The sequence below is a fragment of the Pezoporus wallicus genome, unplaced genomic scaffold (genome assembly GCF_028554395.1).
Source record: "Pezoporus wallicus isolate ANWC-B61680 ecotype Strahan unplaced genomic scaffold, APGP_CSIRO_Pwel_v1 scaffold_2584, whole genome shotgun sequence".
In the NCBI taxonomy this organism is placed as follows: domain Eukaryota; kingdom Metazoa; phylum Chordata; class Aves; order Psittaciformes; family Psittacidae; genus Pezoporus; species Pezoporus wallicus.
The window spans coordinates 12,453,539-12,578,896 of NW_026642851.1; the positions used below are offsets into that span (position 1 = coordinate 12,453,539).

Genomic DNA, 125,358 nt, shown 5'->3' on the forward strand with positions numbered 1-125,358 from the left:
CGCTGTCCCTTAAGCAGAGCACAAGGACATTTGCAGTTTTAGCTATCCAAGAGCTTACACAGCCTGCTTCCACCACTGCTCTTCCTGAAGCAGCAATCTTCCATCACCTGTTGGTAACACTGGGGGTCTTTTCTGTCTGGCTAATGCACCTGTATTATGCCATACCCTATGGACAACCGGCACTTCTGGAATCCACTGCTCCAGCTGTGCATTCTGCCATTTGTTTACCTGCATCTAGTGGTTCCTCATAGGTAAGCCTTAAGAAAACTCCCAAAATCTACGAGTCATTACCTTTTCATGCACATTCCACATAGCATTATTTATTAGCTCTTTTTTTCCACAGAGTTTTTGCTATATGGCAATCTAATTTTCCTGCATTCAGAAACTTTGTGTATTTTTGTATTCTCAGCAATGCAGTAACAAACCACCCAGATGGCAGCCACATCCTTAACCTTAATTTTCAAAAGACAACAGCAACTAATGAGAGGGTAAAACCAGTCATCTGGAACTCAGTGGCACTGCCCTTCACCTCACACTTCCTTCCAGAAAAGGTCCTCTCCAGTGTAACTTTCCTTCCTCCAGCTGTGTGGTCACACTACAAAACAGCATCAACTATTCCTTCTGTTTTCAAGGGAGGAGAATGCAAGAGGCAAAGATGCATCTAATGTTCTAGTGCAACAAAGGGGCTGTAAAGAAATTAAAGGAACTGCAGGTAATCAGTTCTTAGGGCAAGACTTGAGTTTTAGGTCTTAATTTGTGCCTTTAGCCAGAGAAAGGTAAGTAGTAGTGTTGGACTAATAATTGTAGGACTAATAACCTACTCCCACATGCATTTTTGATCAAGCATTAGCATGATTATCACTAGGGAACAGGTTTTTTGCTTGAAACCAAGAGGACATGTATAAAATTTATCTGTCATTCTTTTCTGCTGTATGTTCAAGTCTTCTGTAGAAGATGAGGCACTTACTCGGACTGTTCCGCATCACTTAAAGATGCAGCAGACTAACAGCCCTCTTACAAAAGAGTCACAGCAAACGTGTGCTCTTGCTTACCCCCTGGCCGAATGCTGTGTACCAAAAAATTACTTCAGTCTTTCTGGTCTAAGGTCTTAGAGATAAGGCAGGATAATGACTTAAATATTCAACATTGGTATCAATTATCAAACAGTAAGGAACAGACTTATAAAACAGCTATTATGACATAATAGCACTACGAAAGAACAATTTTATCTTAGGACATGTAAGCTGAATCAGATGATGAGATGCTCTTTATCAGAAAAACTCTACTTTTCTGTGGCAGACAGGACACACATGTATAAAAATGGCTTTTCCTTGCCCCGTGGAAGTCACATTTCCTTTTGCGATTCTCAACAGGCAACTTTGAAAAAGTCTTCCCAGTAACTGCCTTACCACTTTTGTGTGATACCCTTCTAGTAACTCAGTTTTCCACAAAAGTATCAAACTGTCTTTAGTGTTATCATTGGTAAAATTCTTGACAGCTGTCATCACACAGTCATTACTCTTCCTCTCTAAACTGTAAGGATGGCAACCTCAAAAGATCAAATCCTTTGGATAAAAGCAGGAATTACTGAAGAACTTTAAGAAAACACAACCACACTTTTTTGTCAACATGTAATGCCCTGGGTTTATTTTGTGAGAGTTCTGTCACAATTTTTCCAGGTGGGATTAAAAACCTTAAGGATAATGTATGCCATTGGAGTGGGCATTCAGACTTCGGTACTGACAAAGCACTAATAGTAGTCTGTTAAGTACCATTCTCTTCACAGAAGAGAGGGCAAATATTTCCAAAGGAAGGCACCCGATAGTTGTGGTTCTGGCCTTGCAGCCTTCTGGAGAATCTTAAAAGGAAAAAAGCTGGCTGTTTTAGAAACTGGAATGATGATACACGTACAGCAATTACTGCATTCTTCTCCCTTATATCCTTTTTCTTAAGAACAAGTAAAGAATGAAGTCTTAAAAACAGTAATACAATAAAAAAATACAATGTCTTCAAAAAGGGCAAGACAACATAAAAAACTCCAGTTGTAAGGACTCCATTTGCATACTAACACTTTTTGGTGTGCAAGGAAATGGGACTAACGAGGGGAGCAGCAACATAACCTTAGTGCTTTAAGTACCAGAAACTGCCCACATGCCTGTGGACAAGCTAGGATGGGAGAATTGAGACTTCATTATTAGCTTGTTACTTGTCTTGCGATACTCAAACAGGAAGATCCCCATTAAACAGTACATTCCCCATTCTTCAACTGATGCCTTTTTAAAAAATTCTGTATGTATGTCACCATTTTTCACATGATACACAGAAAACTCAGGGACCCAGAGGGGAACCAAGTTATGTTATACCATTTACAAAATACCAAGGAGTCCACAGCTACCTAACACATTTACTACAGCACAGGAACCAATGAAGGTACAGTGTACAAAAAACTGTAAACACGGCACAATAAATAGATAAAACAGCAGGTTCCGCACCATGCACATGATGTGATGACACTTTTTCATCTCTATACAATCTCACATCTCACACTCTTACTTTGTTGCAGTTTGTTTCCCTCCCTCCCCCCTCCCCAAGTGCAAAGCATCACAAATGAACAGTTCTGTATTCAAGTAACATATATACAAGGGTATTACAAATATGCAGTACTGTACAGATAATTGCTGTATTGTTAATTTACAGATGTTGATTCTTTCCTATTAACAGTAAGAAAAGAAAAACCAAAGCATGAGAGATGTGCATTGCTGTCAAGTCCCCACAGCTGCCATGGAAACGCAATGTGCGGCATTCCATCACCCCTTGCATTCAAAATGCTACTGATGCATAGCACCTAAACAAGTTCCCAAGGCCGTAGTTCCACTCCTATGGAAACTACGTCACCTCCATTGCTACTGTATTGTCCGCTATATTGTTCAGTGCTGGCTTCTCCGTTTCATGGTTTTCCCTGTTGAGAGAATGTGAAATAAGTAAATTAAAAAGACTGTGAGAAGACAGCAAAAACTACTCCCCAGACAACTGCCTATCACTACTGGAGAGCTGTTAAAATGCAGCAAAAGCATTAAACTGAAAAAAGCAAAGAGACCATGAAATACACTCATCTTATACTTCCAGATTTACTGTGTCCTTAACTCGCAGCAATGACTACCCTGAACGTTTGCCACGCTGTAAAATCTCCCCATAAAGCACCATGTCATAGTGGAAACGGGGGGGGGGAGGCGTTCTAAGCATCAAAGTTTGTGATAAAGTAATAACAAAAAATGCAATAAAAAGCTGCTGCTGAAGTCACCAGCTACAAAATCTGGAATTATCCAAAGAAACACTTAACTGACTTCCTGTTGAATCTATTTTAATTCATCTTCTAGCCAAATATCTTAAAGCAATGAAGATGACAAATTAGTAATGGTAATTTTGAAATGAAAATTATTATTTTACCTAAAGAATGTAACGTGCTTTTCTCACAAAATACAACTTGTCCTCTTGAGTCTTCTGCAGAGTTCAAATTACAGAAATGTCTCTGAATGCAGGCAGACCAACTCCACCCTACATTCATTCCTGGCAGAATTACTTTTAAAGGCAGACAGAGATTTAATTTTGGGAAAGTTCAGAGCCAAAAACTGTACTCAACAATGGAGAATTTTTATATGGTATAGTATTAGCAGATCATCAGTTTCACTTTTGAGTTAATGCTTATTTTTGATCTGGTGGCTAGCAGAACATCCTCAAAAACTATCAGTGTAGAAGTCTGTCCTTGTATTCCTCCCCAAGTAACCCTTCTGACCACCATCATACACAGTGTTAATTTAAGCCAGCCTCATCTAATACAACTGGTATTTATTATAAATATATTTATCAAGCAAAATAAAGACCAGATATCACAAAAACCTTACCTTGGTACTGAATCCACAGAGGAGGAAGCTGGAACCTTGGGCACCTGACAATTTGTTGCTGCAGCCAGCTTTAAGGCAGATGATGGAACAGCACTTAAAGTCCTAGGTATATGTCGTGCATTGAGTGTGGTAATAGAGTTTACAGTGGCAACTGATGAGGGTACAGTTAATCGGATGTTGTTCCCAATCAGAACCTGAGTTGTTGCAGAATTGGCAGCAGTTACTTGGTGACTCAGTGCACTGTGGGAACTTGAAGTCTGCGTTATATTTGAAGGCTGTAACAAGGCTGAACCTGCTGTTGATGAAGAACTTGTATGGACAAGTGCTGTAGGTGTAGCACTGCTGAGGTGTAAGCCCTTGTACACTCCTGCAAAAGAGGAACAGAAAAGATTAAGCTCATTTTTTTCAGAAAATACTCAACTCCAGACAGACATAACTCCACTTTAAACACCAGAATGCAATCAAATTCCACTGAATAGCTGCATACCTGAGGCTTGAAGAATGCCATTCACCCCAATTCCAAGCACCACGTCATCCTTCATTTTGAATCCCATCAGTTGTTCTGATGTAACCAAAGCTGAAGCAGCAAATTGAGCACTAACAGAATCCAGTGTCTTGGAAACAAAACCCTAAAAAAAACAATGGTGGCAAATATATGTGATTGAGGCTTCCAAGAGTCAGTACTCTCCCCATTTTAAAGCTACACACAAACTAGTAAAACAAAAATCAATACATGTAAGACAGAAATGTGGCCCAGTCATTCTCTCAGACCAAACTGTCGGCATTTGGTAAAACTAACTAAAATCTGAACTGTCATTTTTTTAATCATGCACTTTTAGGTCCATTATAACAACAGAGAAGAAAATCCCCAACTATTTAAAATACAGACTTATTTTCAAAGTTCTATGGAACACTGTTTCACAGGTCAACTTGGTTTCATGAAATTCTAAACCATATTCAGAGACTCAAGAGGCTCAGATTTCAAACAACCTCTGAACCCTTGTATGTGGTCCATCACCACTGTAATCACTATACGTTTATGAATATTAGACACTTCCAGAGCTGTATAGAGAACATATTTAGGAGTTAGCTTTAGTTATTAACTAAAAACCCTTCTCTAGAAATCCCCCACTATCAAGAGGATAATGACATGGCTGGAGATCTCTGCAATTCATATTTATTAGGCTTTGAAAAGGTCATTAGTTGACCTGACCCATCTTTTTTGTTTGTTTAAGAGGGAGCAGAGGCAATGCCTGCTACACTCACCTGCAGTGTCCCTTCTAAACACTTTACAGAATGGCTATGATGTAGATTCAGGCGAAAGCCACTTTCCTGTTGGTTAGTTTCAAGGTTCTATGGCAACAGTTGACAATTAGAGATGAACCCTGGTGGGAAACAATGAGGGATAAATCATAGCACAGACAAATCCCTCACCTGTGATGTGTTGGCAGAAGAATTACTATTTGCTTGCTGTTGATGAATTTGTGCAAGCTGCTGTTTCTGCATTAGTGCCAGTTGCTGCTGATGTTGCTGGTATTGTTCGGCTGTAAATGCTGAACAAAATATAAAATGAGAAAATACTATATCAAAATAAGTAGATGCTGTGTATATAAACACATCTATTTTTTAATCCTAAATAATACTAATAAAATAATAATACACCACAGCAAGAACCTAAGAGCCTTAATGCACCTTTATGACAAAAAGGCTATCATCGTCCTGGAAATTTTTGTTCAAGTCTTCCCTTTTTAAGCTGATTTTCAGTATATAGGCTGTAAATGCTCTGCTGCTTTCAGCTCAAGATAATAAAAAGGGAGGGGGAGGAGGGAACCAAAACACAATCAAAACCGGCAGAACTCTGTAATGACCGATTAAAAAGAAACTACAGGTAGAAATGGCATCACTGTTTTCACTTTGTGACATGACAGTATCCGTATTATTACTAAAGTAGGCTAATGTGCAAAGCTTGGCCATTGCAGGCTTTCAGCCCTCACAGACAGTGTTCTGATGGTAGCGAATACCTAAAATTAAGATTTATGTTTAAGTTTAGTCAGAAACATAAAATTTGGCATGCCTCCAACTGTGCAGGCTATGACAGTGCAGCGTTTTTTTGGTTTTAATCACATGTGTACAAACAACTCCAACACAGAATTTGACAGAACTATATGCTTATCTCTTAAACCTTTGAAAGGTGACCCAATAGTGCATCAAAAATCAATGAGAATTCTTCCAGCTTGCCCACAATTGTAAAATTGATAAACCCAGCATTAATCGTACAGATTCACAAGGGGATGCCCGGTGGTGGGGACTCATTAATTCATTGATTAACTTCGTAAAATGTTTTACCCAAAAAGAAAGGAAGCCTGTTTTCAATTTAAAACTGAACCAAGGCTGAAATGTGAATCCCCTCGCAAATTCTGCGTAGGATACACCTGTTTTTCCTTCAATTTTATCTTCACATAAAATGCTCTCAAGTAAGCTCTGTAAACAGTATTCACAGACTGCAGTGGAAAGTGCACTTTTGGGGAAGTCTGCTACTGTTTGGCAACAAATCACTTGAATCCTGCAATTCAAAAATTTTTTTTTTGGTTAATTTACCTCTTCAGGCTTGTCTGCCTCAAGAAAATCTGTTTCTATCAAAGCTATGATCATCTCCTGCTTCTGGACACAACGAGATTCTGGATTCTGAAGAGCAATTGTACCTTACGTGTAAACTGGAATAACAAATCAATACAATCGGCTAACCAAAAAAAGAATTAGTGTCTGTAAAGAAACAGAGCAAACACTGCTGAGCATGCATTTTCCCAGTGTATTTGTGATATTTGGTTTTATTTATTTTTAAACACTGCTCCAAATTCTTCTAGCCTGTACTGGAAATAGCACTGATTTATTACCAGCACTTTGCCATCTGAGTACTTGAAGTTATAAAGTTTTATTCATCTGTTACATTCAAGTTACTAATTTTCTGTAAATAATATACATCAGCAAGTAGGGATGTAGCACTTATCTATGTTGCTTTAAGTGGCAAATTATTTCCCAATGCTCATGAAATCTCGTTTCAACTTCCTTTACTTCTTCATGTTTTAAAGTTATTCCTAGGGGAATAGCTTAGTAGTAACACCATTCACAAATGCCTTCACTAATAAAAAAAAACCAAACCAAACCTAAAACTGTAATTTTTAAACCAAATATTCAGGATGTGGATGTTTAAATTTTAAATCTACTTTATATAAACTAAAAGCCCTTTTGATTTTCTTAACTGTCACCAAACACATTAGTTAGAGCAAGAAAGCTTCAGCACATAAACACGTAGAAAGTGGAATAGTATGTAATAAAGGGAGAAAAATCCATGTACAGTTCTGCTACTGATAGATGTTTCCTTTATACTGATTAGTTAGTAGTGATTGTTTTTTTAAAACCCCTAAAATTTAAAAGTGGAATGATTTAGCCAACAGAGTGCCAATGGCATAGAAAGTTTCATGTATTATTAGTTAGGTATTATATTCTACAGTATGACACAATTATGTATGATAACAGACACGGTAAATTCTCCATCCCTGGCATTGTTCAAGGCCAGGTTGGGGAGAGCCTTAGGCAACCTGGTCTAGTGGAAGGTGCCCCTGCCCATGGCAGGGGGTTGAAACTAGATGATCTTAAGGTCCTTTCCAACCCAAACCATTCTATGATTCTACGATTCTATACTGCTTAGGAATAGGTTGCATAAGTGATGTAAATAAAGATAACTTACAGACTGAAAGAGAGAAATGGGCAAAAAAGGATATGTTATACCACCATCTTTGCCTGAATTAAAATTTCCATCATCATAACCATCTCACTTTTGTCCATTTGATTAAGTAAATTTATTAACAGATATTTTCAGTTTTCAAGCCTTGAGCATATGTCAGATTTTAGCTATGAAAAAAAGAGCTGCAAGCACAGCCACCTGTGTTGGTTTAACCATCTCCAAAGTAATCGGTTTTTTTTTTTGAAAAACAGGAGATACAGAGTTTCTTGAGACAAGCTGTGTATTTTAGGATAGCCATTACTTAGGACAGCCTTTAAGTGCTCCCCCTTCTTTCTGGGACATTAAGACTAACTGTATTTTTCAAACTGTGCATCAGTATAAGTACTCTGTGACCCTTACAGCTCTAAGTTTCCCCCTGCTATAAGAACAGTTATACAGCTCTCAAAGTAAACAAGTGACAAAAGAACACTTACATGACCACCACCCTCATCTATATTCAAACTGCTCCTCTTACTTCTGCTCAAATATCCAAATACAAAAGAAGACCTTGAAAGTATCATGGAAATGGCCATTTACCCATCATGTCTGAAAATACACTCAAGAACAATTTATTTCAAGTTTTCCAATTTAGGTTAAAACATTCTGCAATGTTTTTGCTGTTTACCTTACTATAGGTAAAAGCCTACTAGACATTTCAAAATACTGTTTAAAAACACTACCAGAGATTTACTGGGAGATTCTGAATTAAACAGTTCCATCCAATTTAGACAACACAACACTGCCCATTAAAGGACTGCTGCAAGATACAGCCTCCTAAAATAATCTAACACTCCATTTCACAGCATACCCAGATGCTTACACACCAGAAGAGAGTATAGATTGTAATTACGTAAGACAGCTCTTCCCTCTCCATGCTGAAACAGCACTACATTGAAGGCTTTACTGAATGCATTACTACTGATCGATTATTATTTCTTCTGAAGACCTGCAAATTAGGATACAGCATACTTTATTCCTCTTCCATTAAAAGCCACTATGTATTCTGCTCACTAACACTGCTCTCAGAGTACAGTCTGTATCAAGATGACATGAGGGCTGGAGCACCTCCCCTATGAAGACAGGCTGAGAGTTGGAAGAGTTGGCTGAGAGCTTGCTCAGCCTGCAGAAGAGAAGGCTTAGGGGAGACCTTACAGCACTTTCCAGTACCTAAAAAGGGGGCCCAAGAGAAAACTGAGGAGGGACTTTTTACAAGGGTGTATAGTGACAGGACAAGGGGGAATGGTTTTAAGCTGACAGAGGGTAGATTTACATCAGATATTAGGAAAAAAATATTCACTGGGAGGGTGGTGAGACACTGGCACAGGCTGCCCAGAGAAGCTGTGGCTGCCCCATCCCTGCAAGTGTTCCAAGGCCCAGCTGGACAGAACTTTGAGCAACCTGGTTTAGTGGAAGGTGTCCCTGCCTGTGGCAGGGGGTTGGAACTGAATTGTCTTTAAGGTCCCTTTCAACCCAAACCATTCTATGATTCTATATTACATTTCTGTTGAAAAAATAAGCCTATATGTTGCTTCTGAAAACAATCCTTCCCATGCGTAAAAAAAAAAAAGTTTGTATGTACCCTGCATGAGAGTATTCCACCTATTTAACTTCAGATACTCATTTTCTGTGGCACACAATTGTGACTGGAATTGGGGAAAGCGTTTCAGGGAAATCACACACATGCTCAGCACAGTGAAGTCATGGGTGTACTGACTGCCTGTGCCTCTACATTTGCAGTCACAGCCTTAAATTCCTCAAAGACCTAGACTAAGTTCAAGTATGTTTTTTCTAAAAGCAATTAAAGTAGAATGCACTGCAGACCATAAAATGTAGCCACTATTAATGGGTTAATTCATATGGCTTAATGTAATGTAAAATGTAGCCACTATTAATGGGTTAATTCATATGGCAGAGAATTTTTCTTGCCTACAAAGCTATCATGGATGCAATTGCACAGGTGCCAAACTTAGCATCTTATTAACACCATTTTCTCTAGAAAAACAGCAACATTGTCCCCAAGGGACTTTCTTCCAGAAGTTTTGCTACCTCTTCTCATTTTTATTCTAAAGAGAAAGGCTGCAGCTGGAAATATTTCACCTGTGTCAGAGAAAAATAGTATATGCAGAAAGGCAGCAAAAATTAATGTAATTTTCTTTTGTGTCATACACTTGTCTTTTATCTGCCTAGAAAAACAAAAACAGCAGGCAAAAAGCAAACCCAGACCTTTTCTATATCTTTCAATCAGCAACCACATTTCTAGTAACTCAGAAGAGCACTGCTACATGAAGTTACATGTTCCTGATTCTACTGGAGACCTCCAAGGCTTTAAAAAAAATTAGTAAAGCAACAGACAACTGGACAACAGCTTCAAGTAAAAAAAAAAAAGACAGAACATGCAATGGTTAAAGACGAGACATGAGATTTTAGAACAGATTCTCACTTCAGCAGCCTTTAGACAGGAATGCAGCGTTTAGACTCTTCTCAAACAGTGTACTAGGGCCACAGCAGTCACAGCTCCATCATACAGTAATGACTATTTAAGACTACAGAATTTACTGATTTGGACAGTGACAAAACAACCAGTTTCATTCACTACACAGAATCCAGTGAGGAGTGGAAGTGGGAATACCTCAACCACCACTACTGATACACTGTAAGTAAGAACATTATTTCAGAATATCTCAACTGTCTTTCATAGCTAACAACTGCACCTTCTCCCAAAACATTTACATGCTTTCCAAGACACTTTTAAAAATGTATACAAGTCACCTGACTCCTTAACCTAACCCAAATCCCTTCCTGACCTGAAGGATTAGGAATCTTCAAGATACAACCCCACCTGGAGTTATCCAGCTCTCAAGATGGCTGTCAAAAGATCAGTAGCTCAAATTTTACTGAGGGACTAGTCTACGTAAATGTTTCTCTCGCTTTTTTCCAGCATACTGTTTTGAATTGGAACAATTAAAAGCCAGTATGCTTCCAAGTTGTTTCTAGTAGAGTTCTGAATCAAGTTCAACGTTTCAGGTGGGACAACCTCCAGGATTTGAAGTCAGTACATTGAGTTATGCTGTTATCCTCTTCATTTAGTAGCTTGGGAGATGCATGCACCTATTCTGCAGCTGTATGAGTGCTGTACTTTGGCAGCAAGGAAGAAAAATGTTTTGTGGCTTACAGACCACAAAAAGGAATGGAAGGTAGAAGAAAAACCTTCAGGAGTTTGCAGCTATGAACACAAGGAAAGAACCACTGTACATTACTGAGAATGACTGACAGGATAAATGACTGCTTAGTATCCCCTTAGCAACAGCCACCAATTTTGTGTTGTTAAAAAACTGAGTTATTGCACACTTCATTGTATTTTCCTACAGTCATTTCCATAACTATAAGCAAAATACTTGTAACCTCTGGGACAATTACATACCCCTTTTTTACTCAAATTAAGTCACTGAATGATGCCTTTCAATTGTTTGCGTATCCACCAAATTCTATGGGATGCTGATATCAACAGGTGGCTTTTCCTGAAGCACAGACTGAGTGATGCTGTCACTCGACTTCTCAGAGATTCATAGCTCTCAGCAGTTTTATACTGCAATATAAAACTATTTTTGCAGTGCTAACTAATTTTACCACAGCATTTAACATGCACTAACCTTACAATGCTGTAGCTTATATTTAGCTTCTCTGAATGCAAGTCCTTTCCAGAAGTGGCCAAACCAGTGAGGAGGGAGGCCAGCTGTGCAATCTGTATGAAGAGATCAGTCTTTGCATGCTAAGGAGCCACAGCCTCCCCTCCCAACTACTGCTTCAAGTTTTACTGTGAGGTGACTCACTAGCTGTTACTCTGCTTCCCTTAAGTAGGAAAATACAGACTTTAGAAAAATTGACCACAAGAACCAATTTCCTAAAACCTACAGAGCATATCCTGGAGAGCAGAAAAAGCATGCGTACATGCCTGGTCCCTCTAGTAGAATTCCTTTTCATTTCCTGAATAGGAGATGCCCCCTAGATCTGGTAGGGAAACTGAGCAAGCTTTGTGGATTAAACACAATGACCTATCGAGGCAAGCTTATTTTTTTAAATAAGACTAAAAATAGCTCCATCCCTGGCAGTGTTCAAGACCAGGTTGGACGAGGCTTTGGGCGATATGGTTTAGTGTGAGGTGTCCCTGCCCATGGCAGGGGGGTTGGAACTAGATGATCTTAAGGTCCTTTCCAACCCTAACTATTCTACGATTCTATGATTCTGTATTTTTAAAACTAGAGACTCATGCAGCTTAATTAAACCTTTCAACAAATGCTTCAGTCCTGTCAAACATCTAAAGAACTAGATATTTATTAGAGAAACTTTAAAAAATAAAAAGCAGTTTCTTCATAACATCAAGTGAAGTATGTTTTCATGAGCAGAAATGTTAGGTCCAGAGCGTGGAATTCCCTGAGCCTTCATAGCTGAGACGATGGCCATTAAAAAGTCAGTTTCAATCAGGTAACAGAAGAAAGATCATGTAACTAAAGCTTGCAATTGAGAAAACCCATGAACTACAGAATTGCTGAAGTGTGTATCAAGATGATATATCATGTTACAATGTTTCCTTAACGGAAATACATGAAAGCATCACATCCCTGCTGTTTAAGAGAACAATTAGTAGTTACTAACGCCAAAGTGCATGCAAAGCAAACATCATTCACAATACTAAGTAACCCAGAACATCACACTTTTTATCTCTATCTTATGAAAGATGTCATCTGGCTTACACTGCCTGGTTAGAGATTTTCTACTGTATATCAAGTTCTCACCAGTGAATTCAGAAGATTGGAGAGACTTAGAGCCATCAGTGTGATTTAGTATTTGATGTACCAGGCCCAAAGATGTTTCACTTTCTGAAAAGAAGTTCAAGATTGATTTTACTTAAACATGGCATTATTAGACACTATGAGAACATGAATCATCACACCCCTGATTATTACTAAAATAGCCTTGTATTTCTGACAGAGCTTCAGTGTGAAATTCCTAACATGGGAACGCTAGACTTAGAAATTAGAAACTAGATATAACATCTATATACGTACTCTCTACTCGGTAGCAGAAGATAGCCAGACAAAAATAATTACTGAGGAATTTTACTAGCCATTGAATGAAAGCTAGAAATGCTTGCTATGTGTTTATATTTGTCTGCCCATCATTCTTAGTACGGGTTTCCACAAAAATGTCACAGGCCAGCTGGGGTACGCAGTTTACTCCACAGTTATAAATATGACCATCCTTCCATGAGATGCAAAGTGTAACAGTTTACACAAGCCCAAGTATCCAGAACTGTGGAGCAAAGTATTACTCCAACTGGGTTAAAGTTGAGTAAGAAAACCTAGCATAAAACTGCAAAGTCTCAAACTCTCCAAGTAAGTGTTGACTCTTCCACCACCCCCAGTCACATTTCCCAGACAAAAGAAGCTTTTCCTTTTAAAATGTCCTCCATCAACTAAACCTAGGGTAGGCTATCAACATCTGTTACTCCCAAGGCCGCTGCTTCTTCAACTAGGTTCTCGACACCTCAGCCACAGATGGGCCAAGAATGTCAAGTTCCAATGACAACTGAAGATGGCCATTACAAATGTCAGTACTTTTCATGACCAAGTTTATCCTGCAACGTAAAAAACAGCATTTGGAAAAGGGAATACAGTAAAACAAGACAGCAGTGTTGAGACTATTACAGATACAAGGGTTAAATAAAAAGATCTAAACACTGCCACAAAGAGCGAGGAGCTTTCTACTGCTTCTTTCCAGGAAAGGGATGCCTGAGGACACGTGTCAGGTATTCTTAATGACAGCTCAAAAAAACCCAATACAGGTCCAGCAACGAACACTGCAAATTTGGAGATGGAAATGCTAAACATACATTTGCGAAAAGGAAGCATAGTTCACCAGCCTGCTAGAACCCCAAGCATGCAAACTCACTTTTAAAAGTAGATCAAGAGATGCAAAAAAAACATCCAAGTTTACTTGGAAAAATGCTATTTCCATCCTATTCCCCACAGAAAAAGTTACTGAATAGCAAAACACAACTTAGAGTATATCATCTACATTTCCAGTTTTCAAGAAAATGCAAGGTAAGCTACTCTGTATACTTCAATTATATTCTGGATGCCCACAGGGTTTCATGTACAGTAACGTGTGCAATCACAAATATCTTCAAGATTTTTCAGTAAGTCTTCTGCTAGAATACTTAAGCTTCTTCTCAAGGAAAGAATAACAAACTTAGTAAGCAGAATGTAGTTAACAGCTAGCCTCTTCAATCTTGACAGTTTGCAGAGTTTCGAGTGACCTGGCTTCTGGATGAAGGTAGAAAAGAAGAGAATGCAAGACAGTTGCTTGGTCTTACTGTGGAGCCTGGGAACCAGTGCTCAAATCCTTCACTTGACTGGCATCTCTGGTGAGCCTCCCAAACACAAGGCTGCAACAGAATTATACATGCTGTGCAGTTTTATATGCCTCAAACTTTTGATTACTAAATGCAAGTATCCAAAAATATGGATGTAACGCATCTAACATCAAGTCTCCAGCAGAAAGCAACTTCATGCCTGTGCTGGCCATGTATAATAGACTTGAAAAGCAAGGTTTTCCACAGCACTTTTTCCATGTCATAGCAGCATGTTGTCTGCATCATTCAAGATGGAAAAAGCTCGACTTCTACAGACTTAATATGGAAAACAGACAAAACTTATCATCATGTGATGATGCAAAATAAACACAGCAACATGACCACTTCTGCTGGCTGCTACAGAATCTCAGTATGAGCTTCACTTTAAACGTAAGCAACATGACTTGACCACAACTCAGAGAAGCAGTGAGAAAATAAAAGCATTTTTTTACAAAGAGAGATGTGTTAATAACTATTTTCTGGTAAAAAGACCTATTGTGACTTCAAAACCATAAAGGTCAAAGAGAAGCTAACCTAAAAATCCATACCTACAAACTCCATTTAAAAAGACAAATAAGAAAAAGGAATAGGGACACTCTGTAGGGTTGTAAATCTGCAGTAGTGACCATTAGAAAAACCTCAGTACATGTTAGACACCTGATGTTCTTCAAAGTATTTGCCACAAACAGCAAGATGACATTACTCAGCTGCTGCAGCTCCAACTGACATGCACTTTTGAAAAATCAAACTCAATATGTATGAGACAAACACACTTATAATCTGTGTAGACAACGTATCTTAAAGAAACTTTAAGAAACTGAAAGAACACTAGAAAACAAAACAGCACCAAGATGCTCCTTTCAAACACCTACACCTAAACAGACAATCATCATTACACCATATATATACATACTCATATACACATACACACCTCCAATGCCACAAGAATCCCAATTAAGATTACATATAGTTATGCAGGTACAACCTACCTGGTTATGTTAATAACAAATGGTAATTAGTGGTAACTAATTTGAAATTTATGTATTCAGACATATTTGCACCTATATACATGAACCTAAACTGCGTGATATTTAAATCTGGAAAAGCTCGGAATACTAATTTAAATAAACCATCTGCATAGAAATCCAAGCACAAGCGAATGTAGTATGTTAGGTACTTACACCTATGTATTACCCCTGCCACAGGCTTCAAAATACAATCACACAGTTAAAACCCTGTACAGAACTCATCACCATAAATAATAATTGCATGAGGAAGATAAATACCTTAATCACCTATTTTAGGAAAAAAGACTCTATAGGGGATGTGTCTGTTTACACACAAAGACATCAGCCAATTTTTCAAGTCTGTGTGATTTTCAGATATCAGGTATTGCTCATTAATACTTTATAGTGCATATGTTATCTATTCATCACATTAGTTTTGCTTTCAGAGTAGTAACCTTACTCTACCATCTACCACAGTTCAGACTGGTCACTTGACAGAGGCTGCCCTCATTCAGTTCTGAGCTTGGTTTACCAATTTGAAACGCCAGAGGGGCAGAATTTAAATGCTGTACTTAGATCAGAAACTAGAATAACCTTCAGTTTTAGCCCTAATACATTTCCAGCAAGAGTCATAGAAGAGAAAAGAATTGGGGATGAGGATAAGGACCTACTGTAAGACAGCATGGAGAGAAAGCATGAAATAAAGCAGCAGAACAAACCTGCCCACTAAGTCTGAAAACGCAAAGAGGAAGAATCTGCAGAAAAAAAAATCCCAACAGGTGGTGCAGGGAGAGAAGGTGCAAGATATACCGGAAAACAGGACTGAAGTCATCTGATACCAGAGTAACACTCCTTGGTTGAGCAAATTTTCGAAACACCCACCCCCACTCCAATGTTATCTAAGTTTTCTAATTGGTTTTCAAAGCCATAATTCAAAATGGCAAGCAAAACATGATTCTATAGAGTCCTTACAAAATTATGGTGAACTTTTCAAGTTCTTTCTTTGTAAAAAAGTAATTTTACTTTCTATAGAAAAGATAGCATTCAATGTACCATCTGATCAAAATTCAAGTTAAATTTACATCTAGCTATGTAAATACCAGTCTTCCAGTGTGAATAATCCAATATAAGAGCGATGCTATCCACTAGTATTCCAATTAAAAAACAATTAACACCACATCAAGTTTACTCAATAGTCAGGTCCTCGACTGTGTAGTTCAGGTTCTACAAAATGTAATCTGCTACTTGCCTACAAGATGTAGAGGTGATTAGTCTGTTTTGCCACGCATGGGTAGGTGCATCAGTGGGTGTGGGCTGGGTATTTTTCAGATGGGAAATGGTATTTAATTCCAGGTAAATTCAAATAAAAATTCATAACATGATGGGATTTTAAATGCAAACATTTTAAATAAGTATTTCACACCACCACCACACCTTGTACTATAAAAAAATTTGGAACATACTATTTACATCAACATTTAAATCAACGTATTTTTAATGTTAATAATTCATATCTTCAGAGTCAACTTAAACCCTACAAACAATACTGTTTTCCAAACCTTCATATTTCTAAAATAATTACACACCAAGGTAGCATTTGCATAAGTCTGAAATGCAGTACACTACTGCTAGCAATAAATACAAATAAACATTCTATGTAGCGAATAAAGAGATAAAAGTGAAGGTGGGCTGCTATCATCAAAACAGACCACAATGTAGAGTATGGATGACCTAATGGTACTCTGCAGTTTCTGAGCCAAGTTTAAAATTTCTAGAAGCAAGTTTGTCAAAACGAACATACCAAAATGTGCTGAACCACTGCTACTTTTACTTTGTATAGAGGTACTGCATGTCTGGGTCCCGGGTTGTGCTGTGCCTGTTCGATTTATACCCCTGTATGATTTCTTACAGGAGAGTTCATCATTGTCACTGTCATGTAGGGATGGTGTCCGAGGCCTAAAATGCCGCCATCTACATGATTTGATATTGACTAGTATTTGACTGAGGTCTTTCGAGAAAGATTTGTCCGAGGTATTTGTTTCTGAGGTATTGGCAAATTGACTAATTGAAGAGTGTTGTGATGAGGAAAACATTTCCAAATCCAGCTGATGAAATGTATTATCGTAGTCCGAATGCGCTCTGTCTAGCAGCACCCTAAAACCAGGAAAACAAAGCAGAATTATACAATGGCAAGAAAATAAAAAGCAAGTCACCACTTTGCCATGTGGGCTTGCAGATGACAAACAGAAGAAACTACAGAAAACTGTTTCAGAAAATGTACCCCAACCAGACACCATGCATGACTATGTATTATTTTACAGTTAGCAGAATGTTTAGGTTTCTCTTCACACGTATATTCTAGCTTTTACTGTTTGAGCAGCTAATGTACATTATCATGTATATATTGAGACACTGCAAGAACATATATATTCTGAAATATACCAAATATACCTACAACCATCCCAGTGCAGTGGGGATGTCATACATTAATTTCCAAATCCCCCTGCAAAACCCCATTAAGGACTTCCAGGTCCCATTCTGATTTTGCTGATATGCCAGACTTGCTAATATGTGAAGAAGTGCTAAACATTAATCTGAAAGCCAAACTGCATCTTTTTTTTAAATTAAAATTTAATATAAATGTACCATTTTCTTACAGACATCATACAATATTTAAGAAATGGCACTTATACACTGAACAATTTATAAACTATTTTCAGTGATGATGACCAGAAGCAAAATAGCTGAAGGAAGTCCTTAATTCTTTGGTATTTTTGACAATGTTCGAAATTTAACAGTTATTGTCACTTGTAAGTATTCCTCCCAAAATTCTCCACTACAACTATCAAATCGCCAAATAAGGTCAAAAGTCAAAAAAGCATTTTTAGAAAAATGTGGGGTTTGCTATTTTTAAATACTACTATTTGAAGGTAACTATGCAAATCATTTAAATACAAAGTGCCAATCAAAACTGAAAACATACATGTATTTTCACGTCAAAACTTGGGGAGTGCTAGCAATTACAAACCCTAGAACCATTTAATTAAACAGGATTAAAGCAGTTTCCACTACCACAAAAAATGGAGACATGAACAAGCTAAGGAATCTTGTATCAAATGGTAGCATTTAAAAAGTGGATTTCTCTGTCTCCATTCTTGAGAGATTTGGGTTTTTTAAACTTTGCTCTTTATGTCTGATTTTTACTTTTTTTTTTTATTAAAGCAGTAATAATGTAGCACTTACCTTCCACCACGGCCGACCCGTCTTCGTGCAAACCCAATACACCTCTGGGGTACAGTGAGGGCGGTTAAGCAGTATCTGTAACGTACATCTCCTAATCTTCCCTCTTTAGGGCTACTCCACGGCCAGTTGCCAGGTTGGTCTAAATGAGGCTTAAAATAATTTGAACCAATTAAACACAAGGTATTTTCCCCACAATGATGCTTTGTCTTATGATACATAAGGAATTTCTACTTACAGCATAGTACTGACAGCCTGCTTTCCGACGGAATGCAAAAGGACCATCAGGATCATTTTCTTCCTCAGCCTCTGAAGAGCCAGACAAAACCTTTAAAGAGAGGATGGAGTGTGTACGTATACTAGTAAATTGATGACTTTTACTTCTATTCTGACCTTAAGAATAGCACAGAACTCTAGAGGTCCTACCTGGGAGAGAGGTTCTTCATCTGAGCTAGGAAAATCATATTGATTCAAATCTTTAGCATTAAAGACTGGCAGTGCAGCAGGACTTGTCTGCTGAGGAGCAGCAGCAGCTGATGAAGGTAAGACTTTTGGCTTCTTCTCATACTTTCTTTTGGTTCTAATAACATCAGTTTTATCTTGCTGCAAGAAAAAAAAAAGGCATAAAATTACACACACAAGCAAATAAGATTAAAACAGGAGTTTTAGAAAACTATGTACTCAAGCTAAAAAAGTGAATGCATATCTCCATCATTTTGATAGCAAAATCTGCAAGTCACAGAATCACAGAATGGTTTGGGTCGGAAGGTACCTAAAAGATAAACGAGCTCCAACCCCCCTGCAATGGGGAGGGACACCACCCACTAGACCAGGTTTGCTCAAAGCCCCATCCGGCCTGGCCTTAAACACTGCCAGGAATGGGGCGCCCACAACTTGTCTGGCCAATATGTGCCAGTGCCTCAACACATAGTAGTCATGAAACTCAGACGTTTCATGAGTATTTGTATTTTCTTCCCAGTAATTGAAACATTTGACAAGGTGAAATCAAGCACTGTGTGCTCAATCCATGTTAGATAAAACACTAGCCATTAAGGTAACAGTACTACTTTGAAGTATATGAAAATATATATAATGATCTCCATGAGGCACCATTTTTATTCTCTAACGTTTTAAATTACTAGGTATTTCTGCAGTGTTAAGGAATCACTATCAAACAATGCTTTAAAGACAAAAAAAATTAGAAGTTAGACTTCTCTTTCCCCATACTATGCAAAGTCAAGTTTAAGTGCATTTCCCAAGTTTCCACAAAACAGATTTCTTTCAATCTGCAAGACACTGCATTGACCCAGCATCACTAACAGGTAAGTACGGTCCAGCCACCTCAGTCACAATGCTCTGCTATCAATGTAAGTATTCACTGATTCAAGCCACCATGTCAGATTCAGAACAGCTTTTGGACATTCTTCAGTTATAATTTGATTTTTAAACAAAGACTTCTTATACCTCAGCATCTCTCCAGTGTTACCTGACCTATTTAATATGCTCAGCTGTTGGCACTGTAGCTATGCTTTGTATGACACAAAATTAAAGCCTGCAGGAAAAAAAAGTGCTGGTCAGCTATCTAAATTATGTAGGATTATTTGATACTTTACTTAAATAGAAAGCCAAACAAAAGAAATATAACATGCTGGGAATATCAGCAGATCACAACAAACCAACCAACCAGAAAACTTCCACAAAATAACCCTCTAGATTCAACTAACTGCATAATTTAGAACAAGATATGCGTTTTATCTTACTAGTCCTATCTTTGTCCAGTATTTGGGTAATACATACAGTTTTATTCAGGATAGCCTAACTTTATGGACAATATTAAACACTCCTATCACCCAGAATAAGAATACAATTGCATGTATCCTTTTGTTTGTAGTTGGTCTATACTTCCTTTAATTCTGCCAGTAGTTTGTACATTATCCTTGTAACTCCAACAGAACAAAGCATTTTATTCTGATTGCAGCTTTGCTAATCTATTTCCAATCTCAAGAAGCTTTCCCCTCCTCCCATCCTAAAAATGTTGTATCTTGTGTGGTAATGGTACAAACTAGAAACCTCGTTACTGACATTACTCACTTTAACTTTATATTCTTTCAGTTCCATAGCTTCTTGGTGTTTAAAAGGACTGCTGTTAGTCACAGGAATGATGGGAATAGCATAGGTAGGTTTAATCACCTGCCGCTGTGCCATGACCTCAGACATGATCTCTCCACTGTAGTCACCCAGATTATACCTGAAATCAGAAATACTTTTTATTTGCTGGAATATTTACAATATATGTCTGCTACAGAAATGCACAACAGAGAACACAGACTAATACTTGCAGCCTGGGGTAAAGGGACATCCAAGACAACAGTAAGAAGTATAGTAAGTATTGCAGAAAACAGGACTAGTAACATGGAAACTTCACTGCAATAACTAATGCTGACAAATAAATAAAAATGATAACTTCCTGTAAAGCCTGTGAAATGTCACCAAAATACAATGCTGTAAAGGAGAGAAGCACAAACCAGAAAGAACCGGAAAGAGTTTCCAAATCCCCTTAACTTGGGGACAGTACCATTCAAAACATACATTTACCACCCAGAAGATTTTATACAGTGAGGCACAGTGCCTTATTTATGAGTCCTCTCTCTTTTGTATTATGGAATATTTTCACAAGCAGACCAATGAAGCATACTGCATTTCAAGTCCTGTGAAAGTGCCGAATTGAAGTGCAGTTTTCCATTCTGAGAGGGGCATAAGAGTCTTCCCTCTATTCAACAGCTTCTTTTCTGGAAAAAGCTATTGGAAAATCTTTGAGATTCTCCCCTATTTCTAATAAAAATGGTCACTGCTTGAAGAAATTGCCCCACAGAGGCATTCAACTTGTCTCCCTCCAAAGACAGTTTATATGAGTTTTAGAACTTTAAGATACCAGGAGCGGAGCGAACAGAGCGGGTCGAGGCAGTTTGCATGGGCAGGCGAGCGGGATGGTGAGCACTTGTTGTATGATCAGGGCCCGGTCTGGGAGCTCTGTTCTGGCTGCCCTGGTGGTGGCCAGCGTAGGCACCCAGACAGAGCCGATGAGAGGGGAGGCTGCAGTGCAGAGCTCTGAGTGAAGAGTGCCTGCACTAGTCTCCTGAGGGGATGGTGTACAATGGGCAGGGCTGCACTCGGTGCTCCCTGGTGGAGATCCTCCTGCAGGAGGTGGCTGAGTTGCGGGATGCTGTCAATAGACTGCGAGATATCAGGGAAGCTGAGAGGAAGCAGGAATGCTTGCTCCACGAACAAACTGTCCAGGGGCCTTGAGCTTCACCTCTACCTCATGAAGGAAAAAAGGAGGCCGTTAACCTGGGAAGCTGGGAATTAGTGATTAAAAAAAAAAACACAAAAAAAAGAAGGAAAAGGACAACCAAAAGCAAGGGGCTTTCCCCTAAATCCCCAGTCTCCACGCAGAACTACTTTGGGGTCCTGCAGGGGGCTAATAAGGAAGTGCACTCGAGCCAGAAACAGCTGGCTGATGCACTGCTAAAGAAGATCTCTACTGGTGCTGCTAGGAAAAAGCGGCGGGTCGTAGTAGTAGGGGACTCTACACTGAAAGGGACAGAAGCACTCAGCTGCCATACAGACCCCGTCTCAAGGGAGGTGTGTTGCCTACCGGGGGCACGGATCAGGGATGTGGCAGAAAGGCTGCCTGCTCTAGTAAGTCCCATGGACTATTACCCACTCCTGGTGATACATGTGGGTGCTAGGGATATAGATAGTAGTGCCTGGGGAACATAAAGAAGGACTACAGAGCCCTGGGGGAGGTGGTTAGGGGCTCTGGAGCTCAGGTGATCTTTTCATCAATTCTCCAGGGTACAGGGGAGGACCTAAAAAAAGGTAGGAGGATTGGCCAGGTTAATAACTGGTTAAAAGGGTGGTGTCACAGACAGGGGTTTGGGTGTCTTGAATATGGGACCCAAGCTTGTAGGCCAGGTCTAGTGGGGGCTGGTGGAGCTGCTCTGATGAGAAAGAAGGGAAAGAGCAATTTTGGTAGGAGGCTTGCCAGACTGGTCAAGGAGGCTTTAAACTAGATGTGTTGGGGGAGGGGGGCATCATTCCATTCCAACACACCCAGTCAGTTGCCAGAACCTATAATAAATGCTTGGAGCACTGTAGAGATATCCCAGCTGCTCCAGCCAATGAGCCAGATTCAGTTGGAGCTCAGCTCAGATGCCTCTACACAAATGCCCGTAGCCTGGGGAACAAACAAGAGGAATTAGAGATGTGTGCAAGTCTATGTGGGTATGATATAATAGCCATTGCAGAAACATGGTGGGATGGCTCCTATGACTGGAGTGTTGGAATGGAAGGTTACAGGCTCTTTAGGAAGGACAAGCCTGGCAGGCGGGGAGGGGGAGTTGCCCTTTATGTTAGGGATAGGCTGGAGAGTATGGAGCTCTGTCTGGGGACAGGTGAGCAGTCAGAGATTTTGTGGGTCAGGGTTAAAGGGAATATAGCTATGGGAGACATTACTGTGGGGATCTGTTACAGACCGCCTGATCAAGGAGAACCTGCGGATGAAGCACTCTACAGACAGACAGGAACAGCCTCACGCTTGCAGGCCCTTGTTCTCATGGGGGACTTCAACCACCCTGACATCTGTTGGAAGGACAGTACGGCCCAGCACAAGCAATCCAGGAGGTTCCTTGACTGTGTGGAAGACAACTTCCTTCTGCAAGTAATAGAAGAGCCGACAAGGAGAGGTGCCGTGCTTGACCTCGTGCTCACCAACAGGGAAGGGCTCGTTGGAAATGTGACGCTTCAGGGCAGCCTTGGACGCAGCGATCATGAGATGCTTGAATTTGAGGTCCTCAGGACAGTGAGAAGAGCATGCAGCAAACTCACTGCCCTGGACTTCAAAAGAGCAGACTTTGGCCTCTTCAGGAACCCGCTTCGGAAGGTTCCATGGGATACAGCCCTAGAGGGCAGGGGGGCGCCAAGACTGTTGGTTGATATTCAAGGATCACCTGCTACAAGCTCAGTAGTGTTGCATCCCAAGTAGAAGGAAGTGCAGCAGGAGGGCCAGGAGACCTCCTTGGATGGATAAGGAGCTCCTGAGGGAAATTCAAATGAAAAAAGAGGCTTATAAAAGTGGAAGCAAGGACAGGTGGCATGGGAAGAGTACAGGGATGTTGTCCGAGAAGCTAGGGACCAGGCTAGGAAAGTTAAGACTCAGTTAGAATTAAACTTAGCTAGAGGTATTAAAGATAACAGGAAGGGATTCTACAGGTACATAGCAAATAAAAAACAGACTAGGGACAATGTTGGCCCCCTCAGGAAGCTCTCGGGAGAACTGGCTACCCTGGATTTGGAGAAGGCTGAGGTTCTGAATGACTTCTTTGCCTCAGTCTTCACTGGCAAAGGCTCTGACTGCACCACCCAAGTCTTGGAAGACAGATGCGGGGACTGTGAGAATGAAGACCTTGGGCCCACTGTAGGAGAGGATCTGGTTCGAGACCATCTTAAAAATCTGAACGTGCACAAGTCCATGGGTCCTGATGAAATCCATCCGCGGGTCCCAAAGGAGCTGGCAAATGAAGTTGCGAAGCCGCTGGCAGTCATATTTGAGAAATCATGGCAGTCAGGTGAAGTTCCCAATGATTGGGAAAAAGGGAAATATAACCCCCATTTTCAAGAAGGGGAAAATGGATGACCCAGGGAATTACAGAGCAGTCAGTCTCACCTCTGTGCCTGGCAAAACCTTGGGAGCAGATTCCCCTGGAAGGCATGCTAAGGCACATGAAAAATCAACAACGTGCTTGGTGACAGCCAGCATGGCTTCACTAAGGGGAAATCCTGCCTGACCAATTTGGTGGCCTTCTATGACGGGGCTAAGGAACTGATGGACAGGGGTAGAGCAGCTGATGTCATCTACCTGGACTTGTGCAAAGCATTCGACACTGTCCCACATGACATCCTTGTCTCTAAATTGGAGAGACATCAGTTTGACGGATGGACCACTTGGTGGATAAAGAACTGGCTGGATGGCTGCACGCAAAGAGTTGTGGTCAATGGCTCAATGTCCGGCTGGAGACCAGTAACGAGTGGTGTCCCTCAGGGATCGGTGTTGGGACCGGTCTTGGTTCAACATCTTTGCCACTGACATGGACAGTGGGACTGAGTGCGCCCTCAGCAGGTTTGCCGATGACACCAAGCTGTGTGGTTCAGTTGATACACTGGAGGGAAGGAATGCCATCCAGAGGGACCCTGACACACTTGTGAGGTGGGCTGATGCCAACCTCACGGGGTTTAACCATGTCAAGTGCAAGGTCCTACACCTGGGTGGGAGCAATCCCAGGCACAGCTACAGGTTGGGCAGAGAAGAGATTCAGAGCAGCCCTGCGGAGAAGGACTTGGGGGTGTTGGTCGATGAGAAAATGAACATGAGGCGGCTTCAGTGTGCACTCGCATCCCAGAAAGCCAACTGTATCCTGGGCTGCATCAAAAGGAGCGTGACCAGCAGGTTGAAGGAGGTGATCCTGCTCCTCTACTCTGCTCTTGTGAGACCTCACCTGGAGTATTGTGTGCAGTTCTGGTGTCCTCAACATAAAAAGGACATGGAACTGTTGGAACAAGTCCAGAGAAGGGCCACGAGGATAATCAGGGGACTGGAGCACTTCCCGTATGAAGACGGGCTGAGAAAGTTGGGGCTGTTCAGCCTGGAAAAGAGAAGGCTGCGTGGAGACCTCGCAGGAGCCTTCCGGTATCTGAAGGGGGGCTATAGGGATGCTGGAGAGGGACTCATCATTAGAGACTGTAGTGACAGGACAAGGGGTAATGGGTTAAAACTTAAACAGGGGAAGTTTAGGTTGGATATAAGAAGGAAATTCTTTCCTGTTAGGGTGGTGAGGCACTGGAATGGGTTGCCCAGGGAGGTTGTGAATGCTCCATCCCTGGCAGTGTTCAAGGCCAGGTTGGACGAGGCCTTGGGTGATATGATTTAGTGTAAGGTGTCCCTGCCCATGGCAGGGGGGTTGGAACTAGATGATCTTAAGGTTCTTTCCAACCCTAACGATTCTATGATTCTATGATACCGACTCAAAACATTTGTTTTCACACATGGATTCTTCAGCCACAGAAGTCTATTCAGATTCTAAGTATCAACCTGAAGAACAACTCTACATTGTAAATGTGATTCCCACTTGACCAGGAAAGTGACAACTGACAGAGCAGAGCATTTGGTCTTCATCACAGCTGACAAACAAGATGCCAAGAGAAGCACTAGTTGCAGATGAGTCACAGAACAACATTTTATACTCTACTGAACTGCATATTTGTTTTCTTCAAGATGGTATTAAACCAAGCTCTGCTAAAAAAGAATGGGGATAACAAAGAAACAGAATGGTTAACGACTGGAAACAACCTTAAAATTAGCTGGGATTTCCTTAATCTACGTATTTAACACAAATTTGCAACTGTATTTACCCAAAACAAAGATCTCCCTGTATAATAGGCTACATACATGTACACATGAATAAATGTACACATGTAACCAAACAATGTAGATGTGTGTGTTGGGTTACTTTGCCATAATAAGCAGCTTCCTAATGTTTGGTTCCCCCCCTGGCATATATGAAAATGTTTTTCCTGTAAATGTGAAAGAGCCTAAATACTTCTAAAAAACCCTCACTGTTACAAGCATTTGTGGGAATCAAAATACAAAGTAGTTTTTGAAGGTTTCTGCAGCAAATTTTCAACATTACCTCTTTTCCATAATTTCCAGTGTCAAATGCAGCAACTCTCTCTTGCTTTTTTCCCTCCTCTTTATCATCTCCAGGATGGTTACTGCACGACTCAGATCTCGACGCAGCTTAAGCATCTTCTCATAAGATGCTTCATCATTTTTTCGATTCTGTAAATGCATAGTGTATATGTTTCCCCACATCATTTAAATTAAATAATGATTAAAGTTTTAAATATTTATATATTTAAAACCCACATGCTAAAAGAAAAAAAAGCATGTGCCCATTATCAATGAGCTACAGCTTACCAATGCTTTAAGTAGATTTAGCAGATTTAGTGAAAAAATGCGTATAAACTTTCATTCAATAGCTATCCTAGAATAGTTTCTTTTATGCTTTTACATTTGCAAATTAAAACAAAAGAACATCCCAACTTTTACTGCTTTATGCTACATAGCAGGATTGTTTTTTTATATAAGCTACTTTTTGAGAGAGAAGAAAGGAGGAGAAAGAAAGCAGAAGGAGGAACAGATTTACTTACTTTTCGTGTCTGCATCTTTTCTGTTCTTCTTCTAAAAGCAACATAAGGGTCATTTGTGCTGGAACCATCTCGCTTCTCTTGTTTCACTGCTGGTATAAGAGAGGGACCTCGACAATTTTTCCTCTTTTTAATCCAGTATTCATAGACTTCTCTGATCAATTCATCATCTTCTTTCAGCAACAGTTTGGCCTCTTGCAGGCTGACTGGCTAAATGTAAAGCCCAGCATGTCACTTTTATATAGCAATATACAGAGTGCATATTTAAAATTCTTCGTATTCAAAGTACCACTGTACCTGCTGACCGCTGCCCTTTTCTAGTCTGTCTATCATCTCCTCAAACTGCAAAGCAGAGATGTCCATTCTTTTCTTCAACTTGTTCACAAAGATCTCATCTTCTGAATCCAAGTCATAATCCGGCTGCTCAGCATCCAAACTAAAAGCTGAACACCACAGTGAAAGTTAATTTTACTATAGAAATGTTTTATTCTAATAGCAATATCTGGAGTACACACCAGATTATTCTGAAGACAAACCCAAAATCATTTGTTTGAAAGTTGTAGGAATGCTACTTTGAAGCTATACCTATTTTTTTTCCTCAAAAAAAAAAAAAAGATAAATGCAGACCATTAAAAATCAGGAGTAAAGGCTGGTTATCTATTTGACTATATATTGTTAACTAATGAAAGCTTACTACTGGTCAAACCTCATTGCTTTCAGTAAGAAACTTTTAGACTGGTCAGTATTTTCAATGCTGTGTACATACAGTACTATCAACACTTAAGACTTCAGCCCAAACACACTTCAAAGGTACAATGAATACGCTGCAGAATACAGTGCAGCTGAGAAAAAAAATAAAAAAAAAAATCACCATTTCTGCTGCTAGACCACTAGACATGAAAAAGAATGAAAAAGTGTAACCTTAACATCAGCATGGAAGACTACTAATATTAGTCTCTTCATTTTCTTCAGAGCACAGCAACATGCTCTAATCTACCCGATATAGTGGAAGGTACCCCTGCTCACTGCAGGGGGGTCAGACCAGATGACCTTTAAAGGTCCCTTTCAACACAAACTTTTTCACAATTCTAATACTTTAAGCTATCACTGATGCTCAGACTGATGTAGAAGTCTAACCTTTAACCAAAGTTAATAAGGCATGAGATCTGTTTAAATGACAGATACTACGTTTTAAATTCTACAAATTATACTGCAAAACAGAATTCTGCAACAGATTACGTTTTTTAAATGTTTTCAAAAGGTATGTGAAGTAATGTGGTGCTCACATTCACGGTCTCATCCATACAGAACAGCTGGTATCTCCCACCAAAAAACAAAATCCAAGCACATCTGCAAGTCATCAGTGGTATCAAAACCCACCTACTTTTAGATGTAGAATACTTCCATCCAGGCAGAGGCAAACACTACTACTGCTGCCATTTCTGCTTGGCTTCCCAATCTACTTCACTAGCATTATATCCTGGTTAAGCTTCAGGGGACAGGTCCTCTGTTTCTTAACTATGTATTGTATATTCTCCTCTTCAAGCGGATTTTTGTCTGCCCTTGCTAACGAACCTAGATTTCTCTGCAAGCTGTAACTATTAAGTACTATTACAGAGGGCAGAAACAGGCCTTTGAGATTGTGAACTGTGAAGTATTAACATAGAGAATCAAGAAACGTATCTGTTTATCTCTTGATCAAGAACTAAATGTACCTTTTCAACAAGTATGTTGTTCCTTTACTTGTTGGAAAAAATAAATTCTCAGAAGTGAGTTGATGTGAGCTCGATAGATATTTAAGACTCATCTCTTGAAATACTGCTAGCAGATAAAGTTCTGGGTGTAGATTTCAATGAATAAATTACTTCACTTACGCTGTATGTGAATCAGCTGCTTTGGCATTTTAAATTCTCCAGGATATATAGATTCATAGTACGCAATATTACTTTCTGCTTCTGGAACTGGTATAACCATGTTATCCCTCTTCTCTCCATATACTTGTTGTGCTGAGATGGCCCGCTGGAGATGATGCTCCTATAAACAAAAGAAATCAAGATGAAAACAGGAGAAAATATTTTCAGGGCACAGGCTTTTTAAAGTTGAAGGAAGTCTATTCACTTGCAAGTACTCACATTCCAAACCCCTGAGACCAGACTTAAGAAATCGATACTGCAATCCATCTTAACCCAAAATACACTCCATAAACTGGAAGGTTTTTCCAGTAGGTGGAGCTCTCCCCCTTACACAAACATACACAACACTTCAGTTACTAAACTTAGTAACTCAAGTTGCATGCTCTTGGCTCACATAAATCCATCTTTACGTATTTCTGGAGAGACACTTATGATTGATTACACATACAGATTATAACAAGTAGCTGAAGACAGATATTTACTCTGGTATCAGTCTGTATTTTCTACAGCCATTTCACAGCCAGTGATGTCAGAAAACCGGAAAGGAGGCCTGCTATCATCTATTTAGGAGAGAAACAACTATTTTTACCCACAAAATGATTTCTAAAGACATTCTCATTTACTGCAATGCTTTCCATCATCCTCCTTTTCTCACCCCTAATGTCAATTTATTATTAAACTATAAGTCATGAGAGTGAAAATAATTAACTTTCAGAAATCTGCAACTGTTTTTCAAGCTCAAAAGTAAATTCCATTTATATGTTACTACAACCTAAGTAAAGATCAATCACATTATGAATTCTAGTAATTTTCTAATGCCAATATTCAAATGCATTCCTGTGGTGCTGTCATGACAGTAAGTAGTAGTAGCAGAGTTACCAACAAAAACTCAATATAGCAAGATGCACGCATGTATATAAATGGTTTACTGGCAATGTAACACAGTACTTTTTCCCTATTACCAAAGCTGGTTTCCTAAGTATCTAAACTGTTCCTTTCTCGGTGCCCAGTAAAGCAGTGCTGCATCAGTTGTACCAATACAGCTACCAGAGATCTGCTATAAACCACATTACTGAAAAACTCAAACCAGGAACAACAGCAAAAGAGTGGCAGGGTAATTCATTTTAATATTGAAGTAAAAGGTATCAGCATTCATCCATATCATCTTCTGGTACCTTTGTCTTACATCAATCTACCCCTCTTCAGTACAATAAAGGCAATTAACATCTTCTGTCTCAAAATAACAACTACAAAATAGGCTTTGTTGTAAAAACTGCAAAGCTAATGCAGCCTCAAACTAAAATCTGTTCCAATGTGTAACTGCTGCAAGGATTCACAGGATTCTACTCTATTTTTACCTTTAAACAAGCTGTAGATTTTTTTTTTTTTCATGTGTCCCATTAAAAAGTTTCCCCATGAAAAGAGACTACTTCTGAGAACATGACATATCATACAGTCACAGGTAATAATCACTGGACTGATTGTGATTCTCTAGCATTTGTTAAGTGCAGACACATCTGTCACCTAGGAATTCTCTCTTAGGTATGGTACAAAATAATGTCTTGTCTGCCTTTTAATGAAGCACTGCTGCCAGACACCTTGAATTTGTATGAACAGTCATAAATTTCCAGGATTTTGTCACAACAGCTCCAACTGTTGCAGAACATGGAATTAAGCTTAATTTTCATATAGCATAGTAGGATTCTATGCTAAATACATGGTAATAACCAATGGCTTTTGAATAACAGCAAAGGCTTATTATTTTCATAATCATATGAAGGATTACTGGCACATTTATCCCAACTTGTGTTCTTAAATACAAAAAGAACGTTTCATTTCAGGGAACGGGGTTAGACACTGAATTAAGATTTCAATGTCTCTGATCCACCTCTGATATGGAAATAGGCACTGCTATTTAGTACCAGTATTCTATATTGACTTCTTAACAGGCTTCAGTAACAAATATTTAAAGAAATCTCCACAATGCTATTGAAACAGAAACACAAACCATAGTTTTGCCTGACTCTCATCCCAATTCCAAAAATACTCACTATTTGAGCTGAGAGTTTTAGAAGTCAAGTTTTAAATTTAAACAGGGGAGACTTAGGTTAGATATGAATAAGAAGTGCTGTACTGTGAGGGTGGTGAGGCATTGGAACAAGTTACCCAAGGAAGTTGTGAATACCCCATCCCTGGCAGTGTTCAATAACCTGGTCTAGTGTGAGGCATCCCTGCCTGTAGCAGGTGGTTGGAACCAGATGATCTTAAGGTCCTTCCCAACCCTACTATTCTATGATTCCATGACGACATACCACGAAAGTAACTGGATAAAAGTTCATCCACTGAAACTGCTAAACTAATCTGATGTTTCTATCTGTCTCAATTCATCACAAAAGACATGCCACTAAATGGCATGTCTTTTTAAGTTGAAAAACGACAAATGGCATGTCTTTTCACGTCGAGTTCAAGATCCTTAGGACCGTGAGAAGAGCGTGCAGCAAGCTCACTGCCCTGGACTTCAAGAAAGGAGACTTCGGCCTCTTCAGGAACCTGCTTAGTAATGTTCCATGGGATACACCCCTAGAGGGCAGAGGGGCCCAAGACTGTTGGTTGATATTCAAGGATCACCTGCTACAAGCTCAGGAGTGGTGCATCCCAAGTAGAAGGAAGTGCAGCAGGAGGGCCAGGAGACCTCCTTGGATGGATAAGGAGCTCCTGAGGGAAATTCAAATGAAAAAAGAGGCTTATAATAAGTGGAAGCAAGGACAGGAGGGTTGGGAAGAATACAGGGATGTTGTCCAGGAAGCTAGGGACCAGGTTAGGAAAGCTAAGGCCCAGTTAGTATTAAACTTGGCTAGGGATGTTAAGGATAACAGGAAGGGATTCTATAGTTATACTGCAAATAAAAGACAGCCTGGGGACAATGGTGGGCCCTCTCTGGAAGGTATCAGGAGAAGTGACTACCCTGGATTTGGAGAAGGCTGAGGTTCTGAATGACTTCTTTGCCTCAGTCTTCACTGGCAAAGGCTGACTGCACCACCCAAGTCTTGGAAGGCAGATGAGGGGACTAGGCCCACTGCAGGAGAGGATTTGCTTTGAGACCATCTTAAGAACCTGAACATCCACAAGTACATGGGACCTGATGAAATCCATCCGCGGGTCCCAAAGGAGCTGGCAAGTGAAGTTGCTAAGCCACTGTCCATCATATTTGATAATCATGGCAGTCAGGTGAAGTTCCCAATGATTGGGAAAAAGGGAAATATAACCCCCATTTTCAAGAAGGGAAAAAAGGATGGCCCGGGGAATTACAGAGCAGTCAGTCTCACCTCTGTGGCTGGCAAAATCTTGGAGCAGATTCTCCTGGAAGGCATACTAAGGCATGTGAAAAACAAGAAGGTGCTTGGTGACAGCCAGCATGGCTTCATTAAGGGGAAATCCTGCCTGACCAGTTTGGCGGCCTTCTATGATGGGGCTAAGGAACTGATGGACAGGGGTAGAGCAGTTGATGTCATCTACCTGGACTTGTGCAAAGCATTCGACACTGTCCCACATGACATCCTTGTCTCTAAATTGGAGAGGCATCAGTCTGATGGATGGACCACTTGGTGGATAAAGAACTGGCTGGATGGCTGTACACAAGAGTTGTGGGCTCAATGTCCGGCTGGAGACCAGTAACGAGTGGTGCCCCTCAGGGATCGGTGTTAGGAACAGACTCGTTCAACATCTTTGTCACTGACATGGACAGTGGGATTGAGTGCGCCCTCAGCAGGTTTGCCAATGACACCAAGCTGTGTGGTTCAGTTGATACACTGGAGGGAAGGAATGCCATCCAGAGGGACCTTGACATGCTTGTGAGGTGGGCTGAAGCCAGCCTTACGAAGTTTAACCATGCCAAGTGCAAGGTCCTACACCTGGGTCGGAGCAACCCCAGGCACAGCTACAGGCTGGGCAGAGAAGAGATTCAGAGCAGCCCTGCGGAGAAGGACTTGGGGGTGTTGGTTGATGAGAAAATGAACATGAGCTGGCAGTGTCTGCTTGCAGCCCCGAAAGCCAAATGTATCCTGGGCTGCATCAAAAGGAACATGACCAGCAGGTTGAAGGAGGTGATCCTGTCCCTCTACTCTGCTCTTGTGAGACCTCACTTGGAGTCTGTTTACAGTTGTGGTGTCTTCAACATAAAAAAGACATGGAACTGTTGGAACAAGTCCAGAGGAGGGCCACAAGGATGATCAGGGGACTGGATCACCTCCCATATGAAGACGGGCTGAGAAAGTTGGGGCTGTTCAGCTTGGAGAAGGCTACATGGAGACCTCGCAGGAGCCTTCCAGTATCTGAAGGGGGCCTGTAAGGATGCTTGGAAGGACTACTTCATTAGGGACTGTAGTGACAGGACAAGAGGTAATGGGTTAAAACTTAAAAGGGGAAGTTTAGATTGGATATAAGGAGGAAATTCTTTTCTGTTAGGGTGGTGAGGCACTGGAATGGGCTGCCCAGTGAAGCTGTAAATGCTCCATCCCTGGCAGTGTTCAAGGCCAGGCTGGACAGAGCCTTGGGTGACATGGTTTAGTGTGAGGTGTCCCTGCCCATGGAGGGGGGGGTTAGAACTAGGTGATCTTAAGGTCCTTTCCAACCCTAACAATTCTATGATTCTAAATAAACAAAAATAAGCAGACAAGGTCACCTTCCCTTTACAACCCCATGCATCATGTTCTCACTTATTTGGACAAATCAGCAGCAGCAACTTTTCCCCCAAAGTCAACATCTCAGCTGGTAGCTCTGTACATCTCTCTTTCCTAATAATACATATATAATGAGGTCTGACTGGTAGCTCTGGAAGCATTCACTTTTAATCTGAAAGCACACTGAATATCTACCATTCACTAACCTACCACAGGTTACAGTTTCTATCCTGCAGTCATCCTTCATTGTGACTGCACAGCTGATCACTCCCTCCCAAATGCAACATCTCATTCATCTGAAGCTTTCCGCTAAATAAAATGCAGTGGTTTCCTGAGTTTGTCAGAATGATTTTGAATTCCAAATCCTAATCAAACCTGTTACCTTTCATGTTATCTTGATTTAACATGTAGACGCTGTAGCCCAAGTCACTCCTGAAAACGCCAACACACATTCAAAGCGAGACCTCTCTGAAATTTAACAAATCTTTTAACTTTGACTGTTCATCGATTTCCAGAGTTTCTTTAATCGGATATATTTCCGCTACACAAGAGTTTCTATAATATTGGTTTCATTCACTGCATATCACAGCAGTATCAAAAGTTTTTAAAGGTCAAGATGCGGCTATGCACTTGGTCCCTTCCCTACTACAGTAAGACTGGATTAACTGGGATTTCTTCTTGAAAAACTCCTATTAGTTCACAAAAGATTAGTATCTTCCAGGTGCTTACTGGGATTGAATAATTTAATTATCCATATTTCTCCAGAAACTGCATTAAGATAGCTTATTTGTAACCCTTTGGCTCCTACCTTTTTAACAGGCTGTCATGGTGGTTTGGGCTGGGGATTCAGTTTTTTGTAGTTTGTCATTTTGTTTTTGTTGTTTTTTTTTTTTTTTTGGGGGGGGGAGGGGTGGTGTTAATGTTTTGGGTTTTTTAGCAGGACAGTTGCAGTGCCTTTTCACATTCTCTGGAACATCACCTTCCCTTAAGAAGTTCTCAAATAGCTGTGAAATTATTTCACTGTTTCTTTATATTCCCAGCATGAATTTTAGGTGGGTTAGTCAAGCTCAAAGGCTGTAATTTGTTAGAAGGAAGCTCATCTAACAGCTACCACTACAAGATGCAGTCTTGTACACCATGTTACCACTGCCTCATGCCAGACTGAACCTATGATGACAGCTTAGGAAACCAAACCTACAGAAAGCCATCTCTCTCCTGCTTTCCCTGAAAACAATTAGCAACAACTAATCTTCTGACAAATTAGCTCCCTGAACTGCTGGAGCAGGTGCAGGGGGAGGCAGTGGGGAAAGGAAGAGACAAAGATGATTCCCTTTAGTAGCCATTTAACTAGCTTAAGCTGCATGACTAAATTAAACCCCAAATTATTTTTAAAATGAACGCCAAGAAAATAATAGTACGAAGACTGAAGAAATGCTATGGCAGATACACATTTCAACTATCTCAGTATCAAATACAATCAAGGTTTCCTCTTACTACAAACACTTATAGAATATTCTCATCTTACCCTGCACTAAATTTATTTAAAGCTACTCAAGAGACTTCATTCAAAACCTAAAACCCTGCTTGCTCTTCCTCCACTCAGTTAATTTTCCATCAGGTTAGCTTCCCGCACTGGCTCATCATGTGGTCAGTCAGGCAATCCCAGAGCCCAAGGGATGCAACAGGACTGCTCATCAGTTCAGAGGCAGAGTGCCTGAGGGAAAAAGCAGCTTCATAATTTTTGAAACACATAGCCAGTAACATGAAACAGCATCTATTCATCCCACTATATTCCTGCCCACAAAAATATCTGGACAGTTAGAATTCCAACACTTATGATTTACCCTGCTAGTTGGTTAAACAAGCAAAAGCTCAACAACCACTTTCCTCCTTTAGAAATTTTCTTCTTTAGACAGTCTACACGAAAAGCCCACCAGAAGGGCAACCCTTCTTCTGAGTACTCAGAATGTAGCAAGGCAGGATGTACTTGGATCTAAGGAAAATTAGTCTTCCTTTCTCTTGAAGTTACCAATTTTGCCCCTTGTATCCACTCACTGCGTCAGTATTGCCATGCATGCTTCAAAACATAAAAAAACAAAAAGGTAATCTACAGCAAGTTGGCAGTAACAGACACTTAGGGCAAGCAGGAACACAGCAGAACAATTCTCACTGCAGCCTGAAAGAGCTGGAACTTTTGTTCAGTTCTGCTCTGGGGGGGGGGGGGAACAACATTATAATGCAAGGACATGAGTGTAATTCTTCAACTTTACTACTTGAGTACTTGCTGCTTTTCTAGCACATTACATTTAAAAAATCTGAATGACAATAATTAGAGCATAAAGAAAGGATACTGTAATTGTGGTTCAACCTGACTACAAGCAGGCACTCTTGGCTGCAAGAATAGACAAGCAGAAGCATAGCAACTGGAAGCTAGCAGCATTTGTCTTCTTTCACATTTTGGTAATTCTTGGTAAGTTGTTTTTGGCAACATGACTTAGATTCCTACGGTTTCTCAAAGAAAACTGGCACTGCCAGAGCAAAGATTCCTTTGATGAAACATTTACTCTGCAGCACACCTTCGAGATGAAATTCAAAGCAATATAACCACAACACAATGCATTAAAAGACAAAGTGACATGACCCTGTCATTAACAGTTGAACAAACCAGAAGAACAGAATGCATGTTACTGTTTTAGAAAGTCAATTGAAAAAAAATAAAATCAGTGCAGTAGTAATGAGCGTGTATTATTAAGAATGAAAGAAGCAATCTACTGTTTTGCAATTTGACTGCATGTTTCTTCAAACAATTTACCCAAATTATTCCAGAGCTCTAGAAGAAATAATCATTTAAGGCACAACTGCTTACAGACATGACCAAAACAGCCAACTCCTAAAACCACTATGTAGATTAGAGCAGAAGTTCTCCAAATTCACAAGGCTGTGCACAGCATAATCACATCTTTGCCTCCAAAATCCAGGAACTATAAAAAAAGACACCACAATCGATTCTGTCATTAGCACCACATCAAGCCACTGCCCAGCTGATCTCCACAGACCTGCTGATTTACATCGGTATGGCTGAGGAGAATCCTCTTCCACCCCTCCCTTGCTTGACAGAAGTGCTTTCCAAAGTTACAATCTCACAGCTCATCCTACAACGCTTAACATACCAGAACTGAAAACAACCACCTGTTGAAACTGGTGTCCTTAAGAAGCATTAGGTTCACAACAGTTACACCAAAACAGATCACAGCTGAGACAGAACTGAGGACATACAAGCATACAAACTCACAGACCTGTCTTTTTTATACTCATTCTACCTTCTGGCAACTTGTGATCCAAATCTCTCTTGGAAAAACACCTAAATACAAAAGGTGAATTCAACAAAACTGCAGCTGATCTTAAGCACAAACACATTACTCTGCAGGTAAGCTGAAATTAACAAAAAACCCAATAGAAACTGGAAAAATAAAACCAAACAAAAAAGAACAACCAAACAAAAACCCCCAAACAAAATAAAACAAAAAAACCCAAAACCCACACAAACAACAAACAAAAACCAAAACCAGACCAACCAGAAGTTGTTAATACATCATTCAGAGGTGATGAACTGCTGCAAGCACAACCTGATTCCAGGCTATAAGGTAAAGATTTTTGGCTGCTAAATTCACAGCAACAGTACTGTTCCCCTGCGTAGGTTATCTCACATCAGCAGCATTTACTGGTGGAAAGGTACTGGAAGACAACACAGCAAAGTTTCCATGAGACCCCACTGCACACTAAGCCCATTCAGACTAACTCATCACATAACATACGGTAGGGACTACTGAAGTGCTTCTATGACCTACTGCCTGCAAACCACTCCCCAGCCTCCCCGCTGTACTTGGCTCAGCGAGCTCTGGGGTACCTATCCTGTCCCTCAGCTATATGAGCTATTTCAATAACCTGCATAATCAGAGAAGGTGGCCTCTTTTGCAAGAGTGAAAGTCAATCCACTCTAAATTAAATTTGTCCACAGATTCAATCCACTAAATCTGTGCACAGAAAGGAATAAAAAGAGCAAACTGGCTCATTCTCTTCACCACCTCCTCCTGTTACCAAATCTTAAGTTATCCTGCAATTTACTGTTCAGACATATCTTAAATCCAAGATTAGAAGGATCACGGAGACTGATCTCCAAGAGTTACATGCAGTTTTTTATTTTTATTATGCTACCCCTTATTCCTCACTCACATTATTCCCCTCCCATTCCCAGAACCAGTTCAGGCATCAGAAGTATACTTTCTGCGGGACTCTCTGGGGCTTAGTTACCTGCCACTGCAAAAGAAAACGCTTACCCAGGGACAGGCAGACACCAGGAATGCTGCAAAGATACAGAACACACAGCCAAGAACCCTGTAACTATCCTAGATGATGCAAACTATTCACAGACACTCCAGATTTCTTTTGCATTTTTCTTATCTTTAGGGCACCAAGTAGGTCTGGTGGCTTCTTGCAGGACTGGAAGCAAAAATGCTCAGTTCTTCCTAAACAACAGGCTTCACAGATTATTAGAGAAGCACTTATTTCAGAAACATAACACACACTTTTCCTTTTATTACCTATATCCAGTCACACATAACTACATGTAAAACAGCAAAGACATCCTGACAAGATTGTTACAGCATCTGTAACAAACAACTGCTGGTGAAGAGTCCAATCCTGACTGAAGTTGTACTGCTGAGGGCAATCTGATGCTGCCTTGAAGAGCAGAGAAGTCTTCAACAGATATTCTGGCACAAGATCAGTCCCTGAATTACACTGATCCTTGACTCTGAGACAGCAAAGCCCAACTCCTGAATACCAGCTTATAGAGTTGACCTTTGATAATGGCAAGGCAGCAGTTGTGTTGCTAAGCATACCCTCTTGACCTCAAGTACATGAGTACCATGTAATGTGTTAGCAATACTTTAAATTTGGTCACAACAAACACACAGAATGGTGGGTCAACAAAGCAGCATTATGTCACTGTCCTGGGTTCAGCAGTAGCAGCCATTTTTCTCCTTCTTAGTAGCTGGTGCAGTGCTCTGATTTTGACTTTCAGCCTGGGAACAATGCTGATAACACTGATGTTTTTAGCTGTTACTAAGTAATGTTTACGCCAACCAAGGACTTTCTGAGTCTCATGCTCTGCCAGGGAGGAACGGAAGCTGGGAGGAAGCAGACAGGACACCTGACCCAAACTTGCCAAAGACATATTCCATACCACACCACATCATGCCCAGGATGTAGAACTGGGGCCAGTTACCTGGAAGGGCTAGATCACTGCTTGGGTCAGGCTGGGTATCGGTCAGCAGGTGGTGAGCGGCTGTATTCTCTTCCCTTGTTATTTCCCTTATCATTATTATCATTGGTGGTAACAGTAGTGGTTTTGTGTTATACCTTAGTTACAGGACTGTTCTTATCTCAACACACGGGAGTTACATTCTTTTGATTCTCCTCCCCATCCCTCTGGGAGCCAGGTGGAGGAAGAAGGGCATGGGGAGGAGTAAGCGAGTGGCTGCGTGGCTCTGAGTTACTGGCTGTCACTCCTTGCTCTTCCCTGGGACAGGTCTTGTAAGAAGACCGCAGATCACTTCCACCTCCCACAGCATTTGTAAGCCATCTTTCTATTATGACCACTAGCATATAAGCACACAGAGTAAACACCCTCTCACATAAATTTAAGCTGCCTGAAGATTCACCCAAAACACACAGCTGTAATCTTCCCTTTTGCCAAGATCTCTCAATGTCCTGAATCATTCTATGCAGTAGAGAAAGCTGTTTTCCTGTTAGCAGAGTCTATAACTGCCCTTTCATATTCCAAACCTGGAGAAAAACTATGGTGGTCACTCTGTTAATCAACTGGAGTCAGTCTCATGAGTAGTCAATTAGGAAGGATTCCACTGTAATTACTGTAATAATTATATCTCAGCAACAAATGCCAAGTTAAAACAGCTGCATAGGATTAAACAGCAATTACTCAGTGAAAACGTGATCTAACTTACTTTTAAAAATATGTGGGGTAATTAACAGACTATCAAGAAACCTTCCTAATTATTAGTCTGTCTGGAACACTGCTTAGAAATGAGGTCAACTACATCATCTTGAGCATCCCAGTTGACTGCTTTTCCCCATGTTCAAATCAGACGCTTGAAGGAGCATGCAAGAAATCTGCCCTTTTCTTGGGAAAAATCTTGTTTCCAACAACAAATTACTTACAACTTCTAAGAAACTTTCACCTGGTATGCTCATTCAGTGAATGGTGGTCGTGAGGTGGAGGACACACAGCGCATCTGACTCAGAAGTCTAACAACATTATACTAGAGATCACAACTCTGAAAGAAATAGAGAACGATTTGCTGTCCGGTTGCCAGAAGTCTGAAAAGAATTATTAGCTTCACATTTTAAATTACTACGAAAAAGGGACAGACAGAGATGAAGAAATTAATGAGAGAGGCTTAAGACATGCTGGAGAGGGTAAAGTACACAACCTAGGAACCCTGGGAATTAGGAAGACTCCAGTATTCAATACATACATTAAATCACAGTACAATTCAAAAGTGGAATTTAACACCTCAGCCTTTCCAGGCACAGGTCCTGTTCAGACTATCTAAAAATCAGCCTGACTAAAGTAAATCAGCTGCTTGCCAAATCAATAGAGCAGTTACATGCATTCAGAACCACAGGACTCAGCATCAGTTTGAAATATTTTTTTAAGAATTGCTAACAGCTTCATACTAGCAGAAGGAGCTATCCCATCTCCTCAGTGCTGGTAACAGCCATAAAAAATTTCCCATCTTTTCCTCTGTGATCACTTCGACTCTCATGGAACTCCTAAGCCTACATAGGCCTGTAATCCACAGAGGGAAGGGTGGTTATTCTTAGGCAAGTTGCCTGCTGTGAGCTAAATCAGTTCACAAACAAGTAATGCAAAGATCACGGCAAGCTCTAAGGAAAGAGTGCAACTGCATCTTTTCAGTATTAACACAGTTAAACCACGTCAGTCTATCTTGCGTGACTGCAGCACAGATTCCAGACTTAGCTGCAAATCTAAGTCCCCCTTCTTTACCACAGCCCTGCTGTTCCAGCTGTATTGTTGTAATTTGGGACTGCAATACATCAAAACTATTTCAGTGATCTATACTGAACATAATACAGCTTAAATCATAATATCATATCACATAAATTATAATGTAGTACGGTAAATACATAATACAGTATATTATCCCTAAATAAAGGATTCTAAAGAACATTAAGATAACGTATTCCTTAAGTAGATCAAGGCATGACATCCACACTGAAATCAGACCGTAACCCAGAATTAACCAAGATATGATACAGTTTACAAGAATACAGCTTTCAGGATACAGTCTACAAGAGAATGAGAATTACCCTCAAAATTTAACCTGTCCTTATCAAAGGTTTCAGCTATGAAGCCATTTAGGAGAGCCTGAAGAAATTATCACAGCAAATTTATTTTTCCCTTGTATGGGGAAAATGGAAGCAGAACTGTAAGATCACTTCATCAGCTGACTCGTAATAAAATTGTATCAAATTCCCAAGTTAAAAGACAGACACAGCAACATACTGTTGCTGCTTAAACATTACTGCGTGTCAGCAATACTGCATAACAAGTCAATTTTGGATGGCAAGATCTGCATACTTTGATTCCAGCATTTTTATTAGTTACCAGGACTCAATATACTGTTAACACTACTGAGCACTGATTAAAAAAAAAAAAAGGCAGTGTCATTTGAATAACAAGTAATATGTAAACCCAACTTCACAGCAAACAAGTTTCTGCAAATAAAAGTTGTTTCACTACTTTTCTGAACAATACTATTATGCAGGTGTGCACAGGGCTGTGCATTTACACCACAGACAGGGTGCCTCAAGTATTCCATAGCAGAGTATCATACACAGCACTGGGTGAAGTTAAAGGTAAGTTATAAAACTGTATTTAGAAACATAACATCACTTAAAAAAGAGTCAGCTGAGCTGGATGAAATTTTATACTACACTTTTCTCAAAGTTTTCTAAGTCAGCTATGGAAAAAAAAAAAAATCTGTGATTCCTTCCAGAGGAGCTGTTCCTCAGACCAGGTTTTCAAATGATCCTCATTAAACGAACCCTTTTCCATCTGCAGTTAAGGCATATCTCAATCTGGATGCACCAATCTACTCAGGAACAGTACAGAATCAAGACAGGCGAGGCACAGAAAAGCAGCAGGCAAGGGAATAAAGCCAGAACATACAGTCTGAGGAGCACCTCTATTTCTCCAATATCAGTCTGCTGAAGGCTTAAAAACATTACCTTCAGCAGAGCAGGCTGCACAAACTGCAGTGACTCACAGCTTCCCAGATCTACATATGCTCAAAGATTCTGGACAGAAAACAAGACTAAATAAGAACAGGATTTGGATTCTTTTATTAAAAATCATTAAAAACAGATCTCAAGAACACTACTAGAGCTACTATTTTTTCCCCTCAGAATCTGCAATAATGCTCCAAAACTGATATTATCTGGGCTTTGAAGTTCAGAACTCTAAATACCAAAACACACAACTACCCAATAAACAAACGAATATCCAAAACTGGTTGACTGGACTAACATAAATGCTAGGCATTACTAGTAACCAAACTCTTCACAGAGCACAGAACAGTTAAGGAAACTAACTGTATCACAAGTGCGGGTTTTGTCAGAGTGCCATTTTGCCTAACACTGTCTCAAAAAGGACCCCATGAGTATTCCTACAGTGAACAGTAAGAATGGCACAAAACCCACAGCAGTTCTCTCTCAGAGCCACAGGGTATCAGAAGCTGGGAGTGCAAGTTAGTTATTGTAGTCTTTGTGTTTACTCGTCTGGTAATTTTTGCTTCTCTGAACTTCTTAGTCCAGTGTGCACTATACAACTCTGTTGTTAATAAGAGGCTTGAGAGACACCCAACACATGCAACTTTATTTTGTTGTTGGGGGGAAAAAGGCAAATGAACAAAATAATAATAAAAAGGATAAATCAGTGAGTGAACCATGGGGTTTACATAGGTTCTGTAGCACACAAAACTGTAAGAGCTGTACCTTCCCATAAGATTGCTTACAGTATTCTTGTCAGGTTTAACTACATCTTCGGTAAAGTACAGTTTCATTATCTCAAGCAGTGATTCACACTTAAACATTAACAGAACTTGACTGATACTTATACTGAACATCATACAGTATTCAAGTTATGTGGAGACAGAAAACTGTCAAAACATTATCAGAAAAGTAAGTATCAACATATGTTTAAATCTGTTCATTCACAAGTTAAGGCTCAACATCTTACATGAGACAAGCATGCAGTTTGCCATAACCCCCTAAACAATCTAAGCACCCTTTAAGAACTCACGTGCATTCCATATAAAAAGGTCATATACAACGGTTCAGTTTAAAAGTTTGAACTACAGAAGCTTCCAGAGCATCACCTTAAATTACGCTTATTTCCTATTTCAAAAATAAACAAAAAACCTTTCCAGTATTATTCACTTCAGTGCTATGGGGAATACAGTCTGTAGAAAAAGCACATAGTAATGACTAAAAGCTGTTAAACAAGCACACTTCTGTAGATTCCACAGTATCTGTACTTTAAATACTCTATTTCCATCATGTGTTACACAGAGGAATAAACTGTCAAATACAGTAACAAGCAGACACCTGAGCTGCACAAATATGCACAGGCTGGCAAAGCATATACCTAACCTTGCCCTGCAGTAACCGTGTCAATGGTAGCAAAGTCACACCTCATGTTCCTTCAAATTACAGCTTTCAGTAAGAGGAAAAGCCTGCATTGCAGTTCGTAACTCTTAGTAAGGGAACCCACATCATGTACCAAGACAGCAAGGTACCAGGAGAGCTGCTAAGACATTTAAGAAAACTGAAATACAACCCCCACCCCCAAGTACAAATACTAGAAGATACGTACTCAACAGTTACACTGCATAAGGCATCTAGTAAAGATGAAGCCTACCTAGCAATTGGTATAGAATTGCTCTAGTTAACTACATTTTGTTGAAATACATTAACAAAAACCTACCAATACTTTATTTACCTTTAGCTGCTGTATTTACAACACACACCGGATCAGAATTTCAGGTCTAATATCACAAAAGTGGAAAAAGTGCTTCGTCAGTAGTGACAGTGACAGGTGCAACACTGAATAACTTAAAAAAAGATTTTTCCAAAGACTACATCACTGTGATGACCTATATATTTCCTGCTGCAGATCTCAGTCTTCAGTTTGCAAATCTACATGTTTAGACACTTTTCTGGACTTAAAGTGAACATTGGTATATTTGAATGCATAAAGATGCTACCTAGAGGCCTGTATTAGGCTGAAAGGCTTTGAGAAAATACCAACTTAAAAGTTTCCTGATCAGTAAAAATAGGTTTTGAATGACAAAGTCTACATGGACTGTGAGTCTGGTGCCGAATCATTATTCTTTATAGGTCAGCTATTCTTGGTGTCCTGTAATCCCCAAGTTTATTTAGATTGCCTTTAAATCCATAAGACAAACTAGCATTTCAAATTTATGACCTTTTATGTGCAACTATGATCAAACTTAGTTTTAAGGCTTGTATAAACACTGCACAAGAGAGGTGAAAAACAGTGAAGTCATGCAGAGAAGAGGACGACAGGAGGAAGAAGAAAGGCAAATAGGAAAAGTTTACTATAAGGACTAGCATTTCCTCAAAATGCATTACAACTGCCATTGTTACTCTCTCTATGCATGCAGTGAGTTTAAGTGTATGATTAGGACAAATAAGCCTACTGAATGTGATTTACAAAGAGACAGTGTCAGTTACTTCAGGCCACTCTGTCAACTTTAGCCCAAATAACTTTTTGCTGGGTTTTCTTTTGCTTGGTTGGTTGGTTTTGACGTGTCATGTCCCATGTTCCCACCCTCTCCACCAATGAAGGGGCATTTTAACACCTTTCACTCACTCAGCATTTAAGCCACTTTATACCCTTCATTTATTAAAAACAAGAAAAAAAACAAACAAACCCCAGAAAACCTACCAAACAAAAAAAATGTACCACAAAACCAACCACCACCAAACACAACACTGACCTTCCACACCTTTCTGTCATTCCTTAGGCCTTCACTCTTTTTGTCTATTGCATTACTAAAAGCCTCTAACCACAACACAGATTAATTATACTCAATCTCTCAAGGAATACTCGATCTCTCAAGGAATACTCGATCTCTCAAGGAACACAGACTTGTTATTTCTTCCACCTCTCATAGCAAAACATTCGAACCCGATTATGCTGGTCACGACACAGAGCTCTGTGTTTCTCTACCATGTGTGCAGCTGCAGACTAATACTGAATCTTAATGGCCAGTCCCCAGCTACAGGGGTATACAGTGGTATGAATATCCACACTTTAAAGTGGCTATATGTTGTAATATACTGATGTGTAATAATAGTCATTTTAAAGACTGCTTTGTGCCCTTCTCAAACACTAAATCCAAGAATATAGCCCATGTATCAGCAGAGAAACCCATTTACAGGGCTTCAGAAAAATACACTCTTACACTAGACATCCTACCTCTTCCTGTCACCACCTAGTGCCATGTATACTACTAAAGGACTACTTCAGTGTATTTATAAAAATACACTCATTTATAAAAAGATTTAGCACACTGTATCCTGAAAACCGCATACATTCTTAGAGAATAGATTTCAGAGCTGCCTAAAGTTATGCTTTAAAATTACCAGTTATAGATTCAATTTCATATTGCTCACCACATTAAATGGTTTAATCATTCTATACAATTCCTGCATTTTCCCCCTTGCTGAAAACAAAGGAACAAATAGTAACTGATCCGTAGAAAGGAAAATCAACATTATAATGCAAGATGAGAAAAAAAGAGGGCTAAATGTAAAACATGTTGCTAACAAGAAATTCTAACAGAGATAAAGTACCTGCCACAGTTTGCTATCACAAACTGTCCATTGTACTTTGAACCATACTTAAACCCCAACGTTGTGGGCAGGCCATTTCCTTTAGGTTTATCAACATGACATCAATGAAGTACAGAAAGAAAAGTCTTCAAATCTAATACTTCAAAGCTTCTTATAACAGCTTGAAGACACCCAAAGGGTTTTTCAAATTTATTTATTTATTTTTTTTATCTTTGGGTATTTCTGACAGCACACTTGTTCTGATAACTACATACTTGCAGGTCTCAGATACATCATACTGTAGGGCTTTTTCCTTACATAGGTGTTTTATCAATTTCCTACCTGCTAAGTTAAAGAGAACTACCCTTTGAAATAATGTTAGATATCCACAAGACAATGTATTCCTACTTCCTCCATCTGTCCTGTATTATGAGAAAGATCTGACCTAGTAAAGACAGTTCAGCAACTGTAAACCAAAGTAAGATGACGTTCTTGCCATCGCTGAAAATGATGCTGCTGCCAAAAGCTGGCTTAGGACCTCAAATTCCAACTCCATCTGCACACACACTGCTAAAAGTGGTGGTCTACTTCCTTCAAATCCTCAGCAATAAATACTGTCTAACATTTTTAGGTAAAGCATGAAAGAGCAAAATGGTAAAAACACAGAAAGTTTAACATCTCAGCTAGCATTTAGCTCTATGACCATCTGAAAAGGAAATTACACCACAGCCTAACTCCTACATGCACACTCATTCTCCTTGCTAATGGTGCCGAATAAACCACAAAACCAAGACAAACATCCAGTATAAACACAGATTTGAACTGTACATATACTCCCGACCACAGCGCAAGACAGTCTGGGATGGCAGACTCTCTTCTCTCCAACCAACTTATTGCTAGTAACTCAAACAATGCTTATCTTGAGCACAGCTTAAAGAGGTCCAATGCACGCACACTGCCGAGACAGGACAAAGGCATTCATGAGAAGACAAACATCAGAAAGCATTAATTTTTTTTCCCCCAGAAATTTAATACAAGCCAAAACAAGATGTCAAATACCTCACTACTTCAATTTTTCAAATTGCAGAGTTTGGTAAACCACCACATACGTCATTTAAAAAACATCACTTGACTACCTCATGACAGGGACCTTTTTTACCTGTTGAAATACATCAGTAATGAATACACTGAGGACTTGGTTTTACAGGTTTGTTTTGTTTGTTTTTTTTTTTATAGGCTCTTATTTACCAACAGGAATATCCATTAACATTTTTCCTATTACTTCCAGACAGCTTTGGAACTGTTATCTTCTGACTGGACTAGTTCCACAACCCACAATGAAGTTATACCTACTTACGAAATTATAGCTAGTAGAGTTTGTGGTACACCTTCCTCAGTAACTTACACTTTTTAAGAGCACTTCAGAACTTCTCTTCCTTCTCCAGCTTCTCCAAATTTTATCAGTGCTAAGGTTTTATCTCCACTTCCAGGACATTCTGTAGCCCACACTCCTAACTACCTAAAAGCCATCTGAAGCTCCTAAAGACAACATCTAAGAACTATCATCTACCAGCTCAAGGTCCTTCTAGAGGTAGAATACAGATGCTATGGAAAACCAGGCCAGACATGGTTAATAATGCATTAACTGCAACAACTTTCTCCAATAAAGCCCTGGAGATCATAAAAAAAACCCCACTGCTTTCTGTTCCAGCTCAAAACATGCAAAATTTGTTTTCAACATTTAGCTACCATTAAGGAAATTTCTAAACATCTTCTCGAAATGAGACACCTCAAAAGAAACATTGAAACAGTCTCATACAGTACCTGGCCTACTTTATGACCACAGCATCTTCATCAGAAATCAGAGCTAGTGCACTCTTTCTTCTAAAAATCCCAGAAAATAAATGGCAACAGAAGGGCAAACAAGATGTTTGGCAAAGTACATACGAATGTTAAAAAAACTGCTGAGAAACAAAAGAGTGCCCAAATTTATCCACAAGCACCTGAAGGATCCAGTAGTTATACCTGCTTAAGGGATTTCAGTAACTGTATGAAATTTAAAAAAATAAAGTAAAAAATCTGCAGGGCTCAAACTCAAGTTGACTTTCACTTGTAGCCTTACTCGTAACTTTCCAACGAAACTACTGTCTTTTGAGATACATCTAGATTATTAAACTGGAATAAACACTAAGTCAGATCATAGTAAAATTTTCTTCCTGCAGTCAGTTCCTATCTTCTGCCACTCTTTTCAGAATTATTTTTCTTGTATTTAAGTAGGGAAAAAAATGAAATGCCAAAAAGGCACACAGCACATCTCCTGCTGAAAAACTAATACAGGACTGGGGGTGGGGGAAGGCAGATTTTCCACACAGTTAAAATCCACATTTCTTAAGCAAAACCATAAAGACATAGGGGAAGCCAGGAACACAATTTTATCACCAGTGTTTAAAGAAACTTAAGAAGGAGAACAAAACTACAGAATTTAGAAACACAAGCGAATGGGACATTTCAAATATTGGGAAATATCTGGAAGAGAAGGTGTTATACTATGTATGCAGACTAACCTGGGCAATAATAACGGCACAAACAAAAAAGTAAAAAAAAAAAAAATTAAGTCAAACTGTTTCCAAACCTACACCAAGAAATGCATTTTGTGTGAAATTCACTATAAATCACTGGAAATTTGCAAAGCAACTTGCACCCCTCTTCCCTTTACAAAACAAGTTCTGTGTCTGTAATGCACAGTCTTTATGCTTCCATAACACAGCCTTGCACAAAATCCTCAAATTAAAAAAAAAAATAATCTGGAAAGTGAAGTCCATGCAAAAGTCAAGTTTTGACACTAGTGCCTTCCTAGTAGCAATGCTGAGTTGGACATCTGATCAGTGAAGAATATGAAGACTACAGCTCTTCAAATTATAACAGAAAACACCAATCCTTTCAAAAAATGAAAGTTTCCAACTGAAAAAAAAGCGCAAGCATTAATTTCTTAACTCCTGATTGCATATAAAGGAAACAGTTCTTCAAGAGTGGTACTTAAGAGGATAGCTTCTTCTCTCACTCAAACTACTTGTGCTTGAACAGACTGTCAGATCAGGAAGTTTTCAACTTTTTACTCCCTGCTTTGCATCATTCATACAGTTCACCTTCACGTATTTGTTTAACCAAGAAAGATCCTCCTAGAACTGGGTTAGTCCTTGAATGTACATAGCTGAATACACAGAAATACACAATACACTGGTGGAAGGGAGAGGAGAGCGTACATAAAGGCTCATTAAACAGGATGAGGATATATACAGACTCAGAAGCAGTAGCCAGCATTTTCACTCTGATGCATTAGTCATTTGATACATTCTTCCATATTAGCACTAGTTTTTCCTCTTACAAAAATGAAGTGGAAAAAGAACAAGTAACTTATTACAGCTCCCTAAGGCCAGCAAATTACAGTATCCTGCTCTAGCAGAGAAGACTCCTAAAGACATACACGCATTCCTTTAAAACAAAAACTTGAAGTAACATATTAACTTACAGGTATTAAAAACTCACACTGAATACTCTCTACAAATTGATACTGAAATAACTGTATGCACATTTATGACGAATATGATAATGTAATTATGTCACAACCATTAAGACAGCTACTAGAAAAGGGAACTAGTCAAAGAGAACACTAGTTGATTTAAGGGCTTGCCACACTGCACTTCTACCTGAAATAAATTAATATTAGGCAGGTTCATGTACAAACAACTTATGCTTTACTGGAATAAAATACAGGATGTTAGCTACTAAGATGAAACAAAAAGCCATATCACTCTGCTTCTCAAACATTAAGGTTACTGAACTATTGCCCCTTCCCATCATTGATATTTCACTGCATACAATTAATACCCAATCCTTTGCTGAAATCCATTATATGATAGATCATATTTGAAAAACAGGAAGATAACTTTATAGGGCTCCTCCTTAAGACAGGCTGTGAAAACTCCCAGGACGTAAAGCCTTTTCATACAATCCTAGCTTTAAAATGATTTAACAGTTTACCCTGACATAAGCTCCTCTCCTTTATCTCCAGCCAGTTGTATTATTTCTTGTGCTGTTAAGAATACTGCTAATGAAGTTATCTTTTTGCGTTCCTCCCCACCCCCCAATGTTAATGTAAGTAATTTGAGGAAGATTTTTCATCTCTTCCAATGGTTAACCACCTCATTATAAATAAAAGAGTACTAAGCAAGTCTAACCTTTTTTATCTTAAGTCTGAACATGAACAATATGTTTCACTGTAGTTACTTCTGCTATGTATAAAGCCATTGCTGTTACATGCCTTCTCACTGTGCATTTACAGGAAAGTCAGTAAAAGGTTAAAAATAATTTGACTATGCATGCATCAAACTAAGTCCTTAAGACTGCTCTACACTTAGCTTTTTAGGACCAACTTTTTAAGGAGAAATTAAATGCTTTTTATGCAGAACCTGTATAGACAAACAAACTAGAAAAAGAATATGCTCCACCAAGAACACCAATGTCCTGACTTGGAATTTTTCCAAAGAGAGCTTGCTAATTCATACCCTCCAGCATTTCAAAACAGAGCTCGGACCTCCAGGAGAAGTCTCTGACCTGCATAAAGCACTGATAACCAACCAACTCTAATTACTATTTTCCAAAACATTAAGTATTTTCAACATTACTGCTACTGCTCACCATCAGGAGTTCCTAACTCGCATGAATGCTCAGGTGCACTGATTATCTGCCAACATTAAACATACTGGAACAGAAAGTTGTGATATAACTGAAGATGAAATATCCAGTAAGCTGCCATTATTACTGAATAGTCTGAAGCTGGGCAGAGAGAGAGAGAAGGGGAAAACAACCACTTTTCACTGCCTGAATATTTTGACATGGTATCGGAATTTTCTTACAGCCCTGTTTGTAGTGAAATAGCATACAAAATGTCTCTCAATTTTCTCAAAAAGACTATACGACCATTAGTGAAACTTAAATCTGTAATTCAAGACCATTCACACATTGACTCACTACACCTCAGCTGCATGCTTAACCTCATACATTTTTAAATTCACCACAGCCTAGATGGCACCATAGGGCTCCCTATTTGTATGCTCCTTAGCGGCTTTTTAACTTCGTGCAGTAAAACCAGCTGTTTCAACAGCAAGAGAATTTGGGTATGGTAGCCTCCCAACGCCTCCAAGATGGATTTGAGAGGAAAAAGTCTTATTTTCTGTGCATGTATTTCATATCTACCTATGGTAACTGTGCTCAAAGACATTTTTATGGAGAGGATGCGATCCTTGAGCCTACCCAACCTGGGTAATGAGAAATTAACCAAGCAGTGCTTTGCTAAATTAAGACACATCCTATCGAGAACAGGTTTGAAGTGTTCCAAAGCATCTGAATGAACATCAGGTTATCTTCATCAGGTCTTCTATAGAATTTACCAAATACTAACAGGTCATGCAGATACTGGGGGACAGAATCCGACAACCAAAGCCACATCTAACAATGTAATTGTAACAAACAGAATCATAGAATCACAGAATCATAGAAGTAGGGTTGGAAAGGACCTTAAGATCATCTAGTTCCAACCCCCCTGCCATGGGTAGGGAAAATAAACTTTTCTTAAGCATCCCCAAAGTCAGGGCAGGGAATGTAACTAAAATTATGAAATTAAAGAGGTCAAAATAACATTTTAAACTACCTCAAGAGTTTGCTCAAACATCAGGTTAACACAGTATGACAGTATTTACAGATGACAACTGCACAGACTGAATTCCACCTTCTGTGCAACCTATCAGTTACATCATAACATGTACGCTAACAGTAGGAACTAAAGAACAGCCATACAGCTTATCATTTCAGACTCTGTGTTTAATTCTTCTATCTGCTACTAGCAACACTAACTAAAATTAGAAAGTGAGCTCAAATGTTAAACTCTGAACCTTTGGAACAGAACTCCACATAGTGCATCAGGCTGGCAGGACAGAAAAGCTGCTACTCTGGACTTAATATAAGGGCACAGATAAACCACCAGACTATACTCTTAGTCAGAAGAAGTAGTAAAGAGTAATATAATAAAGAAACAGGACACTGCTTGATACTCTCTGTCCTGCCTCAACACAAAGGACAGAGACACCAGGATTCACAAAAGTTTACTTCCTGAAAAATGTGCATCTAACTTATACAAACTCAAACATGCACAAGGCTAAACAGAAACGTAACAACCAAAACCTTAGGATGACTGTAATATCAGGATAACACGCTCATCCAAAGGAAAAGAAAAAGGAAACAAACACCCCCACCCTCAAGCTCACAATAATTCCCATACCCACAGGATTGTTATTAACTCCAGAAATGTCATCAACATAGCCATATTTTCATATTTTGGTAATTAATTTATCTGATGTATACCAGGGTACTTAATTAAAAGTATCATATCTACTCACACATTAATCTTCCCTGAGGAACTGCTTCAGCTAAAAAGCTGACACTTCCTGACATTTTAAATGTGCCTTATAAATGTTGGTAAGAGGTGCTCCAGACACATGGCTTCACTTTTTGGTTTGTTTGGTTTTTTTTTGTTGGGTTTTTGTCTCTTTTGGGGGGGGGGGAGGAAGGTTTTCTTCCAAACCAACACAAAACCCAACAACAAACCAAAACAACTATACTCACAATTTTCCACAAGGATATTTATTTCATCTACACAGTCTAAGAAGCACCTACATTTCTATTTATCTAAGAGAATCTAGAGGCTGCAGATTATGGTGTATGTGCTATCTTTCAGAAAAAAAAACAGGAAAAACAAGTGTAGTTCTTCTTGGTTTGATTGGAAGCCATCAAATTTAGGATGCCTGTAAAACCATCCATGCTTTCCTTCCGAAGCATAACTTACAGAAAACGGACAAAAAGCTTCAGTCCGCCTTTTATTTTTTTCAGTAAAGCCTTTTACCTCAAGAACTAAGTTACCTATGTTCTGCTTTTCCACGATCTGAATTTCCGGTTAAAGCAACATCTCTCTCGAAAAACACAGAACAGGCCACACAAATTAATACCTATAAAAAAAAAACAAAACAAATCCAGAAACTCCACAAAAGATAAACAAATCCAATCCATCTACTTCTTTATTCAGGCACATATAAATTTAAATGGACTTGTTAGTTAAATCTGCATTAGTATTTTATTAACAGCAGTCTGTCTGGTTCTCAAAATTACAGCACTAAGGATGCATTTTGCTTAAACCCAGGATTTTGAGATAATACAGGGAATGTTTTGTGTTGCATAAGAAGTGTCATTATATTTTGAAAGCTTTTTTATTTTTCTCTTTTTAGAGATGCATATGTCTCTTGATAGTTTTTAGTTTCTTAGATTTAGCAACAGCCACAATGTGTTTACCCTGGAAACTCAGGAGCTAAAGCAACTGTCAGAACACAGTATCAGCTGCTAACTTCAAGTACCACTGTCTGTGTGCTAAAGAGCTTTATACTGTAGTCTTTTTACCTCCAAACAAAACCACTAGTTGAAGTTATGACTTGCTAAGCAGAAAGATATACTCTTGTTAACAGAATTAACATTACTTTAAGGCCCTTTGTTGCCATCTCTTTTTAAAGACTTAGTGTATCACTCTTACCAACTACATATTTTAAAACTCAGATCAACTCCATAAGGCTTTCCTTTTAGAAAAACACTGCTCAACTTCAACTCCAGGTGTAATGAAAACAAAATAGATTCCTTTTTGTGCATCAAAACATTAGTCATTTAAATATCTTGACTCGATGCTTGAATATTAAATCCCTTTTGATTGCATTTTTCCCTAGGGAAAGTTATCTAGTCAAGAGGAGAGCTCTTAACTCCAAATATGTGTTCATTTAAAATTACATTTATGCAAAACTCAAGGCAATGTTAGAACTCTATTTATAAAGTAGTTACAGATGCCTCTTCACATTACTTGAAGTTGCCCTTCACCCCAGGTTCTTATGGGCACTTTGCCAACTGTCCATAAAGAAATGGATAATATTTAGGAAAACAATAGATATTTTTGTATTACAGAAAAATCCTCCAGTCTTCAACTGCTATTTAACACAAACAATTCCCAACATTGTTAAATCCTGCATGGCATGAAGTTTGGGAAACAGAGCATAACAGGGTATTAAATCTGTGAGGTTTGATATAGCTTTAGTCAATTACCATGACCATGAGTCTCTAGTGTCAACACCAGTATAAAACTGAAGAGAAAACTTTTTGGGGCAACAAGAGGGAAGGAAGGAAGTTCAGCAAGTCTGCAAAAACAAGAAGGGGAAAGAGTTTAACATCATCTATTTTATGGAAGACAATCCAAAAGGTATTTAGGAAAACGTCGTGTTTACTGACGGCAAACAAATTTCTTGGGAGAGGTGTGTACACACATATTTAAAACAAAAGCATGAGCAAACTTTAACTGTGTAAAGTGTCTACTTATAACCACTGCTCTGAAGTTTAACCCTCAAAGCTAGGTATAGTAAACAAAAGCATCACATTAACCACAGAAACAAGTCTTATAATTAACATTTAAAGTTTCTCCACTGTCGATGTCTACTTTTCCTTAGCTAGGACATGCACCTCTGGGTTTAAGGAGGTTATACAGTTACCCCATGTAATTTTCTAGCCTGAAAACTTGTAACTGCCAGGCAAACAGTAAAAGAGAAAGATAGCAACCTGCATTTGTACATAAATAAATGCATGCATGCATGCACACTTGCTCACTTTGACAAATAAACTCTGCAAGCAAGCAGAATAGCAAACACAACACTTTACATTCTGGTACAAATGGAAATTAGGGGTGCTCTCGCTCCTATTCAGAATCTACAGGTATCAATTCAGAATATATCTACTGCATCAAAAGAAACACATTCAAGCATAGTTACATAATACTGCTTAACTACTACTGCTAAACGGATAATATAACAGTTTTGAGCACCTTCACAAAAATGACCACCACCAAACCAAAATAATAAAAAAAAAAAAATTAAAAAAAAAAAAAAAATCACACACTTCACAATATGTATTTTAGTGGACTTTCAAAGCAACTTACAACTTGCACAGGACTTGGAAATACTGAGTTCTGTTAAAACAGTAGGCAGTTACACTAGGAAAGTCTCAGAGAGTAGTTACTGAATGGAGACAACAACATGCAAAGAGCACTACTCTAGAAATCACTCAAAAATGTACAGAATCAGTTAACTTTTTAAAGCAACAGTGCCACGAAGAGAAAAGTATATTCAAAGGAGGTATGTGTATTGTAACTTTTAGAAAAGTAACTCAAAGTTTGCTAAATGTAGAAATACAAACAGGAACTTCACAGCCTGTCACCTTCGGAAGAAAACAGCAGCCTGACAGCTAGCAAAAACCGCTATGAAATCGTTGCGCTTGTTCTTATCACAAAGTTTCAGAATCTCTTTACATAACCGTACTTCTACAGTTCTATCTGCTGTGCTCAACACAGAAATGGGAAAAACTTATCATACTAAGGAAATAAAGATCTGCAAACACCAAAATAACCCACTTCAGCAGTAACAGCGACTGAATGTTATACCCAGCTCGGTAAGTACTGAGTGAACGATTAAATGATCCTGAAGCTCAAAAAGGTTTAAGTTCCGTTCTCCACCGAGACAACAAAACTGACAGTGAAGTGATAGGTTTTGGCCTCCAAAACCCTGTTTTGTTACTTTGAGCAGCATTTCAGTACTGGCTTTCGTACTTCCACGTAGTGAACAGTACAGCTTTACTCACACCATGTCTGTCTAGGCGCTTCTAAGGTTTCAAGTAAATGTAAACAGAAACTCTTCCACTTCCTATGACCATAAGCGAAAAAACTCCGTACCAAACAAAGGCTACTGGGACAGCAGCTCCCTCCGGAGCGGAGCAGCCCGCCAGGAGAAGGCATGCCGCCACAAGACACGAGCGGGGACGCGGGCAAAGCCCACCACAACAAGGCTGCTGCAGCAGCCGCCCCCTGCAGCTCACACCGCTCAGTCCCCCACGCCCCGGGACACGCTTCCCGCCCGCCACCTTCCGCTTCCCCGACGCGGGCGGCCCGGGCTGAGCAGGCGGGCGCGCGCTCCCGCGGCAGCCGCCACAACTTCCTTGCGCCACCCGCCGTCGAGCGCCCCCTGCGGCGGCGGCCGGCTCAGGAGCGCCACCCGGTGGGGCAGAGCGGGCACAGCGCCGCCGAGGCCCGTCTCTCCGCCGCTGCCGCACAAGGCCCGGCCCAAGAAACAGGGAGACAAAATGGCGGACGCCGGCGGTATCACGTGACTGCCTTTGTGCCTTTCGGGGCCTGGCGAAAGGGCTGACAGCTACCACGGGGCGCGGGCTGGGGGGGAGCCGGGGCCGCTGAGGACCGCAATGGGGGCGTACCGACTCCTCTTCCTTCTCCATGCCCGTGGGCATCTGCGGCACGGCCCGATTAATGGAGGCATATTCGGCCAAGTCGGGGAGGTCCTCGCAGCGGAAGACGGGCAGCGGCTTGGACGCGTCCAGCGCCCGGGCCCGGAACGACAGTTTGCTCATGTTAGGCGGCGATGGCGGCTCCGGCTGGGGAGGGGGGGGCGACAGCAAAAGCGCTCCGAGCTGAGAGCCGGACCCCGCCGAGCGCTCTCATGGAGGGACCGGGGCTCCCCCGGCAGGGCGGGGCGCACTCCGACACGGGGCCCGGCGGCGCCGGCTGGCGCGGCTGGGCTGGGCGCTGGCTTCTCTCCTCCGCCAGAGCGCGCGCAGCGCGGGCACGGGAGCGCGGGCTCGGGAGCGCGGCAGAGCTCGGAGCGGCTCGGGCGGCAGATTCCGGACGCTGCTGGCGGCGGGGCGGGAGCGCGGGCGCAGTTGCTCCCCGCGGAACCCCGTCTCGCTTGGGGGACGGGGCGGCAACATGGAAAAGAGCGAGAGAGGCTTTTCCTCAGCGTGCGGGCGTGCTCAGCTTCCGCTACGGTACGGGGGTTCAGCTGGCCCGGAGTCCCCGACCCCCGACGCCGAGCCTCCCTGAGGTAAAAGCGGCAGTGCCTCTTACTGACAGCCTCCTGTGCACGGCAAACCTAGGGAAGAGAAGGGGGAAAAGCCGGCCCCGAGCTTTTCTGTCGCTCGGCAGCGGGCCGAAAGGCAGCTTGCTCCGAGGGCTGAACTTGCCCGGAATCGGGCGAGCGCCGCCGGGGCCGCCCGGTTCCCTTCGAGCGCGGAGTGGCGAGCGGCTGACGGCCTCGTGGCGGCTGCGGGGCCGCCCGGGGAGAGGGAACGGTTTCTTGCCTCGGGGCCCGGCCCGAGCCCAGCTGCGGGCGGCAGCGGCCCCGGCCCTTGTTCGGGGCTGCCCGCGGCGCCTCCGGGAGTAGGGCGGCACCATCTGCCCCTCAGCTGCACCTGCCCGCCAGGTTCGATCCCTCCCTGCATCCAGGAACCGCGGTCGCCTTCGTGCTAAATGAAGAAGAAACACGGGCACCTCCCCGAAAAAGCGAAGCACTCGTAACAACCGGTCACCTGTAGAACAGCACTTCCAGCCTATTTCTCGAAGGCTTCCCGAAACTTGGTCCGCTAGCGAAGTGCAGACGCGTGAACTAGTTTAACCCTTGCTTGGATTTACGTTATCAGTTACCCGTTCGAGCGAGCTCACTACAGGCAGAGGTCAGAACTTAATCTGAACCTTAACCTCATCAAGGTAAGCTCGTTTATATCTCAAATGTTTATATCTCAAATGATTTGATTAAATTGACATAGTGTTCTACTATAAGCGATAGATGGGAAATTCGGGGTCTCACTTCTCTCAGTAATGTCTACATGCCACTGCAGCACGTACATAAAGATGTCAAAACTTTCTTTCTCCCAGGCCATGACTAGAGCAGAATGCTTAATGTCCTTATATATGTTGTGTTCTTGCAAAAAGTCAGAATGTAATTTTAATTCCGTGGTTAAATCCTAAATAAATCCACCTTGAAATGACATTTATTTTCATTAAAAAGTGTGACAACTGTTTTGCTGGAATTTAAGTATCCCTCCACTTACAAAGCAAAAAACTGTAATTTTGTGCTGTTACACAAGAATCAATAGACAAAAGTTGTTCTCTAGAACATACTACTCCTCAGAAATAGAACTCTTAGAAATAGGACATGAAACAAAATCATCAGAAAAGCGTTGGTTTGCTTAGTAATTTTAGAAATTGCTTAGTAATTTTAGAAATTGCTTAGTAATTTGAAAATCTGGTATCTCGGATATAATAGGAGCAAAAGCCAATTTTAATCACCTCTTTAATAATAATACCACCATCCTTGATTTCAAACAACACTGAGCCCCTGGACGAAATATTCCTACATGCAGTTAACAGCAGTTTCTATTAGAATATAGAATATATAATATACAATATATAATACTCTATATAGAATAGCATGTAGCTATTCTATAACTGCTCTATGCAGTTATAGCAGCTTCTATAACAAGCCAACTATTTACATGTCTGACTTCCCCATAGGTCTCCCAAACTGTTTCACCAGCAAGTCATTCCACTTCACAACCTCTCTAGGAAAGAAAGTTCTGTCCATATTACATATGGGTAATGCGGTGGAAGACAGCTGCTAGGGGGAATGAAACCTTTCCCTTTTTTGAGCAAAGGCTGGTGTTTTGTTAGTCTAGGGTTGTGCTTTGTTCATATTTTCCTCTCTAAAGGAGAATAGCATGAGCTTAATAGCATTGTATGCATTTGTATTTCCATAGTTACATCAGAACTAAATGTTTGAAAAAATGCTTTTTACACTAATTTTAAAGCTTAAAGCACACACTAGCTAGAAACAGTAATCCTAAAATATATTGCACATAAAACATCTACAGAGTTTTCCACAAATACTGGACAATTTAGTTTATCCACTTAGTAGACAGATAAGGTGATAGCAAAAAATGCTATCATAGATCAGCTTTGACCTAAAACATGAAATGGAAATGAAATACCTGGCAGCTAAGCAAAAAATTAGGCCATTAAATACCACTGTCCACTTCCAGTGATGAAAGAAAACACAGAATGAAAAGCAAAGTATAGAAAATAACCTGAAGTATTAAGAAAGAATATTCAAGTTTAAACTTATCCTTAATTGACCTTTGCCATTCTAACCCTATCACAGGTTTGATAAAAGCGCAGAGCAAGAATGGGCAAGGCAATAACATTTGGATATGAACAGGACAGTGTGCATTAAGAAAGAGTTTTGGCCTGAAACTGTTGGACTCAATAGCTTTTAATGCTTTGCCAATGAAATAGATTGCATTTAATTATTTTGTATCAGAAGCTGATTAGTCCTCAAAATTACCTAAATTAATTTGCTAGTAAGATGAAGTGTGATATCTGAAAACAATGTGACATCAGCCCTAACTTTTGTTCTGTAAAGGTGATAACAGGAGAAAGTATAGAACATAAACAGACTGATGTCTCTGTTTCACTTTCACTTAGGATGTGCAGCTCTATTTTCAGTTTTGCCATTTTGTAGCATTTACCAAAATGCTCACTTTGCATTTGTGGACATTGGTGCTGCATTCTGACAGCAATTAATTTGAAACTGCTATGTTTTGCATAATGACCAAAATATTCTTTGCCAGCTTTCAGTAAAGGATCCATAAGTGTAAACTCATTTGTTGTACCAAAGTGCTAGGTGTCCATTTTAAAAACCTGAAATTTAACGAACTGTAAGGTAGCTGAAATAGAATGAATATGACATTTTGAACTGCTAGGTTTTTTTTTTTTTTTTTTGTACAAACCACTGAAATTAGATCTTTAGCATGGGAGGCATTTCTTTAATGCTCCATCTTTTTATGATCTCAAAGTGTTTAATTAAAAGAACAAGCTTTACCAAAATGAAAGAACTTTGTACATCAGCTATGTAGATGGTAGCTATAACCATTTCCATATACATTCAAAAGTACTAAATTGAGACTGAGCATTAAGGGTGGAGATCCAACAACTGTATCCATACAGATCCAGAAAGGGGTCTCTTGTGATATCTAACTCAGGTTTTGTGAAACCCCAAGACTTAACTTGCTGCTTTGGTTTGCAAGTTCCATGTACCATTTGACAAGTTTTTACACATTTTAGTATTTATTTAATTTTGTGGCTTAAAACCTGAGTTTTGGTAGTTTCTTTAGGCAAGAATTGTAGTCTTCTGAACATGGATTTAATAGTCTCCCATTCTAATCGCAATCTTAATCACAAAATATGTATGCATAAAGGGCATATAGGTTAAACTGCCAGTTTTGGCACTTTCTGGTATAATGCACCTTTTAAAGATATAAAATTCTAGGAGATGGTGGTTTTATTGGTTGAAATAAAGTACAATATAGGCTGATATTCCATATATGAGTTTTCTGTTGTTCTCTTTCTAGAGAAAGACTGTTTATTTAAGAAAATAAATATCCACAGCAATACACAGTATTAACGGTGAACATCTGATGTCATTCCACTCTTCAGCCTCATTGGAAGAGGTGCAGGGGTGGTTTGTTTGTTTTTTTTTTAAACTAACTTCCTTCTTTCCCCTGCCTCCCAAAATAATGATACACTGACATCCACAGTCAAAGTGGGATTAGAAATCAGGTGTATCTGACTCCTTACATACGTTCATTTTCTTTAATACTTTTCTTGTACCTACCTAAAACTGCAGGAGACAACAATTAAAAGTACGACGTATTAAAACATGTTTCTCATTTGCCAACCATTTAAAAATAGTTCTTACAGAAGATAATACAGTATTTAGATAAACTAAGGAATATGCTGAGTATGCTAAACTACATAGTAACTTCCATATCCATAAATATTTGAAATTTTTCTTTTTTATCACTCTGGGACTACTTTACACCCTGCTTCTACTATTGTAGAGCTCACTAACTCATCATTAATTTATATAGCAATTTTCTTGACCTCAGGTTTTTTGCCTTTTATCTCCATAAGTGCTGACTACTTTGAACTAAAAAAGTATCACTGGTCTTCCTCTCCCCCCACCTGCTGCCCCCTTTCAATAATCAAGCATTAAGAAATGACATAATATGAAGTTACCATACTTGGGTTTCTTTTCCCAAGGACTCTTAGGGGCATTTTTTCCCTTTTTACAAGGGCATGTAGGGATAGCATGTAGGGGTTAATGGCTTTAGACTGGAAGAGGGGTAATATTAGCAAGTTCTTTCCTGTGAGGATGGTGAGACACTGGCACAGGTTGCCCAGAGAAGCTGTGGCTGCCTCATCCCTGTCAGTCTTCAAGGCCAGGTTGGACGGGGCTTTGAGCAACCTGGCCTAGTGAAAGGTGTCCCTGCCTGTGGCAGAGTGGTTGGAACTCAGTAATCTTCGAGTTGGAATTCGAAGACACCTTCCAGCCCAAACCATTCTACGATTCTATTTGGAAAGATGCATGTAGCTCTTTTGATCAGTAGTAAGCTATTATGGATTGTGTATGTTTATTCCTGTTTTACATTTGCTAGTGATGCTTCTGTTCAAATTTGCTCCTCAGCTATCTTCTTATATGTTTTCTAACATTACAGATAGCTATATTCTTTTAAATCATCTCAGTGAGCTACCTGGAATTTGGATTAAAATGAGATAAATGTAGGCAAATATGACACTAGAGGTTCTTCATTATTTTATAAAACGTCACATTACAGTAGTAAGTAGATGCATATAGAAATCATCTTAACAGCATGAAGATTTCAACCATCAATTAAAATAATTTAATCTTATTTGCTGATGTCAGTTGTCTGTTTTAAAAGAGATAATGGAACTGTCAAACATACTGGGAGATCAGACACCATATTACAAAATAGGTTTCGAATGTCTTTGCGATACCTTCAGCTTTTGCCCCCCCCCCCCCCTTTTTTTTTTCTTTTGGGGGGGGGGGGGGGGGGAACAACAACACCCTAGTTTAGTGTTTCATAGCTTTGGCATCTCAAAGAATGGTATGAAATATTCAGTTATTTTCTGTGTTCATGGTTGAGATGCAATAGGTACAAAGCTTGTTTAAAGTTCTTTTAAAATCATAATTTGAAGTAGTGACCACGTAAGTCTTTTCCTCCATTCTTGTCTCAATGAGGGGAAAGCAATTTGTCTTTATGTCTACATATATATCTGAATTTTTGTTTCTTTAGCTAACAGGTAAGTACACGTACTGCATGGCTAAAGTTTTTAGTTACCTTTTACTTCTTGTAAGCACTTCCCATTTACACTGCAGAATACCAAATAGAGATGAGGGGGGATAACATCGCATTTAATCTCCTATTTCTGTTGCCATTCAACAGAATGTAAGTAGACATTACCCTTTAGATTCCAAAACTGCCTACAAAAATTTAAAGTTTGAGACATAGCAGCCTGGTAGTATGAGAAGCTTGGAAATATTAAACATGAGCATGTGATTTTTCCACTATAAGACCAATGACTGCTAGTGTCATGAGCAGTGTTTTTACTAGGAATGACTAGGAAAGCAGTATTACAAAACTAGTTGTGTCCACAACATTCAGAACAGAAACAGAAGTTGGCTTTCCTGTGGCAAAATCTGAAGTTTTAAACACTCTGTTGCCATACTTAACCTGGATAAGTTATTACTATGTAATTAATGGGTGGTTTTACATTTTAAAACTACATGCAGGAAGGAGATGGCAAGACAACATTGTTGTGCATCAAGTAACACTAACAAGATAGGCTGAAATGAACAATAGTTCTGTCATTTCGCAGGCTGTCCAAGTGAGACTATCACTTTGTAATGTGTTGCTTTGTTAACAATAGTGGTTTAAGATACTGCTGTCCTGCTCTGCCATTCATTCTCCTCTGCAGCAGCACTGCCCCTTCATCTGCATCAGCACCTTTGCTTATGAAGCTGAACTGAGTACCAAGTGGGAATATGATCAGATACTTTAACAACTTATCAAAAAATCCCCCAACTACGTAAGTTAGAAGAGAAGCCACTTGAAAAGATCCATATTAAAAGTTATATTCCCCCACTAGCTGCAGTTTGCAGTCACTGCCCTCTTCCTTCACATGATCCACTTTATGAAGGCTACAGAATACAAGTCTGGAATGACAAACTGTGTGCATAAATGATTTGAAAATGATAAAACTATATATGCAATTTAACATGCACTCAAAACAGTAATACACTGACATATGCTACATTTGAAAACCTTTTCCTACAAGACCAGTGTCTGTACTAGTCTATAAATGGAGAGTTTCTTATTTTCTTTCATGCTGATGACTTTTCACTGTGCATGGGTGGAGTTCTACTGTTTCAAGTACAGATGGAATCAGAATCAATAGGTTGGAAAAGACCTTAAGATCATCAAGTCCAAGCTTTATCCCAGAACTGCCAAGACCACCACTAACCATGTGACATTAATTTAGTGACACCACTAACTTGGTGACATTAACCATGTCACTAAGAACCCCATCTACACAGTTTCTGAACATTTCGAGGGATAGTGATTCCTTCACTTCCCTGGGAACCAGGCAACATTTTTCCATGAGTGAAAGGAGTTAGATGCCAATTTAATGGTGTAATATTATTTGGGGAATGTGTTGTCTGCCATACAAATTCAAAACTACTTTTCAAAATTACCCTGAGGTCCAGCATCCTCAGGGGAACTTAAGCTGAACTTGAAAAGTATTATGCCACTGAGCTATAGCCAAAGGAAGAAGAAAAGTTGCTAGCCAGCTATTCCCTTTCTGAGAGGAAACAAAGCTAAGAGAGGAACAGCAAAAGCTATTACCACATTTCTATGTTTGCAACTATAGCTGAGCTCTTAAAGATAGTGGATGCAGTTGCTTCTACAGAAGGAACAAAAAGACTGCAAGAGGAATTAATGACTCAAGATTATTATTGTACAGACTCAACATTTGTCCCAGTATCACTTATGCAGATAGAGCCCATTTTCCCATTCTCTTGCCTAAAATATATCTGAAAGCACAAATGGGTTGTGGTAGTTCTTTAGAACAGTCAGATAGAAACCGGGTTCATTTATATGACTTGCTCAGGTGACTTAAGTTTTTACATGTATAAGGAAAACACATAATAGTAGAAGCAGTTACTCTGTTAGATACAGTGGACAAAACAAGTCAAAGATTATGTTAAGACTCTTCTGTATTGAAAGATAGCTTTTCCTGTGTAAGTTTTGATAGAGTCACAAGAACTGTATGGGTTAAGTGATAAGTGATTTATGAGTTTCTCCTTTACTCTTTCGTTCCATAATATGTATTCCCCAAAAATATTATGCTAAACACACCCTGAATTCTAGCTTTACTCATCTTCTCCAGCAGCTCCCTTCACAAAATAATCTCTTAGGATTAAACAGTAAAACAGACAAAGTTTTAAATTACAGCCTTTTTGCAAAATTAAAATAAATAAATGTCTGACTTTATGCTCTGTTTTGTTGTTTTGGGTTTTGTTTGTTGTTTTTTTTTTGCATGTTGTTTTTTGTTCATTAAAAAGAAAAATATAAGCAAAACCCAAAGAAATAAACTCCCCCAAAATGAAACTAAGAACCCCCACTTTTATCCAAAACATTTTGTATTCTAAAATACAAATTAATATTAGAATAACGATTTTTTATTATTTTATGCCAATTAATCTAAAATATTATAGTAAATATAATCTTAGCTGTGCAGACAAGCTAACCACCTCTTACTTAGGCCTGGACTTCTGCAACCATTGGTTTATAACACATGAATAATTGCCGAACCTTTAAGTGAAGTTAATCATATGATTATGTATTGCCAGCAGAAGAGCCAGCAGAAAGGCAAAAATTTTATCTTCTTGCTGGAAATACAAAGGATTGGGCAAAAACAGCCAACAGAAAAAAAAGCCAAAGAAATAAACAACAAACCTACCAACCATAACCCCCCAAACTAAATAAAAAAGCCCAACCTTCTCTTGCCAACACAACTGCTAATTTGTTCATCAGACCTAAGTATAGACAACTTTCACATTCTGCACAGATAAAAACTAAAACATAAAGCAGAAGTAGACAAATTATGAATTAAGCTTGTACCTAGGTCTGACACAGCGATGCACACTGTCCTGAATCCTTCAACTGACCATTAAGTTAAAAACAAACCAACACACACCCACATCAATATACAATTTAGGCTGCCACAGTGTTCAAACACTAACCCAGAATGAAAGAGTATATTTGAGGACAAGCTACATTCATTCCTTTTCTAAAGTGTACTACTACAACCTTAATTGCATGGCTCTATGTATGCACAAATATACAGCAAATTCAATCCAGGTAAACACATAGGCTTTACCATTTTAAATTTTGTTTTTAAATCAAGTCATTTACTTAAATACCTTACACTCACTTCCAAGACAGGATTTCTATCTTACAAGTCAATCTATGAAAACTGTTTCATGTGCTTCAGAGCTTCTGGATAGTATGATCAAATACTTGCAGAACTTCAGAATTACATTACATAATGTGGAGTTAATAGCCTGATATCTACTATATAATGTCAAATACTTAAAATTGCAGTTCATTAATCAGAATGAAAGGAGTATAACTGCTTGCCTCAGACATTTCAGGAAAACAATGATTTATACCTAGATAGGAAACAGAAGGCATCAGAAATCTTTTGGTGCAGGAAGTATACCTGCATCTTGGAATGAAGAGGAATTTCCTAATGCATTTGTTTAGATTGGAGTGGAGGTGCTTAGTGGGAACTACTATCTACACACACTATGATGAAACTCTCATGAATTCCAGGGCAAATTAATAGGATTGTGCTATTAATTAGCTAATACAAGCCATGCCATCTTTACTTAAGATAAATGCATTTCTTCACAGGTAAAAAACAAATACAACTCAGCTTTTGGATTTCAAAAGTCTGATGTTATTAATCTGCAAGAACACAAAAATTCTTTCAACCCTCTATGTGGATTTCTTTACACATTCTAGTTTAATTTATACTTCTAAATTAAACATGAGTGAATGTTATAAAAATATTGTTTGTCTTATGGGACACAAATTAATCATACTCATATTTACAACTGAACAGCTATCTAGACACTTCAGAAAACTCAACAGTGCTGCAGTAGTGAAAAAAGCTAATGAACTAATGTTGAATATGTATATCCAGCACAGGAGGCCAGATCTGAACACAAAACTGATAAGAGTGGTCTGATATATGTATATATATATTTTAAATTATAGCAGAAGCATACAAATGGAAAACTCTGATAGGCTTACCCCAAAGAAAACACATTTTCAGAAGTTTTTCAACATTCAGAGAATGCAAAAAACTTGTGGGAGTTGGGCAGATGTTGAAAGGGGAAGTGTTTTGTTTTAGATGGAAATATGAAGTTGCCTTGAGAATAAAGACAGCGAAATCATATTAGATTTTTTCCTCCATGTTGCTAATGTAGGTGGGCTCAGAAAACCCAAGCTGGTGCTATATCATTGACATTTTCTTCCCAAGTCTGCTGTGAGGGCAAACTGAGAAACACAACCAAGTGAAAAGTAGTTTTCTCAAATCATTTAGAGTACAAACAGTTAAGGATTTCATGCCATCACCCCTCTCCAATACAGATACTCTAGTCTCATTCTCTTATTAAATAATGTATTAGTTTTACAGTTGTTTGACATTCTGTTGATCTGTCAAAGGGAAGCCAACAGACCACTGTCATAAACATAAGGGGCTATGCACAAAGCGAGGTGCTGGTCACAGTGCAAAGTCTGCTGAACTTGGTCAGATTTATAAGGACCTCAAGAAGGGTGTTAGCTCAAAAGGACATGACCTAATTAAAAAAATAATAAATCGGGGAGAACATAGAAGATGAGAAGGAATATAGTTCTCGCATTAAAGCGGCTCGTCTGAAAGTCTGCTTGACTGAAGCTTCCAAGTCCCACAGATTCCTGTGATACCCAATTTTAATTTGGAAATTGGCTCAGAGGTGAAAATAAAAAAAGAAACCAAAATACTTCCTTACAGAATCTTAACTTGTTCCATGATTATAACGGGATATGGGCCAAACAGAATGTGTGTATGTAGAGTCATCAGATGTTAGGGTTTTCCCCCCTTAGTTACACAGCATGGCTTTTCCTTAAATGATGCTGATTGTGACACTTTTTTGAACTGTGAATAAACAATCACATTGTCTAAAGGCATCAAGGTATCCTGTCTTCTGTGGTTTACCTTTAAGACTATCAGAAATAATATAGCTGCTCTGCATTACAACATGAAATTAAATTTTAAATATTAGGTTTTCTTAAGAAAAAAATTCTCTGAACATGTTTATCCAGGTAACATGAGCTGTCTATGTCTGGCATTACAGCTGAAAAAATGTCAGGTAAAAGGACCCTTTAAAGAAATGGTCTTTTTAGACATCAGATTGTGACAGCACCAAGCTTCCTAGTAAACAGATACAGGACCTAAGGGATGCCTGTAATGCTTAAAGGCCAGATCCAAGTAGCTTGGTTTTTTAGCCTGTTTAAGAAAACATGGAAAACTCTCTCTTATTTGTGTTAATGAATATTAAAGATGTACACACCTGTGAGGCCAGGGAGGTCTTCCTTCCATTTAGGAAGTTTCTTAAAGCTCTGGACAGGAGAGAGGGTTAAGAGCTAGCTTTTCATTACCTAAATCATACACAAGTCAATATAAGCAAACATTGGCATTGGGGTTTAGGATTTATCTGGGTGAGGACATTCACACCTGAGCTGGTCATACTGGGCAGAAGCAGATCTGATCAGGGTACTATAAAGTTTCAAATATGGTTCGTATTGCAGCAGAAATCCAAAATTTGGAGGTTTGTATCTATTTGACCCATTTCTTTTTAATGACTAGGATTACAGATTTAACATACCCATCTAAAGTCAGGTGAAGTAAGTTCTACATTAAGTGCTTATGATACAGTGATTCCAATTTACCTGGAAATACAGTTGACAATCCATTGAAGCATGAGTTAACATCACCTTACAGACTTGTTACCTAGGTATCAAACCATGTATTTGTAAGTACAGGTCCCAGAGGAACACCAAAATGGAACCTGACAAAAAGATGACTGCTTTGGAAGGAACAAGTCCTTGGTTTTGCTCACGATTTCTGATGCTTCCTACATCTGATGTTTAAACATTACTGAGTAAAATCCATGAAGCAACACTAGGAGCAGGGACAAGATCCAGCCCATCTTTTTCCCCTCTTCCTCTGAGGATCCCAGTGTTCCCATTGTAAAATCTAACTCCTCCTTTTCCCTTTCTCTAGCAAGTGATCCAGATTGTCTTCAACAATGGAAGGTGGGGAGTCAGCATCCCACCATCTGAACCCATTTGCCCCAGGTTTGAATTCCCCCAGACTGCAGAAACCCTAGCATTTAGAGCTTGTGCCGTTTTTACTGGTGTTCAAACCAACAGACATTGTCATCCACAACAACTGTTTTCTATTGTATGGTATTGTATGCCTTTAAGCATACAATTGTATGCCTTTAAGCATACAATACAAAGGTATTGTATGCCTTTAAGCTTACAATACAGTTACCATCTGAGACCTCCATAACAGCGTCTCAACTCCTTGCACAACTAGTGAAGACTAGTACTCACAGGTTGACAATTCCCATCTTTCTGTTGTTTATACAGGGAGGTAAGCGGAAAGAATAATTCTTAGCCAATGTACTTACTTTTTAAGCACTGCAACACCTACTTTAAGGGTCAGATGCTGATTACCAATTTTAGGCTCTAGTACTATCAGTAGGGAATTTATGAGCAAAGCTACCTCTTAAGGAAATTTGTAGTATTGGTATTGCCTTGCTGCTGAGGCCAAAGGACATTCCAGTGGTAGGTAACACGATATAGTAGAAACATTACTTCATTAAGACTCTAACGAAGTCCATGGGAGCTGAAGCCACTGGTATGTGGCTGTATGTGTCCAAGGCATATTCTGTTTCTCACAACAGCAAGCCAGAAAAATTATGTTTCAAAGCACTGCTACTCTCTCCACCTCATTTACTAAAGCCTTTAAAAACCTAGAATTGTCTCAAGGATTTGGACCTCTTTACTAAAACATAAATTAACTTCTTGTGCTGTTTGATGAAAGAGGAAATACATGAAGAATGTTAAAAGGTAGAAGACCCCTAGGCTATGGCTAGTTTCCTCTGGCATATAAGAGTGGAGCAGATTATTTCATAACACTGGAAAGCCATGCAAGTGCCTGTCTGGAAGCAGTGTGGAGGGACGAAGCTTTCTAGAAGATGCGAGTCTGAAGCAAGCAAGAAATAGATCATCCTTTGTTCACAGCTGGGAAATGAGTGACACTTGAAGCAGGTTTTCAAAAAATTATTCATTGCTATAATTTGATACTGACATATATGATGTGGAGTACTACAGGCAGCAAAGTCATGGAATAAGAAAGGTGAGAAAATAAGACTATATGTCACAAGGTTTAGAACATAATGATACCTTCCCCCCTCTGAAATCTTGCTGAGTACTGAATCACGGAAACAATGAATAGTTCAGGATCCTCAAAAGAGGACAGCTGGGAGTCCCAGCCACCAAAGTATGTTATCACAATAAGAAAACAGAGAACACAGTGACACATGCATGAATGAAGTAAGAGTTATAGCTTTTATTTCAACTGAATCCCCAGTGATGTTCTTTTATACCACTAGCACACATCTGGGCAACTGTCTTCACCTTAGTATTGTCTCACTTTGGAAGCCAGTTAAATCTGCCTGGGACCTACACATCTCCACTTCCATGAGAATTTTAGACAGAAAAACATCTTTATCCTGTGCCTCTTACTTGAATATATAACACTAGTAATATTGGTAAGAGGAATGTCATGAAGGCACACAGAACATTTTGTCACTCAGGGTAAGTTAAGATCTTGAGAGAGATTATTTGGTTTACAGTAGGATGCTATACTTCAAATAGTTTTAGGCCAGTAGAGACAAATATCTTTGAAAGGAATATGGAGCCTATATAGTTTCTAGGTAAAAGGGAAACTGTATTAGGAGAAAAATATGATTAGCTTTGCCATCTTAGAAAGAGAGGGATATACAGGAGACAAAATTAAGAAACTAATAAAGGAAAAAGAAAAAAAATAATAAAAAAAACCCCTCTTCTGTTTTAGGTTCTGTTGTTCCACAAGACAGATATTTCAGAAGGAGCAGGGTGGAGAAAATAAACCATCAAGGCAGAGCTACCCCTAGTAATGACTCTTCCAGGCATTTCTGCAGAAGGTGCAGGAGGTAAATTAGTTGCTATTTAGCTTTGAGAGGGTGCCAACTCTAAGAAATTATTGTTCCTTATTAGCAACACATCTGCTGGGAACTATTTCTTGTTCAACAATAGCTCAAAAAGGAAGGAGGAAAGAAGTGAGGAAACCACTGAATTGCAAATCATCAGCACTTCTCTCACCTTATGACTTCTGGGTAGGAGTGAGAACATACTTTCATCAAATGCAGCATCAAAGCTGCAAAACCTTAACTGATGTTAAAAAGTAGCCCCAGCTGAATGGGAAAAGAAGAGCAAGTGTGAAGCAAGCTTCTGTTCAGCATTCATGTTCTTGCTGACTTCACTGAGGTAGAAGCTGACTCTGAGCAGCAAGATCACCAGCAATCAGTTCATCCATGGCCTGTGTGCACAGGCTGCATCACTAGAAATCATCACTTTCATAGGCCAGGATGACAAGAGGAGCAAAAGCATGGAATTACCTTCAGTATTTATCATTTGCTCAGTACTTCTGCCTGTGGATGAGCAAACCTAACACTGGTCTATACAATGTAAAGGAGAAAATGGAAGTTGCATCAGAATTACTTTGATATAAATAATTCAGCGATTCTCTAAGACTTATTATCATTGTAATAAATTCAGCAGCAATTGACCCGACTTCCATTGCCATAACCAAAAATGCTTGTGACCTAGCGATCAGATCTTGGAGATGGAAAATGTCCAAAATCCACACTTTCTAAGAGGGTCCATATCTTGATACTTGTCCTCAAGACCTAGGAGCTGTACCAGGACATTGAAGATGTGATGGTCATACTGCACTGTCCTAGGCCAACAGGACTCCGCTCCATCCAAGACTTCATAGAAGCAGATCTTTTCTGGTAGAGGAGAGATGATAAAAGATGACTGCTCTCCTGGATATAAATGTTTCTTACTGGAAGAAGGTTACATGATATATACAGAAGTAAATTTTACCTTTCTAAGAAAAAAAAAAACAAACACTACCATTGCAGAGATCTACTTGAAGTTGTGAACTGGTTTACATAAAACTAAATAATCTGATGAGCAAGTTTCTTTCAAAAAGAAAATCTAAATGCATTTCTGAAGATTTAAATGCTCATAAGAAGTTTAGAGACTGTCTCAAACTGTCTAGTGTTTGTCAAATTTGTTCTTTGAAAATAATGACATTGAAATATAAAATAGATGCAAAGGTCTCAAAATTGTCAGCTTCATATAACTCAAAGATAATAGGAACATTGATTCCTTAAAAATATATGAAAGTTAATGTTAAATGTATATTCCTGAACCTGTTGAGTTTTCTAATATGGGCAAGCCTATGATCAGAGCATGTCTTCCCACCCATCTTCTTAGAAGATTAATCACTCCTGTTTTCTTAAACACCCAATATGGATGTTAGCAGAAAGCCTTCTAAAACATTGCACTCAGAACTGAGGTGATCTGTAGGTTGTAACAAAAGAAAATAGCACACATTAATACATATCTATTTATAAATATATGCAAAATGCATGCTCCACTTAGCAACAGGAAAGAAAAAGGCCACCCACCTCAGGTGAATCCTGTTAGAATCCAAAGGATTACATTAGGTTTTCTTTTCTTTACAACCCCACCTTCACACACAATCCAAACTCTTACAGACCTCAACAAGAAATCTGCATATGCAACCACACAAGCAAGAAGGACCTGAAGGTTTAACAGCCAGGGGTGAATATAACCCCTAAGTTCCCAAATAGCAAACAATGGACTAGTTGCACAAGAAACGAGTACCAAAGCCTTCCATATTGTATGCAAAAATCATTTTAAAACCTTTCATTTTGCAGCCACTGTAAAAAATCAGTTTGGGGGTGGGGCCGAAAAATCTCGTTACTGAAGAAGACTGGTCTCTAGGTACAGGACTGGGGGGTGGTGGTGGTGGATAAATTATCAATCCGCTTCATTACACAAACCAGCGAGAGGGTGAGGTCATGCCTGTTCCGGCCCCTAGTTCACGCAACACTGCAGTTATTTCACAGATACAATTTTATCGTCTTTCCAACTAATCTGCGCTTACTTTTGATCCAGATGAAAGGAAAAGATACAATAGATCAAACCGTGCCCCACCTTCCCCCCTCCCCAGCTCCCCCTTTCCCGAGCCAGGGGCCGGCGCGGGCGCCACAGCGCCACCAGCGCAGCCCGACGCAAAACAAAAAAAGATCTCCCACCGTCTGAAAAAAATGGAAAAAAATGCCAAGAAAAATACCAAAAATTGCAAAATGTCTCCCAAATGTGCCTTCCTGCAGGAAAGAGAACAAACAAACGAACCATTCATTCCCTCCCCCCCCCAACACTCCCCTCCCAAGACATCTAAATGAAGTGAGGCGAAATAAAAACCTTTATATAACTAATGCTTTAAGCTAATTGCCACAAGAGCGCTAATTTGTAAATACGAAGGTCACTGTTTAACAAGAACCATAACTTAATATAAACCCCGTTCTGTCAACCTCCAGCTTCACCATACCAAGGGCAGGCAGTTTTCCCCCCCGTACTTTAGACTAAAGTAATCCATCAAGAGCCATCACAAATGGCATTGTAAAACTCTTTTAGCCACGACCAGACCATACAACATCAACATAAACCGATTCTTTATATATTAGAGGCACATTATATTAAGACAGTCACATATTTGGTCCCGAATCCGCTTATTAGTCGGTAGAGAACCCCCCCCCCCAAACAAAAAAGAACCGAAAAAAAAACCAACCCCAAACCCAAGTCCATCTGGAAAATATCCGAGTTCTTACACTCTGAAATGGCACTTAAATTGCTGTTAAGCTTCGCGTGTATAAAATTTTAAAGAAGAAACAAAACTGACTTCGGTAATTGTGGGTATTAAGGAGACACCGTTGGGTGGGAAACACACGGGCTCAAAGCTAAGAAAAATACCGGGCTGCGTTTTGTTCATCCCCACAACCAAACCCCCTCCACAGCACCACAACACGCCAAAAAAAAAAACCAAACCCACAAACCAAACCAAAAAAACAAAAAACAAACCCCCCAAAAAAACAAAACCAAAAAACCGCAGAAACAAATATTTTCGCTTAAAACCACAAACTTACCTTCGGAGAGGGCAGTCCTGGCAAAACGGCTGTAACAATATGGACCACGTACGCGCTCTTCTGCCACCAACCACCTCCATGCTGCAAAGGGCTCCCCGAACATCCTTAAAATATTTCGCAAATGCGAAAAGTGAGACTTTTCTTCACACACACCCCCCCCCCCCACCTCCCCTTTTCTATTTCTCTCCCCGCCCCTCGCCCGCCCGAATCGCCGGGTGGGGAAGGAGGCGCCTTCCCCGCGGCTCTGCGAGCGATGCCGGGGACTGGAGCCCGGGGCCGCCGGGGTCACAACTTTGCGGGGCCCGGCGGCGGCTCGATGGGCTCGGCGGGCGGCGGCCCCGTGGCCCCCGCCCCACTCCCCCCTTCCCCACCTCCTGCGGTGTCCCCCCCCCCCCCCCCCCCCCCAGCCGCTGCCGCCGCCGCTACCGCCGCCTGGAAAAATGCAGTGTGCCATTTTACACCGCCTTTGAAACGCACAGGACCAAAGTCTAGCTCTGGTTTTCGGTGACACTGCAAAACTAGGGCTCACTCCACGCAGTCCCCCTGCCTCATCCCTCCCTCCGCTGCGAGCAGCCGCCTCCGGAGAATTCATACAGAAAGCCAGCCGGAGAAAACAATTCCGAGACTTTGCCGTTTTCCCTCTGTCCCTTCTCCCCTCCTTCCGTCCCTTCCCCCGCCCCAGTCCCCCTCCCAACCCCGAAGCAAGTTTCTGCCGGTCAGCGCATCCCTCGGCCTTCCCCTGTGGCGTCGGAGCGCCCCGGCCCTGCCGTAGTTCGGCAACCTCGCAGAATCTGAAAAAGCCAGTCATGCCTGAAACAAAATCCACGATTCCTGGAAAGTGGGGAGGCTTGAATCCCAACAAATACCCTATTTACTTACAAATATAAATACCTACCTTATGAAAGAACTAAATTAACACTAAATTCAACAGATACATCCGCTACGGCAGGAATAGTTTTTCTATAAATACCGTTTTAAAAACCCCTCCTTATACTGACTGACAGAATTCTACCATGCTGCCCACAAACAAAATGGCTGTGGCACCGAGTTTTTTGGTTCCTCCCACTGTGCCTCCCCCTGGCCTCCAGGAAGTGGTAGAAATCCAAAATAAAATCCGCACGAAAAGTACAACGCATCGTCCAAACTCCACCAGACAGCACGGGGAGAGGGGCACGTTCACCAACCTTGTCTTTTCTCGAGGATTTTTATTGTTTTTAAAAGGGATCAATCACTGGGAATTTACATCACTCTGTAATTTGAACTTCCTGCTTTACATATTTATAAGGTCTTTCACCTATCTTGGCAGGCTTTCAAATTAAGTGGGTTGGGAAATTCGATGCTGTGGCTGTAGTTTGTGAGCTGAGTCAGGTAGTCCCTGCTGGAGCTGTGCTGGGAAAAGACGGGCAAATTCTAACGCTGCCCGTGCTCAGTGCGAGATAAAATTAAACACCCACCACCCCCACGCCCCATCCTACACACTCGTAAAGGAGTGCGTAGGCCCAGAGAGGACACTGCAATGAGGAAGCTCAGTGATAACTGGAATTTAGGCCTCCTGCACATAAATACACCTTTTGTAATACTTGCATTTTCGCATTTGTGGTTCACAGGGGTCTGCCTCATATGATTTCTGTAGAAATAACCTTAGATTTTCTGTTATTATGATCTTTTATAGTGTTGCAGCCCTTTAACTTTCTCGCCATTCATATTAAAATGAAAATATGTAGGAAAAGATGGCGTATTTAAATTAGAGATGATCATAAAAACGCCAATATATGGCCCTCTGTCTGGGCCCCCAGTCTCGCCCAGCAATAGTACAGCTCCACTTGCACACAGCCTCGTGGGCTCCTTAGGGCCTGATTCATTCCCCGTGAGAGTCCTTTTACTGCCTGTAGGAGGAGTTACAGTGGAGACAGGCTGTCAGACCTGCTGAGCCTGATCTAGCACTGTATTAAAAGACTTGCATTAATATTCCCATCCACTGCTATTCTAAACCCGTTTTCAGAGGCACTGAAAAAGCAGTGAAATTGGTGATGTTTTTTTCTGAATCATATCTCTCCATCTTAGATTTCAAAAAAATATCTGCAAAGAACTTGGAGCAAATTTAGTCATTACTATCATTTGTTTGTATCATCACACTATCTAGCATCCTTAATGCTGGACTATGAATATGATGATATACTGTACAGAGATATAGGGCAAAAAGATAATTCCTGCCCTGAAGAGCTCAAAAGTATAAGACAAAAGACAGCAGATGGCTACAGGCAGATGAGGGGAACAGTGAGACTGTATTGATCAGCTGGGGAGGCACAGCATCAGCCTAACTCTTGTTTCTGTGTACACATCATGGCGTAGAAGAAGACACAAGTGAGATTTGGTGAAGAAAATTAATTATCTTTGTACTTTTGTTCATGCTGTCCTCCTTTCTAGAGAGGTTTTCTTTCAACAGCCACAAGGATGTTTGTTTGGAAAAGCAGCAGATGAATTACAAAAGTCTAATCAAATTGGCATTAATTTTTTTTTTATAATGAAAATAGGGACATGGCTTCATGGTGGACTTGGCAGTACTCAGTTAATGGTTGGACTCAATGATCTTAAAGGTCTTTTCCAACCTAAATGATTCCATAATTCTATGAAAATAGACAAGGGGTGAGGTAGGCTACGTGAGCATTGAAAATACATGTGCAAAGCTTATGTTTGATATAGAAGAGGCAATGAAAGGATCCAAAAGGCATGGTGACACGCAAAAATCACAAACCAGGCCTGCTAGCAATTAACAAGCCCTAGGAAAAAAAGATACACAGTAGTTCAAATTATATGGACCTGAAGAGATGTAACATGCGATTTGTAGCAATGTAGGTGTTCTTAACCATTAATATGAGGACTATGTGTTGATTATCTGAATCTCCCCCCCCTAACTTGTATGTAGTGAATTCATAAGCACTGCTCTGAGTGGTAGTGTTTATTATATGAACATCTGCTTATCAAAGGATCGCCTCAAACTTGTTAATACAAGCAGATAAACACACAGGAGGGTTGGGACCAAAATGACCACACACACCGGGAAGGTTTCTCCTCCTGACACCCATTTTTTGAGAAGCCTTCATCTCCTTGCAGTGCTCCATAGATTAAATGCTCATCACTAACTGCCTTAAGCTAGCACAGGTCTGACAGGGGCCTCATCTGAATGGTTGAAGGAGCAGAAAGGGCCATGCACTCTTGTTTAGGGCATAGCTTTGTCCGGGAGTGCAAACCATGCTCTGGAGGAGAGATACGGTCTGTAGTCTCATGCCTCTCTCAGTACATTCCTTGTTATGTCATGTTGCTGCAGGTGTTTAAACTTTTTGTCTTTATTTCCCACATTTAGTACTGGCGTTACAGTAGTAACAGGAATATATTTATAAATTCTTTATAATTCTTTTGCATGAAATACCTAAGATAAGATTGTATTTAATGCAGCTACAATGTGACAAGCTCTGAAGTATGTTGGCAGGTCACGATATAACTTGGGGCTAAATACAGCAAAGTAAATAACTTTAAATGAGCTAGGCCTTGGTGAATGTTTGCGGAAATATGACATGTGACAAATGCGAAAGGATTTGTCTGGATTCTTTTGTTGCAGGCTAAACTAAACTGAACTCTATTACAAATTTCCTTCCGATTGAAAGATAACTAGTTCTGTAGATGAGCTGATGCATGGTGACTGTTTAAGGCAGGGTCATTCTCTATCATGTTTGATCTCATCATCAGTTTTAACTGAAAATAGTGTGTATCAAGTGCTAAAAGTTGAGAACTGAAATAGTGATAGACATGAACAGTGTGGGGTTTTTTGAGTAAGTGTTCCAGGAAAGGCTAAACAGTATGTTCTCGTGCCTTGGGAACAACCCTCATTTGCCTTGATGTCAAACTCCCTCAAATTTCTTATTGTGCAGAATAACTCTAAAGAGTACCACCATCCGTTTTTAAAGCTTCATCCAGTGCTTGGTGTGAATGTTCATCTTGAGATTTTAGTTAAAAATATGGAAATAGAATATCTGTATGGGAGCAAAGAAGCAAACTATATTTTAGGATTTAGAGTAGCACAAAGAAGTGGCTAAAACCTGACAGAATTCAAATAATGTCTTCTCACTCAACTTAGTGAAAACACTTTTTACATTCTGCTTGCAGTATAATTGCTTTTATTATTCTTTATCTTTATCATTTTCATTAATTTTTATCTTGCTCATAAAGATTTAACTTTAATGCCATATTTTTCAAAGTAGGTCTCCATCTCTATACTTATAATAAACATACCACATTGATCTTCTTTTGACAATCTTTTCTTGATGTCTTTAGGAAGTGAATTACCAGTCTTGTTTAGTCAGTGAATCATTAGGTACATAGCAATATCTGAAGGATATTAAAGTGCTTTTGCAAGTAAGTGGTATGTAACTGATCATTTGTTTTCTTTTCATACAAATGGCATTGAATGTTTTTCAGTTGAAAGATCAACAAATGCGTAAATATTTTACATTTTTATTCAATAGATAATGTTCACATAGCTGCATAATTGCTCTGGAAGAATCTAAAAAACTGATTTACTGTAATTTCGAAAGTTCATAAATTACAGCATAAGAATGGATCATTGATGTCTGACTGCATTATAAAGGAGGACTTAGTCTTCCCTAGCTTAATTCTTGTTTGACCCAGGTCAGATATTTATAAAAAGCATCTAGTCTTGGCTGAAAATGTATAATGATGAAAAAAAATCACCATAATCTTCACTGAATTGTGACATTAATTACTTGACTCGCTTGAAATTTAATTTTAAATCACAGGCTTTGTAACTTATTAAACCTTCTCTTTCCATCTCTCTTTCTAGGTTCTGGTTTTGTTTGAGCATGTAAGACTCACAGAATGTTACTCTTTGTTATGGGTGTTATGTGACTGTAGTGCTTCTCCAGTTTATCACCAATCTCCATGCTTCACAAACCATGGACATCAGAAAGAGGTGCAATATGTGAACACCACACTACTTGCCACATACTGAAGTAAGGTATTTTTTCTCCATATCCCAAGATTTCATCTGCTTTCTTGCTCCATTAGCATTGCAGGTATGCTTTTTCATTAATTTATATCCTTTGCAGTTACTCCTTTTCGGTTCATACCTTCTCACTTCTTCTGTCAATAGGACTTAACATTGCTCTCGGAAATTTGCTTTCTCCTGCACACAGACAAACACACTGCTGTACTTCTGTCCACCTTAATAAGCTGATCTAAGTTGCCTTTTACCAGTAACCCATTCACTACTGTTTTCCTCTTATTTAAACTCTGCAGTACTGTGAGCTTCAGCAAGGATTTCTTTTCTCATTAATCTTCAAGCATTGTTTTTTTTTGTTGCAGACACTGAAGTTGCACTGCTGCTTTTCCTTCCTAGTGCTGGGACTTCATATTCAAATACTCTATGATTAGACCAAGTAGGTTTAAATTACAGTATTGTCACAGGCTGATATGTCATTCATCCTTTTCACATCAGAAGTCCTGCCAGTGACAGTTCAGATGGTTTAGGATGACGTTCAGTGGCAAAAAGTGTGGAAAAAGAGCCAAGTCGATATAGGTGGAGAGCCAGTTAATTACAAAAATGCATAGGAGTCTTTTGAAAATAAGAAACACAAATAAACCTCCAAAACATCTGCTGCTGTTTGTCGCCACAGTATGCCACACATCTCTGAGTATAACTTTCCCCCCATTCTTTCTGTTGTATCCTATGATGATGTGAAAGTATCTACTCGGATCTACTGTAGAGATTGGTCAGGTCATAACCTACATCTTTTTGTGCATTAATAATCTTTAAGAGTTTTGGAAAGTATCTTCTGGTGAGTTGTGGTAGGAATCAAAATGTGCCTGCATTTCCAAATTAAATCTATGCCCATATGAAAAAAGGACATGGAACTGTTGGAACAAGCACCTCCTGTATGAAGACAGGCTGAAGTTGGGTCTATTCTATATGCATAACATAGTAGAGCTTTCTGTTGCATTCTGTTCAGTTCCATTCCACTCTTCTGTTCTATTCCACTGCATTTTATTGCCTCCCCCTCCCTGCACTCACAAGTTGTACAATGAGGAGATCCTTATTTACCTGAAATGCCAAGGGAATTTCAGCACCAAAACCACTTTCAAAGACACAACTCAGAACGGTTACGGGTAGAAAGAGTATTTGATTTATTTCTAAATCAAGTGATTTGATTTAGTTTAGCTTAGTTAATTGTAGTCTGGTTTAGCTTAGACCCTTCAGTTTAGCTGGAACAGGGAAGAGCTGACGAGGGCTGGTGCTCAGTACTCCAGAGGACAGCAGCAAGTCCCGGGGCCACGCTGGGGCCACCCTGGGAGTCCAGAAGGCTGCCTCCCCCGGATGCGGGGCACGAGGGCCACCTGCGTGGAGCACGAGCAGCTGCCTTTGGGACACCATGACCCAAAAGAGCCCCGTGAAGGGGCTGTGCTCGGCTGCAGAGGAAGGCAAAAAACCCCAGGGACGCTTGCTAGTCCAGCCTGGGGGGAAAAAAGCCTTCCCCCCCCATCTGCAGGACACGAGGGGCCGCCTTCGTGGAGCATGAGCACCAGGCGATAACACAGCCAGAATGGACCCAGGAGCCCTGACAAGGGGTCATGCTCAGTGCTCAGAGGAAGGCAAAAAACCCCCGGGGACCGGTGCCAATCTGCCCCGGGGGAAAATTCCTTCCTGACCCCAGTGCTGGCGGTCGGCTACTCCCTGAGCATGTGAGCAAGACCTGCTCCCGCTCCACACGCTGGTTACGCCTCTAAGGGGACAAGGGGACACTGGCACTGCTTTTTCTGCTTCCACCTGAAGCCATCTCAGGGGCTTCCAACAACAGCAAAATGCCATTGGCCTGATGAATCCTCGGAGCACGAATCCTTCCTGTGCTTGGCAGTGGGAGCTCCAGAGCACTGGGGGAGGGCACTGAGCCGCCTGTGCATCCTTTTTCTTCTGGCTACTGCCACTCTCTCCCCAGGAGGTGAGGACGGCGAGCTCCCTGACAACCAAAGCAGGATCCCTCGATGATGCTTTGAGCGTGGCCCCTCCAGAAGCTGGAACCGCAGCACAGAACCTCCTGCAGCTTCGCAGCTTCAAGTGTTCCCTACCTCAGTCCCCCCCCTCACCTAATACCGTGGTGCCCAGCAGATGAGGACGGCGAGCTCCCCAATGTCTGAAACAGGATTTCCATCCATCCATAGATCCGATGAGCTTTGAGTGTGGCCCCTCCAGGAGCTGGAACCGCAGCACAGAACCTCCTGCAGCTTCTCAGCTTCAAGTGTTCCCTCCCTTAGTCCCCCCCCTCACCTAATGCCCTGGTGGCCAGGAGATGAGGACGGCGAGCTCCCCAGTGACTGAGGCAGGATTTCCATCCATCCATCCATCCCTCCATCCATAGATCCGATGAGCTTTGAGCGTGGCCCCTCCAGGAGCTGGAACCGCAGCACAGAACCTCCTGCAGCTTCACAGCTTCAAGTGTTCCCTCCCTTAGTCCCCCCCTCACCTAATGCCCTGGTGCCCAGGAGATGAGGACGGCAAGCTCCTCAGTGACTGAGGCAGGATTTCCATCCATCCATCCATCCATAGATCTGATGAGCTTTGAGCGTGGCCCCTCCAGGAGCTGGAACCGCAGCACAGAACCTCCTGCAGCTTCGTGCAGCTTCAAGGGTTGCCCCCATCAACCCCCTTTCCCCTGCCAGGAATTCCCCCAGTGCCCCAAGGACTGCCTCTCGGATGCCCTCCGCCTGCCAGCTCTGTCCTGGTGGCAGCGCCGGGCACTCTGGCAGTGGGGCAGGGGAGGGCGCTGGACTCATACTGCCCCGGAGCATTGTGATGCTGCGTGGCCGGGTGCCGGCACTATGACACGGGGGTGACGGGGCCCCTGCAGCCCTGCCCACCGCAGCCCTGCTGCTGCTGCCCCTTCACCCAGCATCCCTTGGGGAAAGACCTTTGGGCTGCTGGCCCTGAGGCAGCGCCTGTGCCCAGGAGGCCCAGGGGATGTCCCTGCCCATGGTGGCCACACACTGGGCATCGCCGCGGGGTGTCCCTCTAAATAAATCTGTATGTTCATACTGTATCCATAAAGGCTTTTATACCACGTACAGTCATTGGAGTGTGGCGATCCCAAAGGTGAAAGGAAAGGGGTTTAGGTTCCATCTGTATGAACTTGGCAGAGAAGTAGAGAGCATGCAGCATTTCCTCACCATTCCTTATCCATACACCAACTGGCATTTGCTACTACACTGCCTATGGTGAGGTCTTCTTGGAAAGGAGAATTCAAGAAATCTCTTCTGCGTTTGTTACGCAGGGTAACGTTTGTAGCAGAGGGTGTTTTGATATTTGGTTGTGTTTGTTAACATTCATGTGTCTCGTCTGGCGGTTTACCTCTTGTACTACTATTTGAAAGCAACACCTCACTGACTGCTGCCTAATTCCACGTTCTCGAAAGCTCAACAAAGTGTTTTGATCCCAGTTCGGTTTAAACCGTCTGGGCCGAGCAGGTTTTCCCTGCAACACTCATGAAACACAAGTAAGTGACTCAGGTCTGTAGGATAGTATTAAAACCCTCGGGGAAGTATCGTGTAAGAAGAACATGGAGCTAGGAGAGGATCTGGTTCGAGACCATCTTAAGAACCTGAACGTGCACAAGTCCATGGGTCCAGATGAAATCCATCCGCGGGTCCTGAAGGAGCTGGCGAATGAAGTTGCTAAGCCACCGTCCGTCATCTTTGAGAAATCATGGCAGTCAGGTGAAGTTCCCAATGACTGGAAAAAGGGAAAATATAACCCCCATTTTCAAGAAGGAGAAAATGGATGACCCAGGGAACTACAGAGCAGTCAGTCTCACCTCTGTGGCTGGCAAAATCTTGGAGCAGGTTCTCCTGGATGGCCTGCTAAGGCACATGAAAAACAACAAGGTGCTTGGTGACAGCCAGCATGGCTTCACTAAGGGGAAATCCTGCCTGACCAATCTGGTGGCCTTCTAAGATGGGGCTAGGGAACTGATGGACAGGGGTAGAGCAGCTGATGTCATCTACCTGGACTTGTGCAAAGCATTCGACACTGTCCCGCATGACATCCTTGTCTCTAAATTGGAGAGACATCAGTTTGACGGATGGACCACTCGGTGGATGAAGAACTGGCTGGATGGCCTCACGCGAAGAGTTGTGGTCAGTGGCTCAGTGTCCAGCTGGAGACCAGTAACGAGTGGTGTCCCTCAGGGATCGGTGTTGGGACCGGTCTGGTTCAACATCTTCGTCACTGACATGGACAGTGGGATTGAGTGCACCCTCAGCAAGTTTGCCGATGACACCAAGCTGTGTGGTTCAGTTGATACCCTGGAGGGAAGGAATGCCATCCAGAGGGGCCTTGACACACTTGTGAGGTGGGCTGATGCCAACCTTATGAAGTTTACCCATGACAAGTGCAAGGTCCTACACCTGGGTGGGAGCAATCCCAGGCACAGCTACAGGTTTGGCAGAGAAGAGATTCAGATCAGCCCTGCGGAGAAGGACTTGGCGGTGTTGGTCGATGAGAAACTGAACATGAGCCAGCTTCAGTGTGCGCTCGCAGCCCAGAAAGGCAACCGCATCCTGGGCTGCGTCAAAAGGAGCGTGACCAGCAGGTTGAAGGAGGTGATCCTGCCCCTCTCCTGTGCTCTCGTGAGACCTCACTTGGAGTATTGTGTGCAGTTTGGCGTCCTCAACATACAAAGGACATGGAACTGTTGGAACAAGTATAGAGAAGGGCCACAAGGACCATCAGGGGACTGGAGCACTTCCCGTCTGAAGACAGGCTGAGGAAGTTGGGTCTGTTCAACCTGGAAAAGAGAAGGCTGCATGGAGACCTCATAGCAGCCTTCCAGTATCTGAAGGGGCCTCTAAGGATGCTGGGGAGGGACTCTTCATTAGGGCCTGTAGTGACAGGACATGGGGTAACGGGTTAAAACTTCAACAGGGCAAGTTTAGATTGGATGTAAGGAGGAAGTTCTTTACTGTAAGGGTGGTGAGGCACTGGAATGGGTTGCCCAAGGAAGTTGTGAATGCTCCATCCCTGGCAGTGTTCAAGACCAGGTTGGAAGGAGCCTTGGATGACATGGTTAAGTGTGAGGTGTCCCTGCCCATGCAGGGTGGTTGGAACTAGATGATCTTAAGGTCCTTTCCAACCCTAACTATTCTATGATTCTATATGCATAACATAGTAGAGCTTTCTGTTGCATTCTGTTCAGTTCCATTCCACTCTTCTGTTCTATTCCACTGCATTTTATTGCCTCCCCCTCCCTGCACTCACAAGTTGTACAATGAGGAGATCCTTATTTACCTGAAATGCCAAGGGAATTTCAGCACCAAAACCACTTTCAAAGACACAACTCAGAACGGTTACGGGTAGAAAGAGTATTTGATTTATTTCTAAATCAAGTGATTTGATTTAGTTTAGCTTAGTTAATTGTAGTCTGGTTTAGCTTAGACCCTTCAGTTTAGCTGGAAAAACCCTCCCTTGCAGCCTGAGAAAGGAAAGCCAGGGCAGGAGCGGTGCCGTGGTGGTGCGAGAGCAGTGCAAGAAAGAACCCAGCCAGAAAGGGCCAGGGAAGAGCTGACGAGGGCTGGTGCTCAGTACTCCAGAGGACAGCAGCAAGTCCCGGGGCCACGCTGGGGCCACCCTGGGAGTCCAGAAGGCTGCCTCCCCCGGATGCGGGGCACGAGGGCCACCTGCGTGGAGCACGAGCAGCTGCCTTTGGGACACCATGACCCAAAAGAGCCCCGTGAAGGGGCTGTGCTCGGCTGCAGAGGAAGGCAAAAAACCCCAGGGACGCTTGCTAGTCCAGCCTGGGGGGAAAAAAGCCTTCCCCCCCCATCTGCAGGACACGAGGGGCCGCCTTCGTGGAGCATGAGCACCAGGCGATAACACAGCCAGAATGGACCCAGGAGCCCTGACAAGGGGTCATGCTCAGTGCTCAGAGGAAGGCAAAAAACCCCCGGGGACCGGTGCCAATCTGCCCCGGGGGAAAATTCCTTCCTGACCCCAGTGCTGGCGGTCGGCTACTCCCTGAGCATGTGAGCAAGACCTGCTCCCGCTCCACACGCTGGTTACGCCTCTAAGGGGACAAGGGGACACTGGCACTGCTTTTTCTGCTTCCACCTGAAGCCATCTCAGGGGCTTCCAACAACAGCAAAATGCCATTGGCCTGATGAATCCTCGGAGCACGAATCCTTCCTGTGCTTGGCAGTGGGAGCTCCAGAGCACTGGGGGAGGGCACTGAGCCGCCTGTGCATCCTTTTTCTTCTGGCTACTGCCACTCTCTCCCCAGGAGGTGAGGACGGCGAGCTCCCTGACAACCAAAGCAGGATCCCTCGATGATGCTTTGAGCGTGGCCCCTCCAGAAGCTGGAACCGCAGCACAGAACCTCCTGCAGCTTCGCAGCTTCAAGTGTTCCCTACCTCAGTCCCCCCCCTCACCTAATACCGTGGTGCCCAGCAGATGAGGACGGCGAGCTCCCCAATGTCTGAAACAGGATTTCCATCCATCCATAGATCCGATGAGCTTTGAGTGTGGCCCCTCCAGGAGCTGGAACCGCAGCACAGAACCTCCTGCAGCTTCTCAGCTTCAAGTGTTCCCTCCCTTAGTCCCCCCCCTCACCTAATGCCCTGGTGGCCAGGAGATGAGGACGAGTTGTGTGCGGCGAGCTCCCCAGTGACTGAGGCAGGATTTCCATCCATCCATCCATCCCTCCATCCATAGATCCGATGAGCTTTGAGCGTGGCCCCTCCAGGAGCTGGAACCGCAGCACAGAACCTCCTGCAGCTTCACAGCTTCAAGTGTTCCCTCCCTTAGTCCCCCCCTCACCTAATGCCCTGGTGCCCAGGAGATGAGGACGGCAAGCTCCTCAGTGACTGAGGCAGGATTTCCATCCATCCATCCATCCATAGATCTGATGAGCTTTGAGCGTGGCCCCTCCAGGAGCTGGAACCGCAGCACAGAACCTCCTGCAGCTTCGTGCAGCTTCAAGGGTTGCCCCCATCAACCCCCTTTCCCCTGCCAGGAATTCCCCCAGTGCCCCAAGGACTGCCTCTCGGATGCCCTCCGCCTGCCAGCTCTGTCCTGGTGGCAGCGCCGGGCACTCTGGCAGTGGGGCAGGGGAGGGCGCTGGACTCATACTGCCCCGGAGCATTGTGATGCTGCGTCGGGTGCCGGCACTATGACACGGGGGTGACGGGGCCCCTGCAGCCCTGCCCACCGCAGCCCTGCTGCTGCTGCCCCTTCACCCAGCATCCCTTGGGGAAAGACCTTTGGGCTGCTGGCCCTGAGGCAGCGCCTGTGCCCAGGAGGCCCAGGGGATGTCCCTGCCCATGGTGGCCACACACTGGGCATCGCCGCGGGGTGTCCCTCTAAATAAATCTGTATGTTCATACTGTATCCATAAAGGCTTTTATACCACGTACAGTCATTGGAGTGTGGCGATCCCAAAGGTGAAAGGAAAGGGGTTTAGGTTCCATCTGTATGAACTTGGCAGAGAAGTAGAGAGCATGCAGCATTTCCTCACCATTCCTTATCCATACACCAACTGGCATTTGCTACTACACTGCCTATGGTGAGGTCTTCTTGGAAAGGAGAATTCAAGAAATCTCTTCTGCGTTTGTTACGCAGGGTAACGTTTGTAGCAGAGGGTGTTTTGATATTTGGTTGTGTTTGTTAACATTCATGTGTCTCGTCTGGCGGTTTACCTCTTGTACTACTATTTGAAAGCAACACCTCACTGACTGCTGCCTAATTCCACGTTCTCGAAAGCTCAACAAAGTGTTTTGATCCCAGTTCGGTTTAAACCGTCTGGGCCGAGCAGGTTTTCCCTGCAACACTCATGAAACACAAGTAAGTGACTCAGGTCTGTAGGATAGTATTAAAACCCTCGGGGAAGTATCGTGTAAGAAGAACATGGAGCTAGGAGAGGATCTGGTTCGAGACCATCTTAAGAACCTGAACGTGCACAAGTCCATGGGTCCAGATGAAATCCATCCGCGGGTCCTGAAGGAGCTGGCGAATGAAGTTGCTAAGCCACCGTCCGTCATCTTTGAGAAATCATGGCAGTCAGGTGAAGTTCCCAATGACTGGAAAAAGGGAAAATATAACCCCCATTTTCAAGAAGGAGAAAATGGATGACCCAGGGAACTACAGAGCAGTCAGTCTCACCTCTGTGGCTGGCAAAATCTTGGAGCAGGTTCTCCTGGATGGCCTGCTAAGGCACATGAAAAACAACAAGGTGCTTGGTGACAGCCAGCATGGCTTCACTAAGGGGAAATCCTGCCTGACCAATCTGGTGGCCTTCTAAGATGGGGCTAGGGAACTGATGGACAGGGGTAGAGCAGCTGATGTCATCTACCTGGACTTGTGCAAAGCATTCGACACTGTCCCGCATGACATCCTTGTCTCTAAATTGGAGAGACATCAGTTTGACGGATGGACCACTCGGTGGATGAAGAACTGGCTGGATGGCCTCACGCGAAGAGTTGTGGTCAGTGGCTCAGTGTCCAGCTGGAGACCAGTAACGAGTGGTGTCCCTCAGGGATCGGTGTTGGGACCGGTCTGGTTCAACATCTTCGTCACTGACATGGACAGTGGGATTGAGTGCACCCTCAGCAAGTTTGCCGATGACACCAAGCTGTGTGGTTCAGATGATACCCTGGAGGGAAGGAATGCCATCCAGAGGGGCCTTGACACACTTGTGAGGTGGGCTGATGCCAACCTTATGAAGTTTACCCATGACAAGTGCAAGGTCCTACACCTGGGTGGGAGCAATCCCAGGCACAGCTACAGGTTTGGCAGAGAAGAGATTCAGATCAGCCCTGCGGAGAAGGACTTGGCGGTGTTGGTCGATGAGAAACTGAACATGAGCCAGCTTCAGTGTGCGCTCGCAGCCCAGAAAGGCAACCGCATCCTGGGCTGCGTCAAAAGGAGCGTGACCAGCAGGTTGAAGGAGGTGATCCTGCCCCTCTCCTGTGCTCTCGTGAGACCTCACTTGGAGTATTGTGTGCAGTTTGGCGTCCTCAACATACAAAGGACATGGAACTGTTGGAACAAGTATAGAGAAGGGCCACAAGGACCATCAGGGGACTGGAGCACTTCCCGTCTGAAGACAGGCTGAGGAAGTTGGGTCTGTTCAACCTGGAAAAGAGAAGGCTGCATGGAGACCTCATAGCAGCCTTCCAGTATCTGAAGGGGCCTCTAAGGATGCTGGGGAGGGACTCTTCATTAGGGCCTGTAGTGACAGGACATGGGGTAACGGGTTAAAACTTCAACAGGGCAAGTTTAGATTGGATGTAAGGAGGAAGTTCTTTACTGTAAGGGTGGTGAGGCACTGGAATGGGTTGCCCAAGGAAGTTGTGAATGCTCCATCCCTGGCAGTGTTCAAGACCAGGTTGGAAGGAGCCTTGGATGACATGGTTAAGTGTGAGGTGTCCCTGCCCATGCAGGGTGGTTGGAACTAGATGATCTTAAGGTCCTTTCCAACCCTAACTATTCTATGATTCTATATGCATAACATAGTAGAGCTTTCTGTTGCATTCTGTTCAGTTCCATTCCACTCTTCTGTTCTATTCCACTGCATTTTATTGCCTCCCCCTCCCTGCACTCACAAGTTGTACAATGAGGAGATCCTTATTTACCTGAAATGCCAAGGGAATTTCAGCACCAAAACCACTTTCAAAGACACAACTCAGAACGGTTACGGGTAGAAAGAGTATTTGATTTATTTCTAAATCAAGTGATTTGATTTAGTTTAGCTTAGTTAATTGTAGTCTGGTTTAGCTTAGACCCTTCAGTTTAGCTGGAAAAACCCTCCCTTGCAGCCTGAGAAAGGAAAGCCAGGGCAGGAGCGGTGCCGTGGTGGTGCGAGAGCAGTGCAAGAAAGAACCCAGCCAGAAAGGGCCAGGGAAGAGCTGACGAGGGCTGGTGCTCAGTACTCCAGAGGACAGCAGCAAGTCCCGGGGCCACGCTGGGGCCACCCTGGGAGTCCAGAAGGCTGCCTCCCCCCGGATGCGGGGCACGAGGGCCACCTGCGTGGAGCACGAGCAGCTGCCTTTGGGACACCATGACCCAAAAGAGCCCCGTGAAGGGGCTGTGCTCGGCTGCAGAGGAAGGCAAAAAACCCCAGGGACGCTTGCTAGTCCAGCCTGGGGGGAAAAAAGCCTTCCCCCCCCCATCTGCAGGACACGAGGGGCCGCCTTCGTGGAGCATGAGCACCAGGCGATAACACAGCCAGAATGGACCCAGGAGCCCTGACAAGGGGTCATGCTCAGTGCTCAGAGGAAGGCAAAAAACCCCCGGGGACCGGTGCCAATCTGCCCCGGGGGAAAATTCCTTCCTGACCCCAGTGCTGGCGGTCGGCTACTCCCTGAGCATGTGAGCAAGACCTGCTCCCGCTCCACACGCTGGTTACGCCTCTAAGGGGACAAGGGGACACTGGCACTGCTTTTTCTGCTTCCACCTGAAGCCATCTCAGGGGCTTCCAACAACAGCAAAATGCCATTGGCCTGATGAATCCTCGGAGCACGAATCCTTCCTGTGCTTGGCAGTGGGAGCTCCAGAGCACTGGGGGAGGGCACTGAGCCGCCTGTGCATCCTTTTTCTTCTGGCTACTGCCACTCTCTCCCCAGGAGGTGAGGACGGCGAGCTCCCTGACAACCAAAGCAGGATCCCTCGATGATGCTTTGAGCGTGGCCCCTCCAGAAGCTGGAACCGCAGCACAGAACCTCCTGCAGCTTCGCAGCTTCAAGTGTTCCCTACCTCAGTCCCCCCCCTCACCTAATACCGTGGTGCCCAGCAGATGAGGACGGCGAGCTCCCCAATGTCTGAAACAGGATTTCCATCCATCCATAGATCCGATGAGCTTTGAGTGTGGCCCCTCCAGGAGCTGGAACCGCAGCACAGAACCTCCTGCAGCTTCTCAGCTTCAAGTGTTCCCTCCCTTAGTCCCCCCCCTCACCTAATGCCCTGGTGGCCAGGAGATGAGGACGGCGAGCTCCCCAGTGACTGAGGCAGGATTTCCATCCATCCATCCCTCCATCCATAGATCCGATGAGCTTTGAGCGTGGCCCCTCCAGGAGCTGGAACCGCAGCACAGAACCTCCTGCAGCTTCACAGCTTCAAGTGTTCCCTCCCTTAGTCCCCCCCTCACCTAATGCCCTGGTGCCCAGGAGATGAGGACGGCAAGCTCCTCAGTGACTGAGGCAGGATTTCCATCCATCCATCCATCCATAGATCTGATGAGCTTTGAGCGTGGCCCCTCCAGGAGCTGGAACCGCAGCACAGAACCTCCTGCAGCTTCGTGCAGCTTCAAGGGTTGCCCCCATCAACCCCCTTTCCCCTGCCAGGAATTCCCCCAGTGCCCCAAGGACTGCCTCTCGGATGCCCTCCGCCTGCCAGCTCTGTCCTGGTGGCAGCGCCGGGCACTCTGGCAGTGGGGCAGGGGAGGGCGCTGGACTCATACTGCCCCGGAGCATTGTGATGCTGCGTGGCCGGGTGCCGGCACTATGACACGGGGGTGACGGGGCCCCTGCAGCCCTGCCCACCGCAGCCCTGCTGCTGCTGCCCCTTCACCCAGCATCCCTTGGGGAAAGACCTTTGGGCTGCTGGCCCTGAGGCAGCGCCTGTGCCCAGGAGGCCCAGGGGATGTCCCTGCCCATGGTGGCCACACACTGGGCATCGCCGCGGGGTGTCCCTCTAAATAAATCTGTATGTTCATACTGTATCCATAAAGGCTTTTATACCACGTACAGTCATTGGAGTGTGGCGATCCCAAAGGTGAAAGGAAAGGGGTTTAGGTTCCATCTGTATGAACTTGGCAGAGAAGTAGAGAGCATGCAGCATTTCCTCACCATTCCTTATCCATACACCAACTGGCATTTGCTACTACACTGCCTATGGTGAGGTCTTCTTGGAAAGGAGAATTCAAGAAATCTCTTCTGCGTTTGTTACGCAGGGTAACGTTTGTAGCAGAGGGTGTTTTGATATTTGGTTGTGTTTGTTAACATTCATGTGTCTCGTCTGGCGGTTTACCTCTTGTACTACTATTTGAAAGCAACACCTCACTGACTGCTGCCTAATTCCACGTTCTCGAAAGCTCAACAAAGTGTTTTGATCCCAGTTCGGTTTAAACCGTCTGGGCCGAGCAGGTTTTCCCTGCAACACTCATGAAACACAAGTAAGTGACTCAGGTCTGTAGGATAGTATTAAAACCCTCGGGGAAGTATCGTGTAAGAAGAACATGGAGCTAGGAGAGGATCTGGTTCGAGACCATCTTAAGAACCTGAACGTGCACAAGTCCATGGGTCCAGATGAAATCCATCCGCGGGTCCTGAAGGAGCTGGCGAATGAAGTTGCTAAGCCACCGTCCGTCATCTTTGAGAAATCATGGCAGTCAGGTGAAGTTCCCAATGACTGGAAAAAGGGAAAATATAACCCCCATTTTCAAGAAGGAGAAAATGGATGACCCAGGGAACTACAGAGCAGTCAGTCTCACCTCTGTGGCTGGCAAAATCTTGGAGCAGGTTCTCCTGGATGGCCTGCTAAGGCACATGAAAAACAACAAGGTGCTTGGTGACAGCCAGCATGGCTTCACTAAGGGGAAATCCTGCCTGACCAATCTGGTGGCCTTCTAAGATGGGGCTAGGGAACTGATGGACAGGGGTAGAGCAGCTGATGTCATCTACCTGGACTTGTGCAAAGCATTCGACACTGTCCCGCATGACATCCTTGTCTCTAAATTGGAGAGACATCAGTTTGACGGATGGACCACTCGGTGGATGAAGAACTGGCTGGATGGCCTCACGCGAAGAGTTGTGGTCAGTGGCTCAGTGTCCAGCTGGAGACCAGTAACGAGTGGTGTCCCTCAGGGATCGGTGTTGGGACCGGTCTGGTTCAACATCTTCGTCACTGACATGGACAGTGGGATTGAGTGCACCCTCAGCAAGTTTGCCGATGACACCAAGCTGTGTGGTTCAGTTGATACCCTGGAGGGAAGGAATGCCATCCAGAGGGGCCTTGACACACTTGTGAGGTGGGCTGATGCCAACCTTATGAAGTTTACCCATGACAAGTGCAAGGTCCTACACCTGGGTGGGAGCAATCCCAGGCACAGCTACAGGTTTGGCAGAGAAGAGATTCAGATCAGCCCTGCGGAGAAGGACTTGGCGGTGTTGGTCGATGAGAAACTGAACATGAGCCAGCTTCAGTGTGCGCTCGCAGCCCAGAAAGGCAACCGCATCCTGGGCTGCGTCAAAAGGAGCGTGACCAGCAGGTTGAAGGAGGTGATCCTGCCCCTCTCCTGTGCTCTCGTGAGACCTCACTTGGAGTATTGTGTGCAGTTTGGCGTCCTCAACATACAAAGGACATGGAACTGTTGGAACAAGTATAGAGAAGGGCCACAAGGACCATCAGGGGACTGGAGCACTTCCCGTCTGAAGACAGGCTGAGGAAGTTGGGTCTGTTCAACCTGGAAAAGAGAAGGCTGCATGGAGACCTCATAGCAGCCTTCCAGTATCTGAAGGGGCCTCTAAGGATGCTGGGGAGGGACTCTTCATTAGGGCCTGTAGTGACAGGACATGGGGTAACGGGTTAAAACTTCAACAGGGCAAGTTTAGATTGGATGTAAGGAGGAAGTTCTTTACTGTAAGGGTGGTGAGGCACTGGAATGGGTTGCCCAAGGAAGTTGTGAATGCTCCATCCCTGGCAGTGTTCAAGACCAGGTTGGAAGGAGCCTTGGATGACATGGTTAAGTGTGAGGTGTCCCTGCCCATGCAGGGGGGTTGGAACTAGATGATCTTAAGGTCCTTTCCAACCCTAACTATTCTATGATTCTATATGCATAACATAGTAGAGCTTTCTGTTGCATTCTGTTCAGTTCCATTCCACTCTTCTGTTCTATTCCACTGCATTTTATTGCCTCCCCCTCCCTGCACTCACAAGTTGTACAATGAGGAGATCCTTATTTACCTGAAATGCCAAGGGAATTTCAGCACCAAAACCACTTTCAAAGACACAACTCAGAACGGTTACGGGTAGAAAGAGTATTTGATTTATTTCTAAATCAAGTGATTTGATTTAGTTTAGCTTAGTTAATTGTAGTCTGGTTTAGCTTAGACCCTTCAGTTTAGCTGGAAAAACCCTCCCTTGCAGCCTGAGAAAGGAAAGCCAGGGCAGGAGCGGTGCCGTGGTGGTGCGAGAGCAGTGCAAGAAAGAATCCAGCCAGAACTGGATGATCTTAAGGTCTTTTCCAACACTAACTGTTCTATGATTCTATGAAAAATCCTACATGGTAGTATATACTGTAGCCATGCCATGTTGACACAGATTTCTTTTAACAAATCTGGTCTTTCAGTTGTCTATACTTAATTGGTTGAAACTGGTTGGGAAATACTGGCTATGAGTTCAGAGCAAAGGCAGGAAAAAAATCTGAAAAAAAAAAAAAAGCAAGCTCACTGTGAACCTTTCTTTTAATTTTGGCAATTGCTTGATTCTTGATTGGGATTGTTCTGCATACTTTCCTATTACCTGCTGATACTTGAAACAGAATCACATCAGCTTTGGTCCAGGTCTTGGAATTTCAGGTGTTATGCTATTAGGTGCTTTTGAATTCAAGACCTGGATCCTCATCCTTGTATTAAAATTGATGCTGGCGAAATATTCACTGGGATGTTTGTAAGCAGAAGTAACTGTTAAAGCACCTTTTTCACTTGCTTGCATTCCTCTCCTATGTCTACAGCTGTTCTTGTGCGATCTCTGTTCCCAGACTGTAAGATACAACTGTTGCCACTGCTGTTGAATTATTTGCAGTTTCATGTGCCAAAACAAGGCAACATGCAATTGATGATTCTGCTTCACTAAATACATTCTGCTGTTTTCTCTGATTTTCGTCTTCTGACAGTTAAGGGGCTCCCTTACAGATTTTATTAGACAAGCTACTATTGGAGACCATTTTCCCATATGATTAATTATATGTAGGAAATTTCAGCAGAAATGCCATGGATTCAGATAAGGTGAATGATGGCTGTAGCCCATCTGTGTTCCACTGACTTGCCTGTTGACTGGTTTATGTGTTCATCAGATTTTAATCTGTTCTTTTTTGAGCTCACATTTGTCATTCTGAATAAAGGGCCACTGTTGAAAACATCTCAGAACTCTTCAGAGTCACTCATGGTGTTCACGTTTACTGTTGCTGCAAACAAATGCACCATCTGTACGGCAAAGGCAATGCTGTCACAATTCACTTTTCTTTTTTGAAACGATCTGATGCTGGTGACATACTGAATGGAAGCCAGTTTAGTCATCAAAAGCTTGATGAGCATAGGAAAAGTATACCAAGGGGAATTTAAGAAAAGCCTACAGTTGCATACAGCTTTGAGGATATGTAGGTCTGAGGTGACTGAACCAAAGTCCTTTACAATTCCAGATTCAGCAAGACTATGAACTGCAGGCATAAAAGCTTTTGTTTCTTCTCCTTGTTTCTTACTAAGTTTAGCTTTTTTATAGATAACACTATTTTTATTTGGGTGCCTTTCACTGAGTAATTAGAGTCAGGCAGCAGAAACTCTGATCAGCAAGCTCAATGTATTAATTGGTCAGCTTATCTGAAATTCCAGGATGCACATGATAAGGCATTAATTAAGATATCATAATACAGTGGCTGCTTTTTCATACCATTATTGATTGCTGTTGGAAAACAAAGTAGCTCATATACATCCTCTGGTATTATTACATAATCCATCATATTCTCAAATACGAAATTGCATATTTGACACATCTGCTCTTCTGCATTATTATTATCAGCTGTAATATTTCAACCCACTCAAGGAGAAATACAATACTTATGACCTACTTTTTGCCTAATTTTTCTTAAATTCCTTCTTGTTTCCCTAATTTTGCTGATGAAATCTTCTTTGCTTTTTCACATCCTCCTCAATTTTCTAGGGATTCTGACTTACAGTATATATTTATTGGCAGTTTCCCTATTTTTAAGTTGAAACAATGTGATTGCTTTTTCTTAATGTTAGAAAAAGCTCTGAAGACTAAGCTGACCAAACTTAATTAGCTTGTTGATTATAAATATAAACAATCACCAAGAAAAAGTCTATATTAGTAGACATACCATGTGACAGGGGTGCAGCCTTTTCATGTAACGTTTTGTGCATCTTATATTACACTGGTTCCAGTTTTGCCCTCGCTGTGGTGCAGAATCAATAGTAACATTCATTCCCACACTGCTCATGTACAATAAGAAATGTGCTCTTTGCCCTGCTGTTTACACTCGTAAGGACCTAATGGTTGCAGCATCTCTTAGGAGGGAACAAGAAGAGTCTTTCTCTTCTGTGAAAACAAAATGATCTGTTGTTTCCACAAATAAAAAATATCAGATCAAAAGGAAACATCTTACAAGCTAGATTCAGTACACATATTGCCAGCTGGATAACAGCACCTTTACTTATGCAGTAAATTTTCAAGAAGCATTGCCAGAGCCACTTTGGTCTGAGCCATGAGGGACAATATGCACAGCATCCAAGGCTAAGGCTGTTACACAAGAATCTTAGTGCAAATGTTCCACAGCGATTTGTGAATTGTACATCTGCAAGTGATGAGCTACACTTCTAACATTGATCATTAAACCTTATCACGTGCTTCACAGTCTGGTATAAGGCAGAAAAAAGGCTTTAGTTTTGCCTTGCCCGTATAGGCCAGGTTAACATACGCATCTTATCACTCCAGAGATACAAGAAAAGGGAACTTAACAGTTTATGAATATATTGTTTATTTTCATACTGGCTTATTTCATCTCAGATTCCTCTTAATTTTTAAAACTAGCATGGAATTTCTTTTGTGATGATAGAATTTTAGCTTTTACCTTACAAATTGCCACTAACATTTCTCTTGATGCAACCTTTCCTAAAATTATTTACAATCTATTTACAATCAGTTTACAATCAATACATTTTTGAGAATAAAAATGTGTATTTTTTTTAAGAATACATATTTTCTGAAAACAGAGGCTAATTAGTTGCAATTGAGTACCACTGAAACCTGGAAGAGCTAGTAGTTCAGTTTGAAAAATTTTGTATTAGTCTAATCATTTATAGTTTAAAAGTTATTTGCAGCTGTATTTGCTGCTTTATGATTAGATTTTTTAAGGGGAGCAAATGAGAAGATATTGCCTGTCAGCCAAGATGTCTATTCTAGTACATGTTCATTAAGAACTGAAGGTCCTTGTACTGAAAACATTCCTACTTTTGTCATTCAGCTCTTGAACTAAAAATATTGAAACATAAAATGTAAGTAGGTCCTCACTGCAAATACATCTTTTATAGATGAGACGTGAGCATACATTGAAATATTTACCATGAGAAGGTCATGCTACTTCTGGTCAGAAGGTCAGACTACTTCTGCTTTGGCCAGGCAAACCTGCAAGAGCCTACCTGCAGTCTGTCTCTCTAGTGATTGAGGGCCCAGCGTGTCCCATCAACAAGGAACTGGCCAGTGATTTAACATTTTCCCCAAGTTAGCATTAGGCAATAGGGGTCCTTCACTGTTCAGTGTACTTCTAGGCTATGATATACTTCCAATTCATTTTTTCTGCTCCATGACAGGTCTGTCTACCCTGACCTAAGTCAGCAGTACACCACTGCAGCAAGAAAGGCAAATTGGATCCTGGGCTGCATCTGCAGGGACATTACTGGCAGAGGCAGAGGTGTCACCATCCCACTCTACTCAGTACTTGTCAGGCTGCACCAGGAGTACTGTGTCCTCCTCTGGTGGCCACCATTCAAGAAACACATATACAGACCGGTGGCCATGAGTCAAGAAACACATATACGGACTGCAGAGAGTCCCAAGGAGAGCCATGAAGATGGTCAAAGGGTTGGAAAACCTGTCCTGCGAGGAAAGAGGAGTTCAGTATTTTCTACCTGGAGAAGGGGAACCTCATCACTGTATTCCAGTATTTAAAGGACAGCTACAAAGGAGACAGAAGCTCTCACTTCACAAGTGGAGAAGACAAGGGGAAAGGGGTACAAGTTGCACCAGGAGAGGCTTCATCTTGATATAAGAAGGGATTTTTTTTTTTTTCAGTGAGAACCTGGAACAATTCCGGGGTAGAATCCCCATCTCTGGAGGCTTTCAAGATGTGACTGGACAGGGTGCTAGATAATCTCATCTAGGTTCCCTTTTCCATGAGAGGCTGGACCAGATGACCTTCTGATGTCCCATCCAACTAGGACTATTCCATGATTTTATGACATGCATCACTGCTGTTCTTTACACTAGGGACTCCTTTCCTTCCTGACTCTTGGTCTTGCCACAAACCACATTTTTATCTTGCTCTTTGGACCAGTTCATCCACTGGTTTTTAATCCTGGATTACCTTCACTGTGATTCTCTCCATTCTTGACCCCCGCCTGGCAAAGTTACTTTAAGATAGCCTGCCTCAGTGTGCTCAGTCTGCATTTAGAGGACTGATTTTATCTCTCCAGTCCTCACTCAGCTGAGTTCTATATTTATTTATGTCAGGAATCTTCCAGATCTTTTCCTGTACCAAATGTACCCATGCTCTTTGGTACTTACTCCTCCATTTGCTATCCATCAGATGATGTAGATGTCCCTTATTTCTCCAACAGTGCCTAACATCCTTCTGTTGAGCCAGGTTCTCTTTGTGTTCTTAGCCCTTATCAGGGCTTCTGTGTGTCCTGCATGCTCTTGGATGAAGTTTTGACATTATTTTAGTCTTCTGCATGACTCTTTATTTTACTTTTCCTGTCATGACCTTCACTGCTTTTTGTCCACATTCCACAGGCACGGTGTGTCTTCTATTCTTTGCTCACAAGAGTTTCCTGTTTCTTACCATTTGCAATACTATGCCTCTACCTTTTTGTCTTTTTCTTCTGTTGAAAAGACTCACAGCCTACTAGAATTTTAAACCTGTATTTGGCAGATCAACAGACCTAAAGCATAGGATAATGTTCTGTTCAGAACTTAAATTATGAAGGGAGAAATAAATAGTGTCCTATTTCAGTATAACTCTGAATGATTCCCATTTGTTCTTCTGTACAGAGATTGCAGCTTTCAAACAGTAACTAATGACTAATGGCCTAAATTGTAAAGACATTTTTGGGCCAGTCCTGGGCCCATCTCCTTCTTTGTGTAAAGCAAGAGTAGGAGGAAGAAAAGTAGACGTGACTGCTGTCTAGAGTAATCCTAAGTAAAAGTAGCTGGGGCTCATACAAAACAGAACCGTGGTTTTCCAGGTCCTGAATTTGTTGGAGCATGCTCCTGGGTATTGCATTCCCATGATCCGTAGATGGCACAACAACATAATAGCAACCTTCATCAGACAGCTAGAGCAGCCCTGAAGCTACTTTAACTTAGGTCTTTGTCTGAATTGGGCCTTAGCAGTTACATCCCACTTCAACCTGAATCTTGCTATGAGAGCAGCTCAGAAAGAACTGAATTTTAATTTAGTTTGGAACTTCTATTATTTTACATATTGTAGATTTCCTCCAAGTTCATTGTTTAAAAGGCCAAGTCTTATAACTCCTTTAAGTGCTGTTATTTTCAGAGCTGCACCAAAACTCAAACAAAAATTATTTTTTTCTAAGAGACAAAATTTTCTTTGTAACTACTAGCTTTAATGGAAAGAAAAAACAAACACCAAAATAAGCCTTATAAAGCTTTTTGTTCAACTCAAATCAAAGAGCTGAGGAACAGTGCTGGCAATCTAAGGAAGGGTCCAGGAACAGCAGTTTCCAAAACATTAAGACAAAAATCAAAACAAAAGGCATTTTGCAACACCAGTTTTTGTGTTTTATTTTGTTTCAAGAAGTCTTCGAGTAAGTCTTGGTCAGATTGAAACATAGCCCTGGAAATTTACAGCACACTATATTTCTGGTCATTTTGCTACATATTCTTTAAATCAATAGCCCTGGGAAAAATAAGCTAAAAATTCTTCCATGTGTGTAGGCATTTACAAATGTACAAAACGATCTCAAGACTCTAACCAGATTTAATCTAAGATCTAATTAGATTTTTGTGGAAGCATATCTCAGTAACCTTTGCATTTAACCCCATGCTTCTTTTTAAATGATAAGTAAGGCATTATACAGGTTTTAGACTATTTTATTGCCTGATAGCTTTATTAGACATTATCCAGTTTTACATGTGGTTTCAAATTGTCAAGGACTGGTTCTAGACAGTAGAGTAGTATCTGGTATGAAGTCTTTTTTATAGCTGTTCTGGTGTCCTCAACATAAGAAGGAGGAACAAGTCCAGAGGAGGGTCACAAGGATGATCAGGGGACACGAGCACCTCCCATAGAAAGTCAGGCTGAGAAAACTGGGGCTGTTCAGCTTGGAGAAGGGAAGGCTATGTGGAGACTTCATAGCAGCCTGCCAGTATCTGAAGGGGGCCTACAAAGATGCTGGAGAGGGACTCTTCATCAAGGACAATCGCAATAGGACAAGAGAGAATGGGTTTAAACTAAAACTGGGGAAGTTCCAGTTAGATACAGAAGAAGTTCTTTACTGTGAGGGTGGTGAGACACTGGAACAGATTGCCCAAAGAAGTGGTAAATGCTCCATCCCTGGCAGTGTTCAAGGCCAGGTTGGACAGAGCCTTGGGTAACATGGTCTAGTGTGAGGCTTCCCTGTCCGTGCAGGGGGGTTGGAACTGGATGGTCTTAAGGTCCTTTCCAGTCTTAACCATTCTATGACTCTATGATTCTATGTGTGAACCACACATATTGATTATGGGTAACAACTTTGAAGCTTCTGTTTCTCATCCCTGTTTCCACTGTAGTTGCTTTAATCTCTGCACTGAGTTGTAACTGGACTGGAGCTTTCCCATCCTCTCAGACTCTAATGTGAGCTCTGATGGCCACTCTCTGGTACTTAGCAGCACATACTAGCACTATTTCAAATGGGAATGATAAATAAAACTTTCATATACAGCCTTGTAGCTGTGTGGAAGTGGATGATGGTACCCAGGTGCATACTATGGTTACTTGATTTGAAAACAAAATATTAAAAAACAGTGAAGTACCTTCTGTGTATTACCCACATGGGGTATCTAGAACTAATGCCAGAACACTTATGGACAGAGTGATAACTTCTCTCTGGTTAGAAGTACTGTGAGAATAGCAGTATGGCTTTAGTGTCCAAGTAACCAAGTTACTTAAATTGATGCAAGTCAAGATGCAGCAGTTTTTGTTTAGATGTGAAGAAATAATGACTATGAAGCTGTGCACAAAAATATTAGGTTGCTTCACTGTCATTTATATCTCTTCATACTTGCTGTAAGGTATTAAAGTAAACTATGAACTAAGGTAGTTCATATTGCTTGGAAGTACTTTATAAAGACCGGTAATACCCTTATGCAAAGTACTCCACAAGCACTATGGACTCGCAACTTAGTTGAGCTCAATTATTTTACACAAGACAGAGCTGAGTTCCCACATGCTCTTCTTGGCTGCTTTTTATAAAGCTTTAGTACAGACCTTTATTTCAGGTAGACTTAAAACATTTGTTAGAAAGGATAGTTATAGATGTTTCTGTCACAATAAAAAAAAAAAAACAGCTTACCTGGGTTTACTTGCTTTAAGTCTCATTTACTTTTCTGAGCCAAAAATTTTCCCCACTGTTAACACATTTTTCTCATTACTTACTGGATATCATCCAATCAATCACTAGTTAACCTACTCACACTTCACTGGATTTCCTCATTTATCGAACAACACACCAAATAGACTTTGGAAGCTACTGAGCCAATGTAAAATCAAATGGACTTTATTACTACAGTATTAACAGCTTAGCATCTAGGAAAGAAAGGAAGAAATGAAGGAACATATGCAAGTTTTGTAGCAAGAATGCTCCTGGAGTTAAATAAAAGCCAGAAGAAGAATCACGTGATTTTAAAAGCCTGTGAGTAAAGAGTTTGCTTTCTTAAAGGAAGTATTTCTAGTCAAAGGACTGGAAAACTTAGGAACATTTACTCATTATAGCCTTTTTATTCCCTTCACTTCAGCTCATCTCCATTATAGTCAGGTCCAGAATTCCTTTCCCTCCCTACAGCTCTCCCCTTAAAGTTCTCACAGGGCTTTGTAGCAGGTTTCATGAGGAAATTATTTTTTTACACTTATGTATTGCAGTCTGTCTCTAATAACTTTTAAACGTGTTTTATTTATATTTAACAGAGGAAGAAGCTGTGATTATGTCATTCTGCTTTTGTACACATAATCTGAATATCTAACCACAGAGTTTTGTGAGCTCCTAGAGTGATATGCATGTGTGTAAATATATCTAGCTCTTGCTCATTCCAGTAAAACAGAAGGCATCATATTAACCCCACTGAAGAAAATGTTAAAAAAAAGGAAATGCACAGAAAAGTTCTATGGAGACTCAGCTTTTGTCATTCCAATACAATCAGAATTTTAAGGTTTTATTACTTTTTTTTTTTTTTTTTAAGAAAGTGCCATTGATTTTGGAGTGGTAAGTTTTTTTTCTGGCTCCATCATCACACCAACAGTTTATTTGCCTACTTAGGATCATTTCCTGACCTACCGAAGGGTTTTCATAAAATGGATGCTTTCCCATATGCACTTCACCCCATTCGTGGAATTGGAAAAATCTGCGAGAAGCCCAGCTGCACTCCTTTAAATGCAGCTAAATATAATTTTACATAACATAGAACAACACCTGTTGGAGAATAAGGCACATCCATAAATCAGTAGTCTGGGTGGCTAGGTAAAGAAAAATTTTCATGGCATTAGTGAATGTTTTCTTCAGGGTGCAACATGGCAAATATACAATTAGTGAAAACTGAAAAAGCACAGGAATCTAGGGCACATGCAGATCAGTGAATGCTTTTGCTTGTTTATTTGGCATAGGCTTGCTGTGCTAGTATCACTTAGTAATGTAAGAAAGTGAGAACAGCCAGCGAGTGGAATGAAAAGTCAGGCTGCTGCTGCTAACGACAGCAGATACCTACGGAGGAATATAGGAAACAGGTAAAGTACAGAGTAATCCTTGCATTGGTAGACATGCTTAGCTTCTGAGAGGTGATGACTTAGGGGTTTCTGAAACTTCTTTCTGCATCTGGTTCACAGTGCTCATTAGCTACCAGTGGACATACACTCCATGAATTTATGCAGTATTTTTAAAAGCCATTTATGTTTTTAGTTTCTATAACAGAAATGATTTCTAGTTTGACTTAGTTTGTAATTGTCTGATTTTCTAACATACTGCCCTCTTTCTTTCATTTTATAAATGATAAATAATAATTTCCAACTCATTCTCCAGTCACTCCTAATTCTATACCTTTACTGTATCTGTTGGATAATAAGGATTCTGTTGTATTTTGGGGGAAAACTAAAACCAAGTTCTTGACTTAAAGTTACACAGTTCAATGTCTCTTGTTATCTTTGTCACCTTTCTCTGCACCTTCTCTAATTTTTATTCTTTCTGAGGTAGGATTGTCCAAGGTAGATGTAGTAATCAAGATGTGGGCATACCATCCATGCATACATCAGGCCAATGATGTTTTCTTCTGATTTTTAAGTTTTCTTTGCTTACAACCTTCTGCTTATTCTTATATTCGTATTCCAACAGTTTTTAACATTATTTACTTAACACTAAATGTTAGTTCTCCTTGGAGAACTAATGACAATAACCTCATTTTTTTTTCAGGAGAGGGAGGAGGAATTAATAGTAACTTAGAATCCTTTTTTTAATATATGCAATTGCATTTTATTTTCCAAGTGTGCATTATTTCATACTTACAGAAGTGATGGTGACTCCTCCCCAGGTATACCAGATTTATATATCTGTCTTTCAGTTTTCTATTTGTACTAGTTTCTACCAATAATTTCTACCAGTAGTTTCCCCAATATGGAGGACAGTCTTAGTGGCTTAGAAGTTCCCAATATCATCTTGGGAGCCCTTATGAAAGGATCATGTTTATCGCATTTAATTTCCCTAGTACTAAGATATGAGAACAATCAGGTGTAATATTGCCAGATTTTGAAGCAGGGACTTTGAATTTGGCAGCATAATCTCTCTGATACTAGTGATGGGAATTTGCTATTTTTATGACTGCCATCAAACTTTGGCCAAATAAGCCCCAGGAAAACAATTCCCATCTGTTCAGTAAATACTAATAGATTTCTCTTACCTATAAACTATCCATTTTCATTGTTTTCACTTCTACATGAAAGTAGTGTATGGTTTATGATTTTTAGAAATATTGTATCTGTATGTAGAGATCTCCACTGTCACACAGCTGTTATGTATTAATTCGGCTCTTCTGCTGCTGCATCTGGTAGGTAGTGCAGTCATCAGATCCTTACCGCTGTAGCTCTGCCCCCCTGCTGGATAACAAAGAAGTAGCTTAGCTTGAGAACTGGAGCTCAGCAGAACATCTAACATTTTGGTTATGATACTGAGAGCTACTGTGGTGCTAAAACTAAAACTGTGGGTAATGTCTGAGGTTTTCCTTGTTCACCCACTAACATGGAGAATTTGCACATGCAGTCTGACTGGAGTACAAGTCTCCTAGGCAGCTTCATATTAAGGAAGACAAAGCAAACTTTATTACCAGGAGAACGCAAAAGAAAAGAATGGCTAAGGAAGAAGGAGAAACTCCTCTGAGAGCCTGGAATTAATCCATAAGTCAACGTGTGCATCTGCCATCATCAAACAGCTTTGGAAACAATGCAAAGGTGTGTAACCTTTCTTCTGATCTCTGTATAGAGGACAGCAACAAGTTACCAGGAAGTCTGTGCTGTCAATCTAAATGGTTCAGTATTGCTCAGACCCTGTTTGGGGTAAATATATTTCCACACAATGAAATTTCTGGAGAGACAGGGCATAGAGAGCATGTGTATGTTTGTCCTTTTTTTTTTTTTTTTAAAGTTTTAAAAGTTATATTCATATTAAAGCAGAAGAAAAAACACACAAGGCCCAATTTTAAAGTCATGCCAATGTTGCAAAAAAGCGTTGTGTGTGCCACATTTGTCACTTTTGCAAGTGTGATAGAGTATTGGCCTTAATTAGGCGGTCACTTAGTACTTCTGCAAGATCCGTGCTTCCTTCAGTGCCTTCAGTGCATGAAACATGATCCTCAGGGAATGAAGTTGTCTCTGACATTCCAGTCAATTTGTTTTCAGAATATGTGCAGTGAATGAGGTGAAGAAAGGATTCAGGCAGCTGCATAATCCCCTGGTATTTGAATTTCTGTCTTCCTGTATGATCTTGTCCTAGTTACTTCAATAAAATTTGGAAAAGTAGTGAAAGATACAATTTGGAAATGTCATAATGCGTAGTGGAACTTGTGACTCCTATGTGTAGGTGAAGCCAGTTTGAACCCTGATCAGAACACATAAAGTGCTAAAACTGGAAAAATCAAAGCTCACCCTTGGACTTTCAACATAGGTTGACACTACTAGCTTTGCTCTCATTAGATTCATGTATAAAATTCCACCCTCACCTCATCCATCATACAAAGTGTCTCTGAAAATGCATGAATTAATAATGCATGTAAAGTACTCACAGCAGTGACCTGTGTTGTAAGGAAAGAGGAAAATGCCACAGGGAAACAATATGTTTCCAAAGCATGATTTATAAGTTGTGTACTGTATATCAACAATCTGAATGAAATTATCAATAGCTACTAGTTTAGGATTTCCCATCATGTAAAGCGAAGATGTTTCAGGTACATGATAAAGTATCATTCTTCCATTAGACCTTAAGATAAGTAAAGCAGAAAGAAACAGGAATTAAAGTTGTATGCGCAAACTAGTTAGGGCATTTCCTAACCTGCAAGTACTTGATCATGCAAAGTAATTACTGAAGTACAGTTTATATGCAGGTTCAATACTTGTATTATATTCTAGTCTAGTAATCTGATCATTATTATGTTCCTCATTGTATTAATTATGAAATACGACTATCTAGTCCGTGTGTATTTACAAGCTATTCAGCAACTACATTTTTTAAAGTGAGTCATCACATTAACCTATTTGCCTGGTTGCATGATTTGTGTCTTAGTAAAGATACAGGATAATGTAAAGAGAATGGTTAAAACAAACATGCAGTTACAGAGGTTACATATTTTTGTATTTTAAAATCATCAGCTACTCTTGTTTGCTCTTGTTTTATCCAATGTAGTATGTAAATGTTACTTTATTTTATTAAGGACATTATGACAGGGATGTGGTGTCCTCTTGGGTTTTATGTATTTATTAAGTTCCACGTACTAAGAAAACCCCTCGTTTTTCTCACAGGGTCAGAAAGATACTCCCCAGTGCCCTGCCTGAGAGGGCCACTTCTGATTCGTATTTGTATGAAATATTAAGACACCACCTGTCGCCTGTATGAAAACTGGTAGTATTTACATTAGAAGTGACATGCAGTTGCGCTTTGGTCACTGATAAATTTAATTAAATCCTGAAGCTCCAGTAAGAACTTTCAATTGCTTGGTAACTTTTTGACAGCTTGCATTACCCTACAATTTCTTAATTGTGTGGCCCCAGCTGGGACTATCTGAAGCACCCAGAGTCCTGCTGCAGTGTTAGTACACACATGCTGCTAAACGCCCGATGAATACTACACTATAACGCCGGGGTGTCCTGTATTTTGTGACACCACACAAACTGAACACAGAGCACAACACACATCAGATGTCATTATTTTAGCTCTGCTTTGTTAAAGGCTGTTGCGTTGTACTAAAAAAAAATGGCACATCCTCTGGAAGGGAAAGTCCTTTTTCAGGTTTACATGCAGGCCCTAATTTAACTAAAACTTCAGCATTTTGGTTTCTGTAGTGATACTGTCCCTCTAAACGTTGCATCCGACGGAAGAGACTGGGCGGAGGGGCGGGCCAGGGCTCCCGGCTCAGGCTGCGGCCGTTGAGGAACGGCAGCGGCGCGCACCAATTCGAACGGCTAGCGGGCAGCTGTGAGGCGAAAGCCTGGCTCATGCCCCTCTCGTCCCGCCCACAGCAGGACGCACCGGCGCGCAGGAGCCGCGCCCCTCGACGCTGCAGCCGGCAGCGCCTATCCGGAAGCCTTGTCAGGGCAAATCCTTTGTATATCGGCAGTACCTGCTCGTGTCCTTGTGATTCCACCACGCTCAAAAACCCACCCCTCCGCCAAAAACTAGTTTTCAAAAATGCCTGAGTCGTTTCTTTTGGAGAAACGGTACAAAACACAAGAGCCTGAGAACAAACGCACTCCGTCAGGAGTCAATCTGACACAATTCTCTCCAGTGGCACCCCATTCATGCCTAAAGGAGCGTGCGTGAGGAGAGCAGGTCTGCTTCTGTCAGGATCCAGAGGGTGTTCATAGGCCTCAGTGCCTGGGACCGGCCGCCCTTGAGTCCTCCACATGGCCCCTCTGACCTACGTAAGAGCTTGTTATGCAGAACTATGTGCATAACATATTATAGCTGTTCTGTTCCATTCCATCCCATTCCATTCCATTCCATTCCATTCCATTCCATTCCATTCCATTCCATTCCATTCCATTCCATTCCATTCCATTCCATTCCCTGCAGTCACGATGAGTTGCATAATTACGTGACCATTATTTACCTGAAATGCCAAGGGGTTTTCAGCACCAAAACCACTTTCAAAGATACAAATCAGACACAAATGAGGTTACAGGTGGAAAGAGTATTTTATTTATTTACGAGTTATCTGATTTATCTTGGTTTAGTTAATTTTTGTCTAGTTTAGTTCAGATTCTGTCTTCTAGATCTTGCAGAGCTGCCTTAACCCGATGCACATGCGTAGCCAGCAGTGCGCTGACGCATCCTGAAGTCTAGCTTGAAAAACCCTCCCTTGCAGCCTGACAAAGGAAAAGCTGGAGCAGAAACGGTGCCGCGGTGGTGCGAGAGCAATGCAAGAAAGAACCCAGCCAGAAAGGGCCAGGGAAGACCTGACGAGGGGGAGTGCTCAATGCAGCAGAGGAGAAGCAGCAAGTCCCGGGGCCACGCTGGGGCCACCCTGGGAGTCCAGAAGGCTGCCTCCCCCCGGATGCGGGGCACGAGGGCCACCTGCGTGGAGCACGAGCAGCTGCCTTTGGGACACCATGACCCAAAGGAGCCCCGTGAAGGGGCTGTGCTCGGCTGCAGAGGAAGGCAAAAAACCCCAGGGACGCTTGCTAGTCCAGCCTGGGGGGAAAAAAGCCTTCCCCCCCCATCTGCAGGACACGAGGGGCCGCCTTAGTGGAGCATGAGCACCAGGGGATAACACAGAGCACCAGGACCAGAGGAGCCCTGACAAGGGGTCATGCTCAGTGCTCAGAGGAAGGCAAAAAACCCCCGGGGACCGGTGCCAATCTGCCCCGGGGGAAAATTCCTTCCTGACCCCAGTGCTGGCGGTCGGCTACTCCCTGAGCATGTGAGCAAGACCTGCTCCCGCTCCACACGCTGGTTATGCCTCTAAGGGGACACTGGCACTGCCTTTTCTGCCTCCACCTGGAGCCGTCTCAGGGGCTCCCAGGAACAGCAAAATGCCGCTGGCCTAATCTACCCTGGGAGCAAGAACCCTTCCTGTGCCTGGCACTGGAGCTCCAAAGCACTGGTTGAGGGCACTGGGCTTTATACTGCCCCAGAGCACTATGATGCTGCGTTGCCAGGTGCCGGCACTATGACACGGGGGTGACGAGGCCCTCGCAGCCCTGCCCACCACAGCCCTGCTGCTGCTGCTGCGCCTCGGCCCAGCATCCCTTGGAGAAAGGGCTTTGGGCTGCTGGCCTTCAGGCAGTGCCTGTGCCCAGCAGGCCGAGGGGATGTCCCTGCCCACGGCCATCGCACACTGGGCACCGCTGTGGGGTGTCCCTGTAAATTAATCCCTATGTCCAGACTGTATCAATAAAGGCTTTCATAGCACGCACAGTCGTTTGACTGTGGCCATCCCAGAGGTGAAAGAAAGGACTTTTGGTTCCCTCTGCATGAACTTTGCAGAAATGTAGAGGGCATACAGGATTTCCTCACCATTCCTTCTCAACACATCAAGTGGCATTCGCTACTATGCTCCTTATGGTGAGATCTTCTTCTTGGAAAGAAGGAGAATTTAAGAAATCTCCTCTGCGTTCGTTACGCAGGGCTATTTAGATATTTGCTTGTGTTTGTTATCATTCGTGTCTGGTTTGGGGGTTTATCTCTTGTATTATTATCTACTTGAATGCAACACTTCACTGACCACTGCCTCATTCCATGCTCTGGATAGCTCAATAAAGTGTTTTGATCCCAATTCAATTTAAACCACGCAGACTGAGCAGCTTATCCCTGCAACACTCAGGAAAAACAAGTCCCTGACTCAGTTGTGTAGAACAGTTTTAAAAACCTCCAGGGAGTATCATCTGATGGTACAGTGTCTGTAATAGACAGCCGACGATAGCACAGGCTACAGCGCAGAGCTCGTGGTATAGAAAGTGTATAGCCTGCCTGATCTCCTGAGGTGAGGTTGCAGAATAGGCAGAGCTGCATTCGATGTGCCCTGGTAGAGGTCCTCCTGCAGTAGGGGCTGAGCTGTTGGACGCTGTCAGTAGCTGTAAGGTGTCAGGGGAGCTGAGAGAAGCTGGACTGCTTTCTCAAGGCTGAAGCTGTGTAGGGCCCACTATCGTTCCCCTTAGGACATACAGAAAAGGAGGAAAACAATAATACAGGAAGCTGAGATGCAGTAACAACAAAAAAAAAAGTTTACAAAGTACAAAACAGGGTTAGGAGGACAATTAAATGCAAGTGTTTTTTCCAAAAGTTGACCTCCCACAGGACATCCTTGTCTCTAAACTGAAGAGACATCAATTTGATGGATTGACCACTCAGTGGATAAAGAATTGTCTGGATGGCCGCACCCAAAGTGTTGTGGTCAACACCTCGGTGTCGAATTGGAGACCAGTAAGGAGTGGTTTCCCTCAGGGATGGATGTTGGGACTGATCTTGTCCATGATCTTTCTGACATGGACACTGGGATTGAGTATTCCCTCAGCAGGTTTGCTGATGACACCAAGCTGTGTGGTTCGGTTGATACCCTGGAGGGAAGGAATGCCATTCAGAGGGACCTTGACATGATCTTAAGGTCCTTTCCAACCCTAACTATTCTATGATTCTAGGTTGGGTCTTGGATGAGGAATGTGCTTTATGAAAGACCAGAAAATAGCTGCTTTTTATCTTGCCCAACCCTTTCTGAGTGAAGGGGGGCATCAGTATTGTTTTTACTGACTTCTACTTGTATTATTATTACATATTAAAAGAATTGGAGTTGTCATGGTTTAATCCCATTTGGCAACTAAGCATCATACTGCTCTGTTTGCTCACTCCCCACTAGTGGGACGGGCAGGAAATCAGAAGGTTAGAAGTAAGAACATTCATGGATTGAGATAAAGACAGTTTAATAGGCAAAGCAAAAGCTGCATGCACAAGCAAAGAGAAACAAGGAATTAATTCACTACTTCCCATGGGCAGGCACATGCTCAGCCATCTCCAGGAGAGCAGAGCTCCATCACACATAATGGTTACTTGGGAAGACAAATGTCACCATACCATTTTGAACATTCCCCCCCCCCCTTCATCCATCTTCACATGCTGAGCATGATGCCATATGGACGGGGTATCTCTTTAGTCAGTTGGGTTCAGCTGTCCTGGCTGTGTCCCCTTCCAGCTCCTTATGCACCCTCAGCCTCCTTGCTGGTGGGGTGAGGAGTGGAAAAGGCCTTGACGCTGTGTAAGCACTGCTCAACAGTAATTAAAACATCCCATAATTATCAACACTGTTTCCAGCACAAATCCCTTAAAATTTGGACTAAAAATGTGCCAGCTAACTGTAAGGATATGTATCAGACATATCTTTCCATTGATTTTATAGGAAGTTGAAAGTTAACTCATATTCGTGAATATAGGCATGTTTTCTAGTGGAGGCTGACAAGAACATTGAAACATACGTTCTATATCTTGAAAATATTGATGGTATGCTAAAATATAGCAGCTTAAAAGAAATCAGGAAATGAAAGTTTGACCAGGTTGTGTCCTCCGTACCAAGTGCTGTAAATGTAACAATATACACATTTAAAAACAATGGCAAAATTCTGTATCTACTGGAATATTATATTTCCTTGCTTTGCTTTTAAACTCCCATTTTGTAACCTGTGTAATTCTTTTAGGGAAAGTGTTACATTTCAGTGTATTAAGCAAGTTTTAACTTAAAATATGGAGAACTTTAAACTCTTGGGGAAATTTCCCAGTAATTTCTTATGAAAGCTTAATTCAACTCTTCTATCTTCAGTTCATATTTGAAAATCTTTAAATAACGTGCTTTGCTAAATATCTGTGCTACAGATATTTAAATGTATATTTGACTTGAAACTTAAAGGGGTTTTAAAATTCAGATTATTTGAGAACATCCTTCAGTTGAAGATGGCTTAAGGAAGTATTTAAATGCATTTAAGTGAGCACAAATAGCAACATCATTTTAATGCAGATGTGTTAACAATAGATGTTGTAATAAGAAGCTGCAAATGTTAACAAGCAACTTACAAACTTGCAAAATCTATTCATATTCAAGAAACAAGTTGTTCAGAATACACACATTAGTTACAAAAATGCAGGAGAGGGTCATACTGGTGTGTCTGACACTGCTGAAGATTAGATAGCTAAGAAAAGCCAAAAAATAACCTCAAAGTGAAGGCACCAGAGAAGACTGTACAGTCCAAGAAGACTGTACAGTCCAGGTCCATTACTGAATACAGAAATTGACAGTAGTGAATCAAGGGACACAAGCAATAAACAAAAGGAAAAGTCCTGCAGAAATGGAAGAAACGGAAGAAGTTGAGCAGCATCTCAAAAAAAGGATGCTAAGCAATGAAAAAAAAGGATTACAAAGAGAAGGAAGTACAACAATCATGGGGCTTCAGCTAGGAAGTTAAAAGAGAAAGATCACATTCAGGAGTTAGGAATGTTGGATAAACCTAAGGAAGTGGTTCTTATCATTGAAAAGACTCCAAAACTTGAAATTTATCCTGAGCATGCAAACAAGCAGTATTCTTCTACACATATTGATGAGGAGTCAACATCATTGTTATCTGGTAAAACCCAGCAAAGGCCAACAACAGCGAGAGCAAACAGAAGACTGGAGGTTTTGCGTGTTCCTTTTTGTTTGCATGTATGTTTGTGGGTTTTTGTTTGTCTTTTTGTTTGTTTGTTGGTTGGTTTGTTTATTAAAGCAGGATAAATTGATGGAAAATCCAATTCCATTTACAGTTAAGATTTATTTTTTAAGAATGATAATTAAAAATTGCAGTATCAGTTTTAAGCATATTCATTATCCTTGGAGACCTGTCTGTTGTTTGTTGGGCAGAACTAATCCTGAACTGGAGGAGGAGCACAGGAGACCAACTCTGAAAGTTAGCTCCTGTTCTCCTGTATGAGGTGAGGCAGACTGAAGTGTTCTGCACTTGCATCCTGTTTACCTGTTTATCCTTGACGATCTTTCTACTTGCCTGTCAGTTAATTAAATTCCAGTTTAATCCTGACCCTGAGGAAATTCAGGGTCCAAATGAACTGTGAGCATGCTTCTCAGTGGGAAGCGTGAATCAGACTAGGGAGGTCTGAATCTGTCTCTCTGCATTTGACACACTGAGAAGTGGCCCATGCAACCTAACTGGTGTTGCTGGTGAATACAGATTTAGACCTTGTGCTGGTTTGAGAATCATCGGCTAGCCCCAGAAAGCTGCCTGCTGATGTCAGTTAAGGACTGTGAAAGCTCCATGGGGTTTTCTGTCTCTGTGTGCAAGTATTCTCTCTATCCAGATTACACTTGCTGCTGAGTCATTTTAGATATAGCATACTATAATGCTGGCAAGGAGGTACTATTCTTTGGAGACTCAAAACCTTTTCTGAGCAGAAGGAAGCTTACCATAGCATTCATGGGTCAGCCTGATGCCAGAAACACAAAGTGCTGGAACATGCCGCTGACAAATAAGTATCTCTTCCAATTCCTGCAGGTTTAGTAGTACTAGGTTTTCCAGGGATGCCCTTCTTTTAGGGTGTCTTTAACTGTCCATGTAGTAACAGCTTAGATGGGCCTTTCTGGAGGACTTATCTGGCCCACTAATCTAGTGATGAACTAGGACATACTCAAAAGCGAGCAACAGTCAAGTGCAAACTGTTTGCATTAAGGCTACTGGCACATTTATGTATTGCACATGAGGCAAATGAGCAGTGAATGTGGTGCATATTTATGTGTGTGAGGACCTTTCCTAGGAAGTATGAAGGCAGCCAGTGTGCTCTGAAGGATTCTAGGCTTAAGTGGATTTGTCTCAGTTGGATCAGGGACCACAGTTTGTTCCTTGATGTGAATGATAATGTAAGTACCAAGATACTATAAATTACTATGGCCATGATCTTATTGGCTTTTTAATTAGCAGCATAGCTTCATTTTGGACAATAGTTTAAAAATACTATTTCTTTCCAAACTGTTCCATAATGCTAGAAAAAATTGTACTGAGAGTAGATCTGATTGTTTATCACATTTCTCCTTAAAACATCAAGAACAATTATTACCCAAGTTGTTAAATACACAAAAAGATTCATCCCAACTGAATTCAGAAAAACAAGAGAAAATTGCTGCATCTGTGCTCCAGTTCTTTGGCTTTCACAGGACTGATTCATACAATAATTTGAATATCAAGTTATCAAAATTAATTATAAAGAGGGATAACATTATAATCCACTTGCTGCAGATGGAATCTGTGATTACAAAGAGGTAGTGACTTTGCCAGGAACTCATAGGTGGTACTTTAAGTTCTGCTACAAAAGTACATTATGTCAGTATAATTTACAGCACCTCTAATGATTGTTCTGAGGTATGTCAGCATTCAGTGTTTTATTTCTATCTTCTCTGTCTGAATAGAAAGCCTTGTATTTCAGTCATGTAGACTCTAAATCTGTCCAGCCTTCAAACAGGTTTCCATCTATTCTTGAAAAAGTGCTTTTGAAGGAGGATGGGATGGAATGGGATGGGATACTTGTGCTTGTCATTTTCCAAAGAAAAGTCATGCATTTCTAAGACTCTAAGAGTCAACCATAATATGTGTCTTTGGCTTTCAGCAAATAGAAACTCAATAGAGAAAAACCTGATCAAATTACTTAGTTGAGTCCAGCTACTTCAAGATAGATGTATATTGCTGTTGTTTTTTAATCTGAAGGCGCTAGAAGCTAGGGTTTTCAGCATGCCTTGGAGACTAGTCAGAGTTCAGTGCAGTACTAAAAAGAAGAACCAGCAGACTTTTAAAAAAAATATAGGTAATTTCAGACTGCAGCCACATAAATTGTTGCAGTAGTGCAACTGAGAGGGCAGTGGACTGTGGTTTGCTGGAGGGAATACTGCCCAGGAATGTGGTATGCTAGAAACTTTTAAAATAAATTTTGATACCCAATAAAATACACCAGTGAACCGCAGTCCAAATAAAAATAGATGATGTTTAGAAGAAATAAGTTTAATTTTTGAAGTACTTATTTGTTGATCACCATAGTAACTGCAAATTTATATCTCATTTTGTCCATTCCAATCTTTTGTGAACCTAATATAGCAGTAAAATATTTCAGAAGAAACAGATGCAAATGAGGGACAGAGTTATTCAATTTTCTTATACACTGGGTAGGTGAATTTAATAATTATTTATTACTACAGTATTGCTTTGTCAGTGTTCTGTATCTGTTAGCAATTGACAACATGACTTCATTCAGTGAGAAAACTGTATGGTAACCTGAACTGCAGCTGTTTAAACCTGGAGAAGTTGATTGCAGAAGAAGGGATTCTTTAGTTTTCTTACCTGCCCTATTCTTTTTTCAGTTTTGTGAGATCACCAGCATTGTGAAGTATTTCACTTTAATATTTCTCATTGTTTTGAGGATGAAAATACAAACATAAAGGAACTGAGCCAAGATAAAAAGGTGAAACAGAGTGCTTCCTCTATTGCCAAAGTAATCTGCTGGCTCTTGGCTACTCATAGTTCCCGTGTTTGAATATATTAATGAGTTTTTCTTCCTTAAACTGTAGCAAAGCAGATAAGCCTTTCATAAATTAATGTATAGCAGGTGGACACAGCATGTTTGACTTTTGGGGACTTTTGTGTAGAAAGATTTTCTATCTTGGACTTCATCATTTCTTCTACATGACAGTAGCACAGATTGTAGTGGAATATATTTTTGAGTGTTATGTTTACATTACAGTATTTTATTTGAGAACAATCTACAACAATTTAATGAGGTAAGGAGGTAAAAACGTAACACAGAAATTGGAATATATAAAATATACCATAAAAGTGTTAAAATATAGCCAATAACATATTTTGAAATAAAATACTTAAATTGTTGCTAGCCATGTAGAAATGGTGAATGATTCTAAATGGTTTTATGGCAGCACCAGCAATATGCAGCAAACCTGTAGCATCTGGTTTTCTTTGTACATTGGAATATGATGCAGTCTCTCCAGCACTAGCACTATTGTGTGAGAGATTTCTTCTTTGTCCAGCACTCTTCCCATAGTTCAGCAATTCAAAATACATGCCTTCTAAGACCCCCCACAAAGATAATATGTATCATCTTGTAGTTTTACAAATATTGAAGAATAATTTTTTTTTTTTAAACTGTCAGCTGCCAGAACCACATTTTCTGTGTCAGTCTTTCTTGAATGACTAGTTCATGTCTCTTTAATTGATAAATACTGGAATTTGCTGGACTGTCATGAGAAGTAAGACCTGGCCCTGCTAAGGTTTCTAATACAATTCCTGAAACAACTGTCAGTCTTACATGCTTGTTGCTTACATGCTCCAAAGTATGTCAACATAAGCGTATTTTTGAACTCAACAAATCAATGAAATCATCTTCTTTGATGTTTAGCCAGGAGAACTGGAGCTTGTCCATGGGTGTTTACAGTCTTTTATACAGAAAAGAACCTTGTTCAGATGGTATTTCCATATTGGTAATTAGTTTACTTCTTAAGCTTTTGTAAACTTTGTCATCCCTGTCCCCTGAGCCTTCTGGTTTTGCTTCTGTAGAAAGAGATGATAACAATTCTCATGTCTTCATGACACCTTTGTGTGGTTGGATATATATTCTCATCTTGCAAGTAAATTTGCTACTAAGTAATAAAACTTAAAGGCTTGGGTTTAGATAAATGCATAACAAAAGACATATGATAAGTATTAATCCTTTTTTGATCTTTAGATTAACGATAAACAAAAAGCTGAATGTGTTTTATGCGAGCTATTTTACAGCTTCATTACATTAACACGAGAGTATGCAGTGGCTTTAATATAAATGATACAAGGCTGTAATGTATTATCTACTTATATATAAGATATTATAGTCCAAAAAGATCATAGTGTTAAATATAGAACAGAATAGACCATAGTTATAAAGTAAAATATGTTACTTTGTTTCAGCATCCTAGATTAAGGCCTATGTATTTTCCTAAATTAATGTTTTGCTTTTGTCATATTCCCAATGAGATAAAACTTCTATTAAATGGCAAAAAACTTTCATTAGTAAGTCAAGTGAGTAAAATGCAACAAATATCAAGACCTTCAGCAGCAGAAGCTGGTCTGAAAACTGGTAAGTGGGTATCTAATTGTGTAGGGAGCTGGTAAGAGAACATTAAACATTTCCAAAAAAGTTGACTGTTTGCCCTCAGTGAAGTGCTTTTTTTCCTCTTTTGTCTATCTTGTTTGTTGGTTTTTTTTTTCCCAACTGCCTCCAAAAGTTAAGCAACTCCAGAAAATTTTAAGTTTGTGCCAGTTCCTCATCTATCTCTATAAAATGGCTAATAAAGATGATATACTAAAGGACGGGGTAAAGATATTTTGCAGCAAAACCTAAAATCTTCATGTGGGGACGAAGCGACCTACATCTGTGCTATGTATGTGCTTTCCAAAGTAGACCAAAATGCTTGTGTCTGGACTGGTATGTACCTTGTCATCTTCATTGAATGAAACTGCATGGAATGCCCATGCCTGCAGCCAAAAATGCAATAAAGACTAATTCTTAAGAGTTACAAAAAGTTTACTTCACTCTCATTAGAAAACACTGTGTGCCAGTTTCTGGAGGAAAAAAATTAGACACTGTTTAGATGTTTTCTCTATTGAACATCTTTCTGAGTAGCTTTTATCTTTATGAAGAAAACAGTTGAGCTTTTGCACAGTATGCGTGCTAAGCTGTCATCAGATACAGGAGATGTGAAAGATAAAGCTTTTGAAACTAGTAAAATAGAAGTACTGGTAAATGCAGACTAAATGTAGATAGAGATCTGTATTCTATTAATGAGGTCCCTGTTTAATTTACTCTTAACACCTCATATGCACTTACTAAATAAGTGCTACTGCTGTAGCAACTTCCATTCTCAAGATAAGGAAACAGACATTAGTGAAAGGTACTGGAGACATCATGGAAAGTAGAATTATTTTAAGAGGAATTTAAATGCAGATAGGCTAAAAGACTTTACATTATTTGATATATAGATGACAGACTGTCAAACATACTAAACAAGACTGGGAATACTGGCAGAATGTAAAAAGTATAAATAAGCATAAAGCTTAATAAAATGTTATGAGGGAACCTCAGAGCTATACAGAAGAACAGGAAGAATATTTATCCACAAATGGATAAAGTTATGCATGAGCTAATATATCCTGCCAAGAGATTCAGTACCACTGTTGCTGGTATTTCACTAGTGCTAACTGACTTCTATCAATACCCAGATGATTTAAAAATAGCTCAGATATTTCAACTTGTTAATTAGGTAGGGTATACCTAAGACAGGAATTAATTAAACAATTAAGATGTAGATTTATACGTGACATGGACATTTAAAAGCAATACTGAAAAATGGTAATTTGATGTCAAAGAGAACAAGGGAGATGGTGGAAGAATTCAGATGTGACAGTGTTGAGGTGAGGGTGTTATATGAACAAATTGAGATTTTTTTATAAGGGTTTTTATAACATTTTATAAGGAATAAAAGCAGGCCACTTCTGTTTGGAAAAATGGAGAAAGAAGGTATTGAATAGAGCAGGATCCCAAAATGGCATGTGGGCTTTTTTTTTTATTAAGATGAGGGAGAGGATAAACTTTGAAAGTATCCTGAGATTACACACCTGATGATCCAGAAAGTTTTGGAAAGTAAAGATATGGCAAGTTTTTGAACAGAAAGATAGTAGCTATTTTTCACAAGTTTAGTTAAAACTGATAAAAACTTGAAATGACGTAATTTGAGAGGCCAGATGGAAAATATTACTAGAAGAACAATTAATGATGCTGATCTTGATTTGTTAGTCATCAGCATGGAGATGATAACTGAAGATGTGTCAGCTGATGAAATTGCTTGGAGAGAGAACATAATGTAAGATGAGCAAAAGGCTATAGGCACTGCCCTGGGGAATAATGAGAGAGTGGGAAAAGAGTAAAAAGGCTCATAAAAAAGCTCATGAAAAGATGAACTGGAAGAACATTCTTGAAAAGAATTGGAGAAGAAAAAATTATCTTCAAGCCTAGTGGGTGTAAAATGCCAAGAAGGCATAAATGATCGATGGCATCAAAAATAAGAAGAAGGCAGAAGAGAAAGAAAAGAGAGATGGGAGATGAAGGACAGTGAGATTATGTATGACAGGGAACAGCAAGAGTAGGCTGCTCCACAAGGGAAGACCATCTGAGAGATGATGATGACAGCGAGATAGTCAGGGCAGTATCTTCCCTTTCAAGGGCACAATCGTGCAGCAGTTGGGCAAGGCAAGCAGAGTTGGTCTGGTTATGGTAGCTAGGATCACCTAACAGTCCAGATCACAAGGTAAGTACAAAATAATGAGAGATAATCTGAAGTCAGGTCAGCATGTTAGGGTCAGAATCAGGGCTGGTGACAGCAAGCAGGTTCAGCCAGCCTTTCAGTGATTGTAAGGCAAATCTGTAATGACAAGGCAAGTCAAAAGTCAAGATAGGAAATCCAAGTCAGCAGGTTCAGATCAGTGAGGACATGGCCAGGAAAGGGCATGCTTACAGCATAGCTCAGTCAAGGGCCTGAAAGTTCGCACAGCTCCCCAGGTAGAGAGAAGAGACGCTCTTCTCACAGCTTACTCTCACATAGCTCTTTGCACAGCAGTCTTCTCCCTGGGTTGCCAAGCTGCATCATGCCAGAGTTGTCCTTGACCACAGGTGGCTGAGCCCCTAGGAGGGTTGCCTCAGGTGATTCACTATATTTAATGACTTCTGGTTAACTCCACTGCAGTTAATGAGAATTTTCTGGTTGGTTTAATTAAGGTCAGGAAAGTCCTGTGTCTGACCATAACTTGTTCTTCCTATTGTAAAGTGTAGAATAGGAAAATAAGATACTATGATCCAGAGACTGGAATGAGAATCACAGTTACATTGTGGTACGAACAAGATGATCTTTGTTTTGAAGGACTTAAATCTGAAATATAATACTTTCAGGAGGTCAGGGTTAACAAGATATTAAAAATGTCATTGTTTTTCATTCCCTATGCACTTTTGAATTTTGGTATTATTTATATGTGGGCAAATGACAATGGTTTCCTTTCAAGGTTTAGAAATTTATTTTAAACATTACGGTATAGGCTAGTAATTTATTTTATCATGGATATAATTTCCAACATGAAGTAACTTTTTAGCTCAAGATCCATCTGATAGGATTTAGTTTTTTTAAAAAATATATAGGTTTCCAGCTAATGGCTGATATTTTGCACCTATTGCAGATAACAAACTAAATGAGTTACCGAACCAGAGAAGGCTTCTTGCAATTGTGGAATCAAACCTGGAAGACTAGCAGGAAACACTGGCTTTGGCAGCAAGCCAAACAGGCAGCACAAATGATAAATACACAGCTGAAGTCTGATACCATGTTATTTATTCACCAGCAGTTTTGTGTATCCATAGAGTTGAATCACAGAGACATTCGTATCTTCCAGGAGTAAGAGTACAGGGCTGGCTTTTTGTAAACGTGGAAATAATTTTAGCAAATTTTCATGTTTAGAATTCTTTTGCCTGAGACTTATGTAAAAATAAGAAGTTGAAGGTACTATCTATTTTAACATAGGTGATAATGGTCATTGACTGAAGTTCTGACACTGGGGAGTGGTATTTAAAGTTGACTGAGTGCTACTTAGGTACTTTTAAATCAAATACATTTTAAATGACTCATAACTCAAGAGTGTAATAGTTGGATCTGCATAAAGATATACTTCTGATCTATGTCTGCAATACTAGGTTGTCACTAGAATTGGAATATATTAATAGAAAGCTGTAAGTTCCAGCAGGCAGGAATTACTTGGTTTTATTCTTTAAGCTGTGCAGAAAGAGTCTGTTACATATTTGCATTATATCTTATGTGACAGTACATAACAGTGTATAGAATGTTTTAATTCTTCAATTTAAACATTTTTAAAACAACTTGAGTAATTGCTGTGCTTAATATTTAGCATATTTTATTTACTATGAGAATGCAAAGGCAACTTCTCAATAATAAATACTGTAGCTTGAATCAAAAACTGTTGTAAAACTTCAAATTGACTAGCATATATGTCATTTTCTATAGACAGGAAAGGATATGAGCTAAAAAGGATTTTAGCTGCAAGTCTGGAAGGCGAAGTGAAAGACCTGCAGCAAAAGGAGACTTACGTAGCAGATCAGTTAAGCATACGTGGTTCGGAGGGTGAGTCCCTATGTGTACATTCATCTGTATGTACAGACAGTAAAAATTCTGTCTTTGATAGTCAGTCCTATAATGAACACTTAAATATATATATATATGCTAAACTGAAAATATGTATTGTTATTTGTGTCTGATTTGGAATATGTTAGATGATGCTATTTCTTAGTCATAGAGAAAAGTGAACAAATGTTCTGAACTGATGTATACTCTGTGAAAGACAATTAGCCTTATGAGTATTCTGCCCTATCAAAATAGGCAAACAAATCAGGAGATTGTATATTCTTTTTTGACAGATATCTCAGTCTGCTTCTGCCAAATTCAGTACTTAATTAAATGACCTGAAAAATATAGTTTATGATCTAAATATATATTTAAGTAATTTTAACACTTTAGTTTACCTGAAAGTTTTCAGTAAGTTTTAAAATATGATTTCGTGATTTTGCAGCCAAGTTCCTTGAAGACCTATGCTCTAAAGCACAAAAGGCAGAGCTAATTTATGTAGACTTGTGTTCTTTTTGCTGTAGCCATTGTTCTGTTATACCCTTGTGGCTCTACTGAAGCTGCAGAATACTTCTTATACGGTGTATTCATCTAGTCAATTCAGCTGCAGCTCTCTTGGTTTTACAAGCCTCTGAAAAACAGTGTTATAGTTTGAAGTGTCAGCTAGAATATGTTTTATATCTAAGTACAACTCTTGATAGCTGTCTGCCATTGTTATGTGGCTAGTGAAATTTTAATACATACACTTAATATGAAAATTTAATGATAAAAGATATTAATAAGAAATTGTTTTGGTATAAAATTGTTGATAGACTATAAATTCTGAGAATATATCTGGAAATTATTTAAACTTTGAAAAAACTTTCTAAAAGCAGGAAAAACTTGTTCAGAAAGGTTTTTTTTTGTACTAATTTCTGTCAGATTTTCAGGTTTTATTAAACACTAAGGGAACTGATGGGATATTTCAGAAAATGGGAATAAATCATTAAGCTTTTTAGATGGAAATTTTTGTACTACAAGGGTATAGGTAGTGTTCCAGTCTGCATCACATATTTGCAAGCTGAAGACTGTCTCAAAGGTACTGAATAAATGAGCTGATCAGGAGCTGTTTGGACAGTTAATATTAGTTTATAGTCATTCTTGAAACAGTGGAAAATTTCCAGAAAGCTGTAGTGGAGTTACTGCTATGCTAGTGTTTTCAAAGGATATATGGGATAATATTGGATAGAGGCATTTAGCAGGGCAATATTAACAGAAAACTAAGGGAAGGAAACGTAACTGATGTGACTCATTTTATGGCAGAGAAGTTTCAAACCAAATTTTTTGAGCAGTGTTGAGGCTACCTTATTTATTAATAGCAGCTAGAATAGCTGAGACCTACAAGTCACCAGAGTTTTTCAGAAGGAGATTTTCATTACAAAATTAGATAAATATGGAATTAAGTGTCCTGTCAAATGTATTCCAGCTGAATGCTTGTCAGCTTTGTGATGTGTTCCTCACTAATGTAAAATGAAAGCAGGTTGTTATTTTCATTTTAATTTTCTATCCCAAAGGAATCAATTGAACAAAACGTGATGACCAGTGTTATACAGGAGATTGAATTTAGTGCAAAGGTCAGACCTTACCTGCTGTGGCACTTAAGACAGGATGTTTCATGAAGAACTGAGGTGCCCAAGTCAACAAGAGCAGTAGGGCAGGAGCTGCGTTAAATGACCTTGTTGCAGAGTATCATGCCTTCCCCATTTTCAGCTGTCCAAAAGATTTCTAGCTTTCTGACTGCACAGTGACCCAGTTTCAACTAGGAACGGAATCTGATAAAGCTCTGTTATTCACTGGTGTTCTTGAACCACCGAACTGTATTATACTTGCCCACACCCAGGGAGGGCTTAGTGCTCTGGAACCTGTGTAGGTGAAGATGCCATTGAAGTGCCAATGAAAGTCAATAGTTGACAAAAAATTTTATTGCTAATATTTTTTACTTGTCGATGGTAAGTACTGCTTCAAACAGGAGCACAGAATGGTTTGGAGAGTAAACTGGTTTGGACTAAAACACCAGTTCTTATAGAAAACTTTATGCATTTGGTTGTTTCCAAGTTATAGGTGGTTTTGAAAATTCCAGACTCTATAAACTACATCCAAATGCCTAGATTTTCTGTTGTGGTAATAAAATTCACACACCATGTAAAAGAACATAATGCGAAGGAGCAGACTGGTGGTGTCTTCCTAGGCATATAATGCTAAGTGCATATTTTTTTCTCATGTATTGGACTGAAGTGAGGTGTCCCTTTCTGCCAGGCATCTCTTCTGCATCGGCTCCCAGATCTCTTGAGATACACTGATTTTCCTGCTGCTTTTTTGAGAGATTTATGGAAAAAGTGGTCTAATTTTACATCAGCGGAGAGTCTTGAAATAAATTTGTTGCTTCCTGTTCTCAGCAGAATGAAGTTTTGATGTAGCCATTGCTGTGACACAATGTAGCAGGCCAGACAACCTTACTGAAATGAATCTATTATTTCTTTTGAATCAGATTTTAAAACAGTAAATGTGATTTACTGCTAATTATTGCTACAACCTTTTTTTCTTGTGATAGAAAAGAAAATGCAGGAGGGAAAAGAAAAAAGCTTTTGTTTACTAGCTTGGAATCAAACTGGAAAAGTCTGCAACAGGCCCTTGCAGCTAGCCAATTTGTGGCATGAATGATGGATACTAAAGAATATAAAGGTTTCTAACCTTCCTGGATCAGATTGAAAGTTCGTATAATCCAGTGCTCTCTCTCCATCTGTGTTTAAAAGCAGATGTGTAGAGAGCAGTGTATAATTCTTCCTAGAATATTCTCCAATTTCAAATTAATCCATATTTGCTATGCTCTGTAGCTAATCTCTCTTGATGAATTCTCTTTTGATGAATTTATTTATTCATTTTAAATCCATAGCATCCACAGTATGTCAAAGTATTCTACAGCTTAATTATGGTTATGAGAAGAAGTACTTTATGTTTATTCTGAGCTTGAAATTATCTTTGTCTGATAACTCTTTGGTCTTCCCCTGTTCACCTTCTCCATTGCCTCTCATGAGAGGTCACTATGATATCCTCATTTAGTTGTCTTTTCCAGGCTGAAAATCCTTTTGTATTTAGTCATTCCCTGTATAGACTGGAATACAACTTTTAAATTTGGCATCCTCCTCAGTATTTTTTCCAGTTTTATTGTATCTTTGCTGAGAAGGCTGAGACTGAAGCAATATTCACGATTTAGTCACATCACTCCTTTTCTTTTTTAGATTTTGTCAAGTTTTTCTGGTTTGCTTTTTACTCTTTTTCTAGTAATCCCTGATTATTCTAGATGTTTTATTGACTGCTGCTGAACATTATGCTGATGCTCTGTACCTTATTTCCTGAGTAGACTACAGGTAGTTCAGCTATTGTCAGTAAATACAGATACAATTGATTTTTACCATTTTCTTTCATTTAAATGTATGAATGATTTTCCGAGGGGACAGCAGTGGATGTTATCTTGACTTTAGTATGGCTTCTGAGACTGTTTCTCATATCATCATTGTAGACAGGGTGGTGAACTATATGTAGACAAGTGAACAGTGAAGTGGATTGAAAGCTGACTGAACAGCTGGGCTGAGGTGGTTGCGATCAGTGGTACAAAGTCTAGTTGGAGGCCAGTCAACAGCGGTGTATCCCAGGGTTTGATATCGGGCCCTTTACGGTTTAACATCTTCTATAATGACCTGGATGAAGGGTAAGAGTGCACCCTCAGCAAGTTTGCAGTTGATACAAAATTGTGAGGAGGGGCTGGTACAGTGTGGTTGTGCTGAAATACAGAGGGACGTGGCCAGACTGGGAATTGGGCAGAGAGGACCCTCATGACATTCAGTGAAGAGAAGTGCCAAGACTTGCACCTGGGGAGGAATAACCCCATGCACCAGCACATACTGGGGTCCAACCATCGGGAAAGCAGCTCTGTAGAGGAGGACCTTGTTGGTTCTGGGCTGTGTTATGAGGAGCATTGCTAGCAGGTTGAAGACTCCATCAATAACAACTCTCAGATTAGAAAACTGGTAATTAAATCCTATGCTATATTTTCTATCTTCTGCTTTAATAGTTATCCATTATTTTGAAGACTTTTCTCACATTCTCTGGAAGTTTCTTTAAGGGTCTGATGAAAAGCATTGTTGAAAAGCTTTGTAACTCCAGTTATATGATATTATCTCTGTGTATGTTACTGACTCCCTCAAAGAAGTTTAGATTTGTGAGATGTGACTTCCTTCAGCCCATGTTGATTCTTCCATGATGTGATCTACTTACCCTGTCCACAACATCTGTATAACTCTTCTGTATTTTATTTTTTTTTTAACTTCCAGAAAGCCTCTTAAAAATTGAGACTATGTATGTTAGCCTTTTTCCATTCATATAGCAATGAGATCTGGCACTCATCCTTCAATTCCTTTAGCCTTCTTAAATGATTAACACTGGCTCTTGGCAGTTTGCTGCAATTGCTTTTGTTGATTTATCTCTAGAATATTTTGACACTTTAGTTTGAATGGTTTCTCTGGTATTTGCCCCAGATGGGGATTTGAATGTGGCTAGCTCATGAAACTCCTTTCCAGTAAACATAGATGCAAAGACTGAATTTACATATCCTGTTTCTCTGTTCCAGCTGTCCTTATATCTCAGTTTCAGGCTTCTTGTTCCAGTGTATTTATTAGTTTTTATGCCTTCCATGAAGCGCTAAATCCTCTTTAGCATACTTTTAATGTTTAACTTTCTGTTCTTTTTTATTTTCTTCATTTAAATGCAATTTATCTTTTTCAAGGACACCTTCTTACTTTGATCAGCTTCTTTCACTGTTTATTCAGTCCTTCTCCTGTCTGATCTAAGTCTTTCTTGAACAGGCTCTGTGGTGCCCAAGAATAATTTCGTCCCTCCCTCCAAACGCCGCTGCTCCTTTGAGTTTATTTTTTATATTTCCCTTCTTGAAATTAAGCATTACTATAGTAGATGGCTTGACTTTTATCAGTCTTGCAATTATAATATCCTATCAATTATCATCCTTTCAGAGTTTCTGATGCACCTATTATGCTATGTCAGCAACCTTATTAAAAAAAACCAGGCACTCTACTCCTTACCCCTTCTTATTTCTTAGATTATTACTTGTGCAGAAGAATAAATGCATTTGATCTGAATTACTGGATTTTGATGCCCTTTTTTTTTATACAGGACTCTGAAGTAGGCCTTGATCCTGAGTCTATAATCCTTATTCAGAAGAAAACCCATGACCATGTGATTGATTATTCTTAGGGCTGTGCTTTGGATAGGAAATATTCCTAGAACAAAATCTATGATGCTTCTGACACAGACTTATTTTTTCTTTTTTTTACATGTCTGGACCCTGTGCTAACATAAAATATAAATACTATAATAGATAAAAAGAAGTAGTTTTTTCATTTCCAGTTTTTTTTTTACAGCACATAATTACTTTATCTAATGAACTACAATGGCTTGATTAATCTATATTGACTGTTCTGTATTGCCATGATATTGTTATTGAGGAAATACAAACAATTCTTTTCCATGTTCTGTATCTTGGTTTTCATTTTAAAGAGCTGTTCTGTAAGTTTTTTCTGAGATATACACCAAAATCATTCACTTTCTATAGGAGAACTCATCATGAACACATGAGGGAAGGAGAAATTTTGATTGCTGAAATGGAAGAAAATCTGAAGAGCTTGCAAAAAGTTGAGAATGCGACAAGATGCCATTTAATCACAGATTCATCCGTAACTGTGAAGTAGATAACTTCGTAAAAGGATATGAAAGCAAACATGTAGCTGGAGGAGTGTGAGTGACTTACGGAAGACAGGCGGACTTCCCTCTCTTTCACACATGCCCTGGCTCTTCCTTCCCCTGCCTACCCTTCCGCTGTGCACTGCTTCCATACTTCAGGCATTCTCCTCATCATTCACTTTCGTTCCTCGCTCTGGAACTTTGCTTCCTGACATTCACTCCATTACAAAGAAACACTGGCTAACACACCTCACTGCCAGCTGTGCCTGCACTAGCTCATCCTCTCCTTTGGTACACCATGTCCTCAGGAAGCAGAGAGCAAAGGAAAAAGCAGGCTGTGGTCTGTAGATGGGTTAGTGGCTAAGCAGAAGTATCTAGTTCATATGAAGAATAATCCATGCTTTCATCTGCAGCGTTGGCTCATTCTTCACAGTGAGGCATCCTTAATTGGTAATCAGTATCTTGGTAAGAAGATGCAGCTTGGAACTTTCAAATAGCAAAAAAAAACCCCAAAACCCCAAAACAAAACAACACCAAAACCCACATATGTAAATAACATTCAACAGTTTGCAATGCAAAACATTGCTAATGGAAGTCTTACTCTTCACATCACTTGAGAGTCAAATCAAATTTAAAGCGTGTATCAAAATCTGCTTTGGCAATCTTAATGGTGTATGTAAAATCAGGAATGGAATCAAGAGCTTGAAATTTCATGTAGCAGAGAATCGACATATATAGTATTTTAAAATCTATTGTGGATAAAAAATACTTGTTTGAGTTTTGTGTAATGCAGTGTTAAAACAAGGTGGGACAGTTCATACAGCTGTCCTGTGAAGAATAAACAAATACATTCCTGATCATTTTCCATTGGCAGTATTCAAGACTTCTTTTTTCTTTCTCTGTATTTAAGAAGCCATTTCTAACAGGTTACTGTTACTTAAAAAAAAAAAACACCTGCCTTCAACATTTAAAATTAATGTTTAACTGAAATATTCTCAAGTTATTTCAAATTATACCCTACAGTGTTTTTTCCTAGCTGCTCTTTATATATTTTAATAAGATGCAGGTTAATGCATGTATTGTCCTTAATGAACATTCTGTGTTCTGGTACTTGTATTCACAGTTGCTTATAAATATTTTCCTTCTTCTAGGTAACTGCTTTGGCAGCACCTCTAATTCTTCAGAAAGAAAAACAGAAGTGCTTGGAAAATACCCTCTTCCCTCTTAATAGTACAACTCTGTGGCTAGAGAGCATACTCTTTCACCACTTCTATTTGATCAGTACCAAAGCTTTAGTAAATAAGAGTTTTACCCCACCTCCCTGTTCACATTTT

General features: G+C 40.9%; 1 protein-coding gene across 14 annotated transcripts; it reads right to left on the bottom strand.

Moving 5' to 3' along the window:
- Positions 1 to 1,617: 1,617 nt before the first annotated feature.
- EPC1 (enhancer of polycomb homolog 1) lies at positions 1,618 to 73,586 on the bottom strand. 14 transcript variants are annotated; one of them, XM_057432868.1, is made up of 17 exons: positions 73,361 to 73,586; positions 72,466 to 72,569; positions 28,482 to 28,641; positions 26,905 to 27,050; positions 26,611 to 26,817; positions 26,091 to 26,239; positions 20,437 to 20,593; positions 18,772 to 18,948; positions 18,584 to 18,673; positions 18,349 to 18,497; positions 16,907 to 17,259; positions 12,438 to 12,563; positions 5,337 to 5,455; positions 5,169 to 5,255; positions 4,390 to 4,531; positions 3,903 to 4,269; positions 1,618 to 2,959 (listed from the first exon to the last, which is right to left on the bottom strand). In XM_057432868.1, the coding sequence occupies exons 3-17, from the start codon at positions 28,579 to 28,581 to the stop codon at positions 2,887 to 2,889; spliced, it is 2,442 nt and encodes an 813-aa protein (XP_057288851.1). In that variant the 5' UTR covers positions 28,582 to 28,641; positions 72,466 to 72,569; positions 73,361 to 73,586; the 3' UTR covers positions 1,618 to 2,886. The 14 variants fall into 14 exon arrangements, 11 of the variants coding, with proteins under 11 accessions (XP_057288851.1, XP_057288852.1, XP_057288846.1 ...); XM_057432869.1 differs by lacking the exon at positions 73,361 to 73,586 and adding an exon at positions 72,943 to 73,100; XM_057432863.1 differs by lacking the exons at positions 72,466 to 72,569; positions 73,361 to 73,586 and adding an exon at positions 55,565 to 55,905 and having other exon boundaries at positions 12,480 to 12,563.
- Positions 73,587 to 125,358: the final 51,772 nt, after the last annotated feature.

Excerpts from the sequence above, each read along its gene's own strand:
- EPC1 (XM_057432862.1), bottom strand. The coding sequence starts at position 55,717 with ATGAGCAAACTGTCGTTCCGGGCCCGGGCGCTGGACGCGTCCAAGCCG. Across the intron at positions 27,051-28,481 it reads GCAGCTGATTCACATACAGC|CTTTTAGTTTGGATGCTGAG; the intron begins GTAAGTGAAGTA and ends TGTGGTGTTCAG. Across the intron at positions 26,818-26,904 it reads AAAAGGGCAGCGGTCAGCAG|CCAGTCAGCCTGCAAGAGGC; the intron begins GTACAGTGGTAC and ends CTTTACATTTAG.